This window comes from Bombus terrestris, chromosome 5, assembly GCF_910591885.1.
Source record: "Bombus terrestris chromosome 5, iyBomTerr1.2, whole genome shotgun sequence".
In the NCBI taxonomy this organism is placed as follows: domain Eukaryota; kingdom Metazoa; phylum Arthropoda; class Insecta; order Hymenoptera; family Apidae; genus Bombus; species Bombus terrestris.
Window position 1 is genome coordinate 12,364,357 of NC_063273.1, and position 144,179 is coordinate 12,508,535.

The 144,179-nt window shown below is 37.6% G+C and overlaps 8 protein-coding genes and 2 long non-coding RNA genes across 22 annotated transcripts; 6 read left to right on the top strand and 4 right to left on the bottom strand.

The window, feature by feature from the left end:
* Positions 1-10,426: 10,426 nt before the first annotated feature.
* LOC110119316 (golgin IMH1-like) lies at positions 10,427-14,245 on the top strand. Its single transcript, XM_020863196.2, has one exon. It carries the CDS (start codon positions 10,427-10,429, stop codon positions 14,243-14,245), a length of 3,819 nt encoding a protein of 1,272 aa, XP_020718855.2.
* Positions 14,246-26,136: 11,891 nt separating this feature from the next.
* On the bottom strand, positions 26,137-27,179 carry LOC100648631 (26S proteasome non-ATPase regulatory subunit 9). Its single transcript, XM_003395827.4, has 4 exons — positions 27,027-27,179; positions 26,778-26,877; positions 26,515-26,699; positions 26,137-26,439 (listed from the first exon to the last, which is right to left on the bottom strand). The coding sequence occupies exons 1-4, from the start codon at positions 27,135-27,137 to the stop codon at positions 26,212-26,214; spliced, it is 624 nt and encodes a 207-aa protein (XP_003395875.1). The 5' UTR covers positions 27,138-27,179; the 3' UTR covers positions 26,137-26,211.
* A 194-nt stretch (positions 27,180-27,373) lies between these two features.
* On the bottom strand, positions 27,374-32,261 carry LOC100649058 (tetratricopeptide repeat protein 30A). 4 transcript variants are annotated; one of them, XM_020863294.2, is made up of 9 exons: positions 32,137-32,261; positions 31,039-31,104; positions 30,627-30,965; positions 30,419-30,554; positions 30,164-30,328; positions 29,807-30,075; positions 28,134-28,541; positions 27,659-28,043; positions 27,374-27,584 (listed from the first exon to the last, which is right to left on the bottom strand). In XM_020863294.2, exons 1-9 carry the CDS (start codon positions 32,176-32,178, stop codon positions 27,442-27,444), a joined length of 1,953 nt encoding a protein of 650 aa, XP_020718953.1. In that variant the 5' UTR covers positions 32,179-32,261; the 3' UTR covers positions 27,374-27,441. The 4 variants fall into 4 exon arrangements, with proteins under 4 accessions (XP_020718953.1, XP_020718952.1, XP_048262052.1 ...); XM_020863293.2 differs by having other exon boundaries at positions 32,072-32,199; XM_048406095.1 differs by lacking the exon at positions 32,137-32,261 and adding an exon at positions 31,315-31,452.
* On the top strand, positions 28,786-30,223 carry LOC105665807 (nucleolar protein of 40 kDa). The gene is made up of 2 exons (XM_020863299.2): positions 28,786-28,904; positions 29,005-30,223. Exons 1-2 carry the CDS (start codon positions 28,788-28,790, stop codon positions 29,674-29,676), a joined length of 789 nt encoding a protein of 262 aa, XP_020718958.1. The 5' UTR covers positions 28,786-28,787; the 3' UTR covers positions 29,677-30,223.
* Positions 32,262-32,399: 138 nt separating the features above from the next.
* Positions 32,400-52,035, top strand: LOC100648132 (egl nine homolog 1). The gene is made up of 5 exons (XM_003395823.4): positions 32,400-32,796; positions 32,995-33,695; positions 46,793-46,912; positions 50,405-50,615; positions 50,894-52,035. Exons 1-5 carry the CDS (start codon positions 32,400-32,402, stop codon positions 50,923-50,925), a joined length of 1,461 nt encoding a protein of 486 aa, XP_003395871.1. The 3' UTR covers positions 50,926-52,035.
* Positions 52,036-52,378: 343 nt separating this feature from the next.
* Positions 52,379-54,851, bottom strand: LOC100648247 (DNA polymerase epsilon subunit 2). 4 transcript variants are annotated; one of them, XM_048406097.1, is made up of 6 exons: positions 54,726-54,851; positions 54,560-54,634; positions 54,219-54,494; positions 53,576-54,119; positions 52,775-53,458; positions 52,379-52,701 (listed from the first exon to the last, which is right to left on the bottom strand). In XM_048406097.1, exons 3-6 carry the CDS (start codon positions 54,284-54,286, stop codon positions 52,426-52,428), a joined length of 1,572 nt encoding a protein of 523 aa, XP_048262054.1. In that variant the 5' UTR covers positions 54,287-54,494; positions 54,560-54,634; positions 54,726-54,851; the 3' UTR covers positions 52,379-52,425. The 4 variants fall into 4 exon arrangements, with proteins under 4 accessions (XP_048262054.1, XP_048262055.1, XP_048262056.1 ...); XM_048406098.1 differs by having other exon boundaries at positions 54,219-54,634; XM_048406099.1 differs by lacking the exon at positions 54,726-54,851 and having other exon boundaries at positions 52,379-52,657; positions 54,560-54,700.
* Positions 54,852-54,993: 142 nt separating this feature from the next.
* Positions 54,994-55,998, top strand: LOC105665805. The gene is made up of 2 exons (XR_001098763.3): positions 54,994-55,542; positions 55,604-55,998. It is a non-coding gene; the product is annotated as an uncharacterized LOC105665805 (long non-coding RNA).
* A 115-nt stretch (positions 55,999-56,113) lies between these two features.
* On the bottom strand, positions 56,114-75,704 carry LOC100647930 (cyclin-dependent kinase-like 4). 5 transcript variants are annotated; one of them, XM_048406100.1, is made up of 7 exons: positions 75,562-75,704; positions 75,336-75,492; positions 70,398-70,587; positions 57,570-57,917; positions 56,953-57,219; positions 56,685-56,843; positions 56,114-56,504 (listed from the first exon to the last, which is right to left on the bottom strand). In XM_048406100.1, the coding sequence occupies exons 2-7, from the start codon at positions 75,401-75,403 to the stop codon at positions 56,355-56,357; spliced, it is 1,182 nt and encodes a 393-aa protein (XP_048262057.1). In that variant the 5' UTR covers positions 75,404-75,492; positions 75,562-75,704; the 3' UTR covers positions 56,114-56,354. The 5 variants fall into 5 exon arrangements, with proteins under 5 accessions (XP_048262057.1, XP_020718957.2, XP_003395870.1 ...); XM_020863298.2 differs by lacking the exon at positions 70,398-70,587 and adding an exon at positions 73,543-73,630 and having other exon boundaries at positions 75,336-75,689; XM_003395822.4 differs by having other exon boundaries at positions 75,336-75,683.
* A 41,525-nt stretch (positions 75,705-117,229) lies between these two features.
* LOC105666770 lies at positions 117,230-118,009 on the top strand. The gene has a single exon (XM_012318821.1). It carries the CDS (start codon positions 117,230-117,232, stop codon positions 118,007-118,009), a length of 780 nt encoding a protein of 259 aa, XP_012174211.1.
* A 7,882-nt stretch (positions 118,010-125,891) lies between these two features.
* On the top strand, positions 125,892-130,061 carry LOC105666769. 3 transcript variants are annotated; one of them, XR_007224092.1, is made up of 6 exons: positions 125,892-126,210; positions 126,662-126,791; positions 127,122-127,255; positions 127,391-127,917; positions 128,715-129,091; positions 129,165-130,061. It is a non-coding gene; the product is annotated as an uncharacterized LOC105666769 (long non-coding RNA). The 3 variants fall into 3 exon arrangements; XR_007224093.1 differs by having other exon boundaries at positions 125,899-126,210; positions 127,391-127,439; positions 127,799-127,917; positions 128,715-130,061; XR_007224091.1 differs by having other exon boundaries at positions 125,894-126,210; positions 128,715-130,061.
* The last annotated feature ends 14,118 nt before the right edge of the window (positions 130,062-144,179 follow it).

A 144,179-nucleotide genomic window follows, 5' to 3' on the forward strand; every position in this document is an offset into this window, starting at 1 on the left:
ACCTCAATCGTTGATGAGATCGTACTAGAGACTCTCTCTCCGTTACGGTGACGCTATCCAGGAATAACTATATCCGGTCTAGGGGCACCAGGTCTTTATATTCATAGAGAAAAGTCTTCGCTCGGAGGGTGAGGGAGATTGACGTTACTGTTAATTGGTCAATCTCCATGGTGGTGGTTAGAGAAGGATGCTAGCCGTCCTTGAGAGGAAGTTGCTAGCATATATATGTCAGAGATGAAAGAACACCGGAACCTTCCCTTTGGAACTTTGGGAAGATCCCATAGTACTATAATCTAGATTTCACTATAGCCGTATTAAGAAATTGTTGTCATTCAATCTGACTGTATTTATTAGAGATTTATGATAGTGACCTCGGGCTCGAGGCGACAAACAGTCGCCGAACGTAGCCGCGGTCAGGGGATGAACGTTTGTCTAACAAAGGCATAAAGTAACTTTATAGCTCTCCTTAAAAGAAATACTTGGGGCGGTGCACGACAGTAAACATTCCAACGGTGTCTTCCCCGTTGCTCGCCACACGCAGACAATCACTCCTGCTCGGGCAGCCGAGGAGGACGGACGTGTCTAGACGGTCGTCCTCTTCAGGTATAAGTGAATAGGGAAAAAGTGCTTCAAAGTAATAGTGCTGTAAAGTGATAGTGAGGAGGAAATAAAAGAGCAATGCAGATACCAACAATAAACATAGCAACAAAGGGAGAAACATATTATATAAAAAACAAACAAATTAACATGGAGACAGAAGAAACAAAAGAGCTGCGGGGACAGGAAGAGAGCAATCCAGATTATGAAAGATACTATCAGGACGAAAGCTGGAAGCTAGCGAAGACTAGCAAAAAAACGCAAAACAACTCCAGATATAAGTGCCGTAGGAAACCCAGCTACATAAAAGCAGCGATGGCTGCAAGAATTACCATTAAGCAACTCCTTCAGCTCACTAACAGAAGAAACAGACGCTGACCCCACAAATAAAACCACAATTCAAACAAATCATATTACAAAACCACCACCAATTTTTGTTGAGGCCCAAATAATAGACCCACTCATCGATCTACTAAATAATTTAGACGAGAAAAACAACTACACAATAAAGCAAACAAAACTGGAACAAGTAAAAATTCAAACAAACACCCAGAAACATATAGGAAAGTTATAAAAGCATTAAAAGAAAAAAAAAATGCGACTTACCACACGTATCAGCTAAAAACTGAAAGGAGCTATAAAATCGTCATAAGGGGATTGCATCCTAAAACGAACATACATAAACTAAGCGATGAGTTAGCAAAAATTGGTCATCAAACAAGAACACTAAACAATATAACAAGATTCGACACAAAGCAACCATTACCACTATTCTTAATAGAACTGGAACCCAGAAACAACAAGAAAATATATGATATCAAACAAATACTAAACACAATAGTAACAGCGGAACCACCACGACACAAAAAAGATATACCTCAATGCATGCGGTGTCAACAATACGGACACACTAAAAATTATTGCAACAGAAGCCCAGCTTGCATCAAGTGCGCAAAAAATCATCTTACGATACACTGCCCATCCACGGGAAAAATAGAGGAGGTTAAATGCTACAACTGCGACGGAAAACACCCAGCCAGCTATAAAGGTTGCGAAGCTAGGAAACAATTACAACGCAAACTGTTCCCGCCCCTACGAAACAGGACAATCACTAACACACAAGCCCAACAGGACAGCACAAAACCCGAAATAATACCAAATACAGAGCAAGCAACAAACACCAAACCCAACAGCACCAATACCATTGGTGGTCTAAGCTACGCTCAAGTAACCAGCCAATCGACACATACAGACAACCAATATCACAGCAATAGTAACAATGACACTGCAGAAATCAAAGAACTGCTCAAACAATCCATAAAGAACACCGAAATGCTAACCAGAATGATAAGCGAACAAAATGCAGTACTCAGACAGCAAACCCAACAAATCACAGTCATGCTACAACTAATTACAAACGTGCTAAGCAAAAAGTAAAAACGGACACTCTAAAAATAGCAGCCTAGAACTCAAACGGCCTACAACAACGGGCCCTCGAAATTAAAACATTCATATACAATAACAATATAGACATACTACTTGTCTCAGAAACACACTTCACTACAAAAAGCTACATGAAAATATCATACTACACCATATATGATATCAAACACCTCTCAGAAAAAGCTCACTGAGGGACAGCAGTGATAGTCAGAAACGATATCAAATATTATCTACACAACCAAGTTAACAAAGAATATTTACAAGCAACCACCGTTACAGTTCAAACTAGCAGCAACTACTTCCAGTTGTCAGCAGTATATGTGCCTCCGCGACACAAAATAACATCACAAATGTGGAAAGAATACTTCCAGGACCTAGGGGACAAATACATCGCAGCGGGAGACTACAACTCAAAGCACACGCTATGGGGGTCAAGAAACATTACACCTCGAGGCAGAACACTGGAAAAATACATTAGAAATAATAACCTCAATATATTATCCACAGGAACACCGACACATTGGCCGACTGACCTGAACAAAAAACCAGATCTTCTGGACTTTGCAGTTACAAGGGGACTAAACACAAATAAACTAAAAATAACACCCAACCTTGAGCTCAGCTCCGATCGTACACCCATAATAATTGAATACAGAAACAAACCAATACACTATAGCAAACCTGAAACACTATGCAATAAAACCACCAAATGGCAAACTTTCAAAGAAATAATAGAAAGCAAAATAAACTGCAACATCCCGTTGAAAACTCCTGAACACATAGAACAGGCAGTAGCAACATTGACAGCAACTATTCAAGAAGCAGCAAGAACAACCACTACACCCAAATCAACCAGCAGACAAACAATAACAATCCCGCAAGAAATACTCGACAAAATCAGAGAAAAAAGAAAAGCAAAAGCAAAATGGCAAAAATACAGAACTCGAGAAAACAAAAAACACTTAAACAAACTTGCAAAGGAAATAAAAAACAAAATAAAGGAGCACAACGATAACGAATTCGCAAAGTTCATAGGGACACTCTCCACACACGAGAACACAAACTGTTCACTATGGAAAGCCACGAAAAAAATAAGGAAGCCAATAATACCCGTCCCGGCAATCAGAAAAGCAGATAACACATGGGCAAGAAGCAACGAAGAACAAGCTGAAGAATTCTCCAACCACCTCTGCAACACATTCACACCACACATTATCAACAACAGCAACCTCAAAAGTCGTACGGAGGAGGATGCGCAAACCACTATTATCACAACCGACAAGGAATACACCATACCTAAAACATCAGCACAAGAAATTAGAAACATAATTGATAAAACAAAAAACAACAAAGCGCCAGGAATCGACCTAATCAATGGTAAAATCTTGAAAAACCTTGCGCCAAAAGCAATAAGACTAATGACGATAATATTCAATGCAATTCTAAGAATTCAATACTTCTCCAAACCATGGAAATTAGCACAGATCAAAATGTTACATAAACCAGGCAAAGACCCACACCAAAGTGCATGTTACAGACCAATATCACTCCTTCCAGTATTTTCCCAAATACTGGAAAAAATAATATATTGCCGGATAAAAACAATAATAAAGACAAAAAGCTAATACCGGATCACCAATTTGGTTTCAGAAACAAACACTCCACGATAGAGCAAATGCACAGGCTTATAAACGAAATAATAATAATAGCACTAGAAAACAAGGAATACTGCACAGCCTTCTTTATTGACATAGAGAAAGCATTCGATAAAATTAACCATGAAAGTCTACTACAAACAATTAGGAAACAATTCCCGGAGCAAATACACCAATTAATAAAATCCTACCTAAGCAGCAGAACATTCGTAATAAAAATCAAGGACACATATTCTCAAGTTAAAGACATCAAGGCCGGGGTACCACAAGGAAGCGTCCTAGGCCCAATACTATACACATTATACACGGCGAACATACCAACAACTACCAACAGCACAGTATTGACATTCGCGGACGACACAGGTATACTAGTCAGCCATACTAACCCAGGAACGGCAGTCAAAATACTACAAGAACATATCATAAAAATAGAAAATTGGCTACAAGAAAAACAAATAAAAGCAAACCCCAATAAATGCAACCATATTACATTCACGCTGCGAAAAAAGATACCACCAAACATCCTATTGAACGGTACGCATATAACACAAACAAAGCATGTCAAATACCTAGGACTCCACTTAGATACACAACTCACATGGAAACTACATATCAAATCAATAGTAGAAGAAATACAGAAAACAAGGAAACAAATGCATTGGCTAACAAGCCGAAAATCCAAATTAAGCATAGAAAATAAATTAAAAATATATAAAACGATCATAAAACCAATCTGGACGTACGGAATACCATTATGGGGGACGGCAGCAATGAGCCATATAAACAAAATAGAGGTAATACAGGCTAAAATCCTTAGAACAATAGTAAACGGACCTTGGTACGTCAGAAACGAAGATATATGGAGGGACCTGGGAATCCCAACGGTCAAGGAAGAAATTAGCAGATACTCAGAAAAATACAAATCAAGAATAGCAACTCACCCAAACCGGCTAGCTGCGGAAACGTACAAAACCATAAACATGGACAGAAGACTAAAAAGGAAGCACCCAGCAGACCTTATAAAGGACATTATCTAGCAAACGCGAGGATGGTACCCCGCTGGGGGTAGCCACCAGCATGTTAATATAACTGCTAAAAAATTCTACCAAATGTCCAAATTGGACAAATTGTGAATTTTAATAAATTAATAAAAAAAAGGAAGAGGTTCACAAAATTTTTAAAGGTAGCAGGGTTAGAACTGAGCACGGAAAAGACGAAAATAGTAGTGTTCGAAAAAAGAAGGAACAAAAGAAGACAAAGAAAATGGAAATGGGGAGAGCAGGAATTAGAAGAAGTGGACGAGATGAGATACCTGGGGTACATACTACAAAAAAACGGCAGCGATGAGAAGCACATACAAGACAGTAAAAAGAGAGCAACGGTATCAATGAAGAAAACATGGAGCGTGGAAGAAAGAATATTCAAACAGGACTACAAAAGGAGAATGAAGATGTTTGGAGCACTGGTAGAGAGCCGGACACTGTTTGGAGTAGAGGTATGGAGCTGGGACATGGAAGAAAGACTGAATAAAGTACAAAGAAGATATGAGAAATGGATATTATGCTTAAATATGACAACACCAAATTACATATTAATAGAAGAATGCAAGGTAATAGAAATAAAAGAAAAAGCATTAAAAAGAGCAGCAAGATATGAAGAAAAAGCCTTAGAATCAAAAAAGAAATTAGTAAAGAAATGTATAAAGGAAAGAGAGAGAAACTGGAGACATAGCCATGAAGGGAAAAGAACAAGAAAGAGAAAGATGGGACTAGAAGAGGTGAGAAAGGGAGGGATGCTGATAGAAGCAAGAGAGGAGCAAGAAAGGATGACAGCAGATCAGATTATAGAGGAAAGAAGAAAGAGAGAAACAGAAGAGAGGGGGAAAAGGATAAGGGAATCCAAATATAATATACACTACAGAAATATAGCCAAAGAAAATTACCAAAGTACCTAGAAGAGAAGATGAAGTGGAAAGACAGAAAAATACTGGCAAGATTCAGATGTAGAAACAAAACCAAAGCAAGGGAATACTGGAAGGAAGAGGGAGAAAAAAGATGCAGACTATGAAAAAGGAATAAAGAAGACCTGAAACATGTAATAGAAGAATGTGAAATAACGAGAGGACCAAAGGACATAGGAAAAGTACTAAATGAGACGGGAGAAGGTTTAGCAGAACTGAAAGCAATAATGGAGAAGAGAAGGGCAAACGGTAGGAAGGATGCACAGCAAGGAGACTAAAGCCCAAAGTAGCAATAGTTTTTAGTCATTAGTGGTTAATTTGTAGTTCCTAGTTTTAGTTTTTAGAGAATAGGGAGTGCAATAGAGTGGAAAAGAGGGGAGGTAGATATGTAAAAAAAGTGTATTTTCGAGCTATCGCGAAGAGACGCGGTCGTTAGAATACGCGTCAACGGGAGTCGTAAATTCCCGTTACGATTAGAATAATCGACACCACGAATAATTCGATCCCCGTATTTCGGTTAGGATAATCGGGGTGGTTGATGCGGTATAACACTGGGAGTCACAGAGTTATAATAATGTATATTTCCAACGCTTTATACAATCACACAAAGTAGTAACGCCGTTGATTAAGATACAGATAACGAGAGAAGGATTAGTCTTAGATGAGAGAAGGAGAGCTTCAGGAGCTCTAGGCCCTTGAGAGTTATAGGAACTGTCGGAGTTCTGGATAATGTGAGAGCCTTAGGAGACTCTAGGCCGTGTAGGCACCTTGAGAGTTGTAGGAAACTCTGAGAGATATAGGAACGGTGAGAGTTATAGGGAATGCAGGAACTCTAGGCACCGTGAGAAATGATGAAGGAACTCTGAGAGATGCAGGAACGGTGAGAGCTATACGGATTATAGGAACTTTAAGCACCGTGAGAGAAGACGTGACTCTGAGAGATATAGGAACGGTGAGAGTTGTAGGTATTGCAGGAACTCTAGGCACCGTGAGAGACGATCTAACTCTTAGAAAGGTAGGAATGGTGAGAGTTGTAGGAAATGCAGGAACTCTAGACACCGTGAGAGACGATCAAACTCTAAAGTTTTATTCTGATGTGAGTACGGAGGAAAGCTCGGTATGGGTGTGCCCTTTGAACGAAGAACGCGGATTCGTTGCTTACATTTTTAGTTAGGAAAGTGAGGGCAATGGTCCGCGATGCCGATTGGTTATGACCAATGTTAGGAAGGAAGAAAGGAGAAAGAAGCCTCCTACCAACTTGGATCCTAGGCGACATTGTTTATAGGGAAACTCAGATTTTCCGTTAGGTAGATCTCCGCTTTTTTCGTTAGGCTACTACCCGCTTTCTTCGTAATTCTTAAGAGCACGTAATAAACCCAAGGACCCTTCTAAAAAACCAGCTGAAAATACTTCTGGAATTAGAAAGTCCTTTCTGGCAAACAGATTGACTTAAACCATTTGTGCGAACAATGCAGTTAGGATTTCAACTTTATGGTGGGTCCTTAGGCCTATGGAGGGTTCGAAAGACGGCACGTAGACCGTTGGCTGTCACGCCGCGCGGGATGGAGTGCAGATGTGTTGCGCGGCGTAACAAAAAGAATTAGACATAAGAGATGTAAAACTGAAAGTTCGTCCAAAGCCGAAAGGCACGAACTAAGCAATAATAATAATAATAATAATAATAATGTAGTATCGTGGACAAAAGGCCTAAGATATCGGCCGAACCGTAAACAATGTCGCGACAGCCGCGGCATCGTCCGGTACATCAGTGTGTCGTCAGTCCTTTGAAGTGGATAGTTTCGTGGAAAGGGCCTGCGTGACTCTGGCCACGGGTGTTTCGGGACACGTGTCCGATAGGACGGGAAAGACAAAGAGACGCTAAAGACAGTGTTAGTTGAGACGCCGGCGAGAAGGAATGCAAAAGGCGTACAGTGTGAGTTGAGAAGCGAGAGCGAGCGAGTGCAGAAGCCGAGGAGTAGAGTTGTAGAGTTGCTAGTGTAACGTAAATCACATCAGAGACCAGGACACACACACACCGCGGGCAGGATGGTGTCCCGGTCGGCATACTTCGAACCCGATGGACCGATGAGGGAAACACATGGCGACCTTGGCGACAATGTATATTGCCGGAGTACCTGAGGATTCATTTATGGCCTAACGGTCCTTCCACCAAATGTTCTAGAAGCGTAGCAACGGTCACGTACGCCTACAGGGTAGTGGGGATAATGAGAGAACAGATGTCACCGAAAGTAAAAAGATTGTAAGAGTCTCACTCTCGTACGGTCACGGCTAGAGCTCAGAAGTGTCTTATAAGTGTGTAAACGAAGGAAAAATAATGTTTTCTTCTTTCTTTTAAAATTTCCTTTTATTTTACGTGACACTAGCGTTGTAGAGAGATCGAGTTGTTAGAGTTATAGAGTTGCGAGAGTGATTTGAGTAGAATAAGATTTTTGCGTTTAGTTCAAGTTGGACATTTATCGTTCTCTGTCCAATTAATCTCTGTTACTTTTATTTATCTCAATAAATAGTATTAGGAGAATTTTACAAATCTAAATTATCCTAATCCTATCCTTTTTCCGATACTACAATAATGTACACTGTATATATATGTATATATCATGCGATGTACAAAATATTCAGCAAAAAAGAAAACGTTTATGGATATTTTAAATGTACCTCATCAAAATGTTTGTAATATTCTATTAATTTGTGTGATTCGCTGTTTTGCATAACGGCATAGACGGATATTACAGAAATACCAACTTTCGGACACATCTTGAATTATGCACAATAACGATGTTGTCACGACCGGCATACTTCAAATCCGATGGACCGATGATGGAGATAGAGATGTGGCGGCCTTGGCGACAATATATATCGCCGAAGTGCCTAATGAGTCATCTATATCCTAACGGTCCTTCCACCGAATATTCTAGAAGCGTGGCAACGGTCAGGTACGCCTACAGGGTAGTGGGGATATTGAGGGATAACAAACAAAGAAGAAATAAGTCCCACCGAAAGCCAAATTGTAAGAGCTTCAGTCTTGGAAAGTCATGGCTGGAGCTCAGAATAAAATCGCAGTCAGTGTAAATTCAGAATACAAGAAATAAATTCTCTTGTTTTTTTGTTACCTTAATTTCTTTCTTTTCGTTCGAGCTACTCCTTTTTTATTTTTACGTGACAATGTAGTTGCTATGTTAATAAAGAAAATTTTGTAGATGTTAGAAAATGCAATGAAACCATGTTCATACATACATTTAACCTACATGTATATATAACATGTCGAAATTAATACAAAATATTATTAAAAATGTAAATATTCGAAATAAGTTTATTCTTTTAAATCCCTGCTGTCTTTTAGCTATATGTATCAACAAATCCTTCTTTTTTCAATTTTATGAACATGTTTTGTATTAACAATAATATTAAGGCATAGTTATATTTATCATCGACAAATTACATAGTCTATCTCTCATTGTTCTAATCGTTTTATAAGTTCAAGCTCACCTTTAAAAAAGAAATATACTATTAGTATAATTCTACAAAAAATAGCTCTGTAATCGACATTAAGAAAAAAAGAGTATGTCAGTCAAAATATTAATTTCCACTAAACAAAAAACGGTATGTGACGGCAACTATTTCTATGACACGATTAAACATGTCAAATGAATTTTCAACGATGTAACCACAAATTTTTATACAAAAATCCCGTAAAAATTTGAAATGCTGTAAAAATAAAAATTTTATGTACATATACAGATGCAGAAAATCTGAGAACTGTGTTTAATGCCTCCTTAAACAATTTGTATTCAATATATAGTAAGTCGTTTATTTATTTATTTACAAAATTTACGCTGTAGCTTACATGCATGTATACTGCACATTATTTAGGTCTACAAGTTTAGATATGTACTTGAATTATGAAAATAAATGAGTCAATAATAAAAATTACAGTTATCAAATATCAAAGTGGGAAAGTATCAAATACAGATTCAATAAATTAGAAACAATAAATTCAAAAAAATTAAATTATAGTTATATGTATATGACGAGACCGTGATTATCTAAACTAATTATGGTACACGTTGTTCGGATAATCGAATAACTTTGTTCTCATATGGAAAAATATAATTTATTTTCATCTATTGCATAAATATTACTATTAAACAAGAATAAAAGTTATTGCAGAAAGCAAAAGAGAAAAAGAGAAGAAGTAAGGACAGAAGTAGATGTTGATAATAATTATAGTTTATAAAATTTGTAAACCAAATCCTATTCAATCTCAATTCAAGGCCGCTAGGCTGAAATAAAACTATCTATCGATACAAAATCAAAAGCTTTTGAGTAGAAACGTAACAGTTTCTATCCTTGTTTTTCAATCTATCTTACAAAGAATCATTTGCAAATTTTTCATTAATCAATATTCCGTTAATTCTTCTACTTGACTATAAACAAAATCTACATAGAGGTATTTTTGCATCACTTTCAGCATTGTCAATTCAACCGAGCAAAAAAGGCCAAATTCGGTCAGCGAATATAACTCTGATATAACTGGATCGCGATCAGCACACCGACTCGAAAATATCAGTTAAAATTAATCGAAGCAAACATTTCGGTTTCACTTACATGGTAGGCAGATGAGTATCTAACAATGATGGACGCATACCTTGACAATTGTCTATCGATCGAGGTAAATAACGATAACGCGTTCAAAGAAAAGACGAGAATAGCACACGCCGCATCTACCACACTATGTAAAATGAATAGCATAATGAAGCAGATGAGAAACTGGCGGGACGACCGTATGAAATTACGATCCAACATTTGGCGATTAAAGCTAGCTTTACGAGTCGCTGCAAGAGACACAGACGACACTTTGCACGCTGTCCGATTGATCGAACATCAAAAAACAGAAATCAAACGGCTAGAGACGGTGAATAAAGATTTGAAGAAAGAAATCGCTGATATTAAGTCTGCTCTGCTAGATGGAGACTACGTTACGCGGGAAACCGCTTGGAAATCCGATGACAAGGCCGTGGAAGTTAAACAGGAGTACTTAATCGAGAGAGAACGTTTGAACAACGAGATTCAATATCTGAAAAGTCGGTTGAAGGAGGTGGAAGGGGGTCACGAACACAATTCGGAAGTGGAACACTTAAAATGCAAACTGAAGCACTTCATGATGGTCGACTACACTATGGAAATTATATTCACCGATATAGTTAACAAAGTCGCCGAGACAATAGCAAATCTATCCGAGGAACTAGTGAATGTAAACGATCGCTTGCACAAGTCGCAAATGAAAAACGATAATTTGTACGTCGAGATCGATAAACTGAAAGCCGTGATAAGATACAGAAATGGTAATCTCACGGATTATCGGAAGAGAATTGTTGAGCTGGATAATCTAACGAAATGTTTGAAGACAGAATTAAATAGATTCAAAGTTAATGACGGTAATAATTCTTGGAACATTGATTCAAATAGTCATAATAATCTTAATAATATCGAACGACTGGCAAAAGATTTAAGAAACAAGCTAAAAAACGACCACGAGGTACTGCTTGCTGGTGGCGATCCGGATTACTTAAAATATATACAGAAAATCATCGAATTGAGCGTTAATTTAAAGCAACTGCATATCGGATTTGCAAAATTTAGCAACCAACTTAATCCATTATCTCTAGGCAAAGTAATGAAATCTAACGAGTATTTGAAACAACTTGCAACATTGGATTCGACTTTAAAGGAAATCGACATCGAAATTGATAAGTTAAAGAATAATCATATAAAGAACCATTATAGAATTGGCGGCAGCGACGGTCTAGAATACTTAATTAAAATAGAAGAACTCGAGACGATCATCGAAAAGACACGGTCGACCATGAATGGATTGAATCGTCGTGCGGAAGGAAATTCCAACAAATCGAAAGACCTTGAAGAATTAGAAAATTTCGTCGGTAGAGTGTGTCACCAGATTAAGCAGTTAGAAGTGATCGTCGTATCCAGCGATCGTCTAAATACATTCAAGAGAATCGATCAGTTGAAGGGTTTGATCGTTCGATTAAAGTCGGAACTGAATGAGAAAGACGCCCATATAAACGTTCTTGACCAGGAATTGTTCGGTACTGAAAATTTGTTGGAACAAAAAAGAAAAGAATTGCAGCATACACAGAAAAAGATTGTCATGCTAATGGAAGAGAACAAAATTTCGAAGTTGAGAATAAAGATGATGGAGGAGAAAGCGTTGGAACTCCAGCGTGATCAGGAGGATTCGAGAAAGGAGCTGGTACAACTACAAAAGGTGGAACGCGAAGCGAGCTTAACAAGAAAAAAATTACAAAATCTTCAGAGCGATAAGGAAAGATTGTTAAAGGAAATGGGAAAAATTCGTGACGCCGTACAAAAGAAAAGCGAGGAAGCAAGGAGCGTTCTTATCGAGAGAAACACGATGGAGAAAGCATTAAACGCCAAGATCACGGACTTGACACGAAACATTCAGATTACTTTGAAGGAAAATAAAAAATTAAAAGAAAATGAAAATGCAAAGCGTTCGGAAGAAGCGATAGAGAAAATGAATGCTGAATTACAACAACTGAAGGTGGACTTAGCAATTTCGAATGAAAATTTCGATAATGCGAATCGCGAAATTGCCGATCTGAAAATTAAATTGTACCATTTTTCCGATGCTAAAACAAGACTGGAAACGAACATTTTTCATTTAGAGTCGAAAAAAGAGGTGCTCGTGTATCAACTAGGCGCAGAAAAAGCTACCGCCGATGAACGACTGAAAGAGTTCACCAACTTAAAATCCGATTACAACGAATTAGACATCAAAAGGGCGAATCTCGAGAAAGAGAAAGAACAATTAAACGTGAATTTGACGAATATAAAGATCGAAAAGGAGCTACTAGAAAAATCCGTAAATCACGTTCGCACCAAATGTACCATGCTTGAGGACAAGATTGATAAGTATAAATGTGAACGCAACAGTCTACTCGAAGAAATCAGAAACTTTAGAACGAGCAATGAACATTTAAGTAACAAATTGGAAGTTACGCAAACAGAATCGAACAGGATCGGGGACAAAATAAAACAACTAGAATTTGAAAACTCGAAACTGCACGATGATTTAAACGGACTGACTTTAAAGAAAATTAACTTCGAAAACCGCGTGCAAACACTTCTGTTAGAAAAGAATCAACTCGCAACACGCATTAACGAACTAGACAAGAACAGTGTCACACTAAACGATCTATTGAACCAAGTTAAAACGGTGAATGAACAAAATTCTATTGTCGAATTAAACAAATTAAAAGCGGATTATAGTAAAATGAGATCGGAAAACATGTCTCTACAAACTACTCTCGATGAGGTAAGACAAAACAATGAAACGTTGAGGAAAGCAACCGAGGAACTGAACTTGAGACTGAATGAAATTCACAGCGAATGCAAGATATTGGAGAACCAGCTACAAATTTTAGAGGTGATGAACGCCACATTGAAAAAAGAAAAACAATTGTTGGAACAGAAGTATACGACCAGTTTACGATCCAAAATCTCCAATATAGAAAAAGAGGAAACAGTGGTGTATAGCAAGTCGATTTTTAGCCAACAAAATGAACAAATGCACGTGGAGCGTGCAACGAGAAAAGCTTTTAATAGCAAATCTGGTAAACGCTTGAATGACAAAATAAAATTAATGGAAGCAAAAGAAGAGCTAAAGAAAGTGATTGTAGAAAACGAATCGTTACGATTCGAGGTATTAAACTTGAGGAGTCAGAACTTTGAAGTTAAAATGCAATTGGCTTGCACGAAGGATGAGCTTCGAAAGCAGAAGACTGAATTAGTAGAGAACGAAACGAATGAAATCGTGTTTAAACCTACCTCGAACAAGCTAGAAATCGTGAATTTTTATTATAAAGAGATCAATAGTTACTTGAGTCATGATATGAATAATGTAAAAGCAGTAACACGTATCGGTCAGTCAAGTATATGCCCTTATGACAGGTCGACAACGGAACAAGCCGGAACGCAAATCGAGAAATTAATGGAAATTGCGAACAAACTAAAAGTGCAGAACATTGCCCTAAAAATGGAGATAAATTCTCTAAGATGCAGCTTGGTTGTTAACTTCACGAAAGACGAAAAAAGGAAGGAAGAGCTGCGAATCGCGACTGAAGAAATTCAAGCATTGAAAACGGAATTGACGACACTGAGAGACGAAAAAGAGTCTTTACGGGTTCGGTTGGATACAGCAAATTCGAAATTGGATCGGTTAGAATCTGAGAAAACTGCTTTGAAAAATGAGCTATGTGCCATAAGGAAAATCAATTCCGGTCTCAAACACAAAACAAGCGAATTACACTGCGCTTATCAAAAGTTGAAGGAGAAGAGTGTAGAATTTGAAAGCTGTATGATGAGAGCGATTAATAAAATAAAGAGATATACGATGAGTGCGGATAATCTGGACAATCCAAATGATTTGAAGGATCTTTTAAAAAAGTACATTTCGAGCGAAGAAATTTTATATTCAATCGAACAGAAAATAAACATAGAAGATACATACAAAAATTTTGAAATGATGTAATTCGATAAAATTATTTCGTTAGTTATAATGAAATAAATTGATAGAGTATATACGCAACTACGTATAAAGAAGACAAATTGTAATATAGGGCTTATTTTTATTTTTAGGCAATTTTTCTATAACAAGTGAGCTAATTAAGTTAAATATGTATTTTAATATAATATTTGTAAGAGAAATTTGATTCAATCCTGAAAGCACAGCATTTTATTTATTGTCATGCTAGGGTTAGGTTAGGGTTTAGTTTAGCATGATTGGAGAAGCTGTCGAGATGGTATCGCAGATAAAGTACCTGGGTCTCATCATCGACAGCCAGTGGACGTTCGGGCCGCGCTCCCGAGTTTGACTCCCTAGTTCCAAAGGTGTCGGCGGCGGTCAACGCTTTGTGCGGTATGCTGTCGAACATCGGCGGGATAGGAATCGCGGTGCGCCGACTATACGAATGTGTCGTTCAGTCTAGAGCGTTGTACAGGACCCCGGTATGGGCGGACGATCTGATGGCGAGTCGCCGTAGCATTCTGCCCTTAAGGAAGCTGTACAGAGTGACCGCCATAAGAATCGTCAGGGGATACCGAACGGTGTCCCACGCGTCGGCGATTGTCCTGGCCGCATCTCCTCCCTGGAAGCTCTAGGCGTTGGCACTTAGGTGGAAATACAGCCGTCAGAAAGCACTGGACCCGGGGATTGACGCGGCCGGACAGGTGGCCCGAGACGTTCGGGGGACCGCCGAGGAAGAGACGTGAGATCGATGGCGGTCTCAGCTGATCAGCGAAGAAAGCGAACATCGAAGTATGGAGGCGGTCCTCCCTAGCTGGGAAGCTTAGAGGAGCCGCGGTGGCCTCCCGTTAACTTACAGGATGACTCAGATGCTCACGGGACACGTAGTGTTCGGCGAATACCTGATGAAGATCTGGTGTGGAGCGACGGAAATCTGTCACCACTGTGGAGAGGGCAGGGACACGGCGCAACACACGTTGGAATTTTGTCCGACGTGGGAGCTACTCCGCTACATCCTGCGTCTCATAATAGGCCAGAGATTCGCCCCATCGGCAATCGTGCAGGCGATGGTGAGAGGGTAACAGAAGTACGAGACTATCCGCCCCTATTGCGAGCAAGTTATGCTGGTAAAGGAGCGGACAGACAGGAAGAGAGAGAGAGAAAAGCTCTCACCCGTGTAGAGTCAGTTTGCCGGTGAGTGCCGAAGCGTGCAGACGTGTGTCCAGTGCCCTGTGAAGTTCACAAAATAACACGTGACGCTCATCTGTCGAAAGCGAATCCAACAAACATAGCCAAGTGTTCACTCAGCCTCTCGACTGGTTATTTCATATTGAATTAACTAGATCGACGATGGCCCAATCATCCCAAACGGGCTCTACGGAGCAGAGTTACAACAACGCCGCTCTTCCTCCCCCATGGCAAAGGAGCAATACACCCCTCTTTACAAACCGTCTTGCGAAAAAACGCAAACCCGAAGCTAGCAGGACCAATTTGAGCAAAAGGCAAACCAACCCGCCAGCCAGCCAAGTGACCACCCACAACAGGTTCGCGATACTGGAGGCTGAAGTCGCTATGGATAAAACCACAGAGGTAAATACACAACCTACACAAACCCCCCCCCCAGCGCCAATCTTCATCGATGATGTCATTGACATTCAATCAATGACAAAGACAACCCAAAAAGAAATCGGCAAGGACGAATATAAATTGAAAATCAGCAACAACAGTGTAAAAGCCCTGCCGGCCAACCCAGACGCATACAGAAAATTAACGAAGTTGTTAAAAACCCTGAATGCCAACTTCCACACTTACCAACTCAAGCAAGAAAGACCATTTCGAGTGGTGCTACGCAATATCCATCACTCAGTCGACCTAGACGAACTAAAGTTCGAACTTCAAAATCTTGGCCATGAGGTAACCAACATTAGCAACATTAAACATAGAATCTCAAAAAATCCACTATCGCTATTTTTCATAGATATAAAACAAAAAGAAAATAACAAAGAAATCTACAACGTCAACCGGCTGATGAACTCCATAGTTAAGTTCGAACCACCTCTTGTAAAGAAAGAAATAGTACAATGCAAAAGGTGCCAAAGGAACGGCCACACGCAGAAATACTGCAATCATAACTTCCGGTGCGTAAAATGTGCAGGTAGTCACCCCACAGACCAATGCACTGAATCCCCAGAAACCCCCGCGAAGTGCATCCACTGTCAAGGAGTGCATACTGCGAACTACAAAGGATGCTCAGCCTATAAAACACTACATAATATTAAGTATCCAAAACTGAGACCCTAGGAGATAACCATACAAGAAAACTCACCACACCATCAATATCCTATGCGCAGGCAACACAAGGAAACGTAAAAAACTCGAAAACCCACAGTGAACACACAGAAAATAGTATTCCCACCCCACAAAACACAGACAACTTCACCAGACTCGAAAAACTTATCGAGAAGCAAACAGAACAAATTAACAACTTACTGTCACTACTTACACTCTTCATGGATAAATTAATACGCACAGAAGCAAAATAAAACCAATGCGTATAGCTATATGGAACGACAACGGTCTAGCTCAGCACAAATTTGAACTAGAACTCTTCTTAAAACAACAGCAAATCGACGTAATGCTCATATCTGAAACCCACTTCACCGACAAAAACTACCTCAAAATACACGGCTACAACATCTACCATACCCAACACCCCAGTGGAAAGGCACACGGCAGCACCGTAATCATCATCAAATCCAGCATTAAGAACTACGAGCTTCCATCATTCCAGAAAGATTACCTTCAAGCCACAAGCGTAGCAATAGAAGACTGACATGGTACAATCACCACCTCAACAGTATACTGCCCTCTCAGACACTCGATTGCTAATGAGAACTTCGACAGCCTCTTTGACGCCCTGGGCAATAGATTCATAGCTGGAGGAGACTATAACGCCAAACATACCCAATGGGGCAGCAGATTTGTCACAGCAAGAGGCAAAAACCTTCTGAAAAGCATAACCACCAACAATCTCAACTACCTAACCACATATAAACCCACATACTGGCCCACTGACACTAATAAAATCCCCGATTTACTCGACTTCTTCATAACCAAAAATATCTCGCCCAGATATGTCCAAATCAACTTCTCGACTGAACTCTCTTCCGACCACTCCCCCGTAATAGCAACAGTCGGTTCAGCAATAATCGAGAACCCACCTAATGGCCTTATTCACAACCAACTCACCAACTGGCAGCTCTTTAGAGAAATCTTTAACCGCTCAATCTCACTAAAAACAAAGGCAGATATCGAAACTGCCACAGAATACTTAAACACGAGCATAATAAACGCCATCCGCTCCTCCACACCTACTAAGATTTCTATCAGCAAACACGAATATCCCCATTACATATTAAACAAAATCACAGAAAAACGAAGACTAAGAAGAGCATGGCAGGCCCATAGAATACCGGACGACAAACGCAAACTAAACAACGCAACCAGGAAGTTAACCAAAATCATTAAAAAATACAAAAATGACTGTTTTCAAAAATATCTCGTCAATTTGTCCCCCACTGCCGACTCCAACTATTCACTATGGAAAGCTTCCAAGAAACTCACGCGTCCCTCTCAAATAATCCCACCAATTCGCTGTCCGCAAGGCGGATGGGCACGAAGCCTTATGGAAAAGGCCAACCTCTTCGCCAACTACCTTTTTCTTTTTTTTTTTTTTTTTTTTATTTATTAAAATTCACAATTTGTCCAATTTGGACATTTGGTGGAATTTTTTAACGGTTAAATTAGCATGTTGGTGGCTACCCCCAGCGGGGTACCATCCTCGTGTTTCTTAGGTTATGTCCTTTATAAGGTCTGCTGGGTGCTTCCTTTTTAGTCTTCTGTCCATATTTATGATTTTGTATGTTTCCGCAGCTAGCCGGTTTATGTGTGTTGCTATTCTTAATTTGTATTTCTCGGAGTATCTGCTGATTTCTTCCATGACCGTTGGCATTCCCAGGTCCCTTCGTATATCTTCGTTTCTGACGTACCAAGGTCCGTTTACTATTGTCCTGAGGATTTTAGCCTGTATTACCTCTATTTTGATTATATGGCTCATTGCTGCCGTCCCCCATAGTGGTATTCCGTACGTCCAGATTGGTTTTATGATCGTTTTATATATTTTTAATTTGTTTTCTGTGCTTAGTTTGGATTTTCGGCTTGTTAGCCAATGCATTTGTCTTCTTGTTTTCTGTATTTTTTCTACTATTGATTTGATGTGTAGTTTCCAGGTGAGTTTTTGATCTAAGTGGAGTCCTAGGTATTTGACATGCTTTGTTTGCGTTATATGCGTGCCGTTCAATAGGATGTTTGGTGGTATCTTTTTCCGTAGCGTGAATGTAATATGGTTGCATTTATTCGGGTTTGCTTTTATTTGTTTTTCTTGTAGCCAATTTTCTATTTTTACGATATGTTCTTGTAATATTTTGACTGCCGTTTCTGGGTTAGTATGCCTGACTAGCTGTGTCGTCCGCGAATGTCAATACTGTGCTGTTGGTAGTTGTTGGTATGTTCGCCGTGTATAATGTGTATAGTATTGGGCCTAGGACGCTTCCTTGTGGTACCCCGGCCTTGATGTCTTTAACTTGAGAATGTGTGTCCTTGATTTTTATTACGAAGGTTCTGCTGCTTAGGTAGGATTTTATTAAGTGGTGTATTTGCTCCGGGAATTGTTCCCTAATTGTTTGTAGTAGACTTTCATGGTTAATTTTATCGAATGCTTTCTCTATGTCTATAAAGAGGGCTGTGCAGTATTCCTTGTTTTCTAGTGCTACTATTATTTCGTTTATAAGCCTGTGCATTTGCTCTATCGTGGAGTGTTTGTTTCTGAAACCAAATTGGTGATCCGGTATTAGTTTTTTTGTCTCTATTATTGGTTTTATGCGGTCGTATATTATGTTTTCCAGTATTTTGGAAAATACTGGAAGCAGTGATATTGGTCTGTAAGATGCAGTTTGGTGCGGGTCTTTGCCTGGTTTATGTAACATTTTGATCTGTGCTAATTTCCATGGTTTGGGGAAGTATTGAATTCTTAGAATTGCATTGAATATTATTGTTATTAGTCTTATTGCTTTTGGCGGAAGGTTTTTCAAGATTTTACCATTGATTAGGTCGATTCCTTGCGCTTCGTTGTTTTTTGTTTTATCAATTATGTTTCTAATTTCTTGTGCCGATGTTTTAGGTATGGTGTATTCCTAGTCGGCTGTGGTAGTAGTGGTTTGTGGATCCTCCTCCGTATGACTTTTGAGGTTGCTGTTGTTGATAATGTGTGGTGTGAATGTGTTGCAGAGGTGGTTGGAGAATTCTTCAGCTTGTTCTTCGTTGCTTCTTGCCCATGTGTTATCTGCTTTTCTGACTGCCGGGACGGGTATTATTGGCTTCCTTATTTTTTTCGTGGCTTTCCATAGTGAATAGTTGGTGTTCTCGTGTGTGGAGAGTGTCCCTATGAACTTTGCGAATTCGTTATCGTTGTGCTCCTTTATTTTGTTTTTTATTTCCTTTGCAAGTTTGTTTAGGTGTTTTTTGTTTTCTCGGGTTCTGTATTTTTGCCATTTTGCTTTTGCTTTTCTTTTTTCTTTGATTTTGTCGAGTATTTCTTGCGGGATTGTTATTGTTTGTCTGCTGGTTGGTTCGGGAGTAGTGGTTGTCCTTGCTGCTTCCTGAATAGTTGCTGTCAATGTTGCTACTGCCTGTTCTATGTGTTCAGGAGTTTTTAACGGGATGTTGCAGTTTATTTTGCTTTCTATTATTTCTTTGAAAGTTTGCCATTTGGTGGTTTTATTGCATAGTGTTTCTGGTTTACTATAGTAAATTGGTTTGTTTCTGTATTCAATTATTATGGGTGTATGATCGGAGCTGAGCTCGAGGTTGGGTGTTATTTTTAGTTTATTTGTGTTTAGTCCCCTTGTAACTGCAAAGTCCAGAAGATCTGGTTTTTTGTTAAGGTCAGTCGGCCAATGTGTCGGTGTTCCTGTGGATAATATATTGAGGTTATTATTTCTAATGTATTTTTCCAGTGTTCTACCTCGAGGTGTAATGTTTCTTGACCCCCAAAGCGTGTGCTTTGAGTTGTAGTCTCCCGCTGCGATGTATTTGTCCCCTAGGTCCTGGAAGTATTCTTCCCACATTTGTGTTGTTATTTTGTGTCGCGGAGGCACATATACTGCTGACAACTGGAAGTAGTTGCTGCTCGTTTGAACTGTAACAGTGGTTGCTTGTAAATATTCTTTGTTAACTTGGCTGTGTAGATAATGTTTGATATCGTTTCTGACTATCACTGCTGTCCCTCCGTGAGCTTTTCCTGAGGGGTGTTTGGTATCATATATGGTATAGTATGGTATTTTCAAGTAGCTTTTTGTAGTGAAGTGTGTTTCTGAGACAAGTAGTATGTCTATATTGCTATTGTATATGAATGTTTTAATTTCGAGGGCCCGTTGTTGCAGGCCGTTTGAGTTCCAGGCTGCTATTTTTAGAGTGTCCGTTTTTATTTTTTGCTTAGCACGTTTGTAATTAGTTGTAGCATGACTGTGATTTGTTGAGTTTGCTGTTTTAGTACTGCGTTTTATTCGCTTATCATTCTGGTTAGCATTTCGGTGTTCTTTATGGATTGTTTGAGCAGTTCTTTGATTTCTGCAGTGTCATTGTTACTATTGCTGTGGTGTTGGTTGTGTGTATGTGTTGATTGGCTGGTTATTTGGGCATAGCTTAGACCACCAATGGTGTTGGTGCTGATAGGTTTGGTGTTTGTAGCTTGCTCTGTACTTGGAATTATTTCAGGATTTGTGCTGTCCTGTTGGGCTTATGTGTTAGTGATTGTTCTGCTTCGTAGGGGCGGGAACAGTTTACGTTGTAATTGTTTTCTTACTTCACATCCTTTATAGCTGGCTGGGTGGTTTCCGTTACAGTTGTAGCATTTAACCTCCTCAATTTTTCCCGTGGATGGGCAGTGTGTCGTGAGATGATTTTTTGCGCATTTAACGCATGCCGGGGTTCTATTACAATAGTTTTTGGTGTGTCCGTATTGTTGGCACCTTATGCATTGTGGGATTTCTTTTTTATATCTGGGAGGCTCAACTTTTACTATTGTGTTTAGCAGTTTTTTCTATATCGTATATTTCTTTATTGTTGTTTTTAGGTTCTAGTTCAACCAGGAATAGCGGTAATGGTTGTTTGGTATCGTATTTGTTTATGTTATTTATTGACCTTACCTGGTGACCGATTTTTGCCAGTTCTTCACTTATTTTTCCAGTATTTGTTTTTGGGTGTAGTCCCCTGATTACTGCTTTGTAGCTTTTGTCGGTTTTGAGCTGAAAAGTGTGATATGCTGCATTTTTTTCTTTTAGTGATCTTGTAATTTTTCTGAATGTTTCTGGGGTGTTGGTTTGCACCTTCACCTGGTCTATTTTTATTTGTTTGATGATATAGTTATCCTTCCCTGCGATGTTATTTAGTAGTTCGATGAGGAGGTCGATTATTTTTGCGTCTACGTATATCGGTGGTGGTTTGGGAGTACGGTTTGTCGGACTTTCAGTTGGGTCTGTTGCTGCCTCTTCTGGCAGTGCGCTGAATGGGTTGTGTAGCTTGATATCTTGTAGCCATTGTTTTTTTTCATATGTATCAATTTTCCTCGCGCTTGCGAGCGGGGTTACCTTACGTTTTTTGCTGGAGGTTGCCACCGTCCAGCTTTCTTCCTGGTGTATTGACATGTTTTGCTCCCCGTCGGATTGTGTTGTTTCCATAATATCATCATTTTTCTCTACATATGTAGAGTCTGTAGCTTTATTTATGAAAAATGTTTCACCGGAGTTAATTATTTTTATTGGTGGAATCTGCATGATTCCACGTTTTGTCTATTTTTGGCGTTAACTTTGTCCCTTTCTCTTCTCTCTTGCCGCACTTTCACTGGAGCACTGTTTCGCACGTTCGTTTAGGTCGCCTGCCCAGGCGGAACTGCCAACTACCTATCCAACGTTTTTAAACCTCATTCCTCCAATACCGCTCCGGAAATAACAGAATACCTGCATTCTCCCTTCCAAATGTCTCTCCCCATTAAACCTTTCACTTCTCTAGAGGTTACCGAATTAATCCATCGTCTGATCCCTAGGAAAGCACCGGGGCATGATCAAATAAGTAACAAAGCAATTAAGGAACTACCTGTAAAAGGGATTGCACTCATTTCTTCAATCTTCAACGCAATTCTTCGCCTTGAATACTATCCCAAAACCTAGAAAACGTCACAAATTACGCTCATCCCTAAACCCGGAAAACCAATACACGAAACTAGCTCCTATCGCCCAATTAGTCTTCTACCCACTTTGTCAAAACTATTCGAAAAGTTGCTAACGAATCGACTCCTTCCATTCCTAGAGGATCTGAAAACCCTTCCAGATCATCAATTCGACTTTCGGAAGCAGCATTCCACAATAGAGCAAATCCACCGAATGACACACAATATCAGCCAAACCCACGAAAAGAAAAAATACTGCTCAGCGGTATTCCTTGATATTCAACAGGCATTCGACAAAGTATGGCACGAAGGGCTTCTTTACAAACTTAAAATGTCCTACCACACACTTACTACTCCATCCTAAAGTTCTACCTAACCAATAGGCAATTCATGGTTAAATACGTAGACGCCATTACCACAACTTTCCCAATAGAAGCGGGCATACCCCAAGGCAGTGTCCTCGGACCCCTTCTATTCTCCATCTACACTGCCGATTTACCAATTTCGACAGAAATAACCATAGCAACATTTTCCGACGACACAGCACTATTAGCGTCCCACGCCAACCCGATAATAGCCTCATCCACTCTCCAGCGAGGTCTCGACTCAATGGAAAAGTGGTTCCATAAATGGGTCTTCAAAATTAATGAAAAAAAATCCACACATGTAACCTCCACGCTGCGAAAACAAACCTGTCCACAGGTCTCCATTAACAATATAACAGTTCCCAACAAGGACACAGACAGATACCTGGGCATGACTCTGGACAAGAGATTAACCTGGAAACAACATATCTTAGACAAATCTAAACAACTCAGGGACAAACTCAAAAAATTTTATTGGCTCATTGGCCGTCGCTCCAACCTAAGCACGCAGAACAAAATTACGCTCTATAAGACCGTAATAAAACTTGTCTGGACCTACGGAATCTAATTATGGGGAATAGCAAGTAATTCCAACATTGAAATACTCCAACGCTTCCAATCGAAAACGCTAAGATCCCTATTAAATGCACCCTGGTATGTTACCAACGAAACAATCCACCGTGACCTCAAGATACCTACAGTCAAAGATGAAATACACAAGTCCAGAAGCAGATATAACACAAGAGTCAACAACCACCACAACCCATTAGTCACCCAACTACTAGACACGACGGACCAGATCCGCAGACTAAAAAGAAAATACCCTCTAGATTAAATCCTTAGATTCTACTAGAACCAACAATATTAAACTATTATAAGCCATGTCATTGTATCACGCCAAATGAAGTTACTGAAAATTATCAACGAGAATTGCTTGTAAATATACTAATAAATAAAGAAAAAAAACCCTTCGAACCCTCAATAGGCCCAAGGACCCACCATAAACTTGAACTTCCAACTGCATTGTTCGCACATATGGTTTAAGCCAATCTGTTTGCTCGAAAAGACTTTCTAATCCTAGAAGTGTTTTCGGTTGGTTTTTAGAAAGGTCCTTGGGTTTATTACGCGCTCTTAAGAATTACGGAGAAAGCGGATAGTGGCCTAACGCAAAAAGCGGAGATCTACCTAACGGAAAATCCGGGTTTTCCCATAAACAATGTCGACCATGAACCACGTTGGTAGGAGGCTTCTTCCTCCTATCTTCCTTCCCAACATTGGTCATAACCAATCGGCATCACGGATCATTGCCCTCACTTTCCTAACTAAAAATGTGAGCAACGAATCCGCGTTCTTCGTTCAAAGGGCACACCCATACCGAGCTTTCCTCCGTAATCACATCAGAACGAACTTCAGAGTCCCTATAGCTCTCACAGTGCCTACAGGTCCGAGAGTTCCTACAGCTCTCACAGTGCCTACAGGTTCGAGAGTTCCTACAGCTCTCACAGTACCTACAGGTCCGAGAGTTCCTACGGCTCTCAAAGTGTCTAGCTAGTCAATCAAGGTCAACATCTACGAATAATCCTTTTCTTCGTTACCTGCATCTTAATCAACGGCGTTACTAATTTGTGTGATTGTACAAAGTGTTGGAAATATACATTTTTATAACTCCGTGAATCACAGTGTTATACTACAACAACCACCCCTATTATTCTAACTGAAATAAGGGAATCGAACTATTCGTGGTGTCAATTATTACAATCGTAACGGGAATTTGCGACTCCCGTTGACGCGTTTTCTCGCGACCGCGTCTCCCCGCGATAGCTCGAATTTACACCCTCTGCGATTTGCTACAGCGAATATAGGAATTATCTAATACTATATTAAATGGATAACATCGCATGTGACATAAAAATGGTAAGGAGATCAGGTAACTCTCAAAACAAGTCGTGGATCATGAAAAAGCATTGCATCGATTGCATGTCACGTCTATTTTGTACCTTGTCTGCGATGTAGTGCTGAAAAGAGTGTATTCAAAGATATTTATGAAAAGTTAATAAAGCATAAAATAGTCCAAAATCTCGTACAGTGATTCGTAAATAATTATACATATTTTAACTACATCTAAATATAAAATTCAAAAGTGAAATATGGAACATTAAACCAAATAAAAATTCAGCACTATTTTGAAGTCAGAGATTGGAAATAAAAGTATTTCGATTTTACCTATAAATCATTTCATGCTTAATCAAATCTAATATTAACATTAATACAATTTTCTGCAAGCAAAATTATTTTCTATTATTAACAATATAACATATAAATACTAATATCTAAAATCGCTTTGATTCATTAATACATATATCTTTCCAAATCATAAAATCCAGTTGAAATCCTAACAATATCTTATTATTTGTTTTGAAGACTTGTATCTCTGCATTTGTTTCTCTGTAATATTGAAATATATACCTTATGAGCATCATATGAATCATCATATCATAATCATATGAATAGCTTTCATATTATTGCTCATAAGATATGTATTTCAATATTGTAGTAGGGTTTAAGAAGTAATGATTAATACCTACATAATTAAATACCTACATAAAACTGTGGTCTGTTTACTAGTAATTGTTCTTTGTTTATAGCTTTTGTTTCATTTAAGAAATAAGATAAATTATCTTGTGTTCTTATGTTTGTACCACTACGTTGAACATCATCACAGAGCATTGCTGTCTATTTTTGTTCACGTGGAATTATAGTTACTATATCGGCAGAAATATCTACACTTTTGTTTCCCCTCCACACTTCAAGCAATGTTTCAGAATTATAGAATGGGTATAAAGTATAAACAAGCAACCATAGACATTGATCAGAATACTCCGAAGTATTAGTGTGACCTAACACTTGATATCAACAAAGAATTAAGCTGAACATTGTCTATACAGAAGAAATGTTAATAAATAAATTAATATGCAGTAATAATACAACTTATAACTTGCAATCAATGAAAAATGCATCATGCTGCTGCTTTTTAGTACCTACTGATGCTTCCTCGAATCTGCTTAACTCTATAGCAACTCACTTTAAATACTAAAGTGAAAATTCATATTGATAGATTATATGTACTGAATTTCAAGGTCTCTAACTACCCAACATCTTAGGATTATATCTCTAACATTTATTTAATGCCAACTCCAAGATCATTGCATAGAAAAAATATACTATGAATGCAATAATTATAAATGCAATAATTTATAAATATTCTTTTATTGACTAATATACACACAAAGCCAACATATAAATAAAAATTCTCTCACAAAGCTTTATCTTTCAACTGACTCTATAGGTATTACATTGCAACCCAAAAGACCATTACCAATCCAAGGACGTGGAATTAAAGTCAGGGCTACAATAATAGACCCACGTTTGATTTTTATATTTACTGTCTTATATCTGCTATTTTGTACCAAAGTTCCAATATCTTTTAACGATTTAAAATTCCGGCAATCAATGGAACCAAATTCTAAGATGAGATCATCAACTTGGATTCCCTATATAATTTAACATTTGTAAATTACAGTTTCATGAGTTAGAAACATTATGGAAATCTAAAATAAATTTTTTACCGCTATTTCTGCTGGAGAACCTGAGGATACTAAATTCACTTTCAAGAAAGGATCCAATTGTGCATTATCTTGAACAATAGTTGTAGTTGCAAGAGAATTTTCTGCTTGATCTCCTGCTAGAGCATGCAGTTTATGCAAACCTTCTTCTATTTTCTTCATCAATGTTTTATGATCATTTCTGAGACCTAATCACTCAATAATGTACTAATAAGTCCAAGTTAATAGAATCTCATGCGAGAAAATTGCGTAGTAATTAGACGCACATATTATCTTATATCTCACATGTCTCACTTGGTAAACATCAATGTCATTTCGTGGATATCCTTCGCAGTCCACCAGAGGATCATCCATGCCAACATGACTCTACAATTCATACATATGTATAAAAATTCGGTCATTTCTTCGAAAATTTGACAGATCATTCTATTATAAACTATATTATGTTTATTTTCAATAACATCATTAAACAGATATTCTGTACAAATTTAAAATATATCAATATATGTACATACAATATCTAAGATTTCTTTTAAAGCCTTCAAATCCGATTCAATTTTATCTTTGTCTTTCATAAGCTGAAGAACGTAATCCTTAGCTTCCTGTAACTCCATGTCGACCACCATTTTCACTAGACTGACGTACGCAGTAAATCATCAAGTATGTAACTTGAAAATGAAAACATGAAAAATCATTTTTAAATTCTCAATGCATTTTCAAGATTTCACTTTCATAAATTAAAAGCGAATATATAACAATTAAAATTTTTTCTAAATAATGAGTAGTACACATTTAGATGTCGTAATTTGTAATTAATATATTTCTATATACATTTCGTTATAATACTTCAATAATATTTTATAAGTTTTGTACATATTATGCATATATAAATATGAATAAATAAATATAAATAAATATATATATATATATTTAAGACATCTGTAATTTTAAAAATAGGGCTTTCAAATATCGCGCTTCATAAACAACCGTTTGCTTTCCATTTGGAGTAATAGAAAACATATCTTGCATATCAAAAGGCTCTTCTACTATTGTTACCACGTCCCTTCCGTAAACTAGAAAAAAAGTAATAATATTTCAACAATTGTACGAAAATATTGTTAAATATATAAAAATGGAAAATGCATACCTTCACAGTGTTCTAAAAATTGTATACACTCCTGGAGTATAGTGTCTTTTAAAACTACTAATTGTTTAGCCAACTGTTCTAAAAGGGACAGAAAACACCTCTTCGCGTAAAACCAAGTATCTGTTCCTAACTTTTTATTGTAAGGTTCCAAACTTTTCATCACTCTAGATATCCCGAATTCGTAATTTCCTTTAGAACAATATAAAGTTCCGATTACCAAATTCACAATACATAAATGAAATAATTTTTTATCTTGATCCTCTCGTGAAACAACTTGCTCTTCTTTTTCTATCTTTTTCATTAATCCTTCAGCTTCCGCATTTTGGGATGTCATGATATAACTTACACATAAATTTGCGAGTACTATAGCGCTCACATCTAAAATCTAAACGTTTTATAATATTTAATAATTTCCATATTAACATACATATATGTATAGATCGCACTATAAAAAGCTAAGGATGAAACAACTAACATTATCATATCTTTTTCTAACAATTGGCTCATAAAATCCCGTTGCTTCTTTAAACTTATTTTCTTGCATAAAAAGGGTGTGAGCTACATTTAATTTCCATATATCATGTTCATTGCAAAATTCGACGCTTTTCCTAAAAATTTTTTCGACTTGCGTATAATTTCCAAGTTCCCAATAAATTTTAGCCTGTGCCATTAAAACTGGAACATATCTTTCTAAAGCTTCCTCGTAATCATTAACAGCTTTTTTAACAGCGCTATCGTCATGATTTAATCGTGCTTCCTGAACTCTTTTTGTTGCTTTCCGCAATATTTCCATATGTTTGTTACCGAGATCGTCAAATTTGCGATATGCTTCTTCTGGTGAAGTTTGTTGTGTGATTAATGCATCCAAAAAATCATATAAATACTGTGAAACAAATATTATTATAATTATAATAAAAATTTTCATATTACTTTTAATTTTCACAAATTTGTATTGAATACAAGAATATATTAATAACATTTTCATTTATCATTCTCTGCATTCTAAAGTTCATTTTCTTGCTACAGTCCTGCATTTAGCATTATAAGTATGAATAAACCTAACCTTTGCATCAAGTTTGTCTGATATTTATCTATTGTTGTTGCTTCTTGCCTAAATGCATTTACAGAAATGACTACGTGCAAATTAAATCAAATATTTATTGGAGAAGTTGCATCTGTACAAAATTATGGAGCTTTTATCAGAATTCCAGGTTGCTCCTACCAAGGATTGATACACAAATCACAGGTATTAAGAAAATATATTCGCAATCAATTAACTTATTTATATTCTACAATACAATTAGTTTGTATTTTTGTAATTTTATATGTTTTCATAATTTCATTAGGTAAGCTGTGCTCATATCGATAATGTTGGAGAAGTTTTGCAAAAAGGAGAACGTATATGGTGTAAAGTTATTTATATTGGAGATGATGGCAAAATAGGACTATCTATGAAGTATGTAAATCAAGGAAATGGCACAGATTTAGATCCAAATGGAATACAGCTACAAAGAGATGTGCAAAAGAAAAAGCCTATAGAAAAACATGATCGTAGAACTATACACTTAGAAGCAATCTTTAACACTACATGTATGAAATGTGGAACTGCTGGTCATTTATCTAAAGACTGTTTTATGAGTCCTGATGGAAAAAGGTATGAATTGATCCCAGAAATTGAAGAAAAACAAGATATTATACAAATACAAAGTGATATAAGTAAAAAAGACACAAAACATAAACAAAAGAAATTAAAAAAGAAAAAGAAAGCAAAAAAAATCAAACAAGATGCACTTAATAGTGATTCTGATGAAAAAGATGTAATTAAAAAGAAAAAGAAGGAATATTTTAAACACCAAAAAAAGAAAAAGAAGAAATATGAGAGTTCTTGTAGTGATAAAAATTCTAATGATAGTTTTTATAGTCATGATGTGAAAGCTCATAAACGAAAGCATTCAGAAAGTTCAAGAAAACATACTAAAAAGTGTAAACATTCAAAAACTAAATATGCTAATGAATGAAAGCATAAAAACTAGAATGTAAATTTAATTTTCATGCTGATTTTATATATTTTTAAATTATTAAAATATTTTTCTTGAGACATCTATTTTACAGTGTATCTAACAATATAATAATAAAAATCATACTTACTGATGTTAAATATTTATAGGTCAAGTGTACATTTTCAGCAAGAACATCTGCTGCTAGATCATAATATTGGTATTTGCAATATAACAATAATAAGTTTGCAAAAGTTTCAGGTGGAAATGGATTTTGTTGTAGTAAAAACTGAAGTTTCTCAAATCCCTCATTTGGTTTTGTATCCATATTTATTAAAGCCTGATTATGCAAAGTGACAGCATCAAGTTCTTCTTCAGATCTAGGAGGCATATCTGTTAATGCTTCTTTTGCTGATTCATCTAAAAGCAATAAATAAAGAGCATGAAATATTAAATACCCTATGGAAACTTAAACTTAAAAAATTAAATTAAACTATGAAATGATTACAATTTTGTAATTGATATTCTATGGCTGCTTTCAAGTTAAATGCTTCTGTTAAAGCTGTTTCATGAAGTGTTAATGTATTTCCAACACTGCGTACTTCTATACCTTCTGTTGTCATACCCACTCCTAATTCTGGATGTTCCCTTATTCCTTGTTCTATAATATCAGCTATCACATGCATAATATGTGTTAACATAAAATATTATATTTTAAATATTTGCTTATGAACCTAATGATTTATAACAATATAAATGTTACCGATATGTTTTAATGATGCAGCATATTCTTTTAATTTAAAATAACAAAGTGCCACATTGTACGATAAATGAGGCTTGAAACCTACAATTTGCAATGCATTTACAAATTTTTTTAGAGCTTGTTCATACTGTTCCTCCTAAACAAGAAAGTAGTATACATTATTACATAAACAAAAATTTTACTTCCTTTCCTTTGGTATTTTTTGTACCTTATATAGAAGACATCCTAAATTAATTTCTGTATCAACATCATCCATTGGACATTGATCTACAAGATTTTTCGCAGTGACAACATCTTCTTGCCCATATTTTATTGCTGCTTGTAGTTTCTTTATTTTAAATTCCAAATTACTTTGATTAATGATGTTGGAACATATTGTCCAAGCCTCTTGATACATACATGCTTGGTGTAAAGATTGAGCATGATACAACTTATATATACTTTCATTAGGACATAATTGAACTAATTTTTCATAACATTGTGCAGAAGCTATGAAATCTTGTGTATAAAAATAACAGTGAGCAAGAAGAGACAAACAAGGCCTAGACTGTAAAATAAGTTATTAGCACAGAACATTGATATTGATAAAGAAATTGATATTTCAATGTAGTCATACATACAATGGGGTAAAAATCTAGAAGAATAATCAAAACTTTTATTGTTTCTGAATATCGTTGTTCTTTAATCTGAAAAATTAATTTCCGTACTGTACTTTTTCAATATTTAAAAAAATCGCGTTTAAAATTTATCATTTGATTTTAATACATATATGATATTTAAATATTAATTGTATACTTGTAATTAAAGGAACAAATTTTTAAATAGTTAAGTAATCTCTAAACTTTAAACACTAACAAAAGAAGTAATAGAATTTCTGACATGTAAGTGAATTGTACCATTGAATAAATTGCTTTTGTGTATTCTCCATCTTTAATATGCACATTCGGTATAAAAGTAGTCATCCTTTTAGGATAATTTTTCTATTCACAAAACATTGAATTGTCTCTATACAATAAAGTTTTAATGACCTCACTATGTTACATATAATGTGTGTATAGCATATAATGTTATGATACAAGAGGAAAATCGTAACTATGGAAACAACTGCTTTTTTGTAAAAGAAATAAAATCTCATACATTTAATACTATGTATTTTAAAAATCAAAATATAAGGAACACTACTCAGTGACGACATGATTTTTTTTTATAATAAATAAGTATCTACAGAGATGTTATTTGTAAAACATTTTCTTACATTTTGTATATATGTATTATATATTGAGTTTATATAATATTACAATAATCCCACTATGTACATTTATGTATCAAATTTTTATGTATTCATTTCTTCATAATTCGAGCTTAGCTAAAATTATATGAACAACGTATTTATTACTCATTTACATTTAATACAGATCCTTTTTTGTATTGAATAACGAACTTTTGCTCTTTAAAATATTTACATATGTATTACTCATAACATGATATAAGAATGGTTTAAAACTAGATGCATAATTAAAGTCAAAGATCGTTTCTGTAAATTGCAAAATGTAATGAATTTATATTCTTGATCGCAAAACATGAGCATAAAGTAGCGCCCTCTTAATAGACAATGAACAGTCAAAATAGTAAATATATACTGGTATATCTAACTTTTAAATGAATTTTCAAAGAAGAGACTCGATGCAAAGTATAAGTATGTATATAGGACCACATACACACGTAGTAAGAACGCAAGAACTAAAGAACATTGAAAGCATCTGTGTTTCGATCGTCGTTTCACCAATAGCTCTTTTGCGGATCCGATAACATACATATATGTAGTATGTAAACCAACGACGATTCGTACGTACTATAAGCGGTATAAGCACTGCAGGGTCTCGATAGCGCACTAGTACTATACGCAGATTGAGTGCGTGTGTGACTTCCCTCGTTGGAGAAATGTCGTCGGCACTCGTGGCCGCTAAATAAACGACGAAACATGTCCGGACCGATAGTCAGTCGTGCGCAGACACCCGGCGGTGATGTTCAAATTGGTACAACGGTAGGCTGTGTTATCTGTAACAGAACTGACAAGCTGCTAAGGTGTTCACGGTGCAAGGCCGTATCTTATTGCACCAAAGAACACCAGAGGCGGGATTGGAAACGTCACAAAGAATTTTGTGCGACTCATTCTGTGGAATCGATCGTATCAAATACCGTTTCGGCTACTAGTCAAAATTCCACTTTGAAATCCGCTAAAAAGGAATCCTCCTTAAGAAACTGCCAGAATTTAACTACACCAGTGATTTCTAACCTAAGCAAGAAGTCGGTGTTAGAAAGAACGCGAAGTTCGAACGCTGCTCCAGAAGTGCATAATAACGGGAAACATCTTGGCGGTACGTGAAACTTGATCTTGTTCCCACGTGCCTTTTTATAAAACTATTTCACGTTAGAATTGTAGAGTTGTGTAATCTTTTACTAGTTAATAATGTATTATATACTATAAAATATGTATGATTTTTTGTAAAATAAATACAATTTCTTTGTTTCATTTATTTTAATTAATAATTGTTGCATGATTTTGTTGTTTACAGGAACCAACAAACAAATAGAAAAGGTAAAAGGACAATCAAATCATAAGGATAGTCGAAATTCCAAGAGGAAATCCAATAACACTAAGACAAAAGGTACTTGTACTAACAGAGTAGATGGATGGACTTCTCCCATAACATATGAAGGAAGTTCTGAAGACACGATCTTAGGTGCCAGAACAGAATTGTTGAATCCTGCTCTAGAAGGTTCAAGAATCCTAAATAACCTACAGAACCATGAATTAGATATGCCTACACAACATCATAACGGTATGAAGAACTTTCCAGAGGTTCGTTTAACTCGTGAAGAAGAACTTTTACCACCTTTCCTCCATAAAAATAAAAATAATCTTGAAGAATTAATAGATGATATAAGCAGAAATGTGATTAGAGACATGGATGAATATGGTATGTGTGTGGTAGACAATTTTCTAGGAACCGAAAAAGGTTTTGCAGTGTTAAACGAAGTTTTAAATATGTACAGTGCTGGGTTATTTAAGGATGGACAATTGGTTTCTAATAAAGCAGGTGCAAATGACTTAAAGACAATTCGTGGTGATCAAATAACGTGGCTTGATGGAAAAGAAAAACAATGTCAAAACATTGGAATGCTCATATCTCAAGTTGATGCTGTTATTATGAGGGCAAATAAAATGTGCAACAATGGGAAAATGGGAAACTACACGATTAATGGAAGAACGAAGGTAAGCATAAAAATAGTCCCACATTTTATATATCATATAGTTTTGTTATCATTACATATGACAAAAGTATACATCAGTCTTATATTTATTTCAATCTTTAATTTATGTCTTGTGTTGAATATCCTTACTTTGTCAAAATTTGTGTTTATACTATTTGAATCATAAGTAAGCATTTCAAAATATGTATTAATAATTAATAAGATATGTATTGATACTCCATTAATTGATATACTAATGCCTATTAATCTTATAGATATACAAACACATTTTTGTAAGTCTATATACATTTAAGTTCACTACATTTCTATAGTTTTGATAGAGTATTCCTTTTTATTTCTAAATTAATTTCAGAAACATTGAAAATGTTATTGTAAGGAAAATTTTTCTTTTATTCATTTAATATGATAAATTTGTTTAATGTTTGATTATGCGTAAAATATTAATTCATCGAACGCATAATTGAATAGCTATTATAATTTGAAATAAACTTTGGAAATAAAACTGTTTTCTTTTTTCTGAATACAATATACAATCACGTACATATATTTTCAACAATTGAATATTTTGGTAGTTAAATATGTTTATACAAACTGCTCGTGTTTTATTCCAATATTGTAATCTTCTACATAATTGTTATAATTTATGGGTTTTGTTAAACAGTTATATAGTTTATTTATTATCATAAAAATTGTACAATATTACTTATACGCGTAAAAAATAGCATTTAAGAAATTAAATTTGTTACAATATTTACATATTTAAATTGTTAGATAACAGTAGATTGAAAATGTTATTAATTTTAAGCAACTATCAGACTAAGTTCCAATCTATGTATGTATATCATTACGGAGAACGAGAATTATACAAAACAATGAAAAAGTAGTTTCTTGAATATCATAAAAACAATGCAAATGCGGAAACATTTGTAACAGAAGAAATGATCTGTTGTTTTGCACGTTAGTCGTAACAATCGAATTAATTACTGAGATGCAAGCCAATCCACGTTTTCTGATTTGCTATAAAAGTCTGATGAACGATATCGGTAACGGGGGGACGCGCGTTCATTCTATGTATCATATCAGCGAAAAAGCAAATTTTTTACGTCCCATGAAGCATCGGTTTAATTTCTTTAGCAGCCAAAAAGGAGAGGGAGGAAGCGACGGTAGACAGAGAAGGTCAGGATCCCGAAATTGCAGTGATCTTTCGGGTAGCTCGTGCGCTAAACAGAGAACCGAAACGAGAGTAGCAAACCACGAAGTGCAGTCAGTCACGTACGCCGTACGGCTGACTCGTTCATACAATTATGCAGTTATCTCTTTCTTCCTGTCTTTCACTGACTCTCTCTTTCGTCTCTTATGCCAGAAAGTAGGCAGTGTGTATGCGTTTTTCTCGATTACGCATCCTGTCTCCCGTAAGGTCGTAAACAGAATCTAAACCGCGGGCGAATGAGTGGAACGATACGAGGTGTTATGTAGATCGACCTAAGTAATAGTATCAATGATCAGTTGCGACTTAGAAGTGTAGTTTTCTCAAATAAATACTTTATTCGTATGATATATACTATATTTGGTTCATATGTTCGTGTACATTTGATTATTTTCCAGACAACGAGTACAAAATTGTTCATCTGAAGCTTGTTTGGTTCCATACAGAAAACTGAATGACAGAATTGAACTTTTGTGTGATTGGTGGTGTTGGATATAAAGATTTTAAGGTTATCTCGATTCACTTTTTCTTCTATAAAATTATGTGATTTAATAAATTAATGTTGTAACGCGTTTTGAAATAAATTTATCGAGCTGAATAACTTTTTATATACTCTTGAATAACTTCTTAGATATTACCACGAATATCGACGGTATTTGCCATTGTTTTCTCAATATATGACAGCGGATCTCATTTCTCTTCATTGATTTTCCGTAATGTGCAGATATTCTACATAATGTTATGAGTATCACTGTTCTAAATTATTTTATTACTATTATTTATTACTATATATAGTAATATTTCCTAAAATTGAAGGTACATGTTATGGAACTCAATGTATTTTTGATATTAGATATTATTGTGATGAAATGCAAATATACATTTGTATTAAAATACATAAAACAGGAACGACAAAGAATAGAAGTAAAGAGGAAAAGTGAACGTGATCCTAAAATTGTTGCAACTAATTGTAAAAGTCTGAAAGAAAGTTTTCAATCTTACTATTGTAATTGATTCTCCTTTTAGACTAAACAAAGCTTTGTCTCTTCAGAAATCGAAGAAACAAGCGAATACATATTTTTAAACCAAACATATTGCTCCGTTCTGTTGCTGTTTCCATTTATAGTTCGCAAGAAAATATTCGATACAATTCGAATTCTTTTGCTGTCTCGCACCAAATCTTCCATTTAATTAAGTTGAAATTCGTTTCTGGATACCGTTCTTCTTTAACTATTTTTGCATTTTCTGATAGTACTCGAAGAATTTGGAATTGAACATTTCGTAAGTATTGTATAAGTATGGGAACTACCGCCTGACTATTATAATTTTTTCTTTGCACGTCGAGTGAAGTACAAAGAGAAAAATAATTGCGGCAATGGTTAAATGTATTCTTAAAACATATTCACTTCTTCATGTTGAAGTTGAATCCTAACTTACTGACAATAAATGATGATATAATATTGAAATTCATTGATTCAACGTAAAATCACATTTTTTATGTATTTTAGGTTGTAGATAGACGATTGCTATCTATCTAGACTAGAAGAATGCTATCAGTATTGTATCTGCATAATGAGAAAACTAGGTACTTCATCTTAAGGAGAATTTCGTCGTTAGATAATTGTGTATTATTAAAATTACGCGGCATTGCGTAACGATATTTCGGATCAATACGACTTTATTTACAAATATTCAAAAATAGAACTGAGTTACTGACAATATTTTGAAACATTGCATTATTTAACACGAATTCATCCTAATGCAAAGAACATTTATTTAGCTCTTCCCTATCCTAAGTTTGGGCGAACTTCAGGGTTTACAATGTGTGAAGAACATTCATGAAAATAATTACAATTTATAATTACAAATTAATTAGTAATTACCAATAAACATAAAAAATAAAAATAATAATTTTTAAAACAGCGTGAAATAGATATCTATATTCAGTGCTTATTTTTTTGGTATATAAGTATATTTAATAGAAGTTAAAATCCTATATTTTATGCTTTATTTTTGGAGTAATTGACTATTGTACACAAAGTGACTTGACAGGTAATTAATTCCATGACTAAATAATTTCATAAGCTAGAAAGAATAATCTTGCATAAATGTGAAACCCATTATATGAAACTGAAATACTAAATATTATTAAATATAAAGAAATATGACAAATTATCCTGTTTTTTTTTAAAGATAATATTTAAATTATGCATTCTTTAATATATAGTTCTTTCATCGATAGTGACCAATATATTCGCGTTAGGTCGTTCATTTTCGATTAAATCCTTACAACCGGCTGGCTGCATCTTGCTCTTTAACCTTCGTGACGGCGAAAAAATCAACGAGGTACAAACGTACATACATAAAAACTATGTATGCATTTGCACATATAGTGAAACGGTTGAGAACGTGCCAATCATGTCTGAAAACGATTTCATTCGTCTCCAAAGCGTAGTGTCGTTTTTACGAGGGTATTTACCGGCGTTTGTTGACTTTCTGATCGGTATAACATATCTTCCGTATTATTTATAATTATAATAGCCGCGTTACAATGCTTTGCATCTCACGGTATTCCCTTTACATTTCAAAATTTAATTATCTGTTTCGCGATAAGTAGAGATTTTCGCGTTACTATATGAATATTTAAAAAATATAAAACATATAAATATACGCAAATGTATAATAAACGACTTAAAATTTCTCAGTTTCATTTTCATGATACACGATCATAGGATCTTTTAGACGATTTTTTCAAGATCGATGTTTCGCAAAATCGATGGTCTTAAATGTATATTTATTCAACAACAAGTTTCAGCCATAGATTATTGTCATCAGCCATAGAATGTTAATTAATAATTTTAATGATCAATATGATTCTATAAATCTACTTTCTAAATTAAACTTTGTTCCTTTTTTTATATTGACATTTTTTCATATCTTATATTTTCTAGATTAATACAAAATAAAAGTCACTTCTCGTTACCAGATTATTATGAAATTCCTTATTTTTGGCCATTATCGTTTATCATTTTGAAATTTTTAACATTTACATTTCTGATTTTTTCATATTTTCATTTTCATCAATATGTATTCCAAACTTGCACTAGACATATACAAAAATATAACAAAATCTTACATGTTTCGTCGAAAGAGAATTTCAATTACCAGGAAAGGTAATAAATGAAAACTTTATGGCAATGTAGCAACAGGAAATATTATAATCTGGTAAAATCTAGTATGTTGAAGCGCATGAAAATTTTTATGATTTATGACACGCGCATATACAAATACAGAGAGAGGGGGGGGGGAGAGGAAGAGAAATATGAAGTAAATTGAGCATAGATAACAATATTTCCTTGTTCAATGTGCAATGTATACCAAATCTTTCTTACGAAGAATCCTTTTACCTCAACCATACATAAATGGTATTATAACGTAGGGAGAGGCGTTACTTAAAATTTAAATGATTGTTTAAAACTTAGAATGTAAGGATATTTTTATTAAGATTAAAATGGATCAATATCATATATGTTTTGCTGAAGGATGATCCAATGACTGTCGAACAATCAACAGTAACTCAATTACGCCAACCTAACAACAAAAAATTTACAATCCACGTTCACGTTCACGCCACTAAGTTGCTTCGTACGCGGCAAAAACATTGTGTCGCCTACAAAGTTACCTTTGATAAAGAATTTTTACAGTTGTCTATGTAATTATGTATCTACTTAAAAACAGAATGTATTATGAATATAGTCAATAATATAGAAAAATTGTATGATTCTAAACGGTGACTCATACTCATACTGTAGAAATATTTTCCGTATTCGAAGTGTAACAAACGTCGTATGTTTTCCTTTTGGTTCTATGAAACACGTGTAATAACATTAGCAAAGCGGTTTTTCCCCTGAAACGTAATACCTGTTTCGTTTAAATGAATAATATACGGATGTTTTTCCATTCCTTTTCGGTTTGTTGCCTCGATTGTTGCTGATTAGTTGCATTGCAACTATAGTTGTGAAGATTTGGTTGTCACATTACAACGAGTATTCGTTTCAATGAAATGAGATTTGAAATAATTTTTGGACGTTGTTCAAATGCTAAAAATCCGATTGTGGCATAGTATGCTGTATATCGAAAGTAATGCGAATTTAGAAGAGGATAGAAAGAGAAGAGGACGTGGCTTTGCTTCTTTCAGTGAATTGTCGCTTCTAGTCCAAAGCTTTATTTAATATTCATGATGTCTAAAAACGGTTGTGAAATTTAAGGTTGTTAAAAAATATCTTTCACAAAGTAGCTTTAGTAAAATTTTCAGTATATTTTTCGCTAATCAATTTATTTTTTGCGATATCATGTATGATTAGAAATTCGAAATTTAATATAATTCAGTGAGTAATTATATGGCGCAAAGATGTTAACGTTAACCGTCCACTTAAACCAGTTGTATTATACAAATTGTTGAACTATGAGTAACGTAAACGTCGTACTTGGTACGACACTCTTATTTATTTTTTAAACGGTATGTTATATTCGTTGCATTTCGTTATATTCGTGAAGAAATAGTGATTAAAAAATAACCTTCATCTTCGGCTTATTTTCGAGCAAATGATATTTAAGAAGTTGACGGTTGATATTCGTATTAATCTTATAAAATATTTCTCAGTTCTAATTTTTAATACGTTCAGAAATTTAATCAGAATATGATAATGCATATTTTCAATATGTGTATTTACTAAATTGTACATCATTTGTATACACGGTAAGAATTATCAGAATTTTGTTAATCGTTTGCATGTGGTTGTCTATCTTAAAGTTTTATATTTAAGCAGAATACCCAGAAATATATTTTTTATTTTGATGCTTCTGTCATCTTGTGTACACAAAGCGAGAAATATTGGGATTTTTCGATATAAATTGTTCTGATTTATTAAAAGAGATTATTAAAAAGAGATTTATTAAAAATATTTGAATGTAATTGATATTGCATATTGCATTGCGCATAAATGGCTGAGTGGTTGCAATTCTGATAATAATTCGAGTTTAATCATATGTTTCGTTAAAATCGTTCAGTCGCAAGTACGATCATCAATCATAAATTACAAAACAAGTAGCACATATAATTATCCATCAAACATGCAAAACAATTTTGTATTACTTTTTCCTCTATTAAATTAAACTTTTGTTAAGAAAACAACGGATATAAAAAACAAACGAAGGAAGATTAATGAGCTAAAGTCTAACAGCAGGGATAGTAAAACCTTGTAACATACAATCAACATTCGAAACGTAGAAAAATTTCGAGAACGTGCTGAAAAAATCACTCATAAATATTATTATTATTTATTACTTCGCTTATACAGGTAGTTTTTAAATTTAACAATAGGATTGCACTTGAGTAGACAACTTAAATTTTAAATCTTAAACCTAAGAAAATTCACCGATGTTTATTATGCGTTTTATCCATACGAAACTTTATAAAAAATTAAACATTCATAAAAAATATGAAGAAATATTTAAAAGTTCAAGGAAAAAGCAAATTTTTCAACTTTTTACGGTCAAATGTTATGTTATACATTATATTTGGTCCGATTTTTTCCATTTCTTATAATAGTAAAATGTATAATCACCGTTGGTTACAAAAATGTGAAAATATATCTATCTAAATTATGCATTTTTTAAAGCTGTAACTTACTAATCATAGACCATTTAGAATAAAATGTCGAATGCTGCACAGATTATGAAGGATTAATTGAAATTTGACAGATTCTTCCACAAACAGCCACACGAAAGTATGTATCATTTTCTGCCCTCCTTTCTATTTTTCTCTTTCTTATTCAAAGGTATGTACCATCTTCTTAGTCTCTCTTCAAACTTGTACCAAACGAAGGGACAAAGATCGCACACAGATGTTTGACTTTCGGTTTAATAAACACGATTTCACTGTGCGCAGCATTCATATCAGATGACTCTATCGCGTATTCACGTCAAGAATTCACATATTTTTGACGCTACTGTTCGTAATCTATCGCAACGATTCTTACGTTATTATCGCGATGGCGTACTTTTGGCAGGTTGTGTTACTTATCTAAGGAACGTGACGAGCTGCACGTAAAGTGTACGATATCGAACGTTTTGTCTCGATGTTGCAGTCTATCTATAATATATCGTATCAGTCTACAGATAACGAGGTCATTGGGAGGAACAAGAGGAAAAAAGATTTCAAACAAGGTGTACGCGCTCTTTAATACTGTATACGTCTTGTAAATCGCATAATCGCAGGTTATTGTCAATTTAAGTCAATTTATACAATTATTATTCATGTTAGAAAAGAATGTTTCGTATTTAATATGCTCCAGCAATTTCTGTCGTCGAATGGCGCGACGGAAATTAAGAAAGATAATAGTTAACTGATTACACAAATGTTTTTCTGCTGTCTCTAACGTTTAAAACAAAACGATGTGTACGGCGACGAGCTCAGTATCAATTGTTCGCCTCTCAAGGTGATTCGATGGTGCACAATAGTTATTGAATACTATCGATATGGATATCAATATTGAACGTGGTAAAATGCGATCGTTTTGAAGAAAAAATATTTCCGATTGAACCGTATACGTGTCTGGAAGTTGTTCCTTGTTATCGAATAGCTTTTTCGTTTGTATCGTTTATAACTTGGCACGGCGAAAGGTATTTGCCATTCTGGATCACTATTAGAGAATGCGTATCGAGTGTCTATTTACTTGAATTTAGAATGCGCATTTTTCGGTAATTCGGTAGAGGCCTTGAAGAAGTCAAAGTGTTTTTAAGAAAACTCATTGTTATACATAATATGAAAGTTTGTAAATGGTTTTATTTTATTATTTCTTTTTCTTTTCTTTTTTTTACTATTCGTGGCTAATTGTCAGAGTAAGATTTACGTCGTTTGTTTAACAAATTTATTTGATTAAATGCAACTATAGAATTCAAAAGCAAATTTTTACCACAATATTGAATTAACAATAGCGAATAATATTTACTTCTGAGAAAAAGTTTATGATCTCCTGAAATTCATAAAAGAAAGTAAATTAATCAATCTTCTAATATAAACTTCTTCTAATATAATCTCCTAATATAATATAAACAACAAAATGTATTCATATGGAGCGCAATATGCTGATTCGTCAAATTCTCGCACACCTTTCTCATTTTGTAGTTGAAGCGACATTAAACGTTAAGTAAGAAAAACATACTATATATCGCGATTTTGAGAATTGGTAACGACAAAGACACATCCCATGGATTTCTTACGTGGATGACAATGACGCACCCTTATACATTGGCGTTTCTGATTTCAAAACGTAAACGTAAAAAGCGATTGTATGACACATATTTCGTGGATTACGTGATAATATACACGCCGCCGAATGTAGTACCAAGGACATCGAGGTTAGTGGTCTATTTAGGTCAAGGCTAAATTGTGATCAGTATTTGTATGTATATACACCCTACCTCTGAAGAAACTGTGTAACTGACTACCTCAGCCCTTCTCGGGCACATGTGCGCACTCATTGTCAGGGACCTTTGACTGCTCTGTTATTTAACGTTTCATTGATACGTCTAGCTAAACCAACATTTACTTTACGTTTACTGAAACCTTTAAAATACTCCATAAACATCTTCTCTTGTAACTCTAAAATCATTGATTGTTTCATTTGTGTAGATATAAATAGGATTACTAGGTTATAGATATTTATATAAATTCATATTCTTATGAACGCAATTAAAGAAATGGTAAGTATCTAAGCAATTTGCAAAATATTTTAGCGGACACTATGCTTTAGATATTTTATATTTCTTTTCACATTATATACATTCTGTGCATTTTTGTATCCTTAAATTTCTGACAAATGCATAAAAATCGACGGTCTAGTGATTATCATTCATAACTTTTATGATCGTTTTATGCGTTTTATGTGGATGTGTCTTTAAGTTAAATATATGATAAATTTTTGAGATTAGACGACACATTTGTTAATACACTTGTCTTTTTATGTAAGTCTACGAGTTTCGAGTGAATAAATGAATGAATAATGAAGTGTAAATTTTGGAGGAAAAGAAATACTAATATAGAAGATATTTCGATTTATGGGTTTCGTATTGAAAGATTGAAAAGGTCTGAAAACCTATTCTGGATAATAATTTTTCGAAAACTTCATTTGGAGTAATCACGATCTATGTGAATCAGTGACAGACATCGTGTGAGTTTTTAATATATCAGAGGCATGTATTGAATCGCCTGCTATCGATGGAAAATAAATTTGTGGCTTATACCTTATATGTCTGACAAAACAGCGAGAAAAAATATATTTATGAAATATTTAACAATATATATCTAAAAATTACATATAAAAAGGATCTTAGTGATGCGAAAAGTTCGAACGAAAAATCAAAGAATATGTTACTTGAGAAGATTTTCTAAAATTCTTATTAACCTAAATCTTACGTTACAGCACAGGAGTAATTAGTGGGATATGGGGCATTGAGTAACGTAATTCTGAGATCTGTTGGTTCATCCTCTTGGGATTTAGCATACACTCGTGAAATTTCATATTTTAAATTACTTCCCTTCTTAGGGACAAAAAATAAAATTTTGCGAGGGGACATCTGAAGAATAAACGTTTTTGGTGATATCAGATTTAAAATTTTGAAAGTTCCAAAATATAGTTTTTTAAATAACTATTCCAATATCGAAATATGATGTTAACAGGAGACAAGCAACAAATCTAGGAAGGAAAAGCTTTTGATTGGTTTATTTTTTTATTTACATATACTTTATATGATGAGTAATAATTTCATCGAAAGAGCTAATAAAGAGATACTAAAAGTTAATATGGTAACTTTAATTAATTGTAACAAACTTTATTTTCTGATATATACTACTAATTATTTTGTAGTATACTACTTTATTTTCGAGAACTATCATTTTTTGTGCAAATAGCGTATATTTTCTTCTATAAAAGATTACACGCCAAACTATAGGTACTTTGAGTACATGTGTTGCAAAGATATTAGCCAAATCCTCATTAGATATGAATTTGCATCGAGAGAATAAGAGGTAATATTGCATTCGACTTGTGAATCATACGATTTACCATTTTATTTTGACTTGATACTAGGTCTATTGTCTTATGCTATTTCGCTGAGTAATTATTCAGATCATTGACTTCATTGCGTATTCAACAGTTTACTATTTACACGAACTTTTAAAACTTCTTTTGATTTTTCCTTTTTTTGTAAGTGGGACTAGGATTCAAGATTCCTTGTTTCTTTTTTCAAATTACTCATTTCATTATATCTAGCATTGATTGTAACTGAACTGAGTATAAATTAATATAAGGATAATAAGAGAAATAAATAGTCTGTTAATTCTTGTTAATTATTTGATGTTATTGTACTTTTGTGATGATGATGTGTCATTTAATGTTTATTCAGAATTCTTTATTTAGTGATAAAAATTTCTCATGAGAGTTGTGAGATATTCTGTATATACTTCTGTATTTACTGTACTCAAACTTACGCATCTCAAGAATCATAAATTTCGAAATGTTTGCAAAAATTAACTCTAAAAATGACCTATTTACTAAGAAATGTAATAATTATCCAGTAAAATTACTTTTTCTAATAATACGGAATACATACAAACAATATTTTATTTGAGACTCTCAAAGTCCAAAGATTACCAAAATTCTAGAAAAAAAATATTTTTCTCCTTGCTAATAGTTAAGTAATTAAAAATCTTCTCTCAAAAAATAGTAGAATTGATTTCTTGAAAAATTTACTTTTCTCAGTTGTGTCATTCTTCTAGTAAACTAATCCTATAGATGTGTACTAAAGTTTTGTGTGTTTTTAGTCTCTGTTCATTCAAAAAACTTAAATCGCTATAAAATATGAAATCATAAGAGTTTAGTAAATACATATACCTTACATACATATTAACAACACTCGTTTCCAGAATTTCTCACGAAGTCAGAATATAATACAAAAGTAATTTGAAAACTGATAAATAAATCAAAGCTGGCACAAAAAGGACTTAAATAAAGCACTGTAGGATTTACCAGAAATTCCTACTTATTTAAAAACTTTTACTAATATAAAGAATGAAGTGACAACGTGACGTATAAGTGTTGAAAATGACGTGTCGTTGTAACCTCATGTAACTCTATCATTGAAAACAAAGGAATTGGAATAGAAAATGTATTGCTGCCTTCCATTACGTGATGCACCACACGAGAAGCTGAAAACCTGCTTAAGGTTTCATTCAGGTGCATACACGCCATAAATTTTAGGTTATATACATAGGAATACATATACATTGGAAAACAGAAGCAGATACAATCATCGTTTGAATGTTTTAAATTCGCCGTATGTAATAATAATTAATTATCTTTGATAATCGTTCTATATTAATTAATTTTTATAATTTTACACTAATTTATTGAACTACATTTGATTAGATAATAAAATTTGGCGATATGTATGTTAACTTAATAATATTTCTTATTAAATAACAAATTATAGCAATAATAAAAATAATCAATATACATTGAGAAGTATAATCTGTAATAATTTTAGAAGTCATGAAAAACTTTTTTAACGAGTAATCGAGTTTCCGTAAAATATAATTTATTCCCAGTTCGTTAAGAATTGATATATACCGTTGATATATACCAAATTGATATATACCATATTTGATATTATATTATATATTTGATATATACATTATTATATATATATATGATATCATATATATATATATATGATATTATATATTTGATATATACCATATATTGATATATACCAAATAATTGATATATACCAAAGAATCGATATATACCGTCGGAAAATGATTTTTAAGTTTCCGTTAATAAAAAATCCAACTGAAACATACATTATTTTCGCGAAAAGCAAGTATAAAAGCTGATTAGAGATATTATAGTATTGTAATTTCACTTCGATGATATTTCCAGGGCACTATCACTGATGTCTATTTAATCGATTGATTACAATTCTTCAAGTATAATACGAAAACACTTTCCGATGGTTATATGTATACATATGCCTTGGTACGCAATATGAAAACATAAACAAAATTATATAATTTTTAAATTTTATCGATTACTAATTGAATAATTTTCTGAATATACATATGTAAGACTAAAACAAAATGGCGAAGTGAGTAGAAAATTGCGTTAGAAGTTTCAGTTGTGGACTTTTAATATTAATTACGCTTAAATTGATAATTCAATTTAATAATTGTTATTATTCTTATATTTAAAAAATAAATAAAAATTTCGTAAAATAATTCAACTATGCGTTTCACTACCTATACGAAGTGCATCACTACCTATAACGATCTACAATCTGTAATAAAAATCTAATAAATTAATTTTTTATAAAATCATTTAAAATCAACAATGATATAAGAACTTTGGGAAAATACACATACTTATAATGCGGTAGAAACAAATATTTTAGATATATTGGTCTTTCATAAATATTATATGTTACGCGTCTATTTAACTTCTAATAATGTAAGATTATTAATTGCGATATCTGACATTTGTTTTATTACATCTCTGAGGCCACTTATCTTCGTCATTTTGTCGTTTTTAATTTAAAAAATGCTGTTTATAAGTAGTTGATTGAATTTGATTTATGTTTAAGTTAAAACGGTTGCCATTATAGAATGACCTATCTGATGACCTTTCTGTTTAAAAAATCAACGTTATTACAGATTTCATGACACACTCAGATCTACATTCTTAACGATTAGTCAGTTTGGGAATGCATATAAGGCAGTTTGCAAGAACTGTTTCGTTTTTTCGATTAAGATGATGCGATGCATTATTTTTCAGGCGATGGTGGCTTGTTATCCTGGTCACGGTTCGCATTACGTGAAACATGTGGATAACCCCAATCGAGATGGAAGATGTATCACAGCTATATACTATCTTAACCGAGATTGGGATATCAAGGTAAGATCTATGTACATGCCACGAATAAATATGCAAAGAAATTTATATCACTTAAATGAAAATTTAGTACCGAAATACGCATTTATTCATTTTTATCATTATACTATGGCTTCAAGAGATAAAATAGTTATTTGCGCTGATTGTACTAATTTCTTAATGTTCATAATATATTTCTAATAAAAATATAATTAACTACAGATAAGATGTATTGAAAATTCTATCAAGTTTCTCCATCTTCTTTTATAACTCATCAATAAGTTGTAATCTGTAATTTGCAAACATAATTTTTGTGTTACATTGCTAACTGATTTTTATTAAGATTTTAAATTTTTCCTCTATTCTTGTCTTTTTTAATTCTAAAATAATGCATGAACAATTTTATAGTCTAAAGTAGCCATTACAATAATGATGTGTACCTTCTGAAAACTAATTTCCTGTGAGCTATAGATTTCAGCGTCGTCCCTTTGAGTGATATTTCATGAAATTTTCCTTTACTTCAATGATTTTGTGTAGTCTTTCGAAAATATCTATTTTCGTTTGGTTACAAATAGTAATAGATAGAAAATCACAACTTTACAAAGTCAATTCAAAATACAAATTTCTATTATAATTTATTCACATTAGAATAGAAGTTTTAGAGATGTATGTATATTCAAGAAATGCAACAGTATCGTGCTAGAATAGATGTCTGATCGACTGAACTCTAGTTGAATCCACTTACCTGAAAATTCACATTCTTTGAGTGAAAAAATTTAGTGATTTTCTGTATAGACTATTTAACCCCCTCATGTTCGAGTAAATGTTCCGCTTCATTTAACCTTTTAATGGTGTAATAAGATAACACAAAATGAACACTATAGAAAATAATTAACAATCCTTTTTATCTTCGATTCATTGCATTTTTGGCATTACATGTATGTACATATTTCCAACTTTTTACAAGAAATAAATATTAATAATAATATTACGCATGGTAATATATGTACAATATATACAGGATATTGTAATTTAGTATATTTGAATGACACACTTGTGAGAGAGTTAAATTCGTTAAGTCTAAATCAGAAGTGGTTGTAAAAAGGTAACAAATTACAAACTGTACAAAAAATAACGATTTGTTTATATTAGTGTATGTATATATTTCTATTCTTGTATTATAATAAATTGTATTGATCATATAATAATCAGAATCGTATAATAATTTACAATAAATTATAACAATAACAGCATGATGACTAGCACTCGTTCTCACATGTACTTTCCTTATTACTTCACCCTGCACGTGCGACCATACGTGTTTGAATTTAAAAAGTGAGGACACTCTGAGAAAGGGTAGGCGATAGAGTTGAATAGAGCACGAAGGGCATCCAGGGCCTACGTGAGTTGCCCCATGTAACGCTTCCGTCTCGCACATGCACGAGAATATCGTATTGAGCAATGTTTACGTTGACCTACACGGAAAATAGGGGCTGTCAAACATATGCTGTCTTGAAAAATATAAAAGCACCGTTTGTAGAATGTCTCATCGCACAACGTGTGCTTGTTCCTGTTACCTTTAAACGCGAATGAATACATACATTTCTTTCGAACAAGGACATCATTAAAGAGAAACTTGATGAATTTGTGTAAAGTCCTCATGTTTATATTGATCTCTTTCCGAACAAGCTTTGTTCTGGCCGAGTCTGGACCTTTTGTATCTCTAAATGCGTTTAAATTTTGCTTTAATGAAAGAATTAAAAAGTTAACGAACTTAAAGAACCCAGAAATTTTCTTTATTAAAGTAGCTAATTTTTAAGAAAATTCATATTGTAATCAATCAACAAATTAAAAAAAAAAAAAATAGGAGTAATTGATTTAGAAATTTACCCTCATCGCCGATTTTGATGATTTTTTAATATATTGTCGAAGTCCTAATACTGAGAAACTTTTTTCTATACATGTAGCTGGCGCTCGATCCTACTTTTCGAGATATTTGCAAAATAGCTGTCGATATCACTACAGATCTGCCTATAAATATACGTCCGCAACAGCGTATGCGTTAGCATTGGTTGCCAGCCGCCTTGCTGTGGCCGAATACAATGCCCTAACTTAAACCTAACTCTTATCTTTTGTTTATGGTTAGTATGTATGAACGAGAGTTGGGCGAACTTGAATATTACAATATTTGGATATTCCGATCATTTCCGTGAAGCTGGACGAAATGTTTGCTATAACTCAATTAAACACAAATATCATCAATAGGTTTAGTTTTTGGTTATTTTTCTCAATCCGGCCGCAGTGAGGAGACCGGCAATACTTGCGTAAAATAGTAATAAATTTAATATAGGGACAAAATGATTAAGAGATTCAAAGGTGAAAAGAGTCAAATCTTTTATTCTACCTACAGCCAGATCTATGATAAGATTTAAAATAATGAGTTTCAAGTACATAAGCACAGGATTCAATATGCTAAGAATGACAGCTTTTTACGAATATCTCGAAAACTAGGGCGTAGCAGTTACATATATAGGAAAAAATTGTTCGCAATCATCTCCTCTCTCTCCCGACAATATACATATTCAAAATCATCGAAATCGGTGATAAGGCTAAACCTCTAAATAATTAGTTTAAATCTAATTATTCCAAATAATCGAAATAAGAATTTATATCACAACAATTTCATGCTGAGTAACACAAAATATTACTATATTTAAAGAGTAATCTTTATATAAATGTCAATAGTAAAAGTACGTATGTTCTTGAATTTGTGTTTATTTTATTTAAACTTTCGCTATTGTTTTATCTTCACATCTGCAAATTTAATCATTAATTTTTTCTATTTTTCATTGAAATATTATTGGGACAAATAATATTGTGACTCATTAATACTTAATGAATATGATTGATAATAAATTATCATCAATAATGTATTAAAGAATGAACATCTTTTGTATTAAATTGTATTAAACAAAAAACATTTCACACGGAAATTGCAAGATTGCGAAATCTTGAATGAATTAGCTGTATGTATGTGTATTTGATGCTTTAGGCTGATGATAAAACAGCTCCGAAAGATTTGGAGTGTACCATCCTTTGTTGTAGAGAAATTAATAACTTTTTTTATAATTTTATTTTATAAATTCTTTTAATATTAATATTATGTTTTTTTAATATTAAATTTTTACAATTTGTTTTGATACATTTTTTATTCTGTTTATTTATTATGGCACTTTTGCATATGTCCACAATTTTGATGGGAGAAATTGTAATAAAAACATTTAAAATATAAAAAATTGCTGCACTAAGAACATAATTCGATATTCGCAGTTTTTGCTATCATCTTGTAAGGATTTATAAATATTTTTCAGACAATTGTTTAGACATGCTATAATCTAATAAATGAATAATTCTTGAGATATTAAATTTACAAATTTATTGTAAATTTTTATTTTAAGTTATTTCTCATCTTATAATACTATATGATAATAAATTGTATTATTTCTGCATCAACAGGAAAACGGCGGCCTTTTGAGGATATTCCCAGAAGGCTGGCGCGATCAAGTGGCGGATATCGAACCTCTCTTCGACAGAATATTGTTCTTCTGGTCTGATAGGAGAAATCCGCACGAGGTTCAGCCAGCTTACAAAACCAGATATGCAATCACTCTATGGTACTTCGACGCGGAAGAAAGGAATCAAGCTTGCCGTAGATATCAAAGAGAAAGTAGGTACACAATATATGTATGTATCAGTTATAACCGAAGCATTCATTGTCAGTTTTAAAAAGCTCGTGTTTCAATCAATAACAGATTTTTTATTGTTTAAAATAATTTAAAAAATGTATTAATGTACTAAAAATAAAATAATACATATCTAATTAAAAAAAGGTAAATTTTGAATGAAGAGACAATCAAAATTAGATAAAACTTTACAAGCAACCAATATGTTATTCAAATTTGAAATGATATATGTACATATTTGATTTAACTATTGATTTTTTAGGAGAATTGCATGCGAAGAAAGAGAGTTCGTGAGACATGGAGTTTGAAGGACCGTTACACCGTCCGTCGACTGAAATTGTAACTCTACTAGTTGAACTTATGCATCTGTACATAGTTACACGAAGAAAGCACTGGTATATAAACTATTATGTATTATTCTGTATTATGATATAGCTGAGAGTGTAGGAGATGCTGACATCGGAGTATATAAAAATTTAAGGACGTGCAATAGATATAAGCGTGTTCTTCTTTTTTTATATAGCGGCAGTGTAATATATTTCGATAAGTATGTGAGCGTAGTCCTGAGAGTTCATAATTATACATATTAACTATTATTCTTTGTTTTTTCTAACACTAATGCTCATACCTTAGTCGAACGTTTCAGATGTAATAAAAGTTTAACATTCGCTTGCCACGATTGAAAGTACGTTATATCGATACAATACTTAGCTTCAAATATTTGGAGCATTAAACGCAGATTTTTGCAGCATTCGTAATCCGTATACGATTGCTAAAATTATATAATGTACAGAGAGAACGAGAAAACGTGTGTGTGTGTGTGTAGGATAAGAGTGGAAGTTTCTGCTAGAGAAAAAAATCGATTCAAATAATAAAAATTAATGTTTCTATACACACACACACATACACACATGTATATATATGCATATATATATGTATCCTTTAACGCATTGGGTTTTATACATTCTTCTATATATATGTGTGTGTGTATATATATGTATATCGTAAAATTTGCTAAACAGAAATTTTGTCTTAATTATTATATTTACATAACTTACGTATGTTCTCTTTAACTGTACAGCTGGTATTGTTGTTAGCAGTTCAGCTCGTTATTAATACGAAATTGTAATATTTGCAGATCATACTATCGCGTTTTATTACTGCATCTCATATATTATACGTTTTACAAAGTTATGATCCTTATAATGTTTAATTAAACGGCCAGTAATTGACTTATGCTTCCAGCGCAGTGAATTGAGATATACCGCGGCCCAGTCTGTACCTGTAATATTGTTATGTACATTGCAAAGAGGTAGAAACACATGTGTTTAATATTGTATGTATCTATTTATATAAATCGATAAGAAAAATAATTAAATAAACGCGTATTTCCTGTGTCCCAGATAGAAAGTCTGATATACAAATTTGTTAGGCAGTTTGAAGAGAAGTGAGGAGGTGTATTATGTTGATAATATTAAACATATTCGATCATAAGAGTCACTAAGTTATTCTTCAATATTTTTTCGTTACATTGCTAAACAATATGGACCAAGAAATTATCTAATATTCTCAACGAATAAAATAAAATTAAATTATTTTTAATTATAATTAAATTATTTTCAGTAACCAAACTTAGCTTATGAGAGCTGTGATGTGAAAATATATACTGTATAAAATCGGCATGCAATTGTTCATAGAGGGGTAGAAGGTACAGTAAATTACTATTATTATTGAATTTACAAGAATATTTTACTTGTTGATACTTTATTTTCAAACGTCAATAATAATTTGTTGTTAGACACCATCCATATCTTTGGGAATAGCACAATGTTCAACTAAATTTAGCGCTGGAACATATACTTTGAAGGAATGATCGTTTTTTGAAAATGATCCTGGATTGATTATATGACAATTAGAATACGTAGTTTCATATGCTTCAAATCCATCTGCAGTTACAATGAGATCTGGAGTAGGATATATTTGTAATGCATGGTTGTATTTCCAATATATAGGTAACATTGGAAGACTTAAAGGAGTCAAATGAGATTGACAGATAATTGATTTTGCATACTGAAACATTTAGCAAAAATGAAGTTACACATTTTTATACAACATACATAATCAGTAATATAATAAAGCTTACATGGTCGTGAATATTGCCGTGAAATGGAAAGTAAAGAGTATTCCTACACATTTTCGTTAAAATATCTCCCCTTAGCACCACAATTTCTTTTGTACAATACTGAATTCTACATGGATTAGTAGCAAATATTGCCCCAGGTATACTTTTTCTAAAATCTTCTGTAAGATTTTTGGGCAGTGGCAATTTTGGCAAAATTTTTGGTGATCCAATATCATCTGTTGCAGGTACAAAAATAAATTTGGAAGTTTGGTTTATGTCTGGATATTGTATTATTATATCAGCAAGATTTTTTAATCCCTCTATCAATTTTTGCCTGCTTGACGGTTTTGCAGGAAAACTTAAAAAATGTCCACATAATACAAAAGCTATAGGTGGATATTCAGAATATCCTTCCAACATAATTTTAAATTTGCGTAAAACAGTTTTATCATCCAACCACATTTCGGATATAAAAACAATCATTCCCTCTTTGTTACTTTCTTCATAAGTTTTTAGTTTTTCAGAAAGTTTCAAAGAAAACTCGCTCAAACCACCAAATGTATTAGCATTGCCAAAATCTACACGTGCATTACTAGATGATTCTGCTGGTGGAAAACCTAAATTTTTCACATGTAAAATACCGTCCTTGAAATCTCCATCAGCTATTACTATAGAGCATTCCATGATCAAACCATCCTGAAATCTGTATACAAATATTAAGGAAAGTGCGATTAACAGATAATTGATTTAGCATACTGAAATATTTATAAATATTCATGTTTACATAAATAATTACATATATCTGGAGTTTCAAAAGGATATTGCTTTTTGTAAATCAACTTTTATTGTACCTCCCGTGTCTTCCAAATAATATTGACCTTCTACTAATTGAGAGAGAAGACCCATAACATAAACATTTCCTTCTTTACTTCCACTCAACAGATGTTCAATCGGTATTAATTCAATCCAATCTTTTTTTTTTTCACCAGGCATTGGAGGAGTAAATAATTCATGTCTCATAGTTCTGTACCAAAGCAACTCAAATCTATCTTTAAAAAGTATGGATTTATATTGTGCTTCGGCAACCAGATTTGGTGTTACAGTTTCCAAAACAAATTTGTTCTCAGACAACTCATATTTGATTCTAGGTATATCAAATACATCTATAACATTTAGTATTGTTTCTGTATCCTTTAACGCATTGGGTTTTATACATTCTTCTATTGCTAGCTTCAAATTTTCAGTGGTTATCTGTGTATCACTTAAATTTTGAGCTAAAACTTGCTCTACTACTTGCATCAGCCACATTTCACGATCATTTTCTTCTACATTTAGAAGTTCCTTAGCAAGTGAAACGCTAAGTTTCCTAGACAACAAAAAATTTCATTCGTAAAAATTAAGAAATAAAATTAAGATTTGTTATGCTTATATAATATTATATGTAATACATTAAAAATTTATATACCTTGGAAGTACAAGTCCGTATAACGAAAAGGTACTTCGTACCGCATTTATTAATTTTTCACCAGGCATAATTACACATGCTTATGTTACATTTATATACATTATATCTTACGGAAAATATTTCGTTTAGATTCGAAATATTGATAATATCATAAAATTAACAATAAATAAAAATATAAAATAAATATTAAGCTTTCATATAACACTATTACTTTCATCTAATCGATCTAAAGTCTAAAGAATATTAAATATTATCGCAACAATTCCCCGCTTTTTGCTGAAATATATATATATATATATGTGACTTATGTTATCCTAAAACCATCTAAAATTTCCACTTACAAAATATTTTCTGGCTGAACTTCGTCTTAATGGAAATAAAACTATTACTATTTAGTAGTTTTTAATGCGTAGAATCTGAAAATGCAATTTTTAACTTTAGGAACCCAGCGATTCAAAAGTTATGCGTATATAAAGTTGAGCATTTTTAACGTATTTAATAGTTTACTTTGACGTTATGTTGCCTTCTATCCAAGATTCGTCCAATGAGTGTAGTCGCTGGCTGTAACAAGTGTATGTATGTACAGGCTACGTTAATATGTCACTTTTTGATAAAGTTCATTTACATTATGCGTCAACACTTTAATTATAGACATTAAAAATGTTTAACTTTACATATGCGTAACTTCTGAACTGCTGGATTTCTACAACTAGGACTTGCATTTTCAAATTTTACGCATTGAAAATTATTAAATAGCAACAAAAAAAGCCAATAATTTAATTTTCATTAAAATAAAGTCTTCTTTTTCTAACTGTATACAGAGTTATGTAGTTAGTTAATTTTTGTTCTCTTTGTAAGAGCTAGAAGAATTGGAGGACGAGGAACGATGCTTTGGCTTCGCTTTTGCATCGGAGATGGCACGTTAAATTCCCCTATACTCTATAATCTGTCCAACGAGACAGGGCAGTAAATGCAAATAAGACTTGATTGTTGCGGTTGCAACTATTGGCTACTGACTAGTGACATTTGAGAGTTTCATTATTGTTTATTATTTTAACTGCATGACTTTTCAATTACAGAGTGTTATAATTAATAATTGATAAGTGACAATTATCAAATTACTACGAAACGAAATTCATGGAAAATTTTAATAGAGCATATAAAATATGATTAGCCAATCAATTTTAAATACACTTAATATATTTAGGTTATGTATTATATTCAAGTACGATCAAGTATGGACGATTGTAGTGCGATAGATCGTGATTGTAATCTATAAGTATTAAAACACATTGTGATTAATTACACATTGATAAAAAATTTTGTAAGTGATTATGAAATATATTTTATTTACGAAAGATATCTTTTATATGTAAGTTTTTCAGGAAGATAATATAAATCAGGTTTAATATACATACAAGAGATATAGCTGGATATTTTCTGTTTTATATAAACGTAAACAAAAAGATTATATAAAAATGGATTATCAGTTATGGGTGATTACTACTGCCTTTATTGGTCTTCATGTTGTGTGGTATAAAATACAATGTAGAATACCAGAAGAAGATCGACGTCCACATCCCTTTGTAAGAGTCTATCAGCAGATTATGAAGAAAGATAGTACATAATTAGAGATAATATACTTGTATAATGTGTAATAAATGTTGTCAGTATGTAAAGTCTGTAGTATTAAACTACTTTAATGAAGTAATAATATTTATTTAGTTAGCATAAAAAATAGGATGATAATGATTAATAAAATTAAGAAAAGATAAACTTATATGAAAGGCTGTATTCTGTAATTAACTTTCAAGAAGAACAATCTATTAATATATGTGTATCTTATAAATAAATATATAAATATATATATATATATATAATAGTATACAATAATATCATTTTATACAAAATTTTATTTTAAGATGTATATATAATATAGATACAATATATATATGATATTGAAATCATATTAGTTATACAAAATCTCTTCAGAAGTTATAAACACAAACGTGCAAAACAAAAATAAAATTTATTAACAATCATTAATTGATATAATGAAAATCTATAAAGTTTAAATAAATAGACAAATAAATATATATGTATACGTGTATAATTATAATACAATCACAGAGGAGCTTAATTACAGCCTTTAATCATAGGCAGATGATCGAAATCCTGCTGCTGATGATGCATGGAGGAGCTTCTCGGCCGATTTTCATTTTGACTATGTACCGAAGCACCAGGCTTGGGAAGTTGGGGTAATACCATTTGACTGTAATTACTATTCTAAAATACAATAGATATATAATAGGTAAGGGTATTTTTGTTACTTATTTTGTATGCAATATATTATCTTGTTGTATATTTTAGTATTTGATATAAATCTTGTAGTAAGAAAAATGTCATGTATCTTTTCTATCTGGCTCATTATTCATTGTATTCTTGCTATTATAAAATTGTACATACTCGTGATCGATCTCGATATTTTTTAAGCTTATCGAATTCCTCCATTTCAACTTCGGGCATTTTGAAATGAAAATTCTCAAAATAAGAATGTTGTAGAAGTTGTTCACAAGACCATCTTTCGTCAGGATCTTTGTTCAAACACTTCTTAAGAAAGTCAAGCTGTTAGATGAAATGAATGGAATCAATTAAATCTTCCTATGATCAATTTACTAAAAATTTTTTATTTAAACCGTTTATTTAAGATAAAGAAAGCAATGTAAAAATTCACCTGTAGAATTGTATTGCCTCTATTAGGTAGAACAGTTTCGAGGGGCGTGAGGGTTTGAGGAGTCGGTAAAGTGATACCAGCGAAAAATTCATTTTGCTGAAAAATAGCTATGTGTCTCGGTAATAAGTCACCAATAGTCCTTCGAATTAAATACAATTGATCCACGTCTGATTTTCCTGGCCATAACGCTTCTCCACGTATTAATTCTGCGAAAACACAACCAATTGCCCACACATCGACTGGTGTACTATATTGAGTATCTCCTACCTGTTGAAGAACACGTTCTCTTAGTAATTAAAAATAATTTAATTATTATAATAAGTCAATAAAATCTAGAAGTACGAAAAAGATCCAAGCAGAATACGAATAAATATTATTAGTGAATTAATTAATAAAATACATTATTTAAACGAATCAAAAAAATATATAATTTTTTTATTAGTATACTGAATTAATATCTATATTAATTTTATTTTTTGTTTTAACCAATTTGTCGTTAATGTCATGCACAAGATTTCAACGGTTAGAGATAATGAATTATTAATAACAAGTACGTATAGAATGGAATCTTAAAAAATTAATGGAAAGAAATGATTATATTATGTAAAAAAAATTACCAGCAGTTCAGGCGCTCTGTACCATCTAGTTGCGACGTATTCTGTGTAATTTTCACCAGGACTGAGCATTCGTGCGAAACCAAAATCGCACAATTTCACTACGCCATCGGCTGTAATTAAAATATTTTCCGGTTTTACATCCCTGTGAACGCAACCTAGTCGATGACAATACGCGATGCCCTGCAGAATTTGCCATGTAAGCTGCTTCGTAGTGATTTCTGGACACCCGCTCGGATATCTCTCCATCTCGTTTAGTAGCGTGTACTCGCAGTATTCGAAGACTAGGTGCAATTTCCGTTTCCGTCTGAAGACCTCCAGAAGATTGACTAAATTCGGATGTTTCAGATTCTAGAAATCAAATTACCTTTATAATCAGAACGTTTTTTAAATATACTGCATGTAATACAATGAGTTTGGGAAACTCAAGGATTAAACAATCAACAGTTCAACTTTTTTTGGTACAACAGTGTGAAAGTGACATATAAAAGAAAGTTTAAGATTGATACATTATGAATTACAGTAATTATTATACTATATCGTAAGGTAAAACTACGCGAATTAAGTATAAGATCGTTACTCAAGCGTTATGTTGATTCGAAATAACAGAAGTCGCGTAGGATATTCTTCGACGTTCGTCCGTGTTGATTGTATAAAGAATTTTTTTTTTTTTTTTATTCATTTATTGAAATTCACAATTTGTCCAATTTGAACATTTGGTAGAATTTTTTAACAGTTATATTAACATGTTGGTGGCTACCCCCGGCGGGGTATCACCCTCGCGATTGCTAGGTTATATCCTTTATGAGGTCTGCTGGGTGCTTCCTTTTTAGCCTTCTGTCTATGTTTATGGTATTGAACGTTTCCGCAGCTAGCCGGTTTGGGTGTGTTCCTATTCTTGATTTGTATTTTTCTGAGTATCTGCTAATTTCTTCCTTGACCGTTGGGATTCCCAGGTCCCTCCGGATGTCATCATTTCTAACGTACCATGGTGCGTTTACTATTGTTCTAAGGATTTTAGCTTGTATTATCTCTATTTTGTTTATATGGCTCATTGTTGCTGTCCCCCATAGTGGTATTCCGTACGTTCAGATTGGTTTTATGATCGTTTTATATATTTTTAATTTATTTTCTATGCTTAATTTGGATTTTCGGCTTGTTAGCCAATGCATTTGTCTCCTTGTTTTCTGTATTTTTTCTACTATTGATTTGGTATGTAGTTTCCATGTGAGTTGTGTATCTAAGTGGAGTCCTAGGTATTTGACATGCTTTGTTTGTGTTATATGCGTGCTGTTCAGTAGGATGTTTGGTGGTATCTTTTTTTGTAGCGTGAATGTAATATGGTTGCATTTATTGGGGTTTGCTCTTATTTGTTTTTCTTGTAGCCACTTTTCTATTTTTGTGATATGTTCTTGTAATATTTTGACTGCCGTTTCTGGGTTAGTATGCCTGACTAGTATAGCTGTGTCGTCCGCGAATGTCAGTACTGTGCTATTGGTAGTTGTTGGTATGTTCGCCGTGTATAATGTGTATAGTATTGGGCCTAAGACGCTTCCTTGTGGTACCCCTGCCTTGATGTCTTTAACTTCAGAATGTGTGTCCATGATTTTTATTACGAATGTTCTGCTGCTTAGGTAGGATTTTATTAATTGGTGTATTTGCTCCGGGAATTGTTTCCTAATTGTTTGTAGTAGACTTTCATGGTTAATTTTATCAAATGCTTTCTCTATGTCCATAAAGAGGGCTGTGCAGTATTCCTTGTTTTCTAGTGCTATTATTATTATTTCGTTATAAGCCTGTGCATTTGCTCTATCGTGGAGTGTTTGTTTCTGAAACCAAATTGGTGATCCGGTATTAGCTTTTTGTCTTTATTATTGTTTTTATCCGGCAATATATTATTTTTTCCAGTATTTGGGAAAATACTGGAAGGAGTGATATTGGTCTGTAACATGCACTTTGGTGTGGGTCTTTGCCTGGTTTATGTAACATTTTGATCTGTGCTAATTTCCATGGTTTGGGGAAGTATTGAATTCTTAGAATTGCATTGAATATTATCGTCATTAGTCTTATTGCTTTTGGCGGAAGGTTTTTCAAGATTTTACCATTGATTAGGTCGATTCCTGGCGCTTTGTTGTTTTTTGTTTTATCAATTATGTTTCTAATTTCTTGTGCTGATGTTTTAGGTATGGTGTATTCCTTGTCGGTTGTGATAATAGTGGTTTGCGCATCCTCCTCCGTACGACTTTTGAGGTTGCTGTTGTTGATAATGTGTGGTGTGAATGTGTTGCAGAGGTGGTTGGAGAATTCTTCAGCCTGTTCTTCGTTGCTTCTTACCCATGTGTTATCTGCTTTTCTGATTGCTGGGACGGGTATTATTGGCTTCTTTATTTTTTTCGTGGCTTTCCATAGTGAGTAGTTGGTGTTCTCGTGTGTAGAGACTGTCCCTATGAACTTTGCGAATTCGTTATTGTTGTACTCCTTTATTTTGTTTTTTATTTCCTTTGCAAGTTTGTTTAGGTGTTTTTTGTTTTCTCGAGTTCTGTGTTTTTGCCATTTTGCTTTCGCTTTTCTTTTTTCTCTAATTTTGTCGAGTATTTCTTGCGGAATTGTTATTGTTTGGCTGCTGACTGATTCGGGTGTAGTGGTTGTCCTTGCTGCTTCTTGAATAGTTGCTGTCAATGTTGCTACTGCCTGTTCTATGTGTTCAGGAGTTTTCAATGGGATGTTGCAGTTTATTTTGCTTTCTATTATTTCTTTGAAAGTTCGCCATTTGGTGGATTTATTGCATAGTGTTACTGGTTTGCTATAAAGTATTGGTTTGTTTCTGTATTCAATTATTATGGGTGTATGATCGGAGCTGAGCTCGAGGTTGGGTGTTATTTTTAGTTTGTTTGTGTTTAGTCCCCTTGTAACTGCAAAGTCCAGAAGATCTGGTTTTTTGTTCAGGTCAGTCGGCCAATATGTCGATGTTCCTGTGGATAATATATTGAGGTTATTATTTCTAATGTATTTTTCCAGTGTTCTGCCTCGAGGTGTAGTGTTTCTTGATCCCCATAGCGTGTGCTTTGAGTTGTAGTCTCCCGCTGCGATGTATTTGTCCCCTAGGTGCTGGAAGTATTCTTCCCACATTTGTGATGCTATTTTGTGTCGCGGAGGCACATATACTGCTGACAACTGGAAGTAGTTGCTGCTAGTTTGAACTGTAACGGTGGTTGCTTGTAAATATTCCTTATTAACTTGGCTGTGTAGATAATGTTTGATATCGTTTCTGACTATCACTGCTGTCCCTCCGTGAGCTTTTCCTGAGGGGTGTTTGGTATCATATATGATGTAGTATGGTATTTTCATGTAACTTTTTGTAGTGAAGTGTGTTTCTCAGACAAGTAGTATGTCTATATTGTTATTGTATATGAATGTTTTAATTTCAAGGGCCCGTTGTTGTAGGCCGTTTGAGTTCCAGGCTGCTATTTTTAGCGTGTCCGTTTTTATTTTTTGCTTAGCACGTTTGTAAGTAGTTGTAGCATGACTGTGATTTGTTGGGTTTGCTGTCTGAGTACTGCGTTTTGTTCGCTTATCATTCTGGTTAGCATTTCGGTGTTCTTTATGGATTGTTTGAGCAGTTCTTTGACTTCTGCAGTGTCGTTGTTACTATTGTTGTGGTATTGGTTGTCTGTGTGTGTCGATTGGATAGTTACTTGCGCGTAGCTTAGACTACCAAAGATGTTGGTGCTGATGTGTTTAGTGTTTATTGCGTGTTCTGTATTTGGTATTGTTTCGGGTTTTGTGCTGTTCTGTTGGACTTGTATGTTAGTGTTTGTCCTGCTTCGTAGGGGCGGGAACAGTTTGCGTTGTAATTGTTTCCTAGCTTCGCAACCTTTATAACTGGCTGGGTGTTTTCCGTTGCAGTTATAGCAACTAACCTCCTCTATTTTTCCCATGGATGGGCAGTGTATCGTAAGATGATTTTTTGCGTCCAATTTTTGCTAGTTCTTCGCTTATTTTGTCGGTATTTGTTTTTGGGTGTAATCCCCTGATTACTGCTTTGTAGCTTTTGTCGGATTTGAGCTGGTAGGTGTGATACGCTGCATTTTTATCCTTTAGTGATCTTGTCACTTTTCTGAATGTGTCTGGGGTGTTGGTTTGCACTTTCACCTGGTCTATTTTTATCTGTTTGATAACATAGTTATCTTTCCCTGCAGTGTTGTTTAGTAGTTCAATGAGGGGGTCAGTTATTTTCGCATCTATGTATATTGGTGGTGGTTTAGGAATGCGGTTTGTCGGACTTTCCGTTGGGCCCGTTGCTATCTCTTCTGGCAGTGCGCGGAATGAATTATGCAGTTTGATATCCTGAAGCCATTGTTTTTTTTCCAGAGTTTCGGTTTTCCTCCCGCTTGCGAACGGGGTTATCTTGCGTTTTTTGCTGGAAGTTGCCATCGTCCAGCTTTCTTCGTGGTGTGTTGGTTCATTGTCCTCTTCGTCGGCTTGTGTTATTTCCATGTTATCGTCTTTTTTCTCTACATATGTAGAGTCTGTAACTCTATTTATAAAATATGTATCTCCTGAGTTGGTTATTTTTATTGGTGGAATCTGCATGATCTTACGTTTTGTCGATGGGCGTTTACTTTGACCCTTTCTCTTCTCTCTTGCCGCACTTTCACTGGAGCACTGTTTCGCACGTCCGTTTAGGTCGCCTGCACAGGCTGAACTGACTGTATAAGGAATGAGTGAGAATAATCCTAAGTGTCGGAATCATGAAACCGTTAGGGCCCGCTAGTCCACGATGCAGGAAGGGAGTGGGCTTCATTTATATTATCTTCAAGTGTTCGTCTTCTCGTCTTGAAAAGTTTCGCCAAAGACGATGAAGGTGTCACGTAAACTTGAGGGTTGGATGATAAAGAATAAAATAGCTGAATCGTAACACAACTATCAATTTTGCTTTTATTAAACTTTATTATGAATTCAGCAATCACAATGGAATACACACTAAATTAACACACGTAAATCACAATTAACTCCAACAACTTTAAGTAAAACCTAGTTACACTGATACGTTAAGTACGCAACTAGTCTAAGGGTAGAAACCCGGTAAAAAGATGTCCACTATTCCAAAGATAGAGACTGAGTAATGTTTAGTGACGGTGATGTGGTGGAGGAAAGCTAGGGGTGAGTATGTCTGAGGCCACGAGATGAGCTGATTCGTTAAGGACAATTTTGGTTAGGAAAGCGAGGGCGATAGATATTGTTTTTGATTGGAGCACAAGAATCCTGGTGGACTAGGAAGGGTCTTAGCCGCCCTTGAGAGAAAGTTGCTAACGGAAAATACCGAATGTGAGAAAATTAATTTTCCCGTATCTTCTCGTAGTAAACAAAAATTTAAAGAACATTGGAAAAAGAAGATGCTTGTTTTTGGTCTGAAGGACCTTAATTATGAAAATGCCAAGATTTATTGGTGGGTCCTTGAGTCTATTGAGGGTACGCAGTAAGGATGCGTAGACATCTGGATGCCATCTTGCCCTCGGTGTGTGGCCTGGTCTCTGTTGTGAATTGAGATTTGGTTGATGTTACAAAGGCCTGGCGATTATTCCCGACATTTGAGTTTCACGTTTTCTTACAATATTGATAACATTCATCTATTCTGCACTATATGTACCATATGTTATATTTAGGTACATAATTATTTAGAAACCTACCGCCATTTTTTATTTCGATGAGTTCTTAATATATTGTCGAGAACATGATTCTAAACAACTTTTTCCTATGCATATAACCGTTGCTCTGTACTAGTTTCCGAGACATTCGCAAGAAGGTTTTGTTTGCTGGTGAGTGCCGAAGTGTGCAGACGTGTGTCCAGTGCCCTGTGAAGTTCACAAAACAACACGTGACGCCCATCTGTCGAAAGCGAATCCAACAAACCTAGCCAAGTGTTTGCAAACGTGCTAGTGAAAAATCCAACGCTACTAAGCTCTGATCGGAATCACAGCCTCTCGACTAGTTATTTCACATTGAATTAACTAGATCGACGATGGCCCAATCATCCCAAACGGGAGCTACAGAGCGTAGTTACAACAACGCTGCTCTTTCTCCCCCGTGGCAAAGGGACAATATACCCCTCTTTGCGAACGACCCTCTAACGAAAAAACGTAAACTCGAAGCCAGCAGGACCAATGTGAGCAAAAGGCAACCCAACCCGCCAGCCAGCCAAGTGACCACCCACAACAGGTTCGCGATACTGGAGGCTGATGTCGCTATGGACACAACTACAGAGGTAAATAAACAACTTACACAAAAAACCCCCCTCCCCCGCCAATCTTCATCGATGATGTCATTGACATCCAATCAATGACAAAGACAATCCAAAAAGAAATCGGCAAGGACGAATATAAATTGAAAATCAACAACAACAGCGTAAAAGTCCTGCCGGCCAACCCTGACGCATATAGGAAATTAACGAAGTTGTTAAAAACCCTGAATGCCAACTTCCACACTTACCAACTCAAGCAAGAAAGACCATTTCGAGTGGTGCTACGCAATATCCATCACTCAGTCGACCTAGACGAACTAAAGTTCGAACTTCAAAATCTTGGCCATGAGGTAACCAACATTAGCAACATTAAACATAGAATCTCAAAAAATCCACTATCGCTATTTTTCATAGATATAAAACAAAAAGAAAATAACAAAGAAATCTACAACGTCAACCGGCTGATGAACTCCATAGTTAAGTTCGAACCACCTCTTGTAAAGAAAGAAATAGTACAATGCAAAAGGTGCCAAAGGAACGGCCACACGCAGAAATACTGCAATCATAACTTCCGGTGCGTAAAATGTGCAGGTAGTCACCCCACAGACCAATGCACTGAATCCCCAGAAACCCCCGCGAAGTGCATCCACTGTCAAGGAGAGCATCCTGCGAACTACAAAGGATGCTGAGCCTATAAAACGCTACATAATATTAAGTAACCAAAACTAAGAACCAAGGAGATTACCATACAAGAACCAAGACCCCAAAAACTCACCACACCATCAATATCCTATGTGCAGGCAACACAAGGAAACGTAAACAACTCGAAAAACCACAGTGAACACACAGAAAATAGTACTCCCACCCCACAAAACATAGACAGCTTCACCAGACTCGAAAAACTTATCGAGAAGCACACTGAGCAAATTAACAACTTACTGTCACTACTCACACTCTTCATGGACAAATTCATACGCACAGAAGCAAAATAAAACCAATGCGAATAGCTCTGTGGAACGCCAACGGTCTAGTTCAGCACAAATTTGAACTAGAACTATTCTTAAAACAACAGCAAATCGACGTAATACTCATATCCGAAACCCACTTCACCGACAAAAACTACCTCAAAATACACGGCTACAACTTCTACCATACCCAACACCCCAGTGGAAAGTGCATACAGCGGCACCGGAATCATCATCAAATCCAGCATTAAGCATTACGAGCTTCCAACATTGCAGAAAGACTATCTTCAAGGCACAAGCGTAGCAATAGAAGACTGCCATGGTACAATCACCACCTCAGCAGTATACTGCCCTCTCAGACACTCGATTGCTAATGAGAACTTCGACAGCCTCTTTGACGCCTTGGGCAATAGATTTATAGCTGGAGGAGACTATAACGTCAAACATACCCAATGGGGCAGCAGATTTGTCACAGCAAGAGGCGAAAACCTCCTGAAAAGCATAACCACCAACAATCTCAACTACCTCAACACATATAAACCTACATACTGGCCCACTGACACTAACAAAATCCCCGATTTACTCGACTTCTTCATAACCAAAAATATCTCACCCAGATATGTCCAAATCAACTCCTCGACTGAACTCTCTTCCGACCACTCCGCCGTAATAGCAACGGTCGGTTCAGCAGTAATCGAGAACCCACCTAATGGCCTTATTCACAACCAACTCACCAACTGGCAGCTCTTTAGAGAAATCTTTAACCGCTCAACCTCTGCCTCAATCTCACTAAAAACAAAGGCAGATATAGAAACTGCCACAGAATACTTAAACACGAGCATAATAAACGCCATCCGCTCCTCAACACCTACCAAGACTTCCATCAGTAAACACGAATACCCCCATTACATATTAAACAAAATTACAGAAAAACGAAGACTAAGAAGAGTATGGCAAACCCATAGAACACCGGACGACAAACGCAAGCTAAACAACGCAACCAGGAAGTTAACTAAAATCATTAAAAAATTCAAAAATGATCCAAAAGTACCTCGTCAATTGGTCCCCCTCTGCCGACCCCAACTACTCACTATGGAAGGATTCCAGGAAACTCACACGTCCCCCCCCCCAAATAATCCCTCCAATTGACTGTCCGTAAGGCGGATGGGCACGAAGCCCTATAGAAAAAGCCAACCTCTTCGACAACTACTTATCCAACATTTTCAAACCACATTCCTCCAATACCGCTCCGGAAATAACAGAATACCTGCATTCTCTCTTCCAAATGTCTCTCCCCATTAAACCTTTCACTTCTCTAGAGGTTACCGAATTAATCCATCGTCTGATCCCTAGGAAAGCACCGGGGCATGATCAAATAAGTAACAAAGCAATTAAGGAACTACCTGTAAAAGGGATTGCACTCATTTCTTCAATCTTCAACGCAATTCTTCGCCTTGAATACTATCCCAAAACCTAGAAAACGTCACAAATTACGCTCATCCCTAAACCCGGAAAACCAATACACGAAACTAGCTCCTATCGCCCAATTAGTCTTCTACCCACTTTGTCAAAACTATTCGAAAAGTTGCTAACGAATCGACTCCTTCCATTCCTAGAGGATCTGAAAACCCTTCCAGATCATCAATTCGACTTTCGGAAGCAGCATTCCACAATAGAGCAAATCCACCGAATGACACACAATATCAGCCAAACCCACGAAAAGAAAAAATACTGCTCAGCGGTATTCCTTGATATTCAACAGGCATTCGACAAAGTATGGCACGAAGGGCTTCTTTACAAACTTAAAATGTCCTACCACACACTTACTACTCCATCCTAAAGTCCTACCTAACCAATAGGCAATTCATGGTTAAATACGCAGACGTCATTACCACAACTTTCCCAATAGAAGCGGGCATACCCCAAGGCAGTGTCCTCGGACCCCTTCTATTCTCCATCTACACTGCCGACTTACCAATATCAACAGGAATAACCATAGCAACATTTGCCGACGACACAGTGATATTAGCGTCCCACGCCAACCCGACAATAGCCTCATCCACTCTCCAGCGAGGTCTCGACTCAATGGAAAAGTGGTTCCACAAATGGGGCTTCAAAATTAATGAAAAAAAATCCACACATGTAACCTCCACGCTGCGAAAACAAACCTGTCCACAGGTCTGCATTAACAATATAACAGTTCCCAACAAGGACACAGACAGATACCTGGGCATGACTCTGGACAAGAGATTAACCTGGAAACAACATATCTTAGACAAATCTAAACAACTCAGGGACAAACTCAAAAAATTTTATTGGCTCATTGGCCGTCGCTCCAACCTAAGCACGCAGAACAAAATTACGCTCTATAAGACCGTAATAAAACCTGTCTGGACCTACGGAATCCAACTATGGGGAACAGCAAGTAATTCCAACATTGAAATACTCCAACGCTTGCAATCGAAAACGCTAAGATCCCTATTAAATGCACCCTGGTATGTTACCAACGAAACAATCCACCGTGACCTCAAGATACCTACAGTCAAAGATGAAGTATACAAGTCCAGAAGCAGATATAACACAAGAATCAGTAACCACCACAACCCATTAGTCACCCAACTACTTAACACGACGGACCAGATCCGCAGACTAAAAAGAAAATACCCTTTAGATTAAATCCTTAGATCCTATTAGAACCAACAATATAAAACTATTATAAACCATATCATTATATCACGCCAAATGAAGTTACTGAAAATTCTCAACGAGAATTGATTGTAAGTATTCTAATAAATAAAAAAAAAAAGAAAAAATTCGCAAGAATCAATCGGTACCACTACCATAGTACTGTCTGTACAACTGCGTCCGTAGCAATGTATGCGTTAGCATTGGTCGATGACCGCCTCGTAGCGCGCTGTAAATTTAATTAATTACCGTTGCGAATATCTTTTCATATCGTAATATGAAGAATTTAATTAATTATTTTTCGATACTCTATATTCGATTGACAAAATCGTTTTGATTTTCGAAAAAATTTCTTACAGTATTGCATCACATGTAATTGTGAATGATTATTTATATTTGTAAAGTATGGAATAAAAATAAACATATCAATGGATAATGGATATAAACAGATTGCCAAGCGACGAGCGTGTCGGCCTTGTTTATGACCATATCATAGACACATTTTGTAGGGCAGAATTCATTGTAATACTGACAGTTTTTTCAGTTTTCTGCAAATATCTCGAAAATTAGAAGAGTATGACGGTAATATACAAAGGAAGAAGTTGTTTAAAATTTTGATTTCTATTACATATTAAAAGATCATGTAAATCTAAGATGATGTCAGTTTCGTAAATAGTTACCTTTTTATAATATATAAGCTTTCTTTCACCACAACGATTTTGATAATTTCGATATTGATATAATATATATATAAAGTTGTTCATAATGTTGATTTCATATAGTAAAGTTGAGCGATATATATATATATAAGTTATATATATATATATAAGCGATATATATATATTGAGTTATATATATATATATAACTATCGCTCAACAACTTTTTATATATATATATATATAAATATATATATATATTAAAATAAATTAATATATTAAAATATAAATTAATATATTAAAATAAATAATATTAATATATTATAAATAAATATATATATTATATATATATATTTATTTATTATATATATATATATTTATTTATTATATATATATATATTATATATATATAATAAATATATATATATAATATATATATATATTTATATATATTTATATATATATATTTATATATATATAATATATATATATATTTATTTAATATACATATTTATACATATATATACATATATACACATATTTATAAATATATATACATATATATATATTTAATATACATATATATTTATATATATATAATATATATAATATATATAATATATATATATATATATTTATTATATATATATAATATATATATATAATAAATAAATATATATATTAAAATAAATTAATATATTAAAATAAATAATATTAATATATTATAAATAAATATATATATTATATATATAAATATATATATATTATACATATAATTAATATATATAATTATATATATATTATATATATATTATATATATATTATATTATATATATATTATATATATATATATATATATATATATATATATATATATATATATATATATAATATATATATATATATATAGTTATATATATATATATATATATGAAATCAACATTATGAACAACTTTATATATATATATATATATATATATATATATATATATATATATATATATATATATATATAAAGTTGTTCATAATGTTGATTTCATATATATATATATATATATATAACTATCGCTCAACTTTACTTTCCGAGATATTCGCAAAAAATTTTTGGCAGTGTAGGCACCATACACAATAAATATTACCAATAATTGTGCATTCCTAGTGATACGTTAGTATTGGCGTTAGTATTCTTATCTTTTTTTTTTTGTAGTTTATATAGATCTTGAATATATTAAAAAATTATGGAAATCAGAAATTTTTCGCCTTGGTATCGGGGACAGCGTTTGCGATCAAAAGTCGTGTGGTAAAGAAATCGTTAACATCACGCCCCGTATTTGCTGTACGGACGAAAGAAGATATCCTTGAGGCGAAATGTCAGAACAGAGTGGACGCTGGTTTGAATGCGCATATGTTGGAAGAGAACTCTCTGATTATTTCGATAAGGCTAGGTCATCGAGAGCAGAACACGCTAAGATATTGACCGCCACGGTATTGACCGTTGGCCACTTCTTGCAGTCGACGTTGACGGTGAATTTATATTGCTACGTTGCTGTGCAAGAGCACGAATTTTTCTTCCGCGAGCTGATCGATATTCTTAAAAAACTTTAAGAAATGTCAAACATCTATATTTTAATTAAGGCTAATAATACTTTCGAGAATTTCTCCATATTTTTTGAACGAAGTTTTCTTAATTCAAGACTAGCCACTGCGAGCTTTAGTATCTCCAGCCTGCAAGGGATCGTTCACTTAAAGGTATGCGTATACATATGTATATACGTAAAGCGCTAGAACCATGTTAGAAGAAGAGAAAAGTAAAGAAAGACATGAGACTTATTTTCAGATAGTCTGATCCTAACCTTGTGGTATCTAACAGTTTCTTTCTTCTCCACCCTTCTTTTTTGTATACAAACTATAAACATAGGAAAGAAATCTCTTTTCAACTTGTTAAATATTGAAACTGCTGTTCTATTCTGTGATATTATACAATCTCCGCTTTCTTTTAATTTAACTTTCATTTTATCATCTCAAACACAGTATATACGTATCAGATTGATAAACAAAATATCTAAATTTTTCGTGTGGCGATAATATTTATGATAAAGATTACGATGATACAGAAATTTTAAAATGATCATGCTTGTTCTGCTATATCGCTATCATGTGACTTATGTAGTATGACTTGACAATAGATCTTGCAGTAACGATAAGTCAAACGGTAATGATTATATCGTATAGGTAACTTAAGAATTTTACACATTGCTGTATTTTCAAGCATAACGACTGACCTTAAGGAGCCTTATTTCACGCAGTGCGATTTTGCGTATAAGAGGATCATCCTCAGTTTGTTGGAACTTTTTAACAGCTACCAATTTTCCAGTTTGCCGATCTCTACACTGGAAGACTACACCGTAGCTACCCTCCCCAAGACGCGCCAGTCGTTCGTATCGGTCCATCGCCTTGCTTGGCGCGCGTGACCTATAAAAAAAATAATTTCTTTATAAGTAATAATTACAATTGGTCACGAGATACAGCCATATACGTACATAGCCTAATGAGACATCCTACTTAAATATTAATAAGGAAATAATGTTGACATTGAAAGATAAGGGTATATATATATATGTACTTGCTGATTGTACGCATATACTTTATATCATATTTCTTTATTTGTCCTTTTTTAATGTTTCACCGTTTCACAGTGTTGTGTTTCGATTATTTAATTACGTGAAATTTGAAATCTATATTTCGATGCGATCATTATTGAAAGAATTATGAAATAGCGAGAGGTTGCGAAACACCGATATTTTTTACTAGTAGTTGTATATCGAAGTATGTGACATAGTTATGAGTACGATACGGATGTTATCTTCTGTGACACGCGTGTTCCCATTGAAGTGCAATGACAATCGCGATTCATGAAATACATTTCTCACATCACTTACTGGATGAACAGCATAGCACGTAGCTACATATTAACTTTTGATTTTAAAATGTATACATACACTAACGATTAGAAATGAAAATGATTCTTATGTTGTTAATTAATATTGATTATAATCTTCTTAATGTCTGAAATGAAGCAAAAGAACACTTTTGAAAAAGGTAAGTTACTTTCTTACTTTGCCATTGTATTCAAATATGGTCAAATGAGGAGCTTGAAGGATAAGTAATAAATACAAAACGTATTTAATTTGGGAAAACTTCTACGATTTGAAACTTTTTATTTTAAATAATAAAATATCTTATTGTAAGTAGCCGCAAAAGTTTCTAAATTTATAATAATATCTTCTAAGTAAATTATGTTTTATTTTTTGTACTTATACATATTCTTTTTGGGAACAGCTTCACTTTTCCACGGATAAATGAGGAAAATATAGTTTTGTATGCAAATGTAATTGATTCGAAATAAGTGAAAGTGTTCCCTATCTGAGTATTAAGATATGTGCAACTTATACAATTGTCGATAGACGTGATACTAGAAATCTTTCTAACAATAGCGGATAAAACGAAAGTTTCTAGTGAATTTTGGGCTCGTACATACTTTTTATACTTGGCAAGACATGGCAAAGAGGTGAACTGTTGCGCAAAGAGCATGCTAGCACTGTAAAGGCTGCGGACCAGACTGTCTGTATTCTCGCCAATGACCAAGGGTCAAGCTCCCCTGTTTCGCTTTATTCGAATCGGAATTTAGAGCGCAGGCGCCCTTAAATCGCGTAATACAGACCAGCTTGTGTAAAAATCTCATGTCTTCCGAATATTCATATGGAAAATATGTTATTTTGTATAGTGAACAAATGTACGAACAAATTTGTTTTTTATTTAATACTCCACAATGTTTAGTCTTCGATGTGTTTCTCTCATTTTTCTATTTATCTTCATATTTCTCTAATTTTACATGTGCAGTGAGTCACAGAAATATTCGTATTCTTTATAATTCTTTATAATTATTGAATTTAGATAACTAATATTTTTTTTAACAATAAACACTTTGCATTATTTATCGATGGGAATATATATGTAATAATTAAGCTTTTGATCGATATATCGTTTATTGAAAAATAGCAATTTGTTATGATATAAACTCTAAACATCAAATGAAATTGTAATTGCAAGGGTACGAATACTTCTGTGACTCACTTTATGTATATATTATGAATCGCACAAACTTTTAGTGAAAATGTTTTATTTTGGATCTGATATTTTTGTTTTTGATAAAGACTGAAAGGTTATGTAGAATATGTGAGTTTCGTGAGTCTATTGGAAGCTTACCAAAGCGGCACACGCTGCCCATAGTTTGCAAATCTTAAATCGTTGACCATATCGAGACAAGTGGAAACAGTTCATCAGCATATTCGTGTCTTTTTAGCGTTACCAAAGTCAGTGATTCCGGATATTCGATAATTTAGCTATCGTTAAACAGTTAAGACAAAATTAACTTTAAATCGGCAGAAAATGCATCGCTGCCATCAAAAAGGTTAATGGTGTTAATTAAAAACGTTTCAACTGCCCTGCAATGGTATGATATTGAATTGGCTAATTTCGTGAGTCATGAGAATCGAAAATCTATTAACTTCAGTTAATAAGGAACAATTTTCAGTTATCGTCCCTAGTAAGTAAGTAGATTGAAAAATGGTAAGAAATATTTGAAAGAAACCTTCTTTATCGTTATAATAAAGGAAATGATGTCAACATAAATGATGTCACACATATAGTCTGCTGAAGAATAACACAGTTAATATCGTTACTGTTCTCATCAAATAACTCGCGGGTTACCGTCGAGTAAAAAGTAATAGAATTAATTTAGATCTTTTTCCGTGTCGCGTTGCGTTAAATTCATGCAATAATTGTAAATTTTATCTGCTCAAAGAATATTTATTATTATCTAATTCTATTATTCATTATCTATTGCTACTGTAATTATAATCACAATTATAATTATTATTACATTATATTTATTATAATTATAATTATATTATTTGTTATTATTATTGTAAATCCTATGTAAAGTTCTACTTGTTACAAATGTCGGTCGTAATACGAATCCTATAACTATAACATTGATAAGAAGAAATTGATAAAACTCTTATTTTATTTTCATTAATAATTTACAGTAGCTTTCTCCATTATGTTGCAAAAATAGTTCGAATTGTTTGATAATACAATCTTTATTATTAAAGTATTATTATTAAAATTAATACGCGACACATATTCTTATGCAGAAAGTTTCAGCAATAAGAATTGCTTGATTTAGATCGTTGTAAGAAACAAAATCTTGTATCATATGAAATATATATATAATATTCTTATGCATAAAATTGCAAAAAAAAAATTTCCTAATTCATATTGTTCTGTCATTTAGAATATTCGTTATTGTGCAACGTTTATTTTACAATCTATTCATATTTATTTGAACAATTATCTTATACGTACAAAAGTCCCAGAATGGAGTTCATAGGATTTTGATGTTGAAACAGCCTGATTGTTGAACATGCCGAGCGTTACTGAACCCGCTGAAAGACTACTTTACGTTACTGTTGGCTTCTTGATTATTGATAATCGATATTAAGTTGCCATATTGTCCATGTTTAAATGACGACCATGAACCAAGATAGATTGTTTTTAGCGTAGAAACGAAGTGACGCAAATTATGCAACTTTGCATCGAGTTTAGTGGATTTAATAAGACTAGTTGGAAATAATATTTGAATAAAATAAACAGTTTAATTACAACATAGAATAATTGGAAATTTTATATATGGATTCGTCATTTTTTCCCTAGAACTCTGACAATAAGTTTAATCTAGTAAAGATTATATTATGAATGCGCTAAGAAGGGTATGAATTACACTATGATGAAATCTTTAGTGGCATATATTGTAAGTTTATGGCAGAAAATATAGAACAATTATATAAAATATTCATTTTTCGATTAGATTATCTTAATAGCTATAAACGCAACTATATAGATAGAACGAACTACATAGAACCCAAGAACTCATTAGATTTTGAAAAGATTTTTATTTTCCAGGAATTTTATGTTATTCTTGTATTTATGACAAGGTATTGAACGTATAAAACCATCTAGATACACATAATACTATACGAAAAATGGTCTAATACTACTAAAGTATTACGAAGTTTAACATTACAGAAGTAGTTTAAAATTTAATATATCTTAATATTTAATGTAATCATATCCTACAATCAACTTGTACACTATTTTTGTTATTTAATTTTTACGCCATCTTTGTATTATTATTCTTACTATCTGTAGTCGTAATATTTGACACTTTAAAGCAGTATCTTTAAAATAATGAAACTTCATCCTTTGACATTTTAACAAACTGTTCAACGAACTACAACATTGTGTAGCAATTATTGTTTTGCGCTAAGAAAATTGCTCTACTTAGGACTAGTGTCAAAATTTTGTTAATGCATCAACTGTATTTAATGGCTATTCACAACGTTTAATGTATACAATGTGTCTTACGTGTTTAAACTACATAGCAAATATCGATCGATTCAATTCAATGTCAAAGTTAAGTGTTCTGGAAAGAGTAGATCTTCAGATTCCGGTCATGGTATTCTTTACTTATATTTTTCTACCATTCTTTGTTTCAAAAAACGTAAAACTACTTGTAAACAATAAATTTGCAAACAGTAAATGTGAAGTTAAGCAAAATAAATAGAAAGAAATGTTTCATTTTCAAATAAAACTAAAATTGACCATAAACTAAATAAAATAGAAAAATGTCACAAAAATACCATCATGTCATATACATATTAAAATCCGAAAAGACGTCACGAATATATTCACAGATATTCAGATTACGAAAAATAATATATTGGGTTGGCAACTAAGTGATTGCGGATTTTGTTATCATCACCTAATGACAATGTCATTAATAATACGACCACTGCTAATAATAACCAAATAAAACAACTTAGTATTTCTCATAATTCTCTAATATTATATTATATCTAACATTTTATTGTAGATAAAAATGCTATAAATAGAAATTAAATAAAGAAAGGATTTTATTCAATTATTAACAGATTTTCTACTTGAGAAATCATCATCGTCATCGTAAAGTGATAGATTATCAGATTCAAAACTATTCCGCAGAAAAGACAAAAATTATTAATATCGTGCAAAATTTTATGGATATTAAATGTGAAAAGTTGAACAAAGGAAAGATTCGTAACAGAATAGTCAGTGTTTACCTCCTTGGTAGCAGAGGTAGTGTGCTACCTAAAAGCCAAAGCTTTCTATCTTGGAGCCATTTGTCCATGCGAAGGCTTCTCACAGAAATTTCGTCTGTTTGGTGGAATATCCAAAATGCATCGTTGCGAACCTCAGTCTGACTCTTCTTGATCGTGTCTGAGGTGTCAGCATTATCGATAAAAATACCGTGCGGTGTAGTAGTCGTATTATTAGTGACAGCAGTACCTTTCACTAGTGAATCCAACCGATTAAATGTTCGACCATTTGTTTAACTACGTCACTGAGACTGATCAATAATCCGTACGAGTTGCTAGCATTAACTGAGAACAGAATAGTCATGGCATTAAATGAGACTTCGTGTCTCTTCTGTTCTGTTGGCTTTGAAATACCAACGATCATATAAAAAGGTCTCGATGTTCATATACCGAAGCCTAGAGAAATCCGTTCAGAAAGTGAGTAGTGAAAAATCAACATGGAAGACAAGAAGGTTCTTGTTCTGCGCATGCGTGACATAATATGAATGTCTCAGACAGAGACACAGATACTCTACTCATCTTTATCCATCTCGCAAGAACGCTAACTTTGTTGATCTTTCATGTGAATTTCTCACGACTAGACACGATTCAATTTTCGGACGGGTTTCCCTAGCGAGTGTCGAGGCCTGTTTATATGATCGTGAAAATATCGAACTGGAAAAAGTTAGGGAGTTTCTTACGCCATCTATGATTCGCTACGGCGATTTCTATAAATTAGTACATTCAATTTAATCCTCGATAGTAATGCAGCCAATATAAATAGTATGCATATGTAGCTATAGAAACTACATTCGCTAAACTCTTGAAAGAAAGTCTGTCACCCTCCTATGAAAACTGTTGGCAGCAATAGGCTCCAACTTGATGTAAATGGATACACATTTTTATTATTTTTTGAAGTATTCCTTATTCTATAATTATCAAAAATGCAAGAAGATATTTCACATGGAAATTGTTTTATTTAATAGGGAAACGTAATATTAGGGCGAGCTTGTAAGCCAGGGATGATGAAATCTCGCGTTTTCAGGTGTTTCAATCTCAAGATGTTTGGAACCGTTGGCATACACACCATAGAGATGAGGGCTTCACTTATGACAACTTTAAAAGTGTTGACGCTTCCTCTTTCCGTAGCCGAGAATAACGAAAGCCAGGCGTGTGTTACAGGCGTTCGAACTTCACATTTTCTTGCAGCAGAAACTAAATATCTCGAATTCTTTTTTAAAGTCTTAGTCTAGTTCTAGTAACACCTTACAATTAAGTATAGCTCCAACAACTCAGGGCATCGTTAGTAATATTAATGGAAAGTTTTTAGTGGATAGTATTAGTAGAAATTTAGTGGAAAGTGAGAAAGAGAGTGAGTGATGATCGAGCAATTGCAGGTATTGGTTTATTCTTGGTTATTGGTTTATTATTAATTCATTTTGGAAATCTATATATCGCAAAATATCATCAGCTAAACGGAGAAAAATAGCAAATCGTTGTTGTCGATAGATTAATATGCAATAGATCAATTTCTTTTAGTGTCAACCAAGTATGTTTCCCAGATAATGTGAGAAGAGCAAAATGCTCTTGCAATGCATCCGCTTTCATTAAGTCTTCGTTTTTTCGAAAATACTTGTGTTTTTCCTGTGCTCACGATATGATACCACCATATATGTTGTAAATATATAACACAATCACAGTATACTTAAAAGAAAAGGAAAAGTAAAAAAATTAATAAAAAATGTAAAAGAGTATTAAAAAATAAAGGGTATTTAAAAGTATAATCTTTTGTAAATAAACAAATTGTTACTACCAATTCGCGGAAAGACGCGGTCGCGAGGAAAACGTGTCAGCGAGAGGCGTAAATTCTCGTTACGATTCGTATAATCGACGCCGCGAATTAGTCGTCCCCCTGTTTCGGTTAAGATAACAGAGGTAGTTTAATGAATTTAACACTGTATTAACAGGTTCATATAGCTTGTATATGTGTTTTTTTATATAGGTTGGGGTTGATATTCATGCTGATTCACACGGATCAATTATCACACCTTTTATTTCTGTTTCTTATAAAAAACGGCTAATCACACAGGATGCGTCTAAGCAATTAGCGCGTGATCGACTCCTAAGACAAAGGAGCGTCATTAGGAGTCGTACCAACTTAGCTTTTAGTAACCAGCGGTCATACCAACTTAACATTTCTTAACACTCCCCTTTCATCGCTAGTTTCTACAAGCCCCATAGGTTTGGTAAAATATGGAGTTTTAACTCTATTTAACCCTTTGGTGAGAATGTCGGCAACATTCTCAGAACTAGATACATAGATATAATCTAGTATCCCTTTCGACACGCAGTTCTTAACATAAAAGTAACGCATTTGGACATGCTTCGAACTCTCGGCAACTACTTCATCCTTGGGCCATGAAATAGCTCCAATGTTGTCACAGAAAATTTTGCATGGACGCGGACAATATGACGATTGACCTAACTCCCTTAACAGGACATCCACACAGTCTCTCTAGATGCTTCTTGCATCGCTACGAACTCCGCTTCGCATGTGGATTGAGATATGATTGGTTGCTTCTTTGACAACCAAGATACTGCTCCACCAGCAAGTATGAAGACATACCCGCTTCTAGATTTCCTATCTATTGCACAGTCTGTAAAATCGCAATCACAAAACACCTTCAAAGATTGTCCTGTCCTTTGGTATACTAGCTTTAAGTCTTTGGTTTTCAACAGGTACCTAAAAATACCTCTCACTGCATTCTAATCAGACACCGTCGGATTCGCACATCTTTGGCTTAACTTTCCTGTTGCACACGCGACATCAGGACGGCTTACAGTGGCGACGTACATTATATGCCCCACAGCCTGTTCGTACAACTTGTTGTCTACCGGTTCGTTATCCACAATGTCAAGGCCCGCCTCGCACTCCTTGGCTAGCGGTGTCGACACTCCAACTTCTTGAGTAACGTCAAACAGATCCAACATTTGACTTATCTGCACGGATTGCTCGAACACAACCGTGGTGCTGTTTGGCTTACTCAAGTGGACGGATAGGAATTGAGTATCGGTTCCTAACATCCTCACATCTAATTTCTCCTTAATTCTAATTTTAAACGCGTGAATCATAGCCTCTGTTCCAAACATAAGAATATCATCCACATACACAGCCACAATGAGATCTTTGGATGCATTCACATACATATACGGATCACTCACATATGAGTTCAGACTCATACCTCTCAAAATACAATTTATGTACTTAAACCACATTCTCCCTGCTTGCTTCAATCCATACAAACTCTTTTTGAGCTTACACACATACTGAGTCCTGTCCTTCCCTGGAGCCTTGTAGAACTCAGATTGTTCCATATATATGTCCTCATCCAAAGGACTGTTAAGATACGCACACTCCACATCAATGTGTTCGTAACACCACTCATTCTCCGCACACAGAGCAAGCAAAATCCTTAGTGTCCTACGCTTTACTATTGGACTAAAGGTCTCTGAATAATCTACTCCAGGCCTTTACCAGAATCCTCGAGCTACAAGCTTAGCTTTATGCCTATCAGGGTCTCTTTTCATGACTAATACCCACTTACAGTCTATTACGTTTCTGTCTAAAGGTCTTTTCACTATGTCCCACACATCCTTGTTCGCTAAATTTTCTAACTCCTTCGCAATTGCATCGGTCCACTTTTGAGCATCTGGCCCCTTCAGGGCATCGTGCACATTCACAGACTCACATGAACCTTGCTTCCTACAAACTGTCGCAACACGAGCACAACTATTGCACGTCTTTGGTTTGTGCAACCTCGCTGATCTCCTAGGTACGGTTAGTACACTCACAACCTCTTCCTGATTGTTTTCATTTGTTAGGTTGTCCAGAAAGTAGTCATTGTGTCCCTCATCGTTTTCACCGTCACTTTGAGTCTCTATATCACTTGTATTACCTCCTCCTTGAAGTTCGAAGTCTTCAACGTCCCATATCGATTCGGAGAATCTCTTTTTGATGTTCCTTGCGTCCACTTTCATGCTCTTATAGGGGAATACATTTTCCTCGAAGCTGACATGTTAAGAGATTATTACTTTTTTGGTCTTCGGTAGGTAGATTCTATATCCCTTGACTTGTCTGTCGTAACCTACAAATATCCCTTCATCCGCCCTGCTGTCGAATTTACCTTCACTTGGGCTTTTCAGGTACCAGACCCTGCATCCGAATACCCTTAGCTTGTTGATCTCCCCTTGGATGTCACATCCCTTACCTTTCCACAACTCTAGTGGGATCTTATCTCCGATAGCGGTGGATGGGCATAGTTTCCTAATGTGGCATGCAGTGTTCACAGCTTCTCCCCACAGGTAGTCAGGAAGTCCTGATTGGATTAGTAGGCATCTAGACATCTCAACCAGTGTCCTGTTTGCCCGTTTTGAAACTACATTTTGCTCAGGGTTCCTTGGAACAGTCTACCTGTGCAAAATACCTCTCTCCTTCAGATAGCTCTCAAAGTCAACTCCTGTATATTCTCCTCCATTATCGGTTTGGAGGGCACAAATTCTCGACTGATGTAAGGCTTCCACTTCCATCTGGTATTCCTTGAAACACTTGAATACCTCGCTCTTCCTACTGATGATCCTAACGTACATGTACCTGGAGAAATCATTTATGAACGTTACAAAATAGTTACCTCCGCCTAACGACCTGCACTGAGCTCTGCCACTGACATCGCTGTGTACAATTTCTAGAGGACGTTGGCACATATGGTGGGCTGTCTTCGGAAATGGCACCCTTGTCATCATTACTTTCACGCAAACTCCGCATAGCTCGTTTTGTTTCTTGGATTCCTCCTTCACGCTCCCTATAGGAATCTTCCTCATTGCATTTCCATGCAAATGACCCAGTCTCTCGTGCTACGATATGGTACTCTTGTACGCCCTCGCCTCAATGACCTCAACGTCTCCGTCATCTTGGCTAGGTTCCTCCTGATCATGCTCCACAGACAGGCCTGCCATGTGGTCCTCAGCAAGTATCGTCTCCAGATAGTATACGTCGTCTCCAACCTTTGAGTTGAACACGACGTCTCCGTCGTCATGTATTCCAACGGCTTCATCCCTAGTACACACTGTGGTAATGCCCTTCTTCGCCAGTTGTCTGATCGAAATTAGATTTACGTCTAGCTTGGGCACCCACAGCCCGTCGGCTGTGTCCACGGGTAGCGTCCAGCCACCACAGGACTCAGTCATTTTTACGACGATTGTTCCCCTTCCCTTGACCTCCAGGTATCCCTTGCCGATCCTGATCTGTCTCGTCGCAGGCGTGAATTCCACGAATCGATGCCTGTCCGGGGTCATGTGATTTGAGGCACCTGAGTCAAGGTAGCTTATCATCTCCCTGCTCATGTGACTGATCGAAGACAAAGCCAGAGTCGATATAAGTCCCTTGGACCTCGACCTTTCTTCCGATGCTCTATCTCTCCTGTTGTTCTCCTGTCTCTTCTTCTCCCTTTGATTCCTCTCCTCTTTATCTCCCTTTTGGTCTTGGCATTCACGACCTTCTTGGTCACGACCTTCGCGCTCAGATCCTTGTCGATTCTCGTTGTTCTGAGATAAGTCGAGTAGTCTGGGTCCACCACGAGGCCGGCTAAAAGAAAACACGCCATAACGTGGTCTTCGATCTTTATGCCTACGCTGGATAATTTGTCGCATAGGTCTTGTATCCTTCCGCAGTACTCGGACACATCCATGCTAGGGGTCTTCTCCATTGTGCCTTGTTCTCGCATGCATAATACGATGTCCATCGACGTGGATCTCCCGTGGATATGTTCCAATGTCTTCCAGCACTCTCTCGCTGTTTTCAGGGTTCTAATATCCCCAAGGTACTCGCGGCGTACATGCCGGAAATGTACGCACGTGCTTTATTGTCCATCTTTATGCATTCTGCCTTCATCCTTTCCGCTGGCGTAAATCCTGGCTGTACAGCATCCCAGCAGCCCAGGAAAACCAACGAAGCTTCCGCCATCGTTCTCCAGTAATCGTAGTTTCCTTTCCTCAAGATCGGATTCATCTCCTTGTCCACATCGGCCATGCTTTCGTGGTCGGACATAGTGTACTTTCTCCTCGGATAATTTCACAGAAACTCAAAACTCGAAAAAAATATATATCTCTCCTGCTGCAGTTTACTGCCCTGGGCCCATAACCTGTTATTTTATATAGGTTGGGGTTGATATTCAAGCTGATTCACACGGATTGATTATCACACCTTTTATTTCTGTTTCTTATACAAAACGCCTAATCACACCGGATGCGTCTTAGCAATTAACGCGTGGTCGACTGCTAAGACAAAGGAGCGTTGTTAGAAGTCGTACCAACCTAGCTTTTAGTAATTAGCGGTCATACCAACTTAACATTTCCTAACAGTGTATTTAACAACAATGAATATAATAATAAAAGCGTCACAAATTATTTAGTGATAAATTCAGTTAATGTGTTACAGAAGTTCGACTCGACTTTGTGATATCTCTCGATATATTCATTAGGATTAGCGACTTTATCCATCAGACCTCGCGATGTATGCTGTTAGAATCTCCAAATGAGACTGCCTGCCCTTCGATCATTTCTTTGTCTTGCCGGGGAGACGACCCCCACTACGCTCGGGTCACGCCACCGTTCGCGCCTATGATCACGTATGCCACCTTCTTTGTGTAAATGAAATAACGGACTGACGACGTTACATCAGAAAAAATTCGAAGACCGAACGACTGTGACCTTGTCATGTAAAATAAAAAAAGGGGGTAACTCGAACGAAAAAAAAAAATGAAAGGTAACAAAAAACAAGAGAATTTATTTCTTATACTCTGAGTTTACACTGACTGCGATTTGGTTCTGAGCTCCAGCCGTGACTTTCCAAGACTGAAGTTCTTATAATTTGACTTTCGGTGGGATCTGTTTCTTCTTTGTTTGTCATCCCTCAATATTCCCACTACCCTGTAGGCGTACGTGACCGTTGTCACACTTCTAGGACATTCGGTGGAAGGACCGTTAGGATACAGATGACTCATTAGGCACTTCGGCGATATACATTGTCGCCAAGGCCGCCACATCTCTATCTCCGTCATCGGTCCATCGGATTTGAAGTATGCCGGTCGTGACATACCCCCCAGTTTAGATTGATCTTGGTCCTCTAAGATCGTAGTAGAATTGGTTGGATTTGTTTATAAATCGTAATTCCTATCCTGTGAATTTAAGACAACTAACCAAGGGTATTGTTACTAGTGCTAGGGTCAGCATTATCCTGGAAAAAGTACGTTTTCAATCGGTTACCATGTATCTTTTTCTTAATATTGTCGATAGATATAATGTAGTAAGGAGTTTTCACATCATTGATTCACGAGTTCGTTCGTGAGTGCCGAGGCGTGCAGACGTGTGTCCAGTGCCCGGCAAAGTCCACAAAGCAGCAGTGACCATCCAGTTGCTGCTGAGTGCCGAGACGTGCAGACGTGTGCCCAGTGCCCTGTGAAGTTCACAAAACTCCACGTGACGCCCATCTGTCGAAAGCGAATCCAACTAACCTAGCCAGGGGTTAACAGCCTCTCGACTAGTTCTTTCACACTGAATTAACTAGCTCGATGATGGCTCTATCATTTCCAACAGGCTCCCCGGAGCTAAATTATAACACCGCCATTTTTCCTCCCCCGTGGCAAGAGGGCAACACATCTATCCTGGTAAACGACCATCACACGAAAAAACGAAAGCTCGAACCAACCAAGACAAATGTAAACAAGAGTCAAACTAAACCATCAGCCAGCCAGGTGACCACCTACAATAGATTTTCAATACTGGAGTCCACGGAAGACTCCATGATTACAACCGAAAAGGTAAACAACCTCCATAATCAAAGAATTCCCCCTCCCCCACCGATATTCATAAACGACGTAATCGACATTCAGTCAATGATTAAGACTATCGAAAAAGAAATCAGCAAAGAGGACTACAAGTTAAAGATTAACAACAACCACGTGAAAATACTGCCGACCCACCCAGACGCCTATAGAAAGTTAACCAAGCTATTAAAAACATTAAACGCTAAATTCCACACATACCAGCTCAAACAAGAAAGACCATTTCGAGTGGTGCTACGCAACATCCATCACTCAGTTGATCTAGACGAACTAAAGTGCGAACTGTCAAACCACGGCCACGAAGTAACTAATATCAGCAACATTAAGCACAGAATCACAAAAAACCCACTATCCTTATTCTTTATAGACTTAAAACAAAAAACAAACAACAAAGAAATCTACAATATCAATCGGCTGATGAACTCCATAGTTAAGTTCGAGCCACCTCTTGTAAAGAAAGAAATAGTACAATGCAAAAGGTGCCAAAGGTACGGCCACACGCAGAAATACTGCAATCACAACTTCCGGTGCGTAAAATGTGCAGGTAATCACCCCACTGACCAATGCACTAAACCCCCGGAAACCCCCGCCAAGTGTATCCACTGTCAAGGAGAGCATCCTGCGAACTACAAAGGATGCTCAGCCTACAAATCGCTACATAATATAAGGTATCCAAAACTGAGACCCAAGGACACAAACATACAAGAACCTAAACCCCAAAAACTCACCTCACCAACAGTATCCTATGCGAAGGCAACGCAAGGAAACGTATACAACTCGAAAACACACAGTGTACACACAGAAAATAGAATTCCCACCCCACAAAGCACAGACAACTTTACCAGACTCGAAAAACTTATCGAGAAGCAAACTGAGCAAATTAACAACTTGCTGTCACTACTCACACTCTTCATGGACAAATTCATAAGCACAGAAGCAAAATAAAACCAATGCGAATAGCTCTGTGGAACGCCAACGGTCTAGCTCAGCACAAATCTGAGCTAGAACTATTCTTAAAACAACAGCAAATCGATGTGATGCTCATATCCGAAACCCATTTCACCGACAAAAACTACCTCAAAATACACGGCTTCAACTTCTACCACACCCGACACCCCAGCGGAAAGGCTCACGGCGGCACCGGAATCATAATCAAGTCAAACATCAAACACTACGAACTTCCACCATTCCAGAAAGACTACCTCCAAGCAACAAACGTAGCAATAGAAGACTGTCATGGTACAATCACCACCTCAGCTGTATACTGCCCTCCCAGACACTCCATCGCCAAAGAAGACTTCGACCACTTCCTGGACACCCTGGGCAACAGATGCATAGCCGGAGGAGACTACAACGCTAAACACACCCAATGGGGTAGCAGACTGGTTACAGTAAGAGGCAAAAACCTCCTCAACAGCATAATATCCAACAACCTCAACTACCTTACCACATACGAACCCACACACTGGCCCACCGACACAAACAAAATACCCGATCTCCTTGATTTCTTCATAACTAAAAATATCTCGCCAAGACACATCCTAATCAATTCCTCGGCTGATCTCTCCTCTGATCATTCCCCCGTGATAGTAACAGTCAGTTCAACTATCATCGAGAATACACCTAATGGCTCCATTCATAACCAACACACCAACTGGCAGCTCTTTAGAGAAGTCTTTACCCACACAACTTCAGCCTCAACCTCACTAAAAACCAATGACGAAATCGAAGCAGCCACGGAATACCTAAATGCGAGCATAATAAACGCTATCCGCGTCTCCACACCGGCAAAAACGTCCATCAGCAACCACGAATACCCCCAGTACATATTAAAAAAAATAGCAGAAAAACGTAGACTAAGAAGGATATGGCAGACCCATAGAACACCGGAGGACAAACGCAAACTAAACAACGCAACTAGAAAACTATCCAAAACCATAAAGAACTACAATAATGACCGTTTTCACAAATATCTCGCCAGCCTGTCCCCCACAGCCGACTCAAACTACTCACTATGGAAAGCCTCCAGGAAACTCACGCGCCCCCCACAAATAATACCTCCAATCCGCCGCCCGCAGGGTGGATGGGCGCGTAGCCCTATAGAAAAAGCCAACCTATTTGCCAAACACTTGACTGAAGTATTCCAACCCCATTCCTCCATAGCTGCAGCGGACGTCACCGAATACCTGCACACTCCCTTCCAAATGTCCCCTCCTATCCAACCCTTCACTTCTGCAGAGATCATAGAAGCTATCCGTCGCCTAAACCCCAAGAAAGCAGCAGGTCACGACCTAATAGGAAATAAAGCAATCAAGGAACTCCCCATAAAAGGGATTGCACTCATCGCATCAATATTTAACGCCATCCTCCGCCTTGAACACTTTCCTAAGGCGTGGAAAATCTCACTAATCACCCTCATCCCCAAACCCGGTAAACCAATATATGAAGCCAGCTCCTATCGCCCAATCAGTCTCTTACCTACCCTGTCTAAACTATTCGAGAGGCTGCTCACGAATCGTCTCCTTCCACTCCTAGAAGAATTGAAAACTCTCCCAGATCACCAATTCGGCTTCCGAAAACAACACTCAACAGTAGAGCAAATCCACCGCATAACCCACATGATCAGCCAAACCTTTGAAAAGAAAAAATACTGCTCAGCCGTATTCCTAGACATCCAACAGGCATTCGATAAAGTATGGCATGAAGGGCTACTCTACAAGCTTAAAAAAATCCTACCCCACCCATACTACTCCATCTTAAAATCCTACCTAACCAACAGACAATTCATAGTTAAATGTCTAGGCGCCACTTCCGCAACATTCCCAATAGAATCCGGCATACCGCAAGGTAGTGTCCTCGGACCCCTACTATTCTCCATCTACACTGCCGACTTACCCGTACCAAACGAGGTAACAATAGCAACATTTGCCGACGACACAGCACTATTAGCTACCCACGCAGACCCGGCAATTGCCTCATCCACTCTCCAGCGAAGTCTCGACTCCATGGAAAAGTGGTTCCAAAAATGGGGTTTTAAAATAAACGAAAAAAAATCCTCCCATGTAACCTTCACGCTCCGAAAACAAACCTGCCCCCAGGTCACCATTAACAACACAATAATCCCAAGCAAGGACTCCGTAAGATACCTGGGCATGACCCTGGACAGGAGGCTAACCTGGAAAAAACATATCTCGGAAAAAACAAAGCAACTAAAGGAAAAACTAAGAAAATTCTATTGGCTCACGGGCCGACGCTCCAAACTAAACATACAGAACAAAATAATCCTCTACAAGACCGTAATAAAACCTGTCTGGACCTACGGAATCCAACTATGGGGAACAGCAAGTAACTCCAACATTGAAATACTCCAACGCTTCCAATCGAAAACGCTAAGATCCCTACTAAATGCACCCTGGTATGTTACCAACGAAACAATCCACCGCGACCTCAAGATACCTACAGTCAAAGATGAAATACACAAGTCCAGAAGCAGATATAACACAAGAGTCAACAACCACCACAACCCACTAGTCACCCAACTACTGGACACGACGGACCAGATCCGCAGACTAAAAAGAAAATACCCTCTAGACTAAATCCTTAGTTTCTACTAGAACCAACAATATAAAACTATTATAATCCATGTCATTGTATCACGCCAAACTAAGTTACTGAAAATTCTCAACGAGAATTGATTGTAAATATTCTAATAAATAAAAAAAAAAAAAAAAAAAAAAAATCATTGATTCTATAGGGTCCTAACCATTCAATGTCCAACTTATCGCTTTTATGGTCATTGTGAATTAAAACAAAGTCTCCTTTCCTAAACACGGTCTGAGTTTTAACAATCTTTCTTTCTTGGTCTCGCTTGTAGCGTTGCTTATTTTGAATAAGTGTTTTGTGAGCTGTTTCCCAATATTTATTTAACTGTTTTTGCCAAAGTGAGTACATATCGTCATAGGTAAATGTAGGGAATTTGGATATTACGGAAGGTAAGTTCGCTTTTCGCCCAAAAGTCAATTCGAAGGAGGAGAATCCTGTTTCTTCATGTTTTGCGGTGTTGTATCCTAAACAAGTTGAATTAAGTACTTTGTCCCATTTTTTGTCATTGTCGTGTAATGCAGTACGAATTAAATCTTTAACCGAGGCATGTGTTCTTTCGAGGGATCCGTTACTCTGTGGGTGAAATGAAGTTGTTTTGACGTGTTTGATTTCAAAGGCCTCTTCAAATTTCATCATTAAATCGCTAACAAAATTTTGTCCTTGGTCTGTTAGAATCGTATTTGGTGCCGAAAATATGTAAATATAGTGCTCAATGAGCGCGTTAATTATAGATTCAGTTCGTTGCGTTTTAAGGGGAACAAGTATAGGATGATGGCTGCAAGCTGAAGGAGGAACTGGAGGCGATTCGCAAGAAGGCCCAAGAGGACTGGCAGAAGGAGTGGTGTTCTGTCGCGCAACACATCTGCACGCCATCCCGCGCGGCTTGCCAACCACCGGGCTACCTGCCGTCCTTCTAACACTCCAAAGGCCCAAGGACCCACGATAAAGTTGCAATTCTAGCTGCATTGTTCGCACACATGGTCTAAGCACATCTGTTTGCCAGAAGAGACTTTCTAATTCCAGAAGTATTTTCGGCCGGTTTTTAGAATTATGTGCTCTTAAGAATTACGAAGAAAGCGGAGATATACCTAACGAAAAATCTGAGTTTCCCTGTAGACAATGTCGCCTAGGACCCAAGTTGGTAGGAGTTTTCTTCCTCCTCTCTTCCTTCCTAACATTGGTCCCAACCAATCGACATCGCGGATTATTGCCCTCACTCTACTAACTAAAAATGTAAGCAACGAATCCGCGTTCTTCGTTCAAGGGGCACACCCATACCAAGCTTTCCTCCTTATTCACATTAGAATAAGCTTCAGAGTTTTCCATCGTCTCTCACGGTGACTAGAGTTCCTGCATTCCCTATAACTCTCACCGTTCCTATATCTCTCACATTTTTCCTACCACAGTCAAAGATCTAACGCCTAACTTCTAACATTAAGTCTCATACCGTGCTAAGTTATTAAGTGTTTATATCTATTCAATCGTGTATACTAAGTGTTGGAAATATAAATTTTAACTCTGTGAGCCACAGTGTTATCATACCTGAATCACCCCTATTATCTTAATCGAAATACGGGGATCGAACTATTCGTGGTGTCGATCATTCTAATCGTAACGGGAACTTACGACTCCCGTTGGCGCGTATTCTAACGACCGCCTCTCCCCGCGATAGCTCGAAAATACAAGTGGAACAACTACAAAAAGGAGAATATCACAAAGAAATTAATACCGAGTGCGCTGCTATTTACCAAAAAGAAGATGGACATCGATCACCACACCATGCAGCTACTAACCGGGCATGGGAGCTTCGGTGTCTATAGGAAGAGGATTGGCAAGGACAGCGACAGCAACTGTCTCGACTGTGGAGACCCTAACGACGATGCAGAGCACGCCCTCTTCGCGTACCCGAAGTGGACGGACAGAAGGATCGAGCTGGAGAACGCTCTTGGCGAGAAGATACGCGTGGACAATCTGATCGCCACGGTGACCGCCAAGAACGAGAGCTGGAATAAATTCAGGCAATTCTGAAAGACCGTCATGTGTCACAGGAGGGTGACAGCGAGGGCCTGGGAAGAGGCAAGGAGGAGAACGAGTGAAACAACAACTACGCGGAGCAATGAAGGCAAGAATACAAAACAACGAAAAACCGCAGAAGGAGATCAGCCCAGTATTCTGAACTGGCTGAGAAGATGACATGAGCAGTAACTGCCCGAAGAAGTAGATACAACGGGGCACGAAAGGACAACCCTGATGACTGCCGACAGGTTTTACCGGGGTTGTCTGCTCTCAAAGCGGAGGAAGAAGGAGGAGGGGTTTTTAGTGGGTATGGCAACGACACCCGACCGACTCCCACATAACCCAGTGACGCGGGTCACTGGGCATGCGTAATAGCATTTTCCCCTCCTCACGCGAAAAAAAAAAACGTAATAGTACATAACGTTATACGTTATTACGTAATAGTATATAACGTTATACGTTGTAACGTAATAGTACATAACGTTAACGTTATAACGCAATAGTACATAATGTTATAGGTTATAACGTAATAGTACATAACGTTACACGTTATAACGCAATAGTACATAACGTTATACGATCAAACGTTTTGGTACATAACGTTATATGTTGTAACGTAATAATATATAACGTTATACACCATGTAGTGACCCAATATAACGTTATACGTTATAACGTAATAGTACATAACGTTATACGTTATAACGCAATAGTACATAACGTTATAGGTTATAACGTAATAGTACATAACGTTACACGTTATAACGCAATAGTACATAACGTTATACGATGAAACGTTTTAGTACATAACGTTATACGTTATAACGCAATAGTACATAACGTTATACGATGAAACGTAATAGTACATAACGTTATACGTTGTAACGTAATAGTATATAACGTTATACGATGAAACGTAATAGTACATAACGTTATACGTTGTAACGTAATAGTATATAACGTTATACACCATATGGTGATCCAATATAACGTTATACGTTATAACGTAATAGTACATAACGGTATACCTTGTAGCGTAGTACTATATAACGTTATGCATCATATAGTGATCTAATATAACGTTATACGTTATAACGTAATAGTACATAACGTTATACATCATATAGTGATCCAACATAACGTTATACGCAGTAACGTAATACTATATAACTTTATACACCACATAGTGATCCAATATAACGTTATACGTTATAACGTAATAGTACATAACGGTATACCTTGTAGCGTAGTACTATATAACGTTATGCATCATATAGTGATCTAATATAACGTTATACGTTATAACGTAATAGTACATAACGTTATACATCATATAGTGATCCAATATAACGTTATACGTTATAACGCAATAGTATTTAACGTTATACATCATATAGTGATCCAACATAACGTTATACGCAGTACCGTAATACTATATAACTTTATACACCACATAGTGATCCAATATAACGTTATACGTTATAACGTAATAGTACATAACGGTATACCTTGTAGCGTAGTACTATATAGCGTTATGCATCATATAGTGATCTAATATAACGTTATACGTTATAACGTAATAGTACATGCGAGGGCCTGGGAAGAGGCAAGGAGGAGAACGAGTGAAACAACAACTACGCGGAGCAATGAAGGCAAGAATACAAAACAACGAAAAACCGCAGAAGGAGATCAGCCCAGTATTCTGAACTGTCTGAGAAGATGACATGAGCAGTAACTGCCCGAAGAAGTAGATACAACGGGGCACGAAAGGACAACCCTGATGACTGCCGTGTCACGTAAAAATAAAGAGAAATTTTATTAGGAAGGAGAACACTTTATTCTTATTTCGTTTATACAAGTATAAGACACTTCCGAACTCTAGCCGTGACCGTACGAGAGTGAGTCCCTACAAGCTTTTTACTTTCGGTCATCTGTTCTCTCATTACCCCCCACTACCCTGTAGGCGTACGTGACCGTTGTTACGCTTCTGAAACATTTTATGGTAGGACCGTTAGGCCATAAATGAATCCTTAGGTACTCTGCCCAATATGCATTGTCGCCAAGGTCACCATGTGTTCCTCTCGTCGGTGCATCGGGTGCGAAGTATGCCGACCGGGACACCATCCTGCCCGAGGTGTGTGTGTGTCCTGGTCTCTGATGTAATTTACGTTACATACCTCCCTCCTTAGATTGATTTTGGTCCTCTAAAATCTCAGTGTTTCTTCAGGATTGTTTTATGGAGGCTAATTGTCTAAAAGTGTGTTTTCTTCTTTGTCTTAATCGACAAGACAAAATAAAAACAAAGTGCATAACAGCTACTTATGGAGAAGGTGAAGACCGTCCTGGAAAATAAGGTTTAATACGATTACCATGTATTTTCCTAATCGAGTCATTCACCATTACTTCGTAATAAGGGGTTTTTACTTTTTCAATGGTGTATGGCCCTAGCCATTCAGTATCTAACTTGTGTTTTTTATGATCATTATGAACTAATATCAAATCTCCTTCTCTAAAAATGGATTGAGGTTTAATAATTTTTTTTCTTTGATCTCTTTGGTATCTTTGTTTACTCTTCATTAGAGTTTCCCTGGCTTTAAGTAGCTTGGCATCCCATTCTCGTTTCCTGAAGCTGACCTCATCAGCGTATGTTCTTTGCGGATTTTGGGATATGGTAGATGGGAGATTGGCTTTGTGTCCAAATGTTAGTTCAAAAGGGGTATATCCAGTGGCATCATGAACCATAGTGTTATATGCTAGACACACAAAATTTAGGTTTTGATCCCATTCTGTTTCATTATCGTTTTGTATAGCTTTTAACATGTCGGATATTACAGCATGTGTTCGTTCTAGGCTTCCGTTGGATTGTGGATGGAATGAGGTGGTTTTTATGTGTTTGATCCTAAATGCTTCTTCGTATCGTTGCATTATCTCGCTAATGAAACTTTGTCCTCTGTCAGTTAATATACGTTTCGGTGCGGAGAATATATAAATGTAATGATTCAGTAAAGCATTCCAGATTGATTGGGTCTGTTGTGTTTTTAGGGGCACAAGTATTAAATATTTGGTTAGTTCATCGTGTATAGAGAGAATGTATTGGTTTCCTATCTTGGTCTTTTTCAACGGGCCTATCACATCCATAGCGATTTTGTCGTTAGATTCTAACGGGGTGTCGGTTATCTGTGGTTCCTCCTTTTCTCTTATCCGAGTAGTCTTTGATGTTTGACATGTCGCGCAAGTTCCTATTCTGCCTTTTACTCTGTCTATTAGATGTGGGATATCATATTTGCCTCGGATTCTGTCGTACGTCTTTTGTATTCCGGGATGTCCTACCAAGTCATGATTTTCTTTTAGTACTTGTTCTATTTCCTCTTCGCTTAAACTCTGTATTGGTTCGTAAGCAAATTCTATGTCGTCGCGTTGGTCATTGAAAAATAAAAGAAATCTTTTTATGTGTGCTTTGTCTTGTGCGTTTAAGTTATTGTCTCCTATTCCTATCTTTCTATTTGTTTTAAGTATGTCTGATATTTTCTGTAACCATACGGTTTCGTCATATGGGCCCAGATATGGTTTTGTTAATTGGAAAAAGTTGTCTTTGTTAGATGTTAGTTTCAATAATTTTGGTATTTCTTCTGATTTTTCCCAGTCTCTGAATTGTCTTAATAAAACGTCAGTTTGTGTTATCGCGTGTACTCTGGATAGGGTGTCAGCGGCTACGTTTTCCTTTCCTTTTACGTACTCTATATCGTATTCGTATTCCTCTAATCTCAATCTCCATCGAATCAATCGACTAGAGGGGTCCTTGCAGTTGTGCAGCCATTTAAGGGCTTAGTGGTCTGTTTGAATTTTGAATTTGCGGCCTAATAAATATTGCCTAAATCTTCTAACTGCCCAAACGATGGCCAATAATTCTTTTTCCGTCGTAGTATAATTTCGTTCAGGGGGGTTTAATGTCCTTGAAATGAAGCAACAAGGGTGTCCATCTTGTGAAAGGATGGCTCCTAGACCTTCATTACTGGCGTCCGTTGTTAACGTAAATGTTTTCGTATAGTCGGGGTATTTTAGTACTGGTGCTTGGCATAGTCTTTCTTTTAATGTATCGAAGCTAAGTTGTGTTTTGTCAGTCCAGTGGAATTGTATGTCTTTCTTAGTTAGTTCCGTTAACGGTTTGGCAATTTTCGAGAAATTCCTAATAAATTTTCTATAGTATCCGGCTAACCCAAGGAACGATTTTACATCCGTAGGATTTTTGGGTAGTTTGAAGTTCTTTACTGCTTCTATCTTTTCAGGGTTAGGTTTTACTCCGTTTGCTGTCACTAAGTGTCCTAAATATTCCAATTCGGGTTTTAGGAATTCACATTTATCCGGTTGTACTTTTAGACCTACTTCCCTGAGTCTTTGGAGTATAATGGCTAAGTTTTTATTATGTTCCTCTATCGATTGCCCGAATATAATGATATCATCGAGATAGACGAAACAATGATTATTAATTAAACCTCTTAACGCGGTGTCCATCATTCTTTGAAAGGTAGCGGGTGCGTTCTTGAGCCCGAATGGCATTCTGTTATAGTGGAAGTGTCCTTGTGGTGTGCTAAATGCAGTGTACTTCCTCGAATTCTCATCCATGGGTATTTGGTGGAATCCCGAGGATAAGTCTAAAGCGGAGAAATATTTTGCGTTCCCTAGTTGCGATAGTATATCGTCAATATCGGGTAATGGATATGCGTCTTGGTCCGTTAATTCGTTTAACTTCCGAAAGTCAATCACTATTCGCCACTTTTGTTTCCCCGACGCGTCGATTTTCTTTGGGACGACCCAGACGGGAGAGTTATAGGGAGAGTCGGAGGGTTCTATAATCTTTTTGTCTAACATTTCCGTCATTTGTTTGTTTATTTCGAGTTTATGGTGTTCGGGAGGACGGTAGGATTTTACGTTGATGATTTTATCTTCTTTCAATGTAATGGAATGTTTAGCAAGAGATGTACACGGTAATGTTTCGCTGTCTAAATTAAATACATCCATGTAATAGAGAAGAATCTTTTCTATAGGTTCTCTGAGAGGTTTTTCTATGTGCGATAGTCGAATCGAAGATTTGAATTTTTGGATTTGATCTATGGTATTTGTATTTTCAATAATGTTAGAAACTTGAATTGAGGACTTACCACCATTGATAAAGCACACTGGCGTTGGCTTCCCTTCGAGGTATACAATTTTTTGAATGGTTTCTCCTGGTGCAAGGGTTGGTTCTTGTTGCAGCAGAAGGGTGTTGTTATCTAATTTCAATGTTTCGTTGGAGAGTTCGAATCGATATTGATTCAAACCGGGTAAGCCTAATACGCCATCTTCTATAATTGGGAAATCGTCATCTATTAAAGAGAAGTCTATCTTTTTGTCGAACAAATTCAATTTGACTTTGGAATTAGATTCGTATTCGGAATGTCCCATGGAGAATTTCTTTGTGTCTGGTATTGTTGTCTTTCCTGGGTAGCATCTTTGTTTAAGCAAGTTGATTCCTGCCCCGGAGTCAACGAGAAATCGCAATCCTGGTCGTCCTGGTAATTGTAATAGTATTGTGGGTAATCTTCCTGAGATAGCATTGTTAATTCTGATTGTTCTTGAACGTGGTTTATTCCTGGAGGGGCTTTTCCTTGAGGCGGTATCGGAAAATTTTGGCATTGATTTGGAAGGTGTCCCAATCGATTGCATTTGGGGACATTTCGCTTGCGTCCTTTCGCTTAATGGTCTGTTCCCAAACTTCGTAAAATTGTTCGTTCTTGGTAGAATATTTTGTGTGAGTGAAGTTTTATTATTTGTGTTACTTGTAATAGCGAGGCGATTGTCTACTGGATGAGAAGCCTGGTTACGATAAAATGGCGGGGCGGTTGTTTGCCGCGTCATTTGTCTGCGAGAGCTGTGCTCGCGAAAGTATCTTTCCATATTCATTGCTTTCCTTTCTGCTTCGATGAGATTTGGGGGGAGATTAGCCATTAGCGCCTGCCCTATTTCTGGACGAAGGCCTCTTACATAGTCGGTCACAGAGTCCATGTATAGTTGCTCGTTCATCACCCGTCGACTTAGTTGGTCTCTATACTCGTTGGTAATGCTGTGTTGGAGTTTGTTAAAAACGCTTCGAAATCTGATGTTATAGTTTTGCACGCTCTCAGTTAATCCTTGCCTCATTCCTCTTAATTCGTCCTGTTGTTTTCTCACTGATACTTGCGCAGCTACATTACGTCTCAATGCTTCATACAGAGATTCGAATTCGGTAATACGAATATTGCGGATTGCCATTGCGGCTTTTCCTACAATCTTCTCTATTTTAATCATTTTTAGTAATAGTGTTGGTTCGCTACACATCATTCTTACTTCTTGTATTTCATGAATAAAATCCTCCACGTCCATATCATCCTTTCCGTTTAATATCGGAATGCATTTTAATGCACTCTCAGCTTTTAGCTCTGGTTGCGTATATTGTTCAGGAAAAGTCCTTTCCCAGGATGGTTGAGGTGGTGTTTGAAGTAATGGGCGAGGTTCTCGAAGGACCGATTGATCTTTAGCGGTGTGGGTTACTTCGTCTACGGTTATTAAGGAACTGGCCTCCGATACATTTCCCGTTTTTGTTTTTGCTACAACTTCATCCATACGCAGTGCAAGCATACTCATTTGTTTCTGCATTGCATCAAGCAAAGCTTTAACTGTTGGGTCTATTCCGCTGTTAGTTAAAGCGGCGCTAACAGTTTCGGTTTTGTCTTCTCGTGGCGTTGCCATTGTTATACTAATTGTGCTGTCTGTTCTCGATCTGTATTTGACAAAAGAATCCAGGGCTTGCTCACCTTGATCGTTTAACCCGTAGGAAAGGTTCCGTTGCGGTGTTCCTTTGTCGAAACGTCGAAAGTGTCTGCTCTGTTACAGTGGTCCACTGATCCTCAATCTTCAAAGTTGACCGTAGCCCGAAATGCGTAATTTCTTTTTCTTGAAGTTGATGGATACTGGCACGGATCGCCAAAATGTCACGTAAAAATAAAGAGAAATTTTATTAGGAAGGAGAACACTTTATTCTTATTTCGTTTATACAAGTATAAGACACTTCCGAACTCTAGCCGTGACCGTACGAGAGTGAGTCCCTACAAGCTTTTTACTTTCGGTCATCTGTTCTCTCATTACCCCCCACTACCCTGTAGGCGTACGTGACCGTTGTTACGCTTCTGAAACATTTTATGGTAGGACCGTTAGGCCATAAATGAATCCTTAGGTACTCTGCCCAATATGCATTGTCGCCAAGGTCACCATGTGTTCCTCTCGTCGGTGCATCGGGTGCGAAGTATGCCGACCGGGACACCATCCTGCCCGAGGTGTGTGTGTGTCCTGGTCTCTGATGTAATTTACGTTACAGCCGACAGGTTTTACCGGGGTTGTCTGCCCTCAAAGCGGAGGAAGAAGGAGGAGGGGTTTTTAGTGGGTATGGCAACGACATCCGACCGACTCCCACATAACCCAGTGACGCGGGTCACGGGGCATGCGTAATAGCATTTTCCCCTCCTCACGCGAAAAAGAAAACTGGAAGTAGTTGCTGCTAGTTTGAACTGTAACGGTAGTTGCTTGTAAATATTCTTTATTAACTTGGCTGTGTAGATAATGTTTGATATCGTTTCTGACTATCACTGCTGTCCCTCCGTGAGCTTTTCCTGAGGGGTGTTTGGTATCATATATGGTGTAGTATGGTATTTTCATGTAGCTTTTTGTAGTGAAGTGTGTTTCTGAGACAAGTAGTATGTCTATATTGTTATTGTATATGAATGTTTTAATTTCAAGGGCCCGTTGTTGTAGGCTGTTCCAGGCTGCTATTTTTAGCGTGTCCGTTTTTATTTTTTGCTCAGAACGTTTGTAAGTAATTGTAGCATGACTGTGATTTATTGGGTTTGCTGTCTGAGTACTGCGTTTTGTTCGCTTATCATTCTGGTTAGCATTTCGATGTTCTTTATGGATTGTTTGAGCAGTTCTTTGATTTCTGCAGTGTCGTTGTTACTATTGTGGTATTAGTTGTCTGTGTGTGTCGATTGGCTCGTTACTTGAGCGTAGCTTAGACTACCAATGGTGTTGGTGCTGATGGGTTTAGTGTTTATTGCGTGCTCTGTATTTGGTATTATCTCGGGTTTTGTGCTGTCCTGTTGGGCTTGTATGTTAGTGATTGTCCTGCTTCGTAGGGGCGGGAACAGTTTGCATTGTAATTGTTTCCTAGCTTCGCAACCTTTATAACTGGCTGGGTGTTTTCCGTTGCAGTTGTAGCATCTAACCTCCTCTATTTTTCCCGTGGATGGCCAGTGTTTCGTAAGATGATTTTTTGCGCATTTAACGCATGCCGGGGTTCTATTGCAATAGTTTTTTGTGTGGCCGTATTGCTGGCACCTTATGCATTGTGGAATATCTTTTTTATGTCTAGGTGGCTCCACTTTTACTATTGTGTTTAGTAATTTTTCTATATCGTATATGTTTTTGTTGTTGTTTCTAGGTTCTAGTTCAACTAGGAATAGCGGTAATGGTTGTTTGGTATCGTACTTGTTAATGTTATTGACCTTACCTGGTGTCCGATTTTTGCAAGTTCTTCGCTTATTTTTTTCGCTTTTTGTTTTTGGGTGTAATCCCCTGATTACTGCTTTGTAGCTTTTGTCGGTTTTGAGCTGAAAGGTGTGATACGCTGCGTTTTTTTCCTTTAGTGATCTTGTCACTTTTCTGAATATTTCTGGGGTGTTGGTTTGCACTTTCACCTGGTCTATTTTTATCTGTTTGATAACATAGTTATCTTTCCCTGCAGTGTTGTTTAGTAGTTCGATGAGGGGGTCGATTATTTTCGCATCTATGTATATTGGTGGTGGTTTAGGAATGCGGTTTGTCGGACTTTCCGTTGGGTCCGTTGCTGCCTCTTCTGGCAGTGCGCTGAATGGATTATGCAGTTTGATATCTTGAAGCCATTGTTTTTTTTCAAGTGTTTCAGTTTTCCTCGCGTTTGCGAACGGGGTTACCTTCCGTTTTTTGCTGGAATTTGCCATATCTTCAATATCTATAGCTACGCGTCGTTCAGTTGGTGTGCGGTTTTCGTTTTGAACTGCGTAATTTAATTCGTTCAGCTGTTGTCGGAATCTGTAGTTGAAAGATTTTACACTTTCTGTTGCCCCTTGTTTTAATTTCTTTAATTTTTCCCTACAATTACTAATAGTTGTTGGTGTTAATACTGTAATGTCGTGGGCAAAAGGCCTAAGATATCGGCCGGACCGTATACAAAGTGGCGAGAGCCGTGGCGCCGTCGAGTACATCAATGTGTCGTCCGTTCTTTCAAGTGGATAGTTTCGTGAAAAGAGCCTGCGTGACCCTGGCCACGGGGTTTCGGGACACCCGAAATGTTCGATAGGACGGGAAAAGACGAAGAGACTCTAAGGGCAGTGTTAGTTGAGACGCCGGCGAGAACGAATGCAAAAGGCGTGCTGTGTGAGTTGAGAAGCGAGGGCGTGCGAGTGCAGAAGCCGAAGACTAGAGTTGTAGAGTTGTAGAGTTGTAGAGTTGCTAGTGTTGTAGAGAGATCGAGTTGTTGTTGCGTTATAGAGTTGCGAGAGTGATTTGAATAGAATAAGACTTTTGTCAAGTTGTCAAGACGTTTTAGTTCAAGTTGAACATTTATCGTTCTCTGTCCAATTAATCTCTGTTATTTTTATTTATCTTAATAAATAGTATTAGGAGAATTTTACAAATCTAAATTATCCTAATCCTATCCTTTTTTCCGATACTACAATACGTGTTGTCTTAAGCATGAATATAAGTCTTCGAACGAGTTAATTTTTAGATATCGTATGTTTCGTTTTGCGTTGTCGGTAATCCTTTCGATCAGTATGAGATCTAATAATAACTCTCTGTCACTTTCCTTGCACCTAGCTCTTGCTTTGCGGACCGATAAGATGAAATCTTCAACGCCTACGTCATCCCGGCCCCGTAGTGTCTCAACAATTCGTATGGCCTTATCTGCTTCGAGACCTTGATCTTCGCTGTAGTTGTTTCTTGGTCTAATAGCGGCGTGGCTAAATGCGACTCGTGGTCTTTGTAAAGTGTTGGGTCCGTCAGGTTTCATCATCCGTTACATTATCAGCAGCTATATTTCTACATAGGTGCTCATTTGCGACTGGTCGGTCTCGGTGTCGTATTTTATTTCCATGATGTTTGCAAGATCACGTATTTCTTTAGAGCGGTCTCTATCACTAGTTTCCGTAAATTCCTTTATATTTTTAATGTTTTGGTCGGTGCTATTTCTAAAGCTTTTAAACTCGTAAGTTAGGCTTTGAAATTGTTCAATCAGGGTAGCGATTAGCTCGTTTTGTTTAGCGGTACTCTTGTCAGTTGGGTTCATGTTGAGAGATATGACACTTTCGGCGGAAGAAGAGTCTTGGCTACTGAAGCTAGATTTTCTTTCACGGTAACGTACGAAGGAATCCAGTTTACCTTCCTTTGTCACTTCACTCGGTTTGTGATAGTTACTTCGTTGTTGCAGATGACCGTAGTCCCAAATAATTCTATCTTCCGTAGATGATGAATGTCTTTTGGTTTCCGAACAAACACTTTTTACTATCCTGGTAATGATCGCCAAAAATGTTACGTAAAATAAAAAAGGGGTAGCTCGAACGAAAAGAAAAAAATTAAGGTAACAAAAAAACAAGAGAATTTATTTCTTGTATTCTGAATTTACACTGACTGCGATTTTGTTCTGAGCTCCAGCCGTGACTTTCCAAGACTGAAGCTCTTACAATTTGACTTTTGGTGGCATCTGTTTCTTCTTTGTTTGTCATCCCTCAATATCCCCACTACCCTGTAGGCGTACGTGACCGTTGTCACGCTTCTAGAACATTCGGTGGAAGGACCGTTAGGATACAGATGACTCATTAGGCACTTCGGCGATATACATTGTCGCCAAGGCCGCCACATCTCTATCTCCGTCATCGGTCCATCGGATTTGAAGTATGCCGGTCGTGACAAGGACATCTAGGGATCCAAAAGACATACCAAAGAATAAAAACACGATATAAAAGCCCACATTTATTAAATAAAGTCAAAGAGTTTATAAAGAGATGTGAAGCTTATCAAAAGGAGAAATTAACGCGGATTAGACCAAAAGCAGAACCAATAATATCTGACACACCATTACAATCTAACGATAAAATTGCTATGGACATCATAGGATCTATGGCCAAAACTAAAAAAGGAAATCAATTTATACTCTCAATACATGACGAACTGACAAAATACTTGGTCCTAGTACTATTAAAAACACAACAGACAGAATCCATAATAAATGCACTCTTAGAACGCTACACTTACATATTTTCTGCACCCAAAACAATTCTAACAGACCAGGGACAAAACTTCATTAGTGAACTCATGTTAAAATTCGAACAGGCATTTAAGATTAAACACATTAAAACCACTAGCTTCCACCCTCAGTCAAATGGATCTCTACAAAGAACACATGCCGTAGTAAAAGATTTGATCTGTACAAGACTGCATGATAATAATGATAAAGAATGGGATGAAATATTAAACTTCATATGTTTGGATTATAACACAGCCGTAGACGAAGATATCGGATTTTCACTTTTTAAACTAACATTTAAGAAGCAAACCTACCATCAGCAATCGCGAAAACTTCGAATTTAACTTACAATGATATGTTTTCACTCTGGCAAAAACAATTAAATAAATATTTAGATATCGCGAGAAAAACATTAATAAATAGCAAGAAACGATACCTTCAAGACCAGAAAAGGAAGATAGTTCGAACTCAAACGGTATTTAAAGAAGGAGATTTTGAAGGAATCCATAATGACCACAAAAGAGACAAATTAGACACTGAATGGTTAGGACCATACAGAATCCACTCTGTCAAAACCCCTTATTATGAAATCTTGATTGATAATATTATAAAGAAAATACACGGTAATCGTTTAAAATCTTACTTTCCAGGTCAACATTCCTCTTTACCGGAATAATATCCGCGCAAATAAATATTACACCGGTAGCGGCACTTGACAACAAATATCGCTACACGACACTAACTAAGCAACGGACACGGTAGAGAAGTGGTTAACGCACACAGTTGACCGTCATCCTCCGAGCAGGTCGGACCTCTTGGCCCTAAGGGATTACCAGGCGTAGGCCCTAACAGTGAGCACGGCAAGCTATACAGTGTACAGTATACAGTGAGAGAGCGAAAAAAAAGAAAAAGAAAAACAAAAAGAGTGCTAAACAGTGAAAAAATAGTGATAACATTACCCCCACTACAAACAACATAAAAATAGAAGAGGAAAAGAATGAAATTGAAACCAAGGAGGCGGAACCTGCAATAAGCTCGACAAAAAAAGGAGTCATACATACATATATGCCGTTTTTGGTAACGGGTACTTTCCCAGATTTATCCATACAGCACCCGGGTCCCCTGGACCACTGGGGTTGGGTAAACGTCCAACCGTTGCGCAAGGCACACAGTGCCCTGCTTCCTGGATTAGCTAGGCCTGCAGGGGCTGTCGCTCGTCTCAGGTCGAATGGGGCCCTTTCTAAGCCCTACCGTCTACCGGGACGGTACCGGAGCAGTTGGGACGCTGCTCACACGCCGTAGGCCATTCGGTGTAGGACGACCACCTTAACTCGGCCCTCTTGCCAGCATCTTGGCCATCAACCACTGCCACCACGAGTCCATACCCATTATTTGGCCGAGCAGAGGGGTCGCTACTCCCTCCGGGCTATAACTCGACCCGCCCGTGGTACCAGCTTAAGTCGCTGGTGGGACTATCGTGTGGATGTACGGCCACGTCACTACCGGCCCGGCGTCCTGCTAACCGAGCTCGGCAGACCCAGATGGGACTCACGTAAGCGGGGCTTACAGGGCGCCTCCAAACCGTGAACTTTCCCCGACGGTCCCACCCTTGGCATCAGGATCGTGGGTACGCTACTACCCAAGGCCCCTTGGAGAGAGTGTGGCCGCCTCTCTCCGCCGGCAACCTTCCTTGCGGTGTACATAGGGACTCACGTAAGCGGGACGCTTGTCCCGACGGTCCCTCTGGCTGCGGGAACGTGGGTTTGCCAGCCCCCATAGGCTCGCAAAGCGAGCCCTCCCTGCGGGAAAAAAAAAGGAGTCAAAAGGAAAATGGAAAAGCAAAAGATAATTAAAGATAGCAACAGCAGCATAAGACCTGCTGCACAAAAGACGCGGAAACTCAACCCGCCTCCAAACCTAGTAAGCAGGAACAAAAAAAATATCAGTCAAGAAAGTTCAAACGAAGAAGAAAGCGATTCTCAAGAAGAGCGCTACGAAAAAAACGAAATCATGAAACAAAAAAGAAGCCCTTAACCAATGGCAATCCCAATAAAAAACAGATTCGAAGCCCTACAAGCTCAAGATCCCTGCGCACCGCAACCACAGGAAACTATCATCGAAAACATAAAAAAAAACCGATTTACTAAGGAAAAAAGCAAGCAGACAGCCCACGCCCCTGGTCACGTCACCGATAACCACGAACAGAAATAATGTCGCTCGGACAAGCACCTCTCCTGCCGCTCCGACGAAGAAAACAACACCACAACCTACAATCCCACTGAAGAGCCAGACGCATAAGGGCCTGCCCTCCAGCCACCACGCTGAAGACCAGGCGGACTCCCCCGTATCGGCAAAAGGGGCCAGGCCGCCCCCAATCAACATAACGCTCCAAGACCCAAAAGACACGATAGCCCTCATGGAAAATTCCCTTAAAATCAAGAATTTCCACATCAAAAGAATCCCCTCAGGTAAGCACGTGCTTTATCTTCAAAACCTAAATGATTACGCCAATGCAAGAAAAATATTGACCGCAGCCAACACGGCCTATTTCACATACACACAAAAATCCCAAAAACCCCACACGTAGTTACTAAAAGGGCTAGGAAACAGCTTTACAGAAGAAGAAATACTGGAAGACCTAAAAGCCCTAAAAATAGAAGAAGTCAACTTCACTAAAGTGTCTCGATTCACGACAAGAAAATCAAGGGAGAACAATATATTGCTCTCAATTTACATAATCCAAGTATCCCCCGATAGCAACATTGGAAACCTGCTAAAAATAAACAGACTAAACTACCTCAAAATAGCGTGGGAAAAATAAAAAAGAACATCACTCAATGCTACAAATGCCAGCGAATAGGCCACATAGCACAAAACTGTAATCTAAACTACTGCTGTGTAAAATGCACTGAGCCGCACGGACCAGGCGAGTGCAAGATAAAAAAAGAAGTCGCAGTAAGCAAAGAAAAAATCTACTGCGTAAATTGCAAAAACTTCGGGCATCCTGCATCATACAAAGGATGCTCAAAACTCGCCGAGCTACGTAAAAAGCTCAATGAAAAAATCATCAAAGCAAAAACAACAAAAATCGAAAGAATCGCCCAAATAAGCCGTAAGTACGCCCCCGAGCTAAAGTTCGCAGACATAGTAAAACAAGGAACAAGTGTAAGCCAGACAAGCCCACAAGTAACAAATATAGCGGCACGCGTCAAACAAAACCCCAACCCAACGGTAGACACACCCCAACTAAGCATAGTAAATGTCATTGAAGACTTCAAAAATGCATTCTAAAAGCACTAAGCGACCGACAAACACAACTAAATGAAATAAAAAAAGCATTAAATACGCATGAAGAAAGAATCAACTCCATCTTCAACATCATCGAAAATATAGACGAAGATTAGCCAAAACCCACTCGTCCACCAATTACAGCAAAAAACAAATCAGATAAAAGTTAAACATCTGAAAATTATCTCAATAAATGCCAACTCCCTAATTTCAAACCAAAAAAGATACAGCATGCTAACCCTAATTAAGAAAGAAACCCCCGACATAGTACTTATCTCAGAAACAAAACTGATCTATAGACACAAAGTGCACTACAAAAACTACTCTATAATAAGACACGACAGACCAAACGCTACCCAAAGAGGAGGAACGGCAATCCTCATAAAAAACCCCCTGAAGTTCAAAATAATCCAAAACGACAAAATAACAAACTTCAAAATCCTAGAGACAACGATCATAAAAATAAAAATAAACAATAAGGAAAACTTGTTTATCACCGCAGCCTACGCAGCCTACGGAAACCAGAAACAATTTAACGACGAATTCGACAATCTCTTCCAACTATTACAGCTCGACAAACAGGGAAACTACTACATAATAGCCGGTGACCTTAATGCCAAACATACCAGCTGGAAAAACGAACTAAACAACACGAGAGGAAACTCCGTTAGAAACTGGCTAGACAATAGAAGCATTCTCTACAAAACAAACCTCTACAGCTCCGAGCTACCCTCTTACCCAAGAGGACGCTCCTACCTAGACATATGCCTAGTAGACGCCCGAATAAAATTCCAAAACTTACGACCAAATAACACTCTCAGAACCATAGACTACGACAGCGACCATAACGCCATAGTATTGCAGATAAGCAAGAACACATCTGACTACCTAACATTCGAAACACAGACCGATACACCCAGGTACAACTACAAAAAGACAGACTGGAAAAAGTTCCAAAACCAACAGAACTGCGACTTAAAAATCTATAACAATGTCAACCTAACAGACAGACAAATCGACTCGTTCATAGACGAAATAGAAAAACATATACAAATCGCCCTACAAGAATTCGTACCGACGCTAAAAAAAAGATTCCTGCGAGCCATATGTAAACTATAAAATAAAAAAACTACAACGAGATAAAAGCTACATACTATCTAAATTAAACAACCTAAGACACAACTACTCTTACGACAAAAGAGAAGACATAGAATTCCTAAAGTACCTGCTACACGAAATAAAATCACAACTAAAACAAGAATTCGCGAACTCTATAAATCAATACTGGACAAACAAAATAAAAAATATCTCCAAAAAAGACTCTGCTAGCATGTTCCCGCATATAAATCAAATCTTCAGACCAAAGGAACAAAACTCCATCCCGCCCCTCAAACTGCCACCAGAAAAAGCCTCCCTCATCCATGAAACAGGCATCGAGATACACAACACCAACAAAGACACAGAGGGCAACTTCATAATATCAAAAACAACGGAAAAACTAGACATTATCGGCACCCACTTTTCCAAAACTCACACACAAAACGAACACATGGGCCGAGAACAATTAAACAGAATTATCATCACCGAAACAAACAAACTAAAAAATAAAATAGAACAAGACATAGCGCTAAAAAAAAACAGTCTGCACATTCTCAAACGAAAACACATCGGACGACCCCAAACAGCCTGATCCAGAAATAAACTACTTTACAAACTTCAATCAACTAAGTACAATTTTCTCCACGTTAAACAATAAAAAATCCGCCGACTTCGATGGCATCCCAAACATTTCGCTCAAACGCTTACCAAACAAAATAAAATGGTACTACACAGTACTGTTTAATAACGCGCTAAACAACACGTACTTCCCCCCAAAATGGAAAAAAGCCAAACTCATAGCCATTACAAAAAAAAAAAAAAAAAAAAAAAAAAAAAAAAAAAAAAAAAAAAAAAAAAAAAAAAAAAAAAAAAAAAAAAAGACGGTTCATCACCTGCAAACCTACGACCTATAAGCCTCCTCCCCAACATAAGCAAAGTATACAAAATGATCATAAACAACCCCCTAGCCGCCTCCTGCTCAAAAAATAAGGTAATCCCGGAAAATCAATTCGGCTTCCGCCACAAGCACTCCACAATCCACGCAATAAATAAACTTACGTCGGATATCTGCTGGGCACTTAACGCAAATCAACGAGTAGCCGCCTGCCTAATAGACCTCGAAAAAGCTTTCGACACAGTCTGGATCCCAGGGCTCATTTATAAAATGATTAAAAAGAACTTCCCTGAATACCTAATTAAAATAGTCTGGGACATGATAACAAGCAAAACATTTATAATGACCAATGGTTCTCACACATCAAGCAAAGAATTCTCCATAGAGAACGGCCTGCAACAAGGAACAGTAAATTCCCCGCTACTCTTTAGCATCTACAATAACGACTTACTAAACCTCTTTAACCTCAACACATCCACACATAAACGCTCCATAGCCTTCGTGGATGACCTAATCATCTACGTAACAGGCCGCAAAACCAAAACGATAAGAACAGGACTGTAAGAACTCTTTAACAAAATCAGCGATTACTATCATATATGGAAACTAAAAATTAATGCAAGCAAATGCGAAACCATTCTATTCAGACCCATGACAAGCAAAATCGGCCTAACAGAAAGGGAACACTGCAGAAAATTCCACCTAAAAGAAAAAGCAAACAAAGAGAACCTCATACCACACAAAAATTGCGTAAAATACCCAGGAGTAAATATAGATGAAAAACTAAACTACAAGCAACACATCGAAATCCAACTCTCCAAAGCCAGCAAAGCATTCTAGAATACAAAAAGATTGTTTTATTCCAGATATCTCAATAGCAAAGTAAAAATCATCTGCTATCAAACGCTAATAAGACCCATTATAACCTACGGCTGTCCAATATGGTACAACATACCAGCTTCATTAATGGAAAAAATTCGCATATTCGAAAGAAAATGCATCAGAGCTTGCCTGAGCATTTACAGATCAGAACACAGCGGATACAGAAAATACGTAAAAAACAAAAAAATATACGACTTAGCCAACATCCACCGCGTCGACTGTCACATCCTAAAACTAACAAGAAACCACTTCGCGCAAGCCGCGAAGATCAAAGAAAATAGCCTAATCTTCGGCTGCTTATTCCCAAACGACGCATACTTCAAAAACACTCTGTTAACAGGCTACATCCCCCCCGAAGCCTTTCTATACCTAGACGAAAGAAACTATCTCCAAGACCAAAATAACATCCCTATAATTTACCATATGCAAAGGAAAATAGGAATGAAATCTATACAATACGAGGAAAACCTAGATGGCCGTACTGCAGACACTAGGTGGAGATACAACATGGCCCTCCCCCAAAAGGATACAGAAGACAAACACAGAAAAAACACAAAAAAATATTGGTGGATACGGAACCCATAACAAAAACAACAAGATAAAGAGCCACAGAACGGCAACGCTCACCGAATAAAAGTGTAAATATGTAAATATGTAAATATGTAAATAGATAAATAAATATTATACTAATCTCACAGAACACCCCCCCTCCCCTCCCAGTCCATCCTCTCCCATCCCCTCCCTAATAGGCTAGCGAACTGTCCTGTTTTTGCGTCCAGGCTTTCAGGACATAAATTAAAATATCGTACATAAGCACAGCATAACAGCGGCTTAAATTTAAGGCACAATAATAATCTTAACAAAAAAAAAAAAAAAAAAAGAAAAAATGTAATAATGCATGGCTACGTCGATACTTTTGCTTGTACCACCCTACAATTAGAATTCAGCTTTTATTCTGGAAAAAAATCATGTAAAAAAGAAATATGTAAAAAACCTGGAATTAATAAACAAAGATAAAAAAAAAAGTGTTTAACGTTCTAGGTTTCGAACTTTCGGGACCCGGGTTCGATTCCCGGCGCCCGTGATTCTATTTTTCTGCCACGCATCAAAATAAAAGAATAATTAGCAGTGCCCCAGCAGCGACATCTACAGCCGGCAACTACTACTATCACCGACGACAACATAACGCCACACGCACCTCTACACATCATTAGAAGAAAACTCTGTATTCATAGAAAATATAAGAAAAGGATATTTATATAGCGATACTGCCAATATTATTGTAGGATTAGATACTAGCGACATATACGAGCAAATAAGCACGATAGAATTATATAAATCATCAAAGAATACGCTGAAGACCTAGACGCATTGCAAAATCGTATCAATAACCTGAAACAACTCGCAAATCACTTGAAAACATTAACACACACCCGAAACAAACGAGGTTTATTCAATATCATAGGTTCCATATCGAAAAGTCTGTTCGGAACTCTCGACAATGACGATCTTACACTCATAAACGAAAATATGGACAAACTATTCGATGACAATAATAAAATCAAGACCATAATAGTAAATCAAACAGCACTTATTAGGAAAATTGTAAACTCACAAAACCTAAACCACCTAAAGAAATCATATATCGATGTATTAAAACAACAACAGAAGGCAGATATCGATAGATTTATACTTAAAATGATTAGGAGATTCGACTAAAACCTCCACGATAACCGTCCTGGTTGCGATCGAAAGAGGCCCGGGAACCAGTGCGAGCGACACACCGGGCCCTCCCGCGCACAGAATGCATCGTCTCCAGAGCCGCCGTGCAAGACAGTCTGGTTCCCCTACCGGACTGCTTGGCGGTCCCGAGGTGCTATCAGCGCCTAAGTTTGACCCCCACCGGGAAGCCCGGCGGCCCTAGTGCGCCTTGTCCAAGCGCGTCCGCGGCGTCTGCCGCGCCCCCACCGGTCGATCCTCTCGGAATGGGAGCTCTGCGCCCTCGCCCTCTTCGCAGCCTCTTTCCGAAGCATAACCTGCTCACAGAAGGAGGTCACGGCCCTCCTCCCTCTCTCGCTCGTCAACAGTGCCTCGAGGATCGCCGGCGGTGAGAGGTCCCATCCGATTTGGAATGGAATATACTGCAAGTATATCCTATCCCGAGTAAGCGAAATGGATTATTTTTGGCTCCAGTAGTCGAACATCAGATATATTTAACTTCAGGACTTCTATTTATAAACACTGATATCAAATATCTCGACAAACTTTGTAAGAATCGAGCCGGAACCACTATATGCAAACAAACAACACCAATCCATGATGGAAACTCGAGAACCGATTGTCACAGCGAAATAATAAACTTCAAACCTCATATCGAACATTGCCAAATAAGTGTGTTTAAGATTGAAGACATTAGCTTTATACCGCTCAGTACTAGCAACAGCTACATTGCGATACTGGCAAACCCAATAGAAATAGACACAATTTGCCAAACGAAACACACCTTGCAAAAACTTGACAAGCCCTTCATCATAAGAGCCAACACTTCCTGCGATATATTGCACAAAGATGAACATATGCGTATAGGCGAAACAAAAAACGAAGTCAAATACGAAATCAAAACTAAAACCCTAGCGCTCAAAACAAACGATAGCTTCACCCATCTGTTAGACAAACTCGAGCGAGCACCAAAGATAATAAATAATTTACAAGGCTATAAGACCATGATCGATAAAATAAGCGACGAGATAAGAACTCTTAATTTCGAACATAGAATCAAAAGTATACAGTATTGGGGGCTAACCACGCTCCAGATATTAGGGTACATAGCATTAGGCATGCTAGGCATATACGGATTAAAAAAGATAGGAGTATTCAAATGCATCAAAACATGTATACCGAATAGTTTATGTATCAATTCATTTTGCTGCCGAAATGAAACTGTAATCAACAGCCACAATGCAACATTCCCACCAGCACCAGGCGCCCCGGTCGCAACATCCGACATCTATATCCCGACCAACTCATACCACTTCGAAGAAGAAGAGGAATCAGCTGTGATTTTCAAGCCGCGCCTAGTCCGATTCCACAAAAGTCTTCTAAAGAAAACTTGAGGGACCATGTTCAATCTAAGAAAGGGAGAATGTCACAGACGAAATCCGACTAAACAAAGCGATAAGATAGCGAAATTCCAAGCGCCTTAACATGAGTGACCATCGGAATAACATCCGGTAACTCTATCCGTTCTCCGAAATATATGATTGAAGACTTTTCCCACTCCCACGAATAAAAGAATTTAAATACTCCCACTAAATCATTCAAGTCAGTCTTGAACAGTCAAGTCTAGAGCTTAGAAGTGTATTGTAAACAAGAAAGAAATAAAGTTTCTTTTTTTTCTTAAATTTCTTTTTATTTTACGTGACAGTGGCAACGGTCACGAACGCCTAACAAACGCGTGGATAGTGGGGATATAGAGGGGTGACAAAGAAAAAAGAAACAGATCCCACCGAAAGTCAAATTATAAGAGCTTCAGTCTTGGAAAGTCACGGCTGGAGCTCAGAACCAAATCGTAATCAGTGTAAACCAAGTATTCAAAAATAAATTCTTTTTATTTCTTTTTATATTTTATTTTTCTTTTCATCTGAAATTTTCTTTTTTTATTTTACGTGACATTTTTGGCGATCTTGCCAGGATAATGCAGTATCGTGAGGAAAAAGCCTGATTAGAGATCGATCAAAACAATGTGGTCTGTCCTTCGGTTGTTAGTTTACATAAGGAAAAAAGCCTATGTGACTAAAGTCACCTAGTTCTTGTTAACAGGACGCAATTAGAGAGAGGAAAAAATAACGCCAATGGAGGAGGACGATTTGAATTTAAAAAAGTTGTTGTTGATCGAGAAGCGTTGGACGGTTGATCGAGAAGGAGAGTGAGTCGAGAGGTCAGAGTTAATCGAGGAGTCGAAGAGTAGAGTTGTTAGCGTTGTCGAGTTGCGAGAGGTGTTAGCGTTGTTGAGTTGTGCAATACTCGCGGTTACTATTAATGGTGCGCGATTTGCGGTTAACAGTTTGGCTACTAGTCAATGTGTTTTGCTGCGACGGGAGTTCAGCGATGATTGCACGAGATGCCGAAAGCTTGGATTGTTGATTGACTCGGACCGTGCGATTGTAACAACCGTTGTGTGTCAACTCTATGTAACAGACTCTATGTAACAGACTGACTTTCCGTCACGATGATGCTGCGACGGAAAACTGTGATGGGGTGTGTCTAAGGATGCGAGATCATCGGATTCGTTGAATAAAGCTTTGGTTCGGAAAGTGGGGCAAATGTACGTCACTGTTTATTGGCTAATTTTGTATTGGTCGTTGGAAAAGGATGCTAACTGCCCTTGAGAGGAAGTCGCTAGCGAGAAGCGTCGTACGTGAGAGAAAGCAGATTTCTCGTGTGTTCCCGTAGCAGGTGGTAGACTTAGAAACTGATAAAACAAAGACTATTTGTCTCTTTGGAGAACCTTAGCTAGAATAAATCCTACGATTTATAGCGGGTCCTTAGGCTAGTTGAAAATATTCGGTACGAATGTATCGGCATCTGGCAATCATCTTGTCCGCAGGAATAGGGTCTTTGTGTCGCGCGCCGTGGAACAGAAACCGTTGGAAAGTTTACTGTCGAGTACCGCCACACGAGCAATATTGGACAGTATTCAAAAACAGAATGAGAATATTACCCGTTTACGAGAGGATATGTTACGTTTGTCTATGCAAAGTGACGAAGAGAACAGACACAGGACAGCAGAAATCGAGAGTCTTGGGAAAACCGTCGCAGAGCTACGGACTGGGTTCGGATTCCTTGCGACTGGTGACTTTGCTTCCATTATCACCGGAGACAATGAAAGTGCATCGACAGCAATCAATCATTCCGGGAATATGGCGAAGGCACGCAAGCTGTCAGGATTAGCAGCTCTAGACATCCGACCTGTACACTTCGACATCGAACAACCCAAGGTGGAAGAGAGATGCTATTTCCCGCCCGCTCCTCTCACTCTACGAGCTAAGGATGCAATACGTTACATCCCAACGCTCAACGGAGACGATGATGTAGGGTCGAAGACTTCATCAAAGAAGTGAGAAGTATGAAAGGTCGTTGTATGAAGCAAAATCTATTGCTAAAAGTAATAAAAGTGGAAAAGATCATAAGAAAAGCGGTCCAAAGTATTCGCAACATTCCCATTGCATATTATAGTGATCTGTACGACGCACTGAGAAATAATTTAGTAGCTCAAGTGACTTCGGAGGAATATCAGGAATAATTATGATAGTTGAGACAGGGGCGCGAGGAATCAGTGCAGAGTTTTAATATTCGGTTTAGCAGAATACTCAACCGTTTGCTGTACGCAGTAACCAATGAGTACCCGCAATCACTAACACGCAAGATCATGACCGAAGAAATCACAAAGAAGACTGTCCGTGTGTACCTTAAGGGACTCAGGCGCGACGTAGGTCGAATACTATTAAGCAGCGAACCCTTGAATCTTGCAGAAGCTGAAAAGAAAGCAGCCGACTTAGAACGCTACTCACGAGAAGAACGGGAACCTAATTGGTCAAGTAATCGCTTAGCTTCCGCTAGTAATCGCCCCAACAACCAATCAATGCAGGTAAGACGATCTAATGTACTATCAAGATCGCCTAACACGCCAGTAGCTCAGAAACCTGCTACATTTTTTTTTTATTTATTTATTGAAATTTACAATTTGTCCAATTTGGACATTTGGTAGAATTTTTTAACAGTGAGGTGGCCGTGCGTGAGTTACAGTTGTTGGACGTGTGTGATAGTTGTAGTAGTTGGGCGCCTAGTCCGCTGTAATTGTCACTGGGGGCTGTAGATGTTGCTGCCGGGGTACTGCTGATTTTTCCTCGTTTTTTGGTGCGTGGAAGTAAAATCGGACTCCGGTCGCCGGGATTCGAACCCGGGTTCCGAACGTTCGCAACCTAAGACGTTAATCACAGCGCTGCCGTCGTCCGACACTAGTTAGTGTCAAGTGGCTGTATTTGGCTTGTCGAGTGCCGCCACAACAGTTATATTAGCATGTTGGTGGCTATCCCCAGCGGGGTACCATCTTTGTGTTTGCTAGGTTATGTCCTTTATGAGGCCTGCTGGGTGCTTCCTTTTTAGTCTTCTGTCTATGTTTATGGTTTTGTACGTTTCCGCAGCTAGCCGGTTTGGGTGTGTTGCTACATTTAACCAAGTAGAGAATAGGCCATCTACTAAACGCGCACAGATGAAGTGCTTCAAATGCGGAAAGTTGGGAGATATTGCCAACAAATGTCAAAATTTTCTACTACCGAGCCAGCGCGACCGACCACCCAAGAATTTAGGTAGTCCAGGAAAGGGATAAAATACGAGAAGCAACATCGAACCAGGATATGGCTATGAACCGTACGAGTCAACATCACCACTCACAATACCTTTGTCAACCCGAACCACAGAGCGAGTATTTCTGGTCGACGCAGGAGCAGGGATAAACTTGGCGAAACGTAACAAAACTGTCAACGCGATACAAATAGGGCCTAAACAAAAATTTTCTATGGGACGAGACAAATACGAAACGAACGAATACGTAACGAAACGAATTTTTGGACAAGATCACATCTTTCACATAGTACCGGACAACTTTCCAATCATCGAAGACGGAATCATTGGGCTACCATGTTTAGAGAAGTATAACTATTCAATATCCAATGACAGAATCCGACTAAATGACAAAACCATTTTATTTCAGAAACCAATACATTTAACTCCTGGAGAAAACAGAGTTCAAACAATCTATCTGGAAGGTAAACCAACTAAAGTATATTTTATCAACACTGGTGAGCAAAACATTGAAATTTCTAACAATATTCAAAATTCTCATAATGTTTCCAACGTACCAAAACTAAAAAGCCTGGTGAGAACAGATCACATTAAAAAACCAATCCGCGAATCCATCGAAAAGATTATTCCCCACTATATTGAGTGGTCCATTATATATCTTTAATTTAGAAATCGACCTTTCGCCTTGTACTAATTTAACTTAGCACACAATTTCGTTAACCAAAGACAAAATTATTAACACACGATCGTATAGACCACCGGAATGTCATCGAGGCCAGATTTCGCGACAAATAGGAGACATGTTGAAGAAAAATATTATAGAAGAATCCGAATCCCCTTATAACTCTCGGGTATGGGTGGTTCCGAAAAAATTAGACGCCTCATGAAAACAGAAATGGAGGATAGTCATTGAATTTAGGAAACTAAATGAACTCACGGAACAAGACGCTTATCCTTTACCTGACATAGACGACATTATGACACAACTAGAAAACGCGAAATTCTTTTCGGCACTTGATTTATACTCAGGATTCCATCAAATTCCAATGAACGAGAAATCCAAAAAATATACCGCTTTTTCGACACCGCAAGGCCACTTTCAGTTCAATCTTATGCCATTCGGTCTTAAAAACGCACCCGCTACTTTTCAGAAATTAATGGACAGAGCCTTAACTGGACTTGTAGTAAAATATTGCCCTTTTTATTTGGACGACATAGTGATATTCGGAAAAACGATTCAAGAACATAATGAAAATCTCGCGATAGTATTTCAGAGACTCAAAGAATTAGGACTTAAATTGCATCCGGATAAGTGCGAATTCGTAAAACCGAAACTAGAATACTTAGGCCATGTAGTTTCAGCCGAAGGAGTTAAACCGAACTACAAAAAATTAGACGCTGTAAAAAACTTTCGATTAACCCGCAATGCCACAGACGTGAAATCATTCTTAGGTTTAGCAGGTTATTACAGCAAATTTATTCGGAATTTTTCTAAAATCGCGAAAAGCCTTACAGACTTAACAAAAAAGGACACACCATTCCATTGGACTGACAAACACCAGACTAGCTTTGATACTTTAAAGGACAAACTCTATAATTCCACAATACTAGCTTATCCAGACTTTAACAAAACCTTTATCCTAACCACCGACGCAAGTAACGAAGGACTAGGGACAATACTGTCGCAAGACGGTCATCCTTGCTGTTACATTTCAAGGACACTAAACCCACCCGAACGAAACTATACCACGACAGAGAAGGAACTCTTGGCCATCGTATGGGCCGTGAAAAGACTTAGGCAATACTTGTTAGGACGACGCTTCATTATCCGAACCGACCACCAAGCCCTTAAGTGGCTACACAATTGCAAAGACTCCTCTAGTCGACTCATTCATTGGAGACTTAGACTCGAAGAATACGACTATGAAATCGAATACACAAAGGGTAAAGATAACACAGCTGTAGACGCCTTATCTAGAGTTCACGCGGTACATCGCGTCGAAGTAGTTAACCTCGACCTAGTAATTGATCACGCGGGCCCCGAAGGTGCTGGTGTGACATTGCACTCTTCACGCCCACCAGTGCCAAGTGCCAACTCCTCTTCCAAGGCGGCGGGGTCTGGTAAACACTGGCTTGCCAGTGGCTAACGGAGCAATGGCTATCCCAATCACCCTTCTCCTCTCCCGTCCACTTGTCACAATCCCCTCTCCAAGCAGCGACCGGAGGTTGCGGAGTAAGATACTGACTGTACAAGGGTGACGACGTGGGCTAAAAATCCACCCTTCTCGAGGAAAAGAATAGGAAGACAACGTGACGTAAGACCCACACATGACGGGGATCCGACTGCTGGTCGTCGCGGGCTAACAACCCCCGGATCCACGTCAAGGATTTGACTCGGGAACGGACATGATTGGGTCCCTGCCTGCAGGCGGGGATGTGGTGTCTTCCCGAGGAACTCATAGGTCGTGGTTCTGCCCTCCATCTCCTACGCCTCCTTCCCCTATCTTCCAATCTCTCAGGGGCTGCGATTCGCTGGGGAGTCGCAGTACGGGTATACGACCCCGAGGAACCCTAGCCCAAACACCGTACCCTATTGGTCATGTCTCAATGGGCCGGAGGTCTTGCCTTCATCGGCCAAAACGCGAGAATGACAACCTCTATAAAAAATTCCTAACCCCAAGCAGCGGTGCGCGGCGACGGGGTACCTCGCAGTCGAGGGCACTGCGAGGTGGCTGATGGGTGCGTCAGTCATTAGCGGCCAACCCTGGGGTACCAGACGACCACCTAGCGGTATCAGCCTTCCCCCGATAAGCGGCTCTGCTGGGGGCGACACCTCGTTCCGCACGAGTTGGAAGGCACCCGGAAGCCTTGGTGAATGGTGCCGTACGAAACAGATGATGGTTCCAAAGAGAAATAAAATTTAAAAAATAATTGAAAAAACAAAAAAGAACCAAAAGGAGGAGAAGGAGGAAGTCGCGAGAGGAAGCACTGAAGCAGAGGTGACCTCTCCCAAGGAGAGATTCTTCTGTCGCCCATCGAACGCGACGAGCCAAGTTACGGAAGAAACGTCAGAAGACGAGGAGCCCCTCAGCAGCGTCCGGGCGCCACGTGCGAAGAAGAGGAAGTTTGGTGGATTTACCGGGTACTAGCCGGACTTGGCGGAGGAGATGAACACTGAGTTCGGCGGACGTATGGGCGGAAGTGCTCCGGCAAGCCGCGGTGGTAGCTAAGGTTGCCGAAATATCTGGCAACCTCAAAAGCACATCGGTGAAAGCATTGAGGCACGCGTCGAACGTGCTTGCCACTGGCGTAACATTGATGGCGGGAAGGATGAATATCGCTCCTGCCGCCGCCGCCATAAGGGAAGCACGCTTGGCGGCACTGGAAGAGGCACACCAAAAGGAGCAAACAGGCGTCCAGACACAGCTCATCGAGCTCGGGCGCAAGGTGGAGAAAATGTGCATCGACGTGGCCCGGTTAGCAGAGGACCGGGCGCCGGACACCGACAGAAGGAACGAAACGGTGGTCGTCTCCAAGAAAATCACGGGAAGGCTCTACACCTTAGAATGGCAATGTTATAGAATGGCAGACCGTGGAAAGTAGGAGAGATAGGAAGAAGGCGTTGGCCGAGAAACATTCGGCGAAGACGACTCCGGGGCCAAGGTCGAAGAACCCAAGGAAAGCTCCGAAGCGAAGAAAGGAGTCCGCTGGGAAAGGGGGGGACGAGCCGCCGCCGGTGTTGGCCGCTGCCAGAGGAAGCATCCCTCTGGCCGAGGTCGGCGTCAAAGCGCTGAAGACGCGGAAGGTAATGACCGGAGGCGTCGTACTAGAGTTCTCCGATGACCAGAAGAGGGAAAAGGCTGCCGCGCTTGCGGCACAGCTGACGAGGATCTTGAATCCAGGCAAGGTCCGAGTAGCGGCACCATTCCGAGCCGCGGAAGCGAGCGTGGTCGGGATAGACATCTCGGTCACCAAAGAAGAGTTAAGGGAAATCCTGGGAAAAGGGTGGCTGCAAGGCGGAGGACGTCCAAGCGGGTGAGGTCCGCTGCACCCGAAACGGGCTTGGATCCGCGTGGATGCGAGGCCCGACTGGAGCGATCAGGAAACTGGCCCAGGCTGGCAGGATCCCCATAGGATGGTCGACGGCGAAGATCGGGGCCATCGCGCGAAGACCTCTTCAGTGCTACCGGTGTCTGGAGATTGGACACGTAAGGAGGACGTGCACCTCCAAAGAGGACAGGGGGTACCTGTGCTACAGGTACGGCGGCTCGGGACACCGAGCCGTAGGTTGCACCGCCGCGAACCCTAATTGCCTGCTCTGCGAGGCGAGGAGGAACGAGAACGAGAAGAGGAACCACCCGCGAAACCGTGGCTACGATTGGTGGAATGGAAGTATCAGTACCGCAGGGTTCCCCGGACCCTCAGCACGCGAGCAAGGAGACTGGCGCGGAGGACGCCATGGAGGTGACGACGCTAGGGGATTAAGAACATGCGCATCCACCAAAGCAACCTGGGACGATCGAGAAGAGCGCAAGACCTGCTCTTTCAAACTATCCGGGAGAACGAGATCGACCTAGCGGTGGTGGCCGAACCGTACAGGATATCGGACGCTACGGACTGGACCGGAGACACTGATGAGATGGTCGCCGTCACTTGGACGGCGGCGTTCGCTCACGGGGTTCCGCTGGAGCGCGGCAACGGGTACATCGCGGTCCAGTTCGCGGGAATGGTACACCGTGTCGCCCAACTGTACCAATTCTCAGCGTTCGAGGAGTTCCTGGACGCGGTGGTCGACTGTGTCAGGCGGCACCTCCTTCGGCAGGTGCTCGTCCTGGGGGACTTTAACGCCCACTCCACAAAATGGGGAAATCCCAGAACCAACGAGCGCGGTCACTCGCTTTCGGACTGGGCCACAGGTCTGTGGCTCCTGCTGGTAAACAGGGGATCGGTCAGCACCTGCGTGGCGGGAAGGGGGTGCTACATCGTGGACATCACGTGGGTCTCCCCCGACGCGTTCAGGCGGATTTCAGGCTGGAGAGTGGCCGAGGGGGTCGAGATACTCTCGGACCACCTCTACATACTTATGGAGGCGGGGGAAACACCGCGACCTAGAATGGTATCCGCGGGCGATGGCCGCGGACCTTCCAGAGCGGGAAGAGCTCGCCCACCGCCCAGATGGAAGGTAAAGGAAAAGAACGAGGATTTGCTCCGGGCGGCCGCGATAGCGACAGCTTGGAACTGGGATGCCTCGGCAACAACGACGACTTAGGCATGCATGGAAGAGGAGGCCGAGTACCTTCGCCGTGCCATGACGGCGATTTGCGACGCGTCCATGCCGCGAGCTACACCGGGCACGGTGAGAAGCAGAGCGGTTTATTGGTGGAACTTCGACATCGCTGAACTGAGGGCGGGTTCCGTCCGGGCCCGAAGACAGTATCTGAGAGCTCGCCGTTGGCAACGGCGCGACGAGGAGGAAATCTCTCGGAAGTACGGAGCGTACCGCGAACTCAGGCGCTCGCTGCAGAAAGAAATCAGGGTTGCGAAAGATCGTGCCTAGTCGGATCTTGTCAAAACGGTCGTGTCCGACCCGTGGGGAAGGCCGTACAAGATCGTGACGCGGAAACTGCGCGCCAGGGGCCCCCCGGCCACGACGGAAAAGGAACCGACGCTCCTTTGCCGAGGTCATCGGGACGCTCTTCCCCCCGCAAGAGGACACTGCGCTCAAAAGGCCGCGGGATTCCACCCTCGCGACGGAATGGATCACCGAGTGGGAAGTCACCGAGCTCCGGGAGGCGACCAGAAGAATGGCCTGCCGCCACGTAGCGCCGGGCCCGGACAGGATCCCGGGCTGGATCTGGAGAGAGGCAATGGATGTCATGGCACCCAGAGTTCGGCGCCTCTACACGAAATGCCTGAAGGAAGGAGTCTACCCACGGGCGTGGAGGACCGCGAAGCTGGTCTTGCTTCTCAAGGAAGGCCAACCGGCGACAACGCCGTCGTTCCGACCGATATGCCTGCTGGAAAATGTCGGCATGCTCCTCGAGAGAGTTGTCGCCGCTCGACTGGAGCGACACATGTCGGGACTGGTGCCGGGTTGGCACGACAGTCAGTACGGATTCCGGAAGGGACGCTCGACGATCGACGCGGTCAGGCGCGTACGGGCGCTCACGGAAGACATGGTCTCTCGAGGTGGCGTGGCATTGACGGTGTCTCTGGACATCATCAAAGCGTCCAACACCATGCCATGGAGCAAGATTCTGGCGGCCTTGGAGCGCTTCGAGGTTCCGAGCTACCTCGTCCGGCTGATCCGCGCCTACCTCGATGACAGGTGGGTGTGCTACGCTGGCAGGGAAGGGGAAAAAAGGCGGCCCGTCGAGCGTGGCGTTCCGCAGGGGTCGGTGTTAGGACCGACCCTATGGATCATCGCATACGATGAAGTTCTGCGCTGCGCGCTGCCCACGGACGCGGTCATGGTATGTTACGCGGACGACACTCTCGTCTTGCTCGAGGTGGGATCGCGGATGCGATATCTGGGTCTGGTCATCGACAGCCAGTGGATGTTCGAGCCGCACTTCGACTCGTTGATTCCGGGGGTAACGGCGGCGGCCAACGCCTTGTGCGGCCTGCTGCCGAACATCGGCGGGGCTGGAGTCACGGTGCGCCGACTGTACGAGGGCGTCGTTCGATCCCGAATGATGTATGGGGCTCCGGTATGGGCGGACGACTTGATGGCGAGTCGTCGCAGCATTCTACTTCTCAGGAGGCTGCCATCAGAATCGTCAGAGGGTACCGAACGGTATCTCACGCGTCGGCGACCGCCCTGGCCGCGTCTCCCCCGTGGGAGCTTTGGGCGTTGGTGTTGAAAAAAAGATATGCCCGCGCGAGATTATTCCTAATATTGTTCCTTTAAGATTTAATTTGAATAAATCGATTTTTTAAAGAAAAATGCGTATTTTCGTTTACCCTTCAATTTGACGGGTCCTCGTAGAGATAGGTATATACGAAACTCCCGTAAACCTAGTGTTAATGCAGTATCACAAACAGGAATGAAAATTTGTTACATGTTGTGTGAATGAAACATTTTAAAAGATTGTAAAGTTCGAGTAAAACACACATTTATTTGTCAAGATATCTCAAACAGGAGCGAAGGTAAATTATATCGCACATTTCAATGAGTCATTATAAAGGATTGTATTTCACGAAGTGTTGCGCACAGCTAATTAAAAGGACTTATGTACTGTGCATGTAGTGTGAAAAACGGTGTGAAACGTGTGCTTATTTGTCATGATTTCTCAAAGAGTATCAGAAATATGCTGAATCGCCTATTTGAATGGAAAATTATTACTGATTGCACTTTACGATTTTCTGCGTATAAAAAAGGATAAGGACTAATGTGCGCTGATTTTGGCGTCATAAACAGGGCAACACTTACATCTATAGGTGTACTTTGGACCAGTCATGGGGAGACGCGATCGAGAGGAAGAGCGTTAACGGTAGTTGTAAATTCCCGTTACGATTATAAGAATTGACTCCACGAACAGATCGATCCCCTTATTTCTTTTGGGATAATAGGGGTGATTGATGTGGTATAACACTGCGATTAACGTGCTATAGTATTTATATGTCGGAGATGTAGGGACATCGGGCCTTTCTTTAGGAAGATAGTCCCCAATACTTGGGCTCGAGGTGACATAACCGGTCGCCGAACGTAGCCACGGTCACGGGATGAACAAAATGTCTTACAGAGGAAGTGCCGATGTTGAGGGACACGCTGTATTAACAATCAAATCCCGGTCAGGAGCAATGTTGGTTTACGCGAGACTGCTGCGCTTGGGAATTTGTTGATATTCCCGATCAATATGTAATTGACAAATGTGACCGTATCTGCCTTTTATTTTGCAATCACCTTAGAGAGTTTACTGTTATCGTCTTGGCAGTCAGTCTGAAAGTAACTCAGCGTCTGAGTTAACGTGTCTGCGTGCTACCAAATATATTCTAACGTACAAAGAGTTTTCCCGTTGACCACGGATTCGTTATTGAACCCAAGAACATTGTCAAAAGCATCCGTTATACTTATTGTTTGTTAAACTAATTAACCGTTGAACTAATTATTCGCTAAACTTTGTAAAGATATATTTATTTGTGTAAATACAATCTTTCTTGAACATCACGATGGCAAATTCTAACAAAGAATCATCGCGCGCCCGAAATCCTAATGAAAACCCGACATATATTTCCAAGAACTTAATACAATGAAAACTCACGCCGTTGCGTATAATATACATGTCATAGACGATTATTTGACGTATAAAGATCCGATACATATACACCGAATGTTCTGTCGTAGTAGAGCAAAGAGCTTACAGTTGAATGTAATAATGTAGTAAAAGAAGTAGAACGCTCCTGGTGTAGAATAAGTAGAAGTTGACCCTCCTGGTGTCGTAGACGAAGTATAGAGATGAAGTGACTGCTCTGTCGTTATGAGAACAAGTGAAGTTCGTTCTTGCGTGATTACGGAGGAAAGCTCGGTGTGGGTGTACCTTTTGAACTAAGAACGTGGATTCGGTGTTCATACTTTTAGTTAGAAAAGTGAGGACAACGATCCGCGATGTCCATTGGTTATACTTGACTTTAATAAATGAAGATTGGAGGAGGAAGTCTCCTATCGACGTCGCTCGGGTGTGGCCTTGTTCATGGGAAAAACCGGCTTTTCCGTTAAATAATTATCTACTTTCTCCGTTAGGTAACTACCCGCTTTCTCCGTAATTTGTAAGAAAGCCTAATAAACCTAAGGACTTTTCTATGAACCAGCCATAAACCGAAAACACTTCTAGGATTAGAAAATCCTTCAGGACAAACAGATTAACTTAAAAAACATGTGTTAAAACAATTAAGTTAAAAAGGTAAAGTTTATGGTGGGTCCTTAGGTTTATTGAGGGTCGAAATGACGGTACGTGGACCGTAAGCTGCCAGGCAATGAAGGACGTCACACGGACCATCTCACGCGCCGTAACATAGGATCTTTACTACAACTAGTTTATTTACAATAAGTGGTTATTTAACGTGAACTAATCACAATAACGTATTATTATTAAGATAACTAGATAGTTAATTTGCAACTCTCGTCACCATGAATCCAACGCTCTTTTTCACGCGGACCTCAACAACGCTAGCAACACACTCTTGTGGCGGCACTCGACAAGCCAAATACCATCACTCGACACTAACTAGTGTCGGACGACGGCAGCGCAGTGGTTAGCGCCTTAGGTTACGAACGTTAGGAACCCGGGTTCGAATCCCGGCGACCGGAGTCCGATTTTTCTTCCACGCACCAAAAAACGGAAGAAAAATCAGCAATACCCCAGCAGTGACATCTACAGCCCCTAGCGACTCTGGACGAGGCTCAGCAGCGACAAACTATCACGGACAACATATACACCTCAGTAGTATAATTTCCTGAAGTACTCGCGTATATCAGGTCTGTAAGTATGAAACCGGAATTTATCTATAGATGGCCCTAGCTGATAATGTATGTATCACTAAACTGCGTCATTGATACCAAAAGTCTTTGTTGACATCTCACAAACATTTTCGACTCAGAACAATACAAGTTTCATACAACAATATAGTTTGTAATAGCATTGAACATGTCGAATTTTGTGCCTAGAAACTACGATTTGCGGACAGCATTGATTTTCTGTTACCGTTTGGAGAAAACTGCTGCAGAATCACATCGAATGCTTGTCGAAGCTTACGGTGAGCATGCTCTTGGTAAATCACAGTGCCTTAAGCGGTTTAAAAAATTCAGAAGTGACAATTTTAACGTGAGGAATGAAGAACGTGTTTGGTGGGATCAGAAGGGTGTGATCTATTATGAGTTGTTAAAACCTGGCGAAACAGTTAATACTGAACGCTACCGACAACAAATGTGGTATCTAAATGGGTCTTAGAGAAAAAGGACAAGTAATGATGTTTTGATTTAATAAATGATATTCGAAGCAACGAAATGATTACAATGCTGTTGTACGTCTTATTCTCATGGGCGGCTTTCGACTTCCCAATTCATACTCTCCGGCTTCTACACTTGCTCGCTCTCGCTTCTCAACTCACACTCTGCACACTTTTTGCATCCGTTCTCTCCGGCTTCTCAACTACCTCTCTCTTTAGCGTCTTCTTGCCTTTTCCCGTCCTTCGGAACACGTGTTCCGAAACGCCCGTGGCCAGGGTCACGCAAGCCCTTTCCACGAAAACTGTCCACTTAAAAAGACCCAACGACACATTGATGTACCTGACGATGCCGCGGCTCTTGCAACTTTGTTTACGGTTCGGCCGATACCTTAGACCTTTTGGCCCCGATACTACACAAATGATCGATTTGAATCAAGCTTTGCGTGAAAAACGACCAGAATATCAAAAAAGACAACACAAAGTAATTTTGCTTCATGATAATGCACCATCACATATAGCAAAACCGGTCAAGGAAACGATTGAAGCGTTCAGTTGGAAAATACTTCCGCACGCGGCTTACTCACCAGACTTGTCTCCGTCCGATTACTATTTATTTGCATCGATGGGACACGCACTTTCTGACCAGCACTTCACTTCTTACGAAAATGTACGAAAATGGCTCGATGACTGGTTTGCCTCAAAAGAGCGACAGTTTTTTTGGTGTGGCATCCACCAATTGCCAGACAGGTGGGAAAAATGTATAGCTAGCGATGGGCAATACTTCGAATAAAATATTTTTAATCATTTTCATACAATAAACGTGTATTTTCAATACAAAAATTCCAGTTTCATATTTACATACCTGGTATTCGTGAGTCTATTTTATTGTTATTTCGAGTTTTTCTGATTATGAGTGCAAAGAAATCAACGTCTTTGGTTTCTAATCCGGTTGTGCAATACGTAATTTTATTTTAATTTTGTCCCTGACAGAAAATACAGATGTCTATGTCATAAAGTGAATAATAAGGTATAAGAAACATCATGTTATAGTAATGCCGAATTGGCGGTGCCGGCATGATTGAAATACCTATTAGAATAGGAAAAGGAAGGATTTTTAATGGATTAGTAGCGTATCCATCCAGCCGAGCGACCACTGGGTATGGGTAGTTCGCATTTCCTCCTGCGCGCGCGCGCAAAAAGAAATTATTAATTGCAGGGGTTACGTTAGTCGGTGTGATGGCTTTCTTGCTTGAACTGGTAAGCGTGGAAGTTGGTATTCAGGGTTTTTAACAACTTTGTTAATTTTCTATAGGCGTCTGGGTTGGCCGGTAGAATTTTTACACGGTTGGTACTGATTTTCAATTTATATTCCTTCTTGCTGATATCTTTTTCGATAGTCTCTGTCATCGTTTAAATGTCAATGACATCGTCAATGAAAATTGGCCGGGGAGGGGGAATTTTTTGGATATGTTGTCCATTTACCGCTTCGGTTATGTCCATAGCGTCTTCTGTTGTCTCCAGTATCGCGAACCTGTTGTGGATGGTCACTTGGCTAGCTGATGGGTTGGTTTGACTCTTGTTCGCATTTGTCTCGAATGCTTCCAGCTTGCGTTTCTTTGTGTGCGGGTCGTTTGCAAAGAGGGATGTTTTGCCCCTTTGCCACGGGGGAGGAAGAGCGGCGCTGTTGTAACTTAGCTCCGGAGAGCCCGTTTGAGATGATTGGCCCATCATCGATCTAGTTAATTCAATATGAAATAACTAGTCGAGATGCTGTGATTCGGGTCAGAGCTTAGTAGCGTTGGATTTTTCACTAGCACGTTTGCGAACACTTGGCTAGGTTTGTTAGATTCGCTTTCGACAGATGGGCGTCACTTGTTGTTTTGTGAACTTTACAGGGCACTGGACACACATCTGCACTCTTCGGCACTCATCAGCAAACTTTGAGGGAAAGTTGCCAGCGTTGTTCGTGAGAAAAATAGATTGCCCCTATCTTCCTGTAGTTGGGACAGAGACTGTTTGTCTATTTGAAGGACTTTAGTTAACTAAATCTTAAGATTTGTAACGGGTCCTCAGACTAGCTGAACATGTACTGTGGAGATGCGTCGACATCTGGCAATCATCTTACCCGAAGTATAGGATCTGCGTGTGGCGAGCAACGGCGCAGACACCGTTGGAATGTTTACTGTCGAGTGCCGCTACAACTATTTCTTTTTATTCTTAGGAGGGCTATACTATTACTCCATACCTTTGTTAGGCAAAACGTTCATTCCTTGACCGCGGTTATATGCGGCGACTGGTTGTCGCCTCGAGTCCAAGTTCATTATCACAAATCTCGAACAAATACTATCGGATTGAATAACAACAACTGCTTAATTACGGCTATGTTAGAATCTGGATTGAAGTGTTAAGGGGTTTTTGCCAAAATTCCAAAGGAATAGCTCCGGTGTCCTTTCATCTCCGACATATATATACATCCCTATTTTGTTGGTCTACTAGTCGTCCTTGTTTAATTGTATTTTTATTTGTGTCTACATGTAGTTAATCTTTTATTAAAGTGTTTTTATTTTTGTTGTACCGTGCGTTGGTTTGTGTGTTCGAATCGCCACTCGCGCTATGTACATATTGTATTTCATTTTTTCGTTACGGTACGTACGGGACACATACACACACACACACACACAAACACACAAAGTTTCATTACTATCGTGTTTTTGTAATCGTTGTTTTTAATCTTGTTCTTTTGTGCCATTTTTTGTTTAATTAATGTTGTCAATGTATAGTCACGTGTATTATTACTCAGGGATAATGTCCGCTGTCTCTTGGCTTCTTATATATTACATATTCTTCTCCATTAATTCCTCAATCGTGAATAGTTAGTAGTTTAATAGTTAATTGCAATTAGTTGCAAAATTTTGATTTATTTTTCATTTCTCATGGCTGATCTCTATTAATTTTTAATATTCCTGTTACCATATAATAATGATGTATTGTATTGTAATAATTATTATTCATTTTTTTCCTTGTTACAATCTTCCATTTGTATTATCATCTTATTAAATATTTATTTCTTCATCGAAAATATAATTTATTTTGCAACGTATAAAAGTTACTGCATACATGTGTTGATCAGCATCACTTTCAAAATAGCCGCTTGTGAATGTCCCTAGTATATAGTGACTTTTATTAATATCGAATTAATTATTTATTTGTTAATTATTTGTAACTTTATTTTAGTAGATGATGTGTAATTAAAATGGGAGTAGTATTATTTTGTGTTTATTATAGTGTATATAATTATTGTATGTATTTCATTGCGCATGCGTAAAAGTTACTTCGTGCTCACGACGATCACTATTACTTCTAAAATGTCCGCTTGTGAATGTTTTCAGTGTTTTATAACTTTTTATTCAATACTGGAATGATTATTTATCTGTTACTTATTTTTAACTTTATTTTAGTGCAATTGAATATTGTAATGACAATAATATTGTTTTTGAGTTCCTTATAATGTGTATATATACAGTATGTTATTTTAATATAATAGCACGTGGATTGTAGTGCTGTTGAAATCTATAAATTATTAATAGCCCTGTTTCGCTGCTTGGTTATGAGTTGTTTATATTTATATAGCTTTTGTTTAATTGGTTTAATTTAATATGTGCATAATGTATTGTATCATCGGTCACTATTGTATAGTATAACCTTATTTCTTTATACCAGATTCAATATAATAATACTATAATAGGTCAATACAATATAATAATTCCTTATTTTAATCATGTTGTCGTTGATATTCAGTTAATCTGTCTTGATTAATTTCTGACATATTTCTATATTTATTGGCTGTTTCTATTTCCTTCCATTACTTTGTACTTGTAATTTGCTGTTATTTCATCTTTGTATGGTATAATTTTTGGAGCTAATCTATATATTATTAGATAGAGCTTGTTTATTGAATTATTATTGTTCATAGGTTCTCCGATTCTATTTCTCCAACGCTGCGTTGCTTGCTTGAAACATTTATACAGTGCGTGTTCGGCATCGTCTGGTTCTTTGTTACACTCTCAACGCTTATTATGAGTACTTCTATTTATCCTATATCTGTAAGTATTAAAATTGCTATTTAATTTGTTTAATTTAATACGTTTATAGTGTATCGTGTCAACGACTACTATTGTGTATTGTAATATTTCTATATATCAAATTTAGTATAATAATATTATATAGGTTAATGCAATATATTATCCTCTTATTCCAGTCGTTTATGTTGTTGATATTCGGTTAACCTATCTTAATTGATTTCTAACCTCTTTCTATACTTATTGGCCATTTTATTTTTTCTTATTAAGTGGTTGTTACTTCATAATACAGTTTGAAACTAGTCCATATCTTATTAGTTAAAACTTTGTTCACTATATTATTACTGCTTATAGGTTCTCTGACTTTATTCTCCAAGTCTATACGCTGCATCGCTCACGTAGGACATGCACAGTGCATGTTCGGCATCATCTGGTTCTTCATTACATTGTCAGCACTTATTATGACTACTTTTATTTATGTTAGATTTGTAAGTATGTAAAAAAAAAAAATCCCATAGTTCGTTAGTATCCGCATAGTTTGTTCTTTTTCTTCCTCGCGAAAACTGTTGCGTCAACGTTGAGTTATTTTGTTATAATGTCACTAATTGTTCTTGGTTTTTCAGTTTCCTGTTGCCTTCTTAACTCTTCCACTAGTGTGTGCTTCAATATTCCGTATGTATTCACTTAAATTTGGTAGTAAGCTTTTCATAACTGTTTCGGCTTTTGTGTATACCTTTTTTCGATGTGAGTAGTGAATTTCCTATTATTATCAAGTTCTAGTCCAAAGTATTTTATAACATTCTTTTTTTTAATTTTCTCAGGTTATAATTGTCAATCTTAATTTTTATTACTTTTGGTATTCTCATACCTGTAAGTAAAGTGGTCTCAGTTTTTTTTTCATTGGCCAACTGTAAGTCTGTTGTCGAACATCAATTATTAACAGTTATCATCATTTCTTTTAGTTTAACTTTAATATTGTTATAAATATTTAATATTCTTTTCTTTCTTTCTTTTTTTTTAAATTGTTTCAGCTGATCGTCGTATACTATGTTTTACAAAAATGGACCCATAACCAATCCCTGTGGAATTCCTGCACATACATTTCTTTTTACGAATAATTACTTATCTACAAGCCTCATTGATTTATAAGGTACTTTTATCTTTTTAATTTCTTCCAATATCTTTGTTTATTTTATTGAATTAACGTATTTTATATTTAAATAGTGGCTAAAATACATAGTAATTTCTTTTTTTTTCCTTTTGGGTTTCTGCTATCTTCATTATTCGACAAGCAGTGTTATACTATATACTACCATACTATGTTGCCTCTTGAAATCGGTTTGGCTATTCTATATAATCGTTTTGTCTATTTCGGTTGTGTGCTAGTTTTAACTTGTTCAAGTGTAGTGTTCGCGGAATCCCCTTCACTTCAATCTTGACGTTTTGATTCTGCAAAATTTCTAATACTTTATGCAGTCCTGTATATTGATTAGGAAATTTTGCTTTGCTAGGTTCCTTTAGTAGATATACCTATTTTGAAATTTTGCGGATTGATTCGTCTGTCGTAATATTCTTTTGACTTTAATTTGGATTTTATCAAATTTTCTCTTGCTATTTGCTGCAAGGTGTTGATTTTATCGAACAGGTCTCTGAGATATTCTGCATATGTTGGTTCCATGTTCTTTTCGATTATCATTTCGCCAGTGGGTTTGTATTTTCGAGCTATCGCGGGGAGACGCGGTCGCGAGAATACACGTCAACGGGAGTCGTAAATTCCCGTTATGATTATAATAATCGACACCACGAATAGTTCGATCCCCTGATTTCGGTTAGGATAATAGGGGTGATTCAGTTAGTATAACACTGTGATTCACAGAATTATAAATTATGTATTTCCAACACTTTATACAATCACACAAAATAGTAACGCCGTTGATTAAAATACAGGTAACGAAGAGAACGATTATTCTTAGTTGAGAGAATCCGTATATATGTTGTCCTTGACTGTTCGCTGGTTATGAGAACCAATATAGTGACTCTCCTGATGGCGTAGAAGTAGGAGCAGTCGGAGCAGTAGGAACAGTCGGAGCAGTAGGAACAGTCGGAGCAGTAGGAACAGTCGGAGCAGTAGGAACAGTCGGAGCAGTAGGAACAGTCGGAGCAGTAGGAACAGTCGGAGAGATGAAGGAACTGTAGGAACTCTAGGCACCGTGAGAGCCGATGGAAAACTCGGAACTGAGGCACTGTGAGAGCCAAAGGAACTCTCGGAACTGTAGTCACTTTGAGAGCCGAAGGAACTCTAGGCCTTGTAGGCACTGTGAGAAGTAAGGAACTCTCGGAACTGGAGGCACTGTGAGAGCCGAAGGAACTCTGAAGTTTGTTCTGATGTGATTACAGAGGAAAGCTTGGTATGGATGTGCCCTTTGAACAAAGAACGCGGATTCGTTGCTTACATTTTTAGTTAGGAAAATGAGGGCAATGATCCGCGATGCCGATTGGTTATGACCGATGCTGGGAAGGAAGATGAGAGGAAGAAGCCTCTTACCAACGTGATTCATGGGCGACATTATTTATGGGAAAAACCAGCCTTTCCGTTAGGCAATTATTTCGTTTTTCCCATTAGGTAACTACTTCCTTTCTCCGTAATTTGGCAGAATGTACAGTAGACCGAAGGACTTTTTAAGTACCAGTTATAAACCGAAAATACTTGCAGGATTAAAGCTTCCTGCCAACTAATAAGACTCGGTTTATGGCGGGGCCTTAGGTTTATTGAGGGTTTCTTTAACGATGCTTGGGCCTTGACGGTCAGACAATGAAGGACGTCGCGTGGACCTTTTCACGCGACGTAACAGGGTTCTCCGGCCAAGTGCCCAAAGACTAATTCGTGGAGTACAGGGGAGTTATAAGAAAACATGTCTAATTCTACCCACTCGTCCCCGTTTCTGGAATTTTCGATGTATAACTTGAGATATTCGGTTAATAGATGGTGAGATCTTTCGATTGAACTATTGCTTTGTAGGTGGTATGCCGACATAGTGTATTGTTTGATGCGAAATCTCTTTGCTACTTTCTTTATCAGCGAAGATGTAAAGTTCGCTTCCTGGTCGGCAAGAATGGCTATCGGTGACCCGAATCGGCAAATAAATCGTTTTACGAAAACGTTTGTTATCTCAGCTGAAGAGATCCCTTCCATCGGAATCCCGATCGAATACTTTGTCAATAAATCTTGAATAATTAATATATATTCATTTCCCTTTTGTGTTGAGGTGATGGGCGTGATAGGTCTAGAAGAATCACTCGTGTTGTTAACAATAATAATTTATTTGCTTAAGTCTGTGGTATACACTAGCGCGCCGAAAGCACGGTACAGATGTCGGTTAGAGATTACAAGTTCAAGATTTGGTTAATGGTTTGCTTATAGCGGGACCTGTCGTACTTCGCAGCTTGAGATAGACTGTTTGTTCGAAACCACGGAGTCTTTCCTTTGTCGCCCCTCGATATCCCTACTACACGTGTGTTTATTAGATGTACCGCGGCGGTCGCCGCGTATGCGTTCTTCTGAGAATTCGGCGAAAGAAATATAGAGATATCGATGGTAGATTGGGCACGTCGGTATTGCGCTTTGACGGCATAGCTCTTTGTATCGCGAAGCCGTTGGAAAGTTCCGTCGTCGATGCCGCCACAAATTAAAGTTTACTTGAATGCTTCATTTGAAAGATGATCGGCAAACCGTAACAATTGGTATTTGGCTTGTCGAGTGCCGCTACAGTGTCTTTGGTAATGGACCAACAATATCCATACTAATTTTGTCGAAAGCTTTACCTGGTGTGTTTGTGAGTACCATCGGTTGCTTCGTCTTTATTCTTGTTAATTTCTTTAACTGGCATCCTCTGCATTCTTACATATTCTTGAATTTCCTTCTTCATATTTTCCCAGTAATAATGTTGTCGTATTCTTTGATAGGTCTTTGTTATTCCTTTGTGTCCCGCTAAACATGATTCGTGTTTTTCTCGTATTATATTATTTCGCATTTCAACTGGTGGTGTGATTACTTCCCCAGTGCAGATGGCGATAGTTATGGTTTTTTCCATAAATACTCCCTTCAATTTCCTGATTGTGTGTCGCCAGGGTATTACTTCCAAATTTCCTCTGCTAATGCTAAAGGACGTTAATTGTTTTTCATTTACTACGTCCAGTAAGGATCCCAATGAATTTAGTAAATTTTCTGGCGTTATACGGATCTTCCTTTATGGGTAGGTATACGATGTATTTTCCGGAGTCTTGATTCAACCTTGCTCTTTCCAACATTAGGTCTTCATAATGCGGCAGTTTCCCTGCTTTCTTCGTTTCTAAGGCTCCTTTATCTATCGGAGCGCCCTGTATATCGACGAATATTACTTTATGATCATTTACTCTCGTAATCGAGCCTTGCGTTTCCGAAATTTTTAGTTCCGCAAGTACCGCAGGTCTCGCGTCTTTTCCTTCTTGCTGAATTGTTCGGAAATTGTTATAGAGAGTTCTTCTTCACTCGTTTTATCGATGTCCTTTATCTCTTCAGTGGTTATTTCCTCGTTTGCGTTTACGTCAATTTCGGCTAATGCTTGGTCAAAATATTTTACGGGTGTTTCTTCTATGGCAAGGTGTTTTCGAGTAAAGGCTTTTCCTTGTTTTCTCGGATCATAGAACTGAGGCAAGACATGTGGTTTAGCTTCAAATATGAGAGAGTCCTCGGTTGAGGAATCCAATTGAAATGTTTTTAAATGTGGACATCGATCTGGCGAGTCTTCTTCTCGCTTCCTGATTGGCAGGCACACCTCTGGGGGGTTTCTGGACAATGCAACTGCGTTTGCATTTGTTCGTTCTTCTTTGTATTGGATATCGAACTCGAAGTCTGATAATTTCAGTTTCTATTTCCAAATTCTCGACGTGGGATCCTTAATGGATTCATCCATACTAACGGTTTGAGGTCTGTTACTATAGTAAATTTCCTACCATACAGATATGGTCTGAAATGCATCGCGCAGTAGACGATTGCTAGACACTCTTTTTCTATGGTGTAGTTTTGTTCTGCGGAGTTTAGTAGTCTAGAGGCATACGCGATTAGCAAATCCTTTCCAATCGGTCCCTGGCTCAAGACTTCGCCTATTGCATATCCTGATGCGTCTGTCGTGAGGTTGAAGGGTTTGGAAAAAACCGGATATTGTAGAATAGGTTTTGTCGTTAATGCTATTTTCAAATTGTTGAATGCATTTTCTTGATTTTCCAACCATTTAAAGATGATGTCTTTCTACCCCAGAAATTGCTTGATATTCTTTGCTTTCTTTGGTCGTGGAAAGTTCGATATCGCCTCGATTTTTTTTTTTACACTATCTTCACTGATTGTATGTCCCAAATAACTTCATGTCGTAGGAATTCGCACTTATCAGGCTGTAATCGTAACCTGGCCTGTCTTAATCTTTCCATTAATTTGTTAAATGCACTTTCATGTTCATGAAGAGATCTTAAATAATCACTATATCGTCCAGATAGACGAATAGTTCTACTCCTTGCAATCCTGATAGCACTGAGTTCATCAAGCTTTGAAATGTAGCTGGGACATTTTTTAATCCAAAAGGCATTTGCTTGAACTGAAAGTGACCGTACGGTGTTGAGAATGCTGTCTTGTGGGCATTCTCCTGTGCCACTCGGATCTGGTGGAAGCCTGATGCCAAATCTTTTTTTTTTTATTTATTAGAATATTTACAATCAATTCTCGTTGAGAATTTTCAGTAACTTAATTTGGCGTGATACAATGACATGGATTATAATAGCTTTATATTGTTGATTCTAGTAGGACTAAGGATTTAATCTAGTGGGTATTTTCTTTTTAGTCTGCGGATCTGGTCCGTCGTGTCCAGTAGTTGGGTGACTAGTGGGTTGTGGTGGTTGTTGACTCCTGTGTTATATCTGCTTCTGGACTTGTGTATTTCGTCTTTGACTGTAGGTATCTTGAGGTCTCGGTGTATTGTTTCGTTGGTAACATACCAGGGTGCATTTAATAGGGATCTTAGCGTTTTCGATTGGAAGCGTTGGAGTATTTCAATGCTGGAGTTACTTGCTGTTCCCCATAGTTGGATTCCGTAGGTCCAGACAGGTTTTATTACGGCCTTGTAGAGGGTTATTTTGTTCTGTATGTTTAGTTTGGAGCGTCGGCCCGTGAGCCAATAGAATTTTCTTAGTTTTTCCTTTAGTTGCTTTGTTTTTTCCGAGATATGTTTTTTCCAGGTTAGCCTCCTGTCCAGGGTCATGCCCAGGTATCTTACGGAGTCCTTGCTTGGGATTATTGTGTTGTTAATGGTGACCTGGGGACAGGTTTGTTTTCGGAGCGTGAAGGTTACATGGGAGGATTTTTTTTCGTTTATTTTAAAGCCCCATTTTTGGAACCACTTTTCCATGGAGTCGAGACTTCGCCGGAGAGTGGATGAGGCAATTGCCGGGTCTGCGTGGGTAGCTAATAGTGCTGTGTCGTCGGCAGATGTTGCTATTGTTACCTCGTTTGATATGGGTAAGTCGGCAGTGTAGATGGAGAATAGTAGGGGTCCGAGGACACTACCTTGCGGTATGCCGGATTCTATTGGGAATGTTGCGGAAGTGGCGCCTAGACATTTGACTATGAATTGTCTGTTGGTTAGGTAGGATTTTAAGATGGAGTAGTATGGGTGGGGTAGGATTTTTTTAAGCTTGTAGAGTAGCCCTTCATGCCATACTTTATCGAATGCCTGTTGGATGTCTAGGAATACGGCTGAGCAGTATTTTTCCTTTTCAAGGGTTTGGCTGATCATGTGGGTTATGCGGTGGATTTGCTCTACTGTTGAGTGTTGTTTTCGGAAGCCGAATTGGTGATCTGGGAGAGTTTTCAATTCTTCTAGGAGTGGAAGGAGACGGTTCGTGAGCATCCTCTCGAATAGTTTAGACAGGGTAGGTAAGAGACTGATTGGGCGATAGGAGCTGGCTTCATATATTGGTTTACCGGGTTTGGGGATGAGGGTGATTAGTGAGATTTTCCACGCCTTAGGAAAGTGTTCAAGGCGGAGGATGGCGTTAAAGATTGATGCGATGAGTGCAATCCCTTTTATGGGGACTTCCTTGATTGCTTTATTTCCTATTAGGTCGTGACCTGCTGCTTTCTTGGGGTTTAGGCGACTGATTGCTTCTATGATCTCTGCAGAAGTGAAGGGTTGGATAGGAGGGGACATTTGGAAGGGAGTGTGCAGGTATTCGGTGACGTCCGCTGCGGCTATGGAGGAATGGGGTTGGAATACTTCAGTCAAGTGTTTGGCAAATAGGTTGGCTTTTTCTATAGGGCTACGCGCCCATCCACCCTGCGGGCGGCGGATTGGAGGTATTATTTGTGGGGGGCGCGTGAGTTTCCTGGAGGCTTTCCATAGTGAGTAGTTTGAGTCGGCTGTGGGGGACAGGCTGGCGAGATATTTGTGAAAACGGTCATTATTGTAGTTCTTTATGGTTTTGGATAGTTTTCTAGTTGCGTTGTTTAGTTTGCGTTTGTCCTCCGGTGTTCTATGGGTCTGCCATATCCTTCTTAGTCTACGTTTTTCTGCTATTTTTTTTAGTATGTACTGGGGGTATTCGTGATTGCTGATGGACGTTTTTGCCGGTGTGGAGACGCGGATAGCGTTTATTATGCTCTCATTTAGGTATTCCGTGGCTGCTTCGATTTCGTCATTGGTTTTTAGTGAGGTTGAGGCTGAAGTTGTGTGGGTAAAGGCTTCTCTAAAGAGCTGCCAGTTGGTGTGTTGGTTATGAATGGAGCCATTAGGTGTATTCTCGATGATAGTTGAACTGACTGTTACTATCACGGGGGAATGATCAGAGGAGAGATCAGCCGAGGAATTGATTTGGACGTGTCTTGGCGAGATATTTTTAGTTATGAAGAAATCAAGGAGATCGGGTATTTTGTTTGTGTCGGTGGGCCAGTGTGTGGGTTCGTATGTGGTAAGGTAGTTGAGGTTGTTGGATATTATGCTGTTGAGGAGGTTTTTGCCTCTTACTGTAACCAGTCTGCTACCCCATTGGGTGTGTTTAGCGTTGTAGTCTCCTCCGGCTATGCATCTGTTGCCCAGGGTGTCCAGGAAGTGGTCGAAGTCTTCTTTGGCGATGGAGTGTCTGGGAGGGCAGTATACAGCTGAGGTGGTGATTGTACCATGATAGTCTTCTATTGCTACGTTTGTTGCTTGGAGGTAGTCTTTCTGGAATGGTGGAAGTTCGTAGTGTTTGATGTTTGCTTTGATTATGATTCCGGTGCCGCCGTGGGCCTTTCCGCTGGGGTGTCGGGTGTGGTAGAAGTTGAAGCCGTGTATTTTGAGGTAGTTTTTGTCGGTGAAATGGGTTTCGGATATGAGCATCACATCGATTTGCTGTTGTTTTAAGAATAGTTCTAGCTCAGATTTGTGCTGAGCTAGACCGTTGGCGTTCCACAGAGCTATTCGCATTGGTTTTATTTTGCTTCTGTGCTTATGAATTTGTCCATGAAGAGTGTGAGTAGTGACAGCAAGTTGTTAATTTGCTCAGTTTGTTTCTCGATAAGTTTTTCGAGTCTGGTAAAGTTGTCTGTGCTTTGTGGGGTGGGAATTCTATTTTCTGTGTGTACACTGTGTGTTTTCGAGTTGTATACGTTTCCTTGCGTTGCCTTCGCATAGGATACTGTTGGTGAGGTGAGTTTTTGGGGTTTAGGTTCTTGTATGTTTGTGTCCTTGGGTCTCAGTTTTGGATACCTTATATTATGTAGCGATTTGTAGGCTGAGCAGCCTTTGTAGTTCGCAGGATGCTCTCCTTGACAGTGGATACACTTGGCGGGGGTTTCCGGGGGTTTAGTGCATTGGTCAGTGGGGTGATTACCTGCACATTTTACGCACCGGAAGTTGTGATTGCAGTATTTCTGCGTGTGGCCGTACCTTTGGCACCTTTTGCATTGTACTATTTCTTTCTTTACAAGAGGTGGCTCGAACTTAACTATGGAGTTCATCAGCCGATTGATATTGTAGATTTCTTTGTTGTTTGTTTTTTGTTTTAAGTCTATAAAGAATAAGGATAGTGGGTTTTTTGTGATTCTGTGCTTAATGTTGCTGATATTAGTTACTTCGTGGCCGTGGTTTGACAGTTCGCACTTTAGTTCGTCTAGATCAACTGAGTGATGGATGTTGCGTAGCACCACTCGAAATGGTCTTTCTTGTTTGAGCTGGTATGTGTGGAATTTAGCGTTTAATGTTTTTAATAGCTTGGTTAACTTTCTATAGGCGTCTGGGTGGGTCGGCAGTATTTTCACGTGGTTGTTGTTAATCTTTAACTTGTAGTCCTCTTTGCTGATTTCTTTTTCGATAGTCTTAATCATTGACTGAATGTCGATTACGTCGTTTATGAATATCGGTGGGGGAGGGGGAATTCTTTGATTATGGAGGTTGTTTACCTTTTCGGTTGTAATCATGGAGTCTTCCGTGGACTCCAGTATTGAGAATCTATTGTAGGTGGTCACTTGGCTGGCTGATGGTTTGGTTTGATTCTTGTTTACGTTTGTCTTGGTCGGTTCGAGCTTCCGTTTTTTCGTGTGCTGGTCGTTTACCAGGATGGATGTGTTGCCCTCTTGCCACGGGGGAGGAAAAATGGCGGTGTGATAATTTAGCTCCGGGGAGCCTGTTGGAAATGATAGAGCCATCATCGAGCTAGTTAATTCAGTGTGAAAGAACTAGTCGAGAGGCTGTTAACCCCTGGCTAGGTTAGTTGGATTCGCTTTCGACAGATGGGCGTCACGTGGAGTTTTGTGAACTTCACAGGGCACTGGGCACACGTCTGCACGTCTCGGCACTCAGCAGCAACTGGATGGTCACTGCTGCTTTGTGGACTTTGCCGGGCACTGGACACACGTCTGCACGCCTCGGCACTCACGAACGAACTGTTACAACATCAGTATCCAGTAATTCTTGAATTTGACGATTTATCTCTTCTCGATGTGCAGGTGGGTAACGATACTGTTTAATATTGATCGGTATATCATCCGTTGTAATAATTCGATGCTCTAGAATTTCAGTTCCTTCCAACGTGTCTCCTGGAATATGAAATCTATCTTGATTTTTCCGTTTTTTCTCTCCTCTTTGTTCAAGTATTCAAGTCGTAGTAATTCAATTATTTTGTCGAGCCTGATTTCTTTAGATTTCGAAATCGCATTGCACGTCATGCTAGGGAGCGAGGTGAGGTTTTCAAATTCTTTAATTACCATTGTAGGTGTGGTAAATTCGTAATCTCTCGATGTGGTATTTATTATTCTTATATAACCTCGTCTCTCTAATTATGCTTGGGCCTTGACGGTTAGACAATGAAGGAGGTTGCGTGGACCTTTTCACGCGACGTAACATATACTTTCTTTATTTTCTTTATTTTCCATTTCCATGCTATACATATACTTTATATTTCCTTACATATATTTTCTTTATTTTCCATTTCCATGCTATACATATACTTTATATTTCCTTACATATATTTGCTTTATTTTCATTTTGTCATTAATTTAAAGAAAGTTTCTGTTCAAAGATATACGTTTCGCTACGCACGCGCGCCGTGCGCAACGTCGTACCTCGATGATACCCATTAAGAGAGTCATAGTTACTCCCGCCGTTTACCAGCACTTTCGCTTGTTTCAATTTCTTCACGTCGTCATTCAGAGCACTCGGCAGAAATCACATTGCCTTAACACCCTCGCAATGGTTTGTTTTAATTCGACAGTCGCATTCCCCTAGTCCGTGCCAGTTCTCAGCTGAGCCTTGAATGGTGGCCGAGGAGAACGATTTTTTTTTAAATTTTCCCAGCGATTTTGGTCGTTACGTTGCACTGTATTACGTCGAACTATAACTATTTGTGTAAAGATATCCATAACTGTCACCTTATTTAATACTAATCCTACCGGCGCCGTCAAATTGACCACTCTCGCGACTTCTACACAAATTTAATCATATTTAAACTTTATTATATCTCTTCATAATTTCTGACTTTTCCTAAAACATGCATACAATATATTTTTCGGTATTTACCTTTAGTTTGCTCTTTTATTTTCTGTGAAAAATTTGTACTTTGCCTTGCCTACCGTGGACGGTCATTTTGACCGTTCGAAAAAATATTTTCGTTATTCTTAAAATAAATACAATCAGTACAAATAAAAGGCTATCTCAAAGTCAAAGGACAAACAAAATCAGTAATAACAAATAATAATAGCTGTTGTCATAAAACATAATCTATCCCGCGATAAAGATGGACACCAGCTGTCGAGACATATCAATTCAGGCCCATAATAATCCTAAGGAACCGCTATAAAATTTAGCATTTTTTACAGTCCATTGTTACAAACACTTTAAAAGTCGAGAAGTTTCTTAAGGTTATTGCTTATTGCGATAAAATACGGGAAAAGCTTTCCCAACTTCACCCTGAGAAAGCATCTCAAAGAGGTTTGCGTAAAGTAGTTATAAAAGGAAAAGTAAAGCATATCAAATTTGACAATAATTTTGTATTCCGTATATGGTATTATTCTGCGATAAATATTTACCCTAGAAATGTCAAGACTTTAAAAAAAAGTTATAAAAACATAGAAGACATAGAAGAAGGACATAGAAGAAGACTGCTCAGTGTGTGATGAACAAGTAACTTCAGCAACTGAAAACGGCATGGAAACACATGAAAAGCTGTTTACAATCGAATCAGAGTTGAATATTATAAATAAGTCCGGGGCAAAAAGGAAAGAAATTATCGTTGACAACAAAGGGTGAGCCTGATGTAGAGAACCAACGTATCGAAACTGGACTCGATGGGACAGTTTGGAGAGAAATAGATGCAAGTCCCAAACCTGGCAGGACATCAGTCCATAATATTTTTATGGATATGCTAAACGGCATATTATGGAAGGACGAGTAAAGACGGCATTTTATCTTATCATTGATCATTGTATAAGGGATCATATAATAAAATGTATGGAAGAAGAAGAATTTAGAGCATTGGAGACTAGATGCAACAAAACTAAATTCATTTATTGCTCTGCTATCAGTTCCGCTTGTGCAGGCGACCTAAACGGACGTGCGAAACAGTGCTCCAGTGAAAGTGCGGCAAGAGGGAAGAGAAAGCGACAAAGTAAACGCCCATTGACAAAACGTGGAATCATGCAGATTCCACCAATAAAAATAACCAACTCAGGAGACACATATTTTATAAATAGAGCTACAGACTCTACATATGTAGAGAAAAAAGACGATATCATGGAAACAACACAATCCGACGGAGAGGACAACGAACCAATACACCACAAAGAAAGCTGGACGGTGGCAAATTCCAGCAAAAAACGGAAGGTAACCCCGTTCGCAAGCGCGAGGAAAACTGAAACACTTGAAAAAAAACAATGGCTTCAAGATATCAAACTGCATAATCCATTCAGCGCACTGCCAGAAGAGGCAGCAACGGACCCAACGGAAAGTCCGACAAACCGCATTCCTAAACCACCACCAATATACATAGATGCGAAAATAATCGACCCCCTCATCGAACTACTAAACAACACTGCAGGGAAAGATAACTATGTTATCAAACAGATAAAAATAGACCAGGTGAAAGTGCAAACCAACACCCCAGAAATATTCAGAAAAGTGACAAGATCACTAAAGGAAAAAAACGCAGCGTATCACACCTTTCAGCTCAAAACCGACAAAAGCTACAAAGCAGTAATCAGGGGATTACACCCAAAAACAAAAAGCGAAAAAAATAAGCGAAGAACTTGCAAAAATCGGACACCAGGTAAGGTCAATAACATTAACAAGTACGATACCAAACAACCATTACCGCTATTCCTAGTTGAACTAGAACCTAGAAACAACAACAAAAACATATACGATATAGAAAAATTACTAAACACAATAGTAAAAGTGGAGCCACCTAGACATAAAAAAGATATTCCACAATGCATAAGGTGCCAGCAATACGGCCACACAAAAAACTATTGCAATAGAACCCCGGCATGCGTTAAATGCGCAAAAAATCATCTTACGAAACACTGGCCATCCACGGGAAAAATAGAGGAGGTTAGATGCTACAACTGCAACGGAAAACACCCAGCCAGTTATAAAGGTTGCGAAGCTAGGAAACAATTACAATGCAAACTGTTCCCGCCCCTACGAAGCAGGACAATCACTAACATACAAGCCCAACAGGACAGCACAAAACCCGAGATAATACCAAATACAGAGCACGCAATAAACACTAAACCCATCAGCACCAACACCATTGGTAGTCTAAGCTACGCTCAAGTAACGAGCCAATCGACACACACAGACAACTAATACCACAATAGTAACAACGACACTGCAGAAATCAAAGAACTGCTCAAACAATCCATAAAGAACATCGAAATGCTAACCAGAATGATAAGCGAACAAAACGCAGTACTCAGACAGCAAACCCAATAAATCACAGTCATGCTACAATTACTTACAAACGTTCTGAGCAAAAAATAAAAACGGACACGCTAAAAATAGCAGCCTGGAACAGCCTACAACAACGGGCCCTTGAAATTAAAACATTCATATACAATAACAATATAGACATACTACTTGTCTCAGAAACACACTTCACTACAAAAAGCTACATGAAAATACCATACTACACCATATATGATACCAAACACCCCTCAGGAAAAGCTCACGGAGGGACAGCAGTGATAGTCAGAAACGATATCAAACATTATCTACACAGCCAAGTTAATAAAGAATATTTACAAGCAACTACCGTTACAGTTCAAACTAGCAGCAACTACTTCCAGTTGTCAGCAGTATACGTGCCTCCGCGACACAAAATAACAACACAAATGTGGGAAGAATACTTCCAGGACCTAGGGGACAAGTACATCGCAGCGGGAGACTACAACTCAAAGCACACGCTCAATATATTATCCACAGGAACACCGACACATTGGCTGACTGACCTGAACAAAAAACCAGATCTTCTGGACTTCGCAGTTACAAGGGGACTAAACACAAGTAAACTAAAAATAACACCCAACCTCGAGCTCAGCTCCGATCATACACCCATAATAATTGAATACAGAAACAAACCAATTCACTATAGCAAACCAGAAACACTATGCAATAAAACCACCAATTGGCAAACTTTCAAAGAAATAATAGAAAGCAAAATAAACTGCAACATCCCGTTAAAAACTCCTGAACACATAGAACAGGCAGTAGCAACATTGACAGCAACTATTCAGGAAGCAGCAAGGACAACCACTACTCCCGAACCAACCAGCAGACAAACAATAACAATCCCGCAAGAAATACTCGACAAAATCAAAGAAAAAAGAAAAGCAAAAGCAAAATGGCAAAAATACAGAACCCGAGAAAACAAAAAACACTTAAACAAACTCGCAAAGGAAATAAAAAACAAAATAAAGGAGCACAACGATAACGAATTCTCAAAGTTCATAGGGACACTCTCCACACACGAGAACACCAACTATTCACTATGGAAAGCCACGAAAAAAATAAGGAAGCCAATAATACCCGTCCCGGCAATCAGAAAAGCAGATAACACATGGGCAAGAAGCAACGAAGAACAAGCTGAAGAATTCTCCAACCACCTCTACAACACATTCACACCACACATTACCAACAACAGCAACCTCAAAAGTCATACGGAGGAGGATCCACAAACCACAGCTACCACAGCCGACAAGGAATACACCATACCTAAAACATCGGCACAAGAAATTAGAAACATAATTGATAAAACAAAAAACAACAAAGCGCCAGGAATCGACCTAATTAATGGTAAAATCTTAAAAAACCTTCCGCCAAAAGCAATAAGACTAATAACAGTAATATTCAACGCAATTCTAAGAATTCAATACTTCCCCAAACCATGGAAATTAGCACAGATCAAAATGTTACATAAACCAGGCAAAGACCCGCACCAAACTGCATCTTACAGACCAATATCACTGCTTCCAGTATTTTCCAAAATGCTGGAAAAGATAATATACGACCGCATAAAACCAATAATAGAGACAAAGAAACTAATACCGGATCACCAATTTGGTTTCAGAAACAAACACTCCACGATAGAGCAAATGCACAGGCTTATAAACGAAATAATAGTAGCACTAGAAAACAAGGAATACTGTACAGCCCTCTTCATAGACATAGAGAAAGCATTCGATAAAATTAACCATGAAAGTCTACTACAAACAATTAGGAAACAATTCCCGGAGCAAATACACCACTTAATAAAATCCTACCTAAGCTGCAGAACCTTCGTAATAAAAATCAAGGACACACATTCTCAAGTTAAAGACATCAAGGCCGGGGTACCACAAGGAAGCGTCCTAGGCCCAATACTATACACATTATACACGGCGAACATACCAACAACTACCAACAGCACAGTATTGACATTCGCGGACGACACAGCTATACTAGTCAGGAATTCCAACCGAGAAACGGCAGTCAAAATATTACAAGAACATATCACAAAAATAGAAAATTGGCTACAAGAAAAACAAAAGCAAACCCCAATAAATGCAAACATATTACATTCACGCTACGATAAAAGATACCACCAAACATCCTATTGTACGGTACGCATATAACACAAACAAAGAATGTCAAATACCTTGGACTCAACTTAGATACACAACTCACATGGAAACTACATATCAAATCAATAGTAGAAAAAATACAGAAAACAAGGAGACAAATGCATTGGCTAACAAGCCGAAAATACAAATTAAGCATAGAAAATAAATTAAAAATATATAAAACGATCATAAACCCAATCTGGACATACGGAATACCATTATGGGCGACGGCAGCAATGAGCCATATAAATAAAATAGAGGTAATATGGGCTAAAATGCATAGAACAATAGTAAACGGACCTTGGTAAGTCAGAAACGAAGACATACGGAGGGACCTGGGAATCCCAACGGTCAAGGAAGAAATTAGCAGACACTCAGAAAAATACAAATCAAGAATAGCAATATACCCAAACCGGCTAGCTGCGGAAACGTAGAAAACCATAAACATGGACAGAAGACTAAAAAGGAAGCACCGAGGAGCCCTTATAAAGGACATAACCTAGCAAATACGAGGATGGTACCTCGCTGGGGGTAACCACTAACATGCTAATATAACTGTTAAAAAATTCCACCAAATGTCCAAATTGGACAAATTGTGAATTTCAATAAATAAAAAAAAAAAAAGATATAGTGATGCAATACACCGTTATACGTAATAACTTAATAGTATATAACGTTCTACGTTATTACGCAATAGTACATAACGCGATATGTTGTAACGTAATAGTATATAACGTTATACGTCAAATAGTGATGCAATATACCGTTATACGTTATAACTTAATAGTATATACTGTTATACGTTATAACGTTATACTGAATAACGTTATACGCCATATAGTGATGCAATATACCGGTATACGTTATAACGTAACGTAATAATAGTATATAACGTTATACGTTATTACGCAATAGTACATAACGCGATACGTTGTAACGTAATAGTATATAACGTTATACGTCAAATAGTGATGCAATATAACGTCATACGTTATAATGTCACGTCCCGCGTTCCGCACGTGACGCCACGAAACAATAACTTATGAATAATTAAAACACGACCAATAATAATAAATTAACTAATAACTAACCAAGCAAAATAAAAAGAATTATACGACAGACAATCAAAATGAAATAAATGAATCAATAAGAAGAAACACTACAACCAATCAGCAACGACATATAAAATACAAATAAAATGAAATAATTAAATGAACCAATAAATAAAACAAGCCGCGATTCAAATGTATGAGATTTCTCTGCGAAAACACATGTATATACACAACGTGTATGCATATCTGTGTGTGTGACCTACTTCGTGAATCTGAATAATTGGTAATATAATAAAATATAAAAGAAATAAAATATACTACACTACATCAGCATTCTAATAAAAGTGAAAATTGTATACAAGATTGCTCTGCGACACACACATATATAGATATACACATGCGTACGCGTATCTTTGGGAAAAATTCATAATATATATATATATATATATATAATATATATTATATATATTATATATATTATATATATTATATATATTATATATATTTTTTTATATATATATATATATATTATATATATATATATATATATATATATATATATATATATATATATATATATATATATATATATATATATATATATATATATATATATATATAAATAAAGAAATAAATATATAGAATTACATTTCTACGAACCCAGAGAATTATATACGAAATCCACATTATGGAATATTCAACCAA

Bases quoted from the DNA above. Each gene is read 5' to 3' on its own strand.
- LOC110119316 (XM_020863196.2), top strand. From the start codon at position 10,427: ATGAAGCAGATGAGAAACTGGCGGGACGACCGTATGAAATTACGATCC.
- LOC100648631 (XM_003395827.4), bottom strand. From the start codon at position 27,137: ATGGTGGTCGACATGGAGTTACAGGAAGCTAAGGATTACGTTCTTCAG. The intron at 26,878-27,026 runs GTATGTACATAT...TATGAATTGTAG, and splicing joins TAAAAGAAATCTTAGATATT to AGTCATGTTGGCATGGATGA. The intron at 26,700-26,777 runs GTGCGTCTAATT...TTGAGTGATTAG, and splicing joins TGTGAGATATAAGATAATAT to GTCTCAGAAATGATCATAAA.
- LOC105665807 (XM_020863299.2), top strand. From the start codon at position 28,788: ATGACTACGTGCAAATTAAATCAAATATTTATTGGAGAAGTTGCATCT. The intron at 28,905-29,004 runs GTATTAAGAAAA...TAATTTCATTAG, and splicing joins GATTGATACACAAATCACAG to GTAAGCTGTGCTCATATCGA.
- LOC100649058 (XM_048406095.1), bottom strand. From the start codon at position 31,380: ATGACTACTTTTATACCGAATGTGCATATTAAAGATGGAGAATACACA. The intron at 30,966-31,038 runs GTATGTATGACT...CTTATTTTACAG, and splicing joins TTCTAGATTTTTACCCCATT to TCTAGGCCTTGTTTGTCTCT. The intron at 30,076-30,163 runs GTAATCATTTCA...TATTGCTTTTAG, and splicing joins AGAATATCAATTACAAAATT to ATGAATCAGCAAAAGAAGCA.
- LOC100648132 (XM_003395823.4), top strand. From the start codon at position 32,400: ATGTCCGGACCGATAGTCAGTCGTGCGCAGACACCCGGCGGTGATGTT. The intron at 32,797-32,994 runs GTACGTGAAACT...TGTTGTTTACAG, and splicing joins TAACGGGAAACATCTTGGCG to GAACCAACAAACAAATAGAA. The intron at 50,616-50,893 runs GTAGGTACACAA...TTGATTTTTTAG, and splicing joins CCGTAGATATCAAAGAGAAA to GAGAATTGCATGCGAAGAAA.
- LOC100648247 (XM_048406097.1), bottom strand. From the start codon at position 54,286: ATGCCTGGTGAAAAATTAATAAATGCGGTACGAAGTACCTTTTCGTTA. The intron at 53,459-53,575 runs ATATCCTTTTGA...ATATTTGTATAC, and splicing joins AAGTTGATTTACAAAAAGCA to AGATTTCAGGATGGTTTGAT. The intron at 52,702-52,774 runs GTAAGCTTTATT...TAAATGTTTCAG, and splicing joins ACGGCAATATTCACGACCAT to TATGCAAAATCAATTATCTG.
- LOC100647930 (XM_048406100.1), bottom strand. From the start codon at position 75,403: ATGGACAAATGGCTCCAAGATAGAAAGCTTTGGCTTTTAGGTAGCACA. The intron at 57,918-70,397 runs GTCAGTCGTTAT...TTTGATTTCTAG, and splicing joins GTGAAATAAGGCTCCTTAAG to AATCTGAAACATCCGAATTT. The intron at 56,505-56,684 runs GTATGTACAATT...ATTGTATTTTAG, and splicing joins AATATCGAGATCGATCACGA to AATAGTAATTACAGTCAAAT.
- LOC105666770 (XM_012318821.1), top strand. From the start codon at position 117,230: ATGCGCATCCACCAAAGCAACCTGGGACGATCGAGAAGAGCGCAAGAC.